The sequence below is a fragment of the Grammomys surdaster genome, unplaced genomic scaffold (assembly GCF_004785775.1).
Source record: "Grammomys surdaster isolate TR1022 unplaced genomic scaffold, NIH_TR_1.0 320, whole genome shotgun sequence".
Lineage (NCBI taxonomy): Eukaryota > Metazoa > Chordata > Mammalia > Rodentia > Muridae > Grammomys > Grammomys surdaster.
In genome coordinates this window covers 574023-676828 of record NW_021604739.1, presented here as the reverse complement: position 1 = coordinate 676828, position 102806 = coordinate 574023, and the positions used below count along the sequence as shown (strand labels likewise).

The window sequence follows — 102806 nt, the reverse complement described above, 5'->3', positions numbered from 1 at the left end:
CACACACACATATATATATACATATATATATATGTGTGTGTGTGTGTGTGTGTGTATTCCATGGCATAGACCCACTCAAGAAGAGAAAAACATAGCCTTTCATTATATGCAAATGCAGAAACAGTACTTTAAAAATCCAACATTTCTATAGGATAAATATTCTATATAATCTCTGCTTACAGCGTGCATGTAATTATATAATTAAAGTAATATAAAACAAGACCATATCTAATGTGATATAAAATGGAAATACACACACACACACACACACACACACACACACACACACACACACATATATGTATATAATCAACATCAGAACATAGATGTCATCTGTCTCCAAATGCTCCAAATGATATTTTCTCAGTATTATTTTCTTTCTGGTAAATCTATCCCTGATCTTACTTTCATTTCCCACTACCTCTGTGATATCAGCAACCACTTGACAAGCTGAATTAGGCCTTTTACTTTTCTTTTGTAAATTATTTTATTTATTTAAATTCCATTCATTGCTCCACTCTGGGTTGCCCCTCCCACAGTTCCTCATCCCATTCCTTCTTCCCCTTGCCTCTAAGAGGGTGCCCTCCACTCCAGGCCTTCTCCTTCCCTAGGGCCTGAAGGCTCTCAAGCCCTTCTACCTCTGAGACCAGACCATGCTATGTATGTGCCAGGGTCTTCAGGACAGCCGTGTATGCTCCTAAATTGTGGTTTAGTCTCCACTGGGTCCTTGTTAGTTGAGACTGCTGGCCTTCCTATGGTGTTGCCCTCTGTTACAACTTCTTCAATCCTTCCACTAATTCAACCATAGGGGCCACTGACTTCACTCTAATGGTTGGATGATTAAGTATCTGCATTTGTCTCAGTCAGCTGCTGGTAGAGCCTCTCAGAGGACTGCCAAGCCAGGCTCCTGTCTGTAAGCACATCACAGCATCAGTAATAGTATCAAGCTTGAGTGTCCCCTCAATGAGATGGATTCCAGGTTGGGCTGGTCATTGGACAGCCTTTCCTTCAGTCTCTTCTCAATTTCTCCCTGCAGTTCTTTTAGTCAGAAACAATTCTGAGTAAAAATTTTGACTGTACTTAGTAACTCAATCCCTCCACTTGAGGCACTGTCTATATACTAGAAGTGGATCCTTTGAGTTCCTTCTCCCCATTGTTGAGTATTTTGCTTAAGGTCATCCCATTGTGCCCTGAGAGTCTCTCATTCCCAGGTCGCTGGTATTTTCTAGAGGGTCCCCTCTACCTTACACCCCACAAGACTGCATATTTCCATTAACTCTCCTGGATTCTCTTCTGTCTACCACCCCTTGTACCTAATCATGTTTCCTTTTCCTCTCCCTATCCCCTCTCCCACCCAAATGTAGCTTATAGTTTAAAAAAATCATCCTATGCTAAACCAGCTATGCGCTGGCAATGCCCACCCCCATGGTTTCCTCTGTCAGCTGCTGCCAAACCAGTCCAATTTTTCCAGGCCATCCAACTCCTGTGGATAGCCTTCAGAAAGCTAGCTACCCCTAGCTCAGATACCCTTTTCCCCATAAAATGACAACACTAGAGACTTGTAATAAGCAGGTAGATTTATAACTATTAATCTCCATTCCAAAATGTCCACACAGGAAGCACAAAACTCAATTGAAACAAATACAAGCTTCTCACCCAGATTGGGTATCATACACTGGTTATTGTCCATTTATTCCTAGCTACTTGTGACTTCTCCAGACCATATGGATCAGCTCCGTCTTCTCTTTCTGGTTCCATCTTGTTTCTTCTCTGATGAGTCTCATCTCGTCTGAACCTTTTTTTTCCCCTCTCAAAAACTTTCAGCTCCACCCCCTCACTCCACTGCCCAATCACAGCCTCTAGCCTTGATTTAACTTAGGTGTGTAGTGTATGTCTAGAAATCTTCCATTTCGTCTAGAGTTTCCAGTTTATAAACTACAGGCTTTTGTAGAAGAATCTGATGATATTTTTCTAATTTCCTCAGTTTCTGTTGTTATGTCTCCCTTTTCATTTCTGATTTTCTTAATGTGGATATTGTCTCTGTGCCGTTTAATTAGTTTGGCTAAGGGATTACCTAACATGTTGATTTTCGCAACGAACCAGCTCCCAGTTTTGTTGATTCTTTCTATCATTCTCTTTGTTTCTAACTGGTTGATTTCAGCCCTAAGTTTGATTGTTTCCTGCCATCTACTCCTCTTGAGTGAGTTAGCTTCTTTCTCTTCTAGAGATTTCAGGTGTGCTGTTAACTTACTTGTATGAGATCTCTCCAATCTTTTTATGAAGGCACTTCGTGCTATGAATTTTCTTCTTAAAACTGTTTTCCTTGTGTCCTATAAGTTTACATGTGTTAAGTCTTCATTTTCATTGAATTCTATAAAGACTCTGATTTCCTCTTTCATTTTTCCCCTGACAAAGTTATCATTGAGCAGAAAATTGTTCAGTTTCTATGAGAATTCTGTTTTTTTTTTATTGTTGTTAAAGTCTAGCCTTACTCAGTGGTGATCTGATAGAATACATGAGGTTATTTCAATCTTGCTGTATCTGTTGAGGCTTGTTTTATGTCATGTTATATGACCAATTTTGGAAAAGTTGCATGAAGTGCTGAGAAGACAATTGTATTCTCTTGTTTTGTGGTAAAATGTTCTGTAGATTTCTGTTAAAACCATTTGGTTATTAACACCTATTAGTTACATTATATCTCTGTGTAGTTTCTGTTTCAATGACCTCTCAATTAGTGAAAATTGACCGTTGAAGTCTCCCACTATTATTGTATGAGGTTCACTGTGTGTTTTGAACTTCAGTAACATTTCTTTTATGAATGTGGTTGCACTTGCATTTGGGGCATACATATTCAGAACTGAAACTATCTCTTTGTCAATTTTTTCTTTAATGAATATGTAGTGTTCTTCCTCATCTCATTTGATAACTTTTGGCTGAAAGTACATTTCATTTGATATTTTAGTGGCACCTACAGCTTGTTTCTTGAGACCATTTTCTTATAAACCCTTTTTCCTGCACTTTACTCTGATGTAGTGTCTGTCTTTGTCATTGAGGTATCTTGTATGCAGCAAAATTCTGGATCTTGTTTATGCATCCAGTCTGTCAGCCTATGTCTTTTTATTGGAGAATTGAGTCCAGTGATGTTGGGAGATTATAAAGACCAGTGACTTTTACTTTTGTTGCTGGAGGTGTTATTATGTGTGTATCATTCTCTTCTTTTGGGTTTGTTGTGAAATGTTCATTTTTTTTGTGTGTTTTCTTGCGTGTCGTTGCCCTTCTTGTGTTGGAGATTACTTTTCAGTATCCTCTGTAGGACTGGATTAGTAGAAGAATTTTGTTTGAATTGGGTTTTGTCATGGAATATCTTGGTTTTTCCACCTATCATGTTTGAGAGTTCTGAAGTTTATGATAACCTAAGCTGGCCTTTTTGTCCTCTTAGGGTCTAGATGATATCTTTCCATGATCTTCTGGATTTTTGAATCTCTGGTGAGAAGTCTAGTGTAATTTAATAGGTCTACCTTTGTATGTTACTTGGTCTTTTTCCTTTAGATCTTTTAATAGTTTTTATTGTTCTGGGCATTGTTTTGTGCTTAAATTATCATGTGATGGTAGGATTTTCATTTTTAGTCCCATCTATTTGGTGTTCTGTATGCTTCTTGTACATTTATGACCATCTCTTTCTTCAGGTTAGAGACGTTTTCTTCTATGATTTTGTTGAAGATGTTTTATGGCCCTTTGATCTGGGATTCTTCACCCTCTTCTATTCCTATTATTCTTAGGTTCACGTCTTGTCATTGTGTTCTGAATTTGCTGGATGTTTTGGGTTAGATACTTTTTACATTATATTATATTTGACTGGTGTGTCAATATTTTCTGTGGTATCTTCTATGCCTCAAATTCTCTCTTCTATCCCTTGTATTCTGGTGGTGATGCTTGTTTCTGTACTTCCTGATCTCTATCCTAATTTGCCCATCTACAGGGTTGCCTTGCTTTGTGTCTTCTTTATTGTTTCTATTTCCATTTTTAGTTCATGGACCACATTTTGTTCATTTATTCACCTACTTGATTGTATTTTTCTGTATTTCTTTTAGAGATTTATTAGTTTACTTTTTACAGGCTTCTCCCTGTTTGGCCGTGTTTTCCTGTATTTCTTGAATTGAGTTATTTAAATATACTTCTTAAAGGCTTCTATTATCTTCCTGAGATGTGATTTAGGTCATTATCTTTCTTATCAGGCATGTTAGGGTATCTAGGGCTAGCTGTGGGGTGAGAACTGGGTTGTGATGGTGCAAAATTGAATGGGATTCTGTTGATTATGATCTTGTGCTTGCCTCTGGCCATATGGTGCTTGGCTGGCCTTTGTGTCCTCTTAGGGTCTAGATGATATCTTTCCATGATCTTCTGGATTTTCAATCTCTGGTTAGAAGCCTAGTGTAATAATCTCTGGTGTTAACTAGCCTGGTTGTTTCTGAATATAGATGGCCTCCTTGGAGGCAGGCAGTATTGTCTCTAGTTAGAGTTGGCTTCACGTGTATTTTGTTAGGGTGAATCTTCTGTGTCCCCAGTTACTGAGAATCTCCAGGGAGTCATACATATTGTGTCTCTGGTTGTCTTGGGAGGTAGATAGGCTGTGCCTTTGATTTCTGTTGACCTTCTGGGAAGATCAAAAGCTGTAGCATCTTGGTATATATCAGGCCATTGATCTGACCTGGGTGGAGAAGTGGACCAGAATAAAAGTGGAGCTGTGCCTTTGGTTATTGCAGACCTCTTAGGAGGCACACAGGCCCTAGCATGTGGGGTCAGAAGCAGATCAGAAGGAATGTGGAGAGCAGAGACAGATTGGGGGGTGGATAGGTCCTACATCAGCTGTGTTCCATGGTTGTCACTGCTGGCATGGATATTTGGGCAAGATTATCACCTGTGTCTTTGGTTACTGTGGACCTTCTGAGGGGCACACAGGCTATAAGGTGTGAGCAGGTATCGAGCCACTGATCTTGTCTAAATCTCACACCTTAAGTTTACCTTTGTCAACCATCTGATTGTGGATAAGATCAATATCCCAATTCTTCCTTATTCTATTTTATTTGTAGCTTTACAGTGTGTGGCACACTGGCGCCTTGCTTATCACTGTTCTTAGTGTCCTATTTTATGGTCCATGTGTCTCTGATAATTGCAATGTTTAATATTTTTAAATTTATTCTGGTACTGTTTTCTGATTAATCTCATAGAAAACTGCCTTACACATGTTTGATAATGTTTTTCCCAAATTATAGAATGGAGTGGTTCAAATATGCCATCTTCCCAACTTGATCCTGACATGTCAATACTGTTTTTAGCTCTTTCTGATTTGGAGATTTTGGTCCAATATCATTTATTTTTGCTGGCTATGAGACCACACACAAAGTTCTTTCTTTTATTATGTATACACTGGCCACTCACCTGGATGTCCAGAAGAAACTTCAGCAAGAAATTGATGCAGTTCTGCCCCAATAAGGTGAGTAGAAAACTTGTGAAGAAAGGAAGAGATCAAATCTCAACAAGAAACTTTTCTTTCACACATATATTGAAAATGATAATAGAGTAATGATTAGTTCTTATAGCAATCAATAGTCAGTGAATATCTAAGTCCAGAAGAAAAAAGAGAGATGCAAGACAATAGAGTTAATAGAGAAAAATTGTTCATTATACTTTTTAATGATCCTCCACTATCTATTACCTCATGTCAAAACGACACACTCTAAAAGCGTGCATAAAATCTATAGACTTTAAGCATAATCATTTAACAGTTAATCATCTTTTAAATTTTTACTTAATGTATATAACTGTTTTGCCTGAATGTGTATTTATCATCATGTGTATGACTAGAGGCTGAGGTGACTAGAATAGTAAAACTAATGCCATAAAACTAGATTTCCAGTAATTGTGACCCACCATTTTGCTACTGTTACTCTTTGTCCTTTGCAAGAGAAAACAGTGCTCTTCACCACTGAGGCATCCCTCTGGATCTTTAGTGACCTGATAGCTGCATTACCACTGTGAATAATTTGGCATGAATATTGAAAATGGAACATTGTCTTTTTAAACCATTTTTATTGTAGTTTTCAAAAACAAATAAATGGTAACAGAAGATGCTACTGAGGGGAAGAAAGTAAAACTACAGCTCAGAGATGAGGCAAAAGTAAATATCTGAAGATGTACAATAATCTACCATATATTCTCTTTTTTAGATTGAAAATAGATTTTTCTCTCATTTAATACACTATGAACACAGTTTCTCCTCCATTCAGTCCTCACAGCTCCTCACACATTCCTTTCCCTTAGATCAGTCTACCTCCCTCCCTTCAGGAAAGAGTGAGTATCTAATAGATAACAACCAAAGGTGACAAAACAGGATACAATAGTACAATGCAAAAGCCAGGCATGGTGCCTTTTCTTACCTAAGCTGTGCACCTATTCTCCCCATAACTCCTCTCTCAAATCACATAAATAGATATGGACATGAAGATTATGGCTGCTTCCACATAAACTTATTATCTCTACATTTTGGTAGATTCACTGTCTGATGGGATAATAGCAACATATTGTATAAGCTGTCATCACATCTCTACACAAAACTGACTGCAATGTAGTGTGAGGTATCTGAATTCTGTGACTTTTCTATTTGTGAATGAGAAGCACACAAAGCATTATCAGGTCTCATAGTCATCTTTTGTTCTTTCTTCCTTCTTTCTTTTGGCAAATAACATGACCAAAACCAAGTGTGAGGAGGAAAACAGTCATATCAGTTACAATTCTTTGATGACAATCTATTATTGAGTAAAGTAAAATCAGGAAAAAAGACAGGAACTTGTGGGCAGGAGTGCTTGTCACTCCACATATTTCTTCTGACAAAGGAACTCACTAACAGCCAAATAAGTGCAGCAAAGACCACGGGGGATGGAGATTGCTCTCTTGCCCACTCACTGAAGTCTCATTATACAGCTGTTTTCATATACCACAATATAAACTACTCATGAAATAATGCTACCTGCAGTTGTCAAGACCCAGTCACATCAATCAAGACAATAAGGAAAACCATCCTCCCAGACATATTCACAAACCTACTTAATCTACTAATCCTTAATCTCTCAGTTGAGACTTTCTTTTCAGCTAACTCTAGGCTGTGAGATATTGAAAGTTAAAGATTTATTATAATACTATATGAAGCAAGAAGGAGAAGTTTGTTTCATCAGCTATGCAGAGTTGAAATGTCCTTTCAGTAGAAAGGAAATTTGGGGCTCGATTATTGTTTACTTTTACCTAATTTTGTCATGATGAGTTTCAAAGGTAAAATGTTGAACTGTAGAAATCCTGGGGTGTTTGGCCACGCCCCCAGAACCCAGAGACCTAACATGCAGTGGGTCATATAAAGCACAGGTAGAGGTCGTGAAGCAGGTCTCTGCCTCAAGATTTACACATTAATGAATTACCTAAAGGCCGGGGCGTAGATATCTAAATTTGTATCTCCCAAGCTCCTCCTCTTTCCAATATAAAGAAGCCCTTCCTGGCATTTTGTGGGAGATACAACTACCATGACAATAAAACTTCCATATCTTCGATTCCATGTGTCTCCTAGAACTCTGGACTCCTTGTGTAAGTGTGAAACTCGCACTGGGGAAAGCCTCTCCTCCCCTCCCTGCTGCAGCCATGGCCAACGGGCATGCTGGGTCCCCACTCTCGCTGTCCTAGCCACATCTGCGGGGCACTCCGCATGAGTTTTAAACCACAGTAAAAGATCTTACTAAAGTTATTTAACTATAAGGCCATATGTAATTCCTGTTTAATATGACATCAATCTTCATAACTGTAGTAATATTATACTTAATAATATGTTTTATACACTATGAGTTTTCAATAGAAATGCTTGAAAAAATTTTCAAGAGAATTTAACACTTTCTGCATTACATTTCCTTGTTCTGCATTTATGGCCTCTCTATAAAAAGTTATGTTGACCTTGATAGATGATTCATGTTGAATAAGAGTGATATAATATGACTCTCATTATTATTGAAAAGAAGAGAAACTAATGATTTGGGTCCTAAGCAGAAGTTTATCTGAATATCTCCTATACTCACTTCACTATGCATTTTAATGGCCCTTTAACTGGTAAAAACACTTGTGCATATAAAATATCAGTGGTGTATTCACTCGTTGATCTGTGTTGAATGTGGAGTTTCTAACAACTTAAGCATGCTGTATACATTGACATAAAAGTTAATTTCAGATCTCAAGTCATCAAAAATCTGTTTTTCTCTTCCCAGGCACCTGCCACTTATAATGGCCTAGTAGAGATAGAATATCTGGACATGGTAATCAATGAAACTCTGAGATTATATCCAGTTAGTGCCAGAATTTCCAGGCTCAGTAAGAAAGATACTGAAATCAGTGGTGTGTTCATTCCCCCAAATACAAAAGTAGTTCTACCACTCTTTGTTCTACACCGAAATCCAGATTACTGGACAGAACCTGAGAAATTTTGCCCTGAAAGGTATGAGTATCCTTTGAATAGATATATTCAGAATCATGATTCTTTAAACACATTAAGATACCTTTTGCAGTAACCACACAAATATAAATTTGTATTATCTTAACTATATGTTTGAATTTAGAATTTTCTTACTACAAAGAGATGATCATTTCTAAATTGTATAATTTTCTTTTAGAGTCTTAAAACATTAACACAAATTTCTTTAATACAGTGAGATCATTGTATAGATTTCTAAGTATGTGTAGATATTTAAAAATTAGAAAAAGACACCAAATTTCTCCAATTTTTATAAGTTCTGGTTACTTTCTACAATTTATTAACACTAATTTTTGAAGCGTACTTGTGTGATGTGTGCATGTATGTGTATTGGTATGTGTCAGAGAGAGCAAGAACAATTAAAATGATTAGGAAATTAATGTTTTTTTAATGCATTATGTTTATATTTCTTCCAAGTTTTTCTTGATGGTAGAAAAACTGTCTAGATGTGTTTCCAAATACAGGAATCATTTGTCAAATATAGGAATCCATTGAATTACAAATTTGTGCATTTAGAAGTTGCAGAAAGTCAAACTTTTGGTAGTTCAAACAGACTTGCTGAGAATGAGTGTAAATACACTTCCTCTTAGTGTGGTCTCTGTCTGCTTCATGGGGACAGTTCCTTTGCACTCATTCAGTGGATGATTTCTCCAAAGACTAGTAGTCTGTTCCCTAGAAAGTTGATATGTTCAATCTTTTTTAAAAACATTTTATTTAGTATGTGCATAGTGTTCAGCTTACATGTCAGAAGAGGGTGGAATGGCTGTGAGCCATTATGTGGTTGGTGGAATTGAATTTGTGATCTTTGGTAAACCAATCAGAACTCTCAACCTCTGAGAAATTCTCACCATTCTTGAATACTGAGAAGGTTCATCTGTGAAAGGAAAGTAATAAGCAGTCTGTAGGAATTGTATGCAGCATGGAAATATTGGATAAGTTGATATTGTTGTCCCATTAATAAAAACATAGATAATATGTTTCTTAATTTTTAAAGTTTTGAGATTTTAATTTAGGTATCCCATTTGTTATTACCCTTGTTTCACCCAATAGTTTCTTTATATCTCTACCCACACTTTTTTAAGCTCAAGGCCTCTTTTTGTATAAATTGTTACTGCTTGAATATAGATGTATGGCTATACATATATATTCATGTAGCTACGCTGACCTGTCCATATAATCCTACTTATGCAGTTTAACCAGGAGGCAAATAATTTAGACATATACTGTACTGTCAGTTTTCATAAAGTTTTTGATGCCTAAGACCTTGTATTTTTAGTCAGGTCTCTATCTAAGGCAGTCTACATATAGTATTCATTAGAGAAGTAAAATAGAGTTGACTGATTCCTGTTTCCTATATTGATGACTTCTATGTTGCTTCTATGTTACCCACTAGTCCCACCTCATATATCTTAATGACTGGAATGAGATGTCATTTATTGTACACATCAATGTGCTTTGAACCCAATATTATGTGCTCAGAGAACATCAGTGACTACTTGTTCAAGGAGTGAGAAATGCAAAAGTTTAAAAACATTGAGGTTATAATACAACATATAATATAAAATGTCTACAAAAGAATTATTATGTTTCTCATGTTTGTTTGTAATCTTCCCTAATGAGATTCACCAAATCAACCTGCACACACATTCCAACATAACCTCATCTGACACCAATGCTGATCTATAAAATATCACTAAGGAATTATTTCACAATCTTCCCTGATGCTTAAAAACTCTCATAGAACAGATGGTTATTAGACTTCTAGACCATTTCCAGAATCAGCATGTTTATTTATATAATCATATGAGAATGAAATTTTTAATTGTTCTTGTTTTCTCTCTTTTTTTATTCTTTAATCCCTTTTTACATTCCAGTTTTCTTCGGTTTCCTGGTCTGACCAACAACTGCTCCCCATCCAATATCCCCTCCCCAACATTCATGAGGATATCCCCACCCAAGCCAACCAATTCCCACTTAGCCAGACCACCCCTCTCCTTGGGGCCTCAAGTCTCTGGAAGGTTATATGCATCTCCTCCTACTGAGGCCAGCAAGCAGTCCTCTGCTGCATTTGTGTCAGGGTCCTCATATCAGCTGGTGTATGCTACCTGGTTGGTGGCTGCATTTCTGAGTGATATCAGAAGTCCAGATCAGTTGAGACTGCTGATTTAAATTGAATATAAGACTTTACTTTAGTAGTTTTTATTGTAATGGAAAAGATGGAGATAAAAGTGAGGGATAAGAGAGTAGAAAAGCAGTATGTTGTCTGTCCATGGTCACTTCTTCCCTTAAGGCTTCCAGACATCAGTTGTTCACCAGGCAGGAATGAAGGGAACAAAGCTTATCCAGACAGGTGCATCAGAAGAATTTTGGTCCAGCAGTTGTTACAGGAAGAAACAGCCTTCTCCGTTGTTTTCAGTGAAATGGCTCTCTTTATTCTTGGGGTAACAAGAGCTATACAAAGCTTTGGTATCAGTAAATGTTTTCAGAATGGTGGTACATTACTGGCTGTAGCTGGGATGCTAGGAATGCTTCACTTGCATGAAAAGGGATTCCAGGTGATTGCTGGACATGTTCTTATGGGGAGGGAAGAATTTAAAGCTGAAATCTGACCAGCAGGTTGTGTGACTATCTCAAAGGTGGTGAAGGTGGGGGACACAAGGCTATATGCACTAGAGCTCAGATACAGAGATGGAGTGATCCTTACCTGCCAGTTTTAAGATGAGCTTGTCGGGCATTGGACATGACTCAACTTCATCCTTGCTCTATGCCAGCTTCCCTATTTACAGGGCTCAATCAGCCCATAGTGTGTGCCTTGCAAACTACTTCATTTGATGACTCTTGCAGGAGGGAGAAAAAAATCAAATATTTTGTTAAAGTATCTTAATGAGGCAAAAGGAGTCCTGAATGGAAACAATGGTGAAGAAGAGGAAGCATATTAGGATAAATAGAATATAACAGTGATAGGAAGGGAAGAAAAGATGTTGAGAAGATGAGAGGATGGAATAGAAACAGTTCATTCACAACTTACATCTTCTGCTTTGCCCCCAATAAAGAATTTCCATCTCAGATTTTAGGACAGTTCCTTCCTCATTTACATATATTTTGTAATGTTTAGACACAGGGAACCTAGAATTTTTGAATATCTTAAGGACTTTAAATACTTAAGGCCACATTTGATTTCAATGAGCATCTATCACACATCATCTTAATATTGTGAGCATGCATACTGTAGAGTTGTACAAAGAAATTTTAACTTCTAAATTTCATAATAAATTAACTCTGCAATGATTAGAATAGTGAATAAACTGAATTCCTTTGTATGATTCTGTCTGAGGGCTATATGTGAAACCTGCATATATGTCACTATGTGTGCTTTTTGTTTTATTTTTATTATTGCTCTCCACTGGGACACCAGATTCAGCAAGGAGAATAAGGAGAGAATTAATCCTTACATATACATTCCTTTTGGAAATGGTCCTAGAAACTGTCTTGGCATGAAGTTTGCTCTCATTAACATGAAGCTTGCTGTAGTCAAAGTCTTGCAGAACTTTTCTGTTCAGCCTTGTGAGGAAACAGAGGTAAGGCAGAATATATTCTTTTTTGGCATAGTTTTTGTTTTAATTCAGAGGCATTCTCATAAACTTGGGGATATATATTCCATATAAATATTATATATACTTATATGTGTGCAAATTTATTTAAATGTATATCATATATACCGATTTATCTTTAATTAAAGTTTTCTCTATCAAAGATACATGTAAAGTTATGTGTGAGTTCTAAGGCCCTTCATTTTTGGAGCAGTTAGTCTGTCTCTAAGTGTAAATGTTAGGATCATGTAGAGTTTGTGAAAATATCCTTAATATGGTTATATATAATATCAATGAAGGTAGGTGTTTTTCCATTGTTTCAAGTATTTATTCATTTCACATAAATATGACTTAAAAGTCAGATGGTACTCATTACAGAAATTGGGTTTACTTTTTTTCTGTTCTTCTCTCATAAAATATATCTAAACCATAGCCTCCCCTCCCTCCTCTCCTCTCAGTCAACTGTCCTGCTTCCCCTCTCTACCATATCCACTGCTGCTCCATTTTTCTTCAAAAAGAGCTGATCTTCCAGTGATAGCAACAAAATACAGCATAACAAGATGAAATAGACTATACATAAACACTTCTTGATGAGGTAATTCAGTAGGAGGAAATGAATCCCATGAGAAGTCAAAAGACGTAGAGACATATCCACTCCTCTGGTTGAGAGCCACACAAAAACTCCAATCTACACAAACATAACATGCATACAGATGGCTTAGCAAAGACCCATACATGCTCTATTATTGCCACATCAGTCTGTGTGAGCTCCTGTGAGCTATGCTATGTTCTGTGGGCCTTGTTCTCCTGATGCTCTTGACCACTCTGTCTCCTATAATCATGGAACAGATTTTAAAGTGTGTTTCATATTAACTACGTGTGAAAGTATATATGTGGTATCTGCCATGTTGTTCCTGAAAGACACTATCCCCTTCAAATCAATCATCTGGGCTTATATATCCTCAACCCCATTCTGTGTATACTTTTAAAGCAAGTTGTCTCATTCAGAAACATGCTTGAAATATTTCTTCACAAGAACTTAAGAATATACTGCCTTTAACTTAAATTAAGAAATGCTCTGCAAGTTAATTTCATGACTTTTGCACTAAATATGACTTAAATGTCAGACAGTATTCATTACAGAAAAAGACTATAGTGTGTTTGCTTTTCCTTTGAAGACTTTAAGACAGCTATCTTCCTGCTCTGTACATGAACACAGATGAGTTGCTTTGAGCACACACAAGTTTGACAAACTCTTGCTACCTACATAATACCCTTACTCAAACTACAAGACAAGCTTTTTGTGCATTTTTTCTAATTATGTAGAAATATTACTCTGTTGTAGGACCCTCTCTCCCACAAACCAACAAGAGTATCATTTTAAAATTGATCAAAATGACCGCAAATTTTCTTTTAGCACCATCTTGCAATTTCAAAATATATACAGGAAACTAAAACCTTAATAGTTCCCAAGGTCCACCATGTATTATGAATCCACTTATAACAGAATGGAAGGTACATACACTGTTTGGAAGTAAGAGTATTACAACAGCATCTACCATGAAACAAACCCTACTCATGGATTTGTTTCAATATTTTCTAAATAAAAATTAATTTTATATCATATTTTTTAAATGTATACCTTGTGTCCTCAGATGTAGTTTAAATTCAAATTTCCAATTTCATTTAAAATTTAGAACAAATAAGAAAATATACCACTACAATTTTGTCCTAGGTCTATTACAAAATAGGTGCTCAATATACACATTAAGATATAAATAGACTGAAACATATTTTCATATTTTGTGTAAGGAATTCAAGATGTTCAGTGTTAAAAGTGATATTTAATCATTTATATGGATAGATTTTTTTAAATAACAGGAAGTAGTCTGTGTGGTTCATGATAGTTTGGAATATACTTTGTACCTCAGGAAACCTTGACTCTGTATTCCTCCTCCCACTTACTTCTGAAATCAGTGTCACAGCCATGCAACAACATAGGAAGAAGCCATTATTGTTCTTACTATATTGGTTCTAGCAACTTGTAAAATTTGATAATTCATATAACTTACCAATGTGTTTGTTAACCTATTTCAGATTCCCTTGAAATTAAGTAAGGAACTGATTCTTTCTCCAGAAAAACCTATTGTCCTGAAAGTTACATCAAGAGACGGAACCATAAATGAAGGCTGAATTTATTCTCAAGTTCTAATACGTTCTTTAAAGGTGGTGCTGCAAATTTTAATTTACCCTAGAAGAAAATCTAGATGACTATGACTTTAATCTACTGCACTTTGTTAGATAAATATTCAGAGTCTTCAATTATTTTTAATTGTCTTGATAGAGTCTTTATTATTATGTGTGAAAGGAAAATTATTATTAAGAAATGTATATGTTCACCCATCTCCATTTTTCCAGAGATAGCACAATATATTTTATTTCTCTAATGATTAAAGTTTTTTATTAATAATGTCAATGTTGTTTTATTGTAGAATCTTAATTTCCCATTTATGACTTAGCATTCTACTGACAACTACTTTGACTAGTTGTGATTTATTTTTAAAGATTTATTTACTGTGGCTTAGGAAGGTTGAGTTTTCTTGCTATGTTCCTGTTTGGAGTCTAGAACTTGCTATATAACTCAGTTGGTTTCAAACATGTAATCCTCCAGATTGTGCATATTCACTTCTTGGATGACAGGCATGTAGCATCACTCTCAAAATTCATTATTTTTATCTTTATCTTTTTATTCATTTTTAGTCTTGATCTCTGCCCCACTTCTACCCGTCTTCCAGAGTCACTAACCCATCTCCACTCCACTTCTCATAAAAGATTAGTCCCCTCTTTGGGTATTGTCTCATGCTGGAACATCAAGTCTCTGCTGGGCTAGGGCTAGGTCCTTCTTCTCCCACTGAGGCCAAAAAAGAGAACCAAGTTATGAGAACAGATTCCACAGACAGGCAACAGATTTAGGGATAGCCCCTGCTCTAGTTGTTTGAGACCCACATGCAGGCTAAGCTACATATCTGCTATATACTCTATTGTTGGTAGTTCAGTACCTGAGACTCCCTAAAGGTCCAAGTTATTTGACCATATTTGTCTTCCCATGGAGTTCCTATACCCTTCATAATTCTCAGTCCTTCTTCTAACTCTTCCATAAGAGTCCCGAAGCTCTGTAAAATGCTTGGCTATGAATCTCTGCATCTGTCTGAATCAGCAGCAGAGTAGAGCTTCTAAGAGAACAACCATGGCAGGCTCCTCTACAAGCATAACAGAGTATCATTAATAGTGTCAGAGATTAATGCTTGCCCATGGGATTGGTCTCTACTTGGGCCAACTATTGTTTGGCCACTTACTCAGTCTATGATCCATCTCCAGTTCTTGACTTTTTTTGTAGGCAGAGTAAATTTAGGGTCAAAAGATTTGTGGATGTGTCAAAAATATCCCTGTCACTCCATTGGGGTTACTACCTGTTGATAGGAGATAGCCTCTTCAGTTTCTGTATACTCAAAACTATGAGTCATAACTAGGGACACTCCCATTGATTCTTGGGATCTGCCCCAACCATAGGTTTCTGGCACACGTTCAAGGAACCTTGACCACTACTTCCCTTTAGATTGAAGATTTCCGTTTATTCTCATGATCATCTTGACATCTCCCCTCTGTCGATCTGTAGGGGGAGGAGCTGATACTAAAATCTGGTTCTCTAATTGGTTCTTTATTGTGTCAGTTAAGATGATGGAAGACAACTGCTGGTTGAAAAGAAAGGTGGGGCTTCTGGGTCCCAGGAGGAATAGAAGGGACACAAGGAGAGAGGAAGTTTCTTTGGACCAGGTTTTAGAACCAGTAAGATACAACAGAAATGTAATGTCTTATGGCACCTAGAGATTGCAGCCTGCACCATTTTTAGGTGCTGAGGATGTTGGCAGTAGCTAATAAGTTTATGGCAGGAGACTCTTCAAACAGCCCTGTGTTATCTGGCTAGTTGTAAAATAATACAACTGTATAGTGTTTTTCATCTGCGGGACTAAGGTGAACAGGAGGAAAAAGAGCACAACTGGGGAAGTTGTTGGTATCATGGATCTAAATCCAGAGAGGTCAGAGCACAGGCCTAGCTCCTGTGAAGGAGGCAGAACAGGCTGGAGGGAGTGTGATGTCAGAGCTAAGCCAAGAGCATGGCCCTTGGCAAAAGAGCAGCATGTTTTTTAAAATTACATGCATTATCGAACCACACCTGATCTTGAAATTCCCTCATTCTTTTCCATATACCATCACCCATTCAGTTCCCTAACTACATCTGCTTCCTATCACAAATTTATTCCCCCTTATAAGTGACATTCAAGCATCCTCACTTGGGCCTTCTTTCTTGTTTAACTTCGTTGGGTCTGTGGAGTGTAGTATAGGTACCCTCTATTTTATGGCTAATATCCACTTATAAGTGAGTACATGCTACACATGTCCTTTGACTCCAGGATACATCACTCAGGATATTGTCTAGTTTTGTTCATTTGCTGAGAAAATTGATGTTATCTTTGTATTTAATACCTAAACAGTACTGCTTTGTATATGTGAGACACCATTTTTCTTTCTCCTTTCAAATGTTTGGTGACATCTAGATAGTTGTGTTTCTGGCTATTACAAAGAAAGCTGCTATGAACTTTCTTAGCAACTGTCTTTATGGTTTAGGGTGCATCTTTTGGGTACCTGCCTAGGAGCGGTATAAGTAACGTGAGTCTTGAAGTAGAACTATTTCCAATTTTCTGAGAAACAATCAAATCAATATTTAAAGTAATTGTATAAATTTGCAACCCACCATCAAGGCAAGAATGTTCCCCTTCCTCTACATTCTTGCCAGCATGTGCTATAACTTCAGTTTTTTTGATCTTAGCCATTTTGAAGGTTGTAATATGGAATATAAGAGATGTTTTGAATTACATTTCCCTGATGACTAAGGACTTTGAACATTTCTTTAAGTATTTCACGGCCATCTGAAATTCCTATGTTGAGAGTTCTCTGTTTAGCCCAGTACTCCATTTTAAAATTGGGTTATTTGGGCTGTTGATATCTACCATATTGAGTTCATTATGAATTTTGGATATTAACCCTATGTAAAATATAGGGTTGATGAAGAGTCCTTCCCACTCAGTAGACTGCTATTTTGTCCTATTGACAATGCCCTTTGCCTTCAGAAGCTTTTCAGTTTCATGAGATACCATTTTACAATTGTTGATCTTAGGGCATGAGCCACTGGTGTTCTGTTCATTGTCTCATGTATCAGTGCATTGAAGGGTATTTCCTACTTTCTCTTCTATGAGATTTAGTGTATCTGGTTTTATATTGAGTTCTTTGATCCACTTGAACTTGAGCTTTGAGCAGGGTGAAAAATACGGATCTATGTTCATTCTTCTACATGTGTATACCCAGAGAGGTATATGGACCTCTCTGGGTATACACATGTACGTATATCCAGTTCAACCAGCATCATTTGTTGAAGATAGTTTTTTCCTTTGTGTAATTTTGTATTCTTTGTCAAAAAAAAAATAGTATCCATACATGAGTCAGGTTTTCTTTCAAAATCTTTCATTTGATTGCATTGATCAATCTGTCTTTTTTTTTACCAATACCATTCAGGTTTTCTTCCTATTGCTCTGCAGTACAGCTTGAGTTCAGGGATGGTGATATCTCAAGAAATGCCTTTATTGTTCAGGATTATTTTTAGCTCTTCTGGGTTTTTGTTTTTTAATAAGAGGTTGATAATTGTTCTTTCCAGAACAGAATTGTCTTCAAATTTTGATGAGAATTGCATGGAATCTGTAAATTTCTTATGATAAGATGATCATTTTCATGTTGTTATTCCTACAGATTCATGATTGTGGGGGATATTTCCATCTTCTGATATCTTCCTCAATTACATCCTTAACTACCTTGAAGTTCTTGTCATATAGGACTCTTTTCTGCTTGGTTATACTTACATCAAGGTATTTTACATTATATGCGGCTATTGTAAAGGATGTTATTGTTGTGCCCACCCTTGTCCAGCAAGGAAGACGCAACACACGAGCTCTTCTCCAAGCAGATTACTCAGGAACCTTGAACAATCTTCTGACACCGGGGGGAGTGTCTCCCAGGCTATAGGAACTCTGGGACTAGCCTACCCCTGTCTGCCACGTGGCAACAGCAGATAGGCCTCACACACACACACACACACGGAGACAAGCCAGATCACCAGCCACAGCCAAATAAGAAGTTGTTTACTCCTAAGAGCACTCGCCAACAGGTGGCAGAAGGCAGAGACCGGCCCCATCTTAAGGGCGCAGCACTATGTGGCTCTCCACAGTTCCCCCTTTTTGTTTTTGTATGAAACAGGTGAGAGTAGAGGTCTGATCTCAGAAGGAGAGACAAGGACATTGTACTAGCCCTTCCAAGGTAACTCTACCCAGGCAGTGCCAGACCCATCCAGTACCGATTTTTTCTGAGGTGGGAGAAATTGGATAAATTGGGGAAAAGGACGGTACTAACCAACATCTATCAGTCTTGCTCTCCTTGAGGCTGCAAGCAGCTGACAGCATACCTCAAGTGCAGTGCTTAGCCTCACAACCTGAATGTGATGACTCAAGTCTTGATGGCTGCCAGCCAAGCTTGGGGGGACTGTCCAGCCTCAAAGGCTGCAAAGGCTTGAACAATCATGGCTGCGTTCTGGTGCTGTGTAGCTCTGATCTTACAGATAATCCACAGGTAGACAAAAGAGGCTAATACCATGAGTATAGCCAAGGAACCTAAACCCGCCCACTAGGTCAAGAGGAAGATGTCACGAAGCAGGGGTTCTCTAGATGCCTCTGGCTCCCTCAGTCTCTAACCCTGGTGTCACTGTCACCATCATCATCTCGAGCCTCAGGAGGGTCTTCATGGTGAACCTTCCGCACCAGGCACTCGGGCACCCACACTGGATCTTGCTGGTCCTGAGGAAAAACACAAACAGAACCTCATGCCCATGTCAGCACGGGATCAGGCCCTCACCAGGAGCCCGTCAGGATATCCCTCCATTTCACCATGCCCTTAGATGGATCATGTAAGTCTTGATGTCTGTCTGCTGCTGAGCGGCCATTAACATCCAAATTTTAAAAATTAAGGGTAAAAAGGGCAAGAGATAACCTCTCTTTAGGGGTATGGCCTTGGCCTATTCCCCCTTTTTGTTTTTATAAACATCCTTTTAAGGTGCAATGAGCTCACTTCACAATTCCTTGTCCCTGAGGATTATAAGGTAATCCATGGGAAAGCTGTACCTCCATTTGTTTACAAAATGAGGCAAAAGTCTGAGCTGTGTAGGCTGGTCCATTATCTGTTTTTAACTGCTGGAGTTTTCCCCAGGAGGCCCATGCTTCCCAGCAATGGGCGATGACATTACGTGCCTTCTCACCACTTAAGGGCATAGCATGGATTATACCTGAGTAGGTATCTACTGATACATGAACATATTTAAGTGTTCCAAATTCTGAAATATGGGTAACATCCATTTGCCAGATCTTAAGTGCCAACAATCCCTGGGAATTTACTCCCACACTAGGGGGATGATGATGCACAATACATTGTTGACAATCCAAAACCACCTGTCGAGCATCTGCTCTAGAGAGGTGGAATTTCATTTGCAGCATCTTAGCATTAACATGAAAAGTTTGATGAAACTGTCTTGCTTGCTCCAAGGATGAACTCAGGAAAATAAATTCCTCACAAGTGCATTGATCAACCACATCATTTCCTTTACTTAACGGCCTGGGCAAACCCGTATGTGCATGAACATGTTGGACATAAAAGCATTCTTTTCTTTGTCAAATCAAGTTTCGTAACTCTTTCAACAAGGCACATAGGGTACTACTAATCTTTAAGGGGCCTGCTATTTCTAATATTTTAACTGTATTAACCACATAAACGGAATCTGAAATCAAATTGAAGGCAAATTGACAGTTTTTAAACACTTCAATAACAGTTTTCAATTCAACAATTTGAGAGGAACCAGGTTGAAAGTGACATAACACTGGCTCTTTCTCACCTACCATATAGGCCCCACAGCCTATTTTAGAACCATCAGTAAACACACTGGGTGCTCCCTTCAAAGGAACAGCAGAGATAACCTTTGGAAAAAATCATGGGATGTTCTTTAAAAAAGGATACTAGGGGATGTTTAGGATAATGATTATTTATTAACCCATTAAATCTACATTGGAGAATAGCCCAATCATCAATGGTGCCGCACAAAACCCTAACTTGCCTACTAGAATAGGGTACCACAGTGGTTCCTGGAGCTACTCCAAAGAATTGCAAGCACTGCTGAATGCCAGTTAGGGCTAACGTAGCCACAGCAGAAGGATAGTGCTCAATGGCTTTACCTGGAGACACCCTAGGATAGATCCATAACAATGGACCATCCTGCCACAAGAGTCCTGTGGGCTGACTATAAGTGGGAAAAATACATAACCTAATGGATTGACTTTCATCCCATCTTTTCAAAAAGGCACTCTGCAATCTTTCTTCAATTTTCTGCAAGGCTTTTTTTGCATCCTCTGTTAATTTCCTAGGGGAATCCAAGGCCTAATCTCCTACCAAAATATTGTATAACAGTTTCAATTCATAATTTGGTAACCTTAAATAACACCTGACCCAATTAATATCCCCTAACAATTTCTGAAAATCATTTAAGGTATTTAAATTATCTTTCCTTAACTCTACCTTTTCAATCAGAGCTTGAAGCTCCTCATCAGTATCTGACCAGTCTGTGTCAGAATCCTCCTTCTCGCTCGACTTAACTGAGCGCTCCTCTTTCAGCATTTCCAGGGCAGTCTCTCTCTCCTCTACTGCCTTGCAGCACCTCTGATCCTCCAAACAGTTCCTGATAAGCTTCCACACAGGTCTGATCCCTGACTTGAGCGTTCCCTAACCCCATGCAAAATCTAGATCCTTTCCCAATTTATCCCAACAAGTGATAGTTAAATTACCGGAAACTGCGAACCAAGGAGCAATGATATCGCACTCATCCAAAAACCTTTCAAGGATGCTTTTCTTAAGCTTCAAATTTTTAGATAACAGCAGCTCCTGAAGAGCCAAAAAAATTGGGTGCGACTGAGAAGTGCCCATAACTATACTTTCGACACATCGTGCCCTTCACTTTCGGTTTGCAACAATGGAAACTTTTCTGCTCTTTCTTTGTCTGCAGAGAAGAGCAAAATGGCCGCGCTCAGCGGACTTTATTGTCTCAACTCACCTCGGGAACTTTCCCTTATCCCACTTACCTGGGAACTTTGTCTCATCCCACTGACCTGGGAACTTTATCATTCCTACCCGGAAACTTTATTGCCTCTTTTACTGTGGGCCTTCCCTTGTCCCAACGTAACCTGGGAACTTACCAGTGCACCACCCTGACTGCTTGAAGTTCTGAGCTTCAGATTCCCATACAGGCCACCACTTGTCACACCCACCCTTGTCCAGCAAGGAAGATGCAACGCACGAGCTCTTCTCCAAGCAGTTTACTCAGGAACCTTGAACAATCTTTTGACCCCAGGGGGAGCGCCTCCCAGGCTTAAGTACTCTAGGACTAGCCTACCCCCGTCTGCCACATGGCAACAGCAGATAGGCCCACACACACACAGAGACAAGCCAGATCACCAGCCACAGCCAAATAAGGAGTTGTTTACTCCTAAGAGCACTTGCCAACAGGTAGCAGAAGGCAGAGATCGGCACCATCTTAAGGGTACAGCACTATGCGGCTCTCCACATGTTATTTCCCTAATTTTATTCTTGGCCCATTTCTCAATGGAATAAAGGAGGGCTAGCTATTTTTTTTTAGTTTATTTTGTACCCAGTCATATTGTAGAAAGTGTTTATCAGCTGTAGAAGTTCTGTGGTAGAAATTTGGGGTTGCTTATATATGCTATTATATCATCTGAAAATAGTGATTCTCTATTTTGCTACTCTCCTAGATTGCCAAACACTAAATTCTTGTCTTCTCCCTAATTTTAATTGAATTGTTTAAGTTTCTCTCCATTTAATTTGATGTTGATTAGTGGCTTGCTGTGTGTTGCTTTTACTGTGTTTAAGCACATATCTTGTATCACTGATATTCCTAAGACTTTTAACATAAAGCGGTGTTTGATTCATATAGTGGATTACACTGATGGATTTTTGTATATTGAACTGTCACTTCTTCCCTGGAATTAAACCTACTTGATCATGGTGGATGATGTTTTTGATATGCTCCTGGATTTGTTTTGCAAGTAATTTATTGAATATTTTTACACCAATGTTTATAAGAGAAGTTGGTTTGAAGTTCTCTTTCTTTGCTGGGTTTTTGTGTGGTTTAGATATCACAATGCATATGGCTTCATAGAATGAGTTTGGCAGTATTCGTTCTATTTCTAATTTGTGGAATAATTTGAGGCATTAGCTCTTGAATTCCAATCTTAGTCCATGGTCATCTGATAAGATACAAGGTATTATTTCAATTTTCTTGTATTTTTTGAGTCTTGCTTTGTTACAGAGTGTATGTTCAGTTTTTGAGAATGATCTGGATGTTGCGGATAAATAGGTATATTCTTTTGTTTTTAGTTGAAACATTCTATAGATGTGCTAGGCCCATTTGTGTGGTGATATCTGTTAGTTTCATTGTTTCTCTGTTAAGCTTTTGTCTGGATGACCTGGCAATTGGAGAGTGTAGGGTGTTGAAATTTCCCACTATTAATGTGTGGGGTTCAATGTGAAATTTAATCTTTAGCAATGTTTCATTTACAAACAAGGGTTCCCTTGTATTTGGGGCATAGATGTTCATAATTTAAATATCATCTTGTTAGATTATTACTCTCATTAGTCTGATGTGTCCTTCCTTTTCACTTTTGATTAATTTTGGGTGAAATTATGTGTTATTAGATATTTGAATGGTTACACCAGCTTACTTCTTGGGTCTGTTTACTGGGAAAACCTTTCGAGCCATTTACTGTGAAATAATGTCTATCTTTATCCCTGAGGTGTATTTCTTAAATGCAACAGAATGATGTATCTTGTTTTGATATCCATTCTGTTAGTGTGTGTGTTTCTATTGGATAATTGAGTCCATTGATGTTGAGAAATATTAATGATAAGTGATTATGACTTCCTGTTTTTTATATTGGTGATGTATGTGTGTGTGTGTGTGTGTGTGTGTGCTTCTCTTGTTTTCCTTGGTATAAAATCATTCATTTCCTGTCTGTATTTCTTGGATGTTCTTATCCTCCCTGAGTTGGAGTTTTCCTAAAAGTTTTTTTCTGTGGGACTGGATATTTGAATAGATATTTTTTAAATTTGAATTGGTCTTGAAATATCTTATTTCCTCCATCTATGGTGGTTGAGGGTTTTTTTTTTTTTTTTGGTTATAAAAGTCTAGGTTAGCATCTGTGGGTCTTTTAAGGGATTGCTTGCTATATGCCCAGGACCTTCTATCTCTTAGAGTTTCTATTATAACGTAGGATGTAGTCCTGGTGTGTCTGCCTTTGAATATTACTCAGCCTTTTCCCCTTCTTTCTTGTAATATTCTTTCTTTATTCTTTAGATTCTGTGTTTTGATTATTAGATGACAGGAGAACTCTATTTTCTGTTGCAGTAAAATTAGTGTGCTATATCTTTCTTGTGTGTTTATACACAACTCTTTCTTTAGGTTGGGAATTTTTTTCCTATGATTTTGTTGAAAATGTCTTCTGGATTTTGAAGCTGGAACTCTTCACTGTCTTCTATTCCTATTATGTTTAGGTTAGGTCTTTTCATGGAACCCTAATTTCCAAGGATGTTTTGTGTCAGGAAAATTTAGATTTAACGTTTTCTTTCACTGATATATCAATTTCTTTTATTGTATCTTCTATGCCTGAGATTATATATCTATAACTTCTCTCTTCCAGCTCCAGTTTTCTGTTGATGATGCTTGCATCTGTTGTTCCTGTTCTTTTCCCTAAGGTTTTCATCTCCAGGATTCCATCAGTTTGTGTTTTCTTTATTGGTTCTATTTCTACCTTCATATCTTACAGAGCATTACTTATTTCATTCAGCTATTTAATATAGCTTCCTGTGTATCTTCAAGGTGTTTATTCATTTCTTCTTTAAATACGTCTATCATCTTTATGAGTTTGGATTTAATGTCATTTATTCGTGTTTTTTATTGTGTTAGGATATCTGTGGCTTGCTGTAATGAGGTAGCTGTGTCCTGAAAGTATCATATTGCCCTGCTTTTTGTTCAGTGTGTTCTTTTGAAGACTTTTAGCCATCTGGGTGTTGGTAGTCCCTGAATGTTCCTGTTGTAGTAGGTACTGGGAGAAGGCCTAATCTCCATTTCCCTGTGCTGTATGCCTAGAGATCAGCAGGTCTGATGAAAGTGGGCTAGAAGTTTTGGGAGAATATCAGTTTATCTGGATAGCAGGCTGCTCAGCAAAGCTTAGCGCACTTCAGAAGACTCAGCTGGTAAGGGTTATTGGTGCAGGAAAGGAATTTAACCTCTATGCTTCTGGATCAGCAAATCTGATGAAGGTAGACAGTCAGGTAGCAGTATAATAGAGGTACACATGGATAGCAGGTGGCTCAGGGAAACTAGGGGTGACCCAGAATGCTCAGTAAAACACATTACTGCTGTCAAGTATTTGTTTTTATTTGACTTCCATTGGGTTTTTTGATGTACTTATTGTATTTTCATATACTCTTGCAACTGTTGCCGGCCCTTATGAAATTAAGTGATCATGAATTTATTTATCTAGAAAAGCCCGTTCTTTTTAAGATTGTGTCAAGAGATTGAAGAATAGTTATAAAGATTTCTCAGATATGTAAGCATAAGACTTTAGGATGGATCTCAAGAATCTCTGTAAAATATACATGTAGTCTTGAGTACCTGTAACACCAGGATTGGGGAGGTATTTATAGGTAGAAAGTTGCAACTCAAAGTCAACCTATTCTAAACATCCAAAAAATAAGTATGAAAAGAAATTGAAGAACAGTCATATGCATAGGACCTCGCATGCATATACTACCCACATATGCATATACTAGCAATGCATATACTACCCACATATACATTCACATATAGAGACACTAGCATGTATACAGGCATAAGATACTGCACATATATAACAAAAATGAGTAAAAAAAAAAAAGTGAGAAGAAAGGAAGAAATGGAAAAGAGAGCATAGAGAGAGAAGAAGATGAAAAAATAGAAAAATGGAAATAACGTAGAGTGAATGGAACAAAGAAAATGAGAAAGGGGTGGAGGGAAAAGGGAAGGAAGTTAAACAACAAATAATTTAGTTTTAAGGAATAATCCTATGTCCATCATTAAACACAAAGCAATAATTATGTCTAAGTTGCAACATTTTCACAGCCATAATTGTCCACTTCCTTTCCTGTGCAGAAACATTTTGTATCTATGGAAGTATACAAAGTTTTCATTGTTGAGCATCCTCCAACCCATGTGTATTAGTTAAATTCCTATTGCTGTAACTAAACACAATGCTCAAAGCAATTTATAAAAGAAGTGTTTAAATGGGATCATGATTTCAGAGGGTTAAGTTTCATAATGGTTAGGGAAATATTGTTACTGGGCCTCCAACCTCCCCATGGCTCTCTGCCATGTCTTCCTAGCTGCTAGTAGGATGGCTGATTAAATCCTGGTTAGAACATTCAACCTCAATTATACTCCAAAATCCCAAAGTCTTTTGCAGATTCATCTAAAAGCAACATAGGCAAGCCCTTCACAGGAAAAGAGCAATCCCTGGTAGCAATTTCCTTCTTGGTTACTTTTTTTTATAACTGTGTCAAAACAGTGTAACCAAGAAAATATCCAAAAAAACCATATTTAATTGGACTTACACTTTCAAAGGGTTAAAGTTTGTTGTAGGGAACAAAAACATGGAGACAGGAACAGATGAGAACTCATATCTCAATCTAGAAATAGGAGACAGAAAGGACACTGGGAGTGACTCAGTCTTTTAAAACCTAAAAGTCTTTTATTGATGCCATACTCCTTCAACTAAGTTTCACCTGCCTTTCCTTCAAAAAAGTTCAACCAATTAGAGAATGAACAGTCAAGCATTTGTGCCTATAGAGGAAAGTTTCATTCAAACCATCAACTCATGTAATTCTCTATCTTCACAGTTCTGTTTTCACTGAGTTTGTCCTGCCTCTACAGACATTTTGTATCAAAATACCTACTTGGGTTCCTGGTCTGTTCTAGCTTAGAATTTTTTATGTAACTTTGCCTTACTATTATGTCCCAATTAATTCATCATAGTACTAAGAACACGAAGTCCTAATTCAAACACTTGAAAATGATTCATTTGTCAATGAACATGCTATGTAATTAATAAAAATAGACCACTGCATTTTTGCAATAGTGATTTGGACAATGAATTGTTCAAAGATCAAGGAAAATCAATGTGGTTGGTGGTACCAGGTGATAATGTCCCTGCGTGCTGCCCTTACCAAATTCCTGAAAATTATAGATATCTGCTTATTTTTGGGTAGTGGATTCATTGTTTAAATAATGGCCAAAGATGACATCTTGTGATCTAAGGTGATTCATGTGACTGAACACAAAGGATCTCAGATTAAACAGCCTCATGAACTCAAGAAACTATTTCCAGTGGTTATAAAGTTTTTTGTTTGTTTGTTCTGGTATATGAAATTCCTTTCTTTTCTTTTAAACTGTGATTATATGTGAAATTTTTATTCTATGTGCATATGTATGTGGGATTCATCTCATGTTACTGCTTGGGGATGGAGGTTAAGGAAGAGCTTTCACATGTCAGTTATCACCTTCCACTACATGAATTGCACAGTTCAACTTCAGAATGTCAGACTAGATGTCAGAGGCATTTATCCAATGAACAATCTCTGCAACTCCGTAGCTATTTTTCTCCAATTAAAATAACCAAGAATAGACTAATCTATAGAAGTCAAAATAAGAGATCTGATGAGATCATATTTATTTAAAAGTATTTATGATAATGTGATCTGAACAGATATTAAAACATTAAAATGATGGAAGAGGATAGGACTTACTTAGAATTTCAACATTTTTTTATGCTATTTCAAAGTCTAGTTTGATTTAAGAAATTCCCTTCTAAATCCTTTCTGAATCCTTTGCATTATAAATGGAAGCTGAATATGCTTTTGATACTTCCTTCAAAATTACTATGAAGATAAAACTTTTCCTTGTTATTAAGTATATTCTGATAACTATATACTGGAAATGATTGATTAATATTTTTGAAAAATTGAACAACTTTAAGATATTAAAATATATTGATTATATCAGAAGATTAAAAAGTTCTCTCAAGTGTTTGGATTGGTAGGATTACTATTATGAAATTATCATTCTACAAAAACTATCTACAGGTTCAGTGTAATAGCCATCAAAACATATCAAACACAATTTTTCAAAAAATTTTAAAATATGTTTAACTTTGCATGGAACTACAGACATATACATATGCATATAAATGACACATATACACAGATACACACAAACAGACAATACCTCAAACAATCATGAATAGTGAAAACTATTGGAGGTATCACCATTTCAGACTTCAAACTGTGCTATATAACTATGGGGATTAAAACAGCATGGTATTATCATAAAAAGACACATTGACTGATGGATTTAAACTAAAGAATTAAACAACAGTCCATTCTTCTATGAACTCCTGATTACTGACTAAAAGCAAAGAATTCATAATGAGGAAAGAGAGCATTGTAATCTGTGGTACTGATCAAGCTGATTCAGTGCATATAAAATTGAGGGGCAGTGTTCTGTGAGAGGCACCTCGGTACCTGGTCGAGTGCAGACCTTGAACCCCAGAGACCCTAAAGGGATGGTTGAAGTTCAGCCTTGCTCTGTGACCTGGTTCATTTCACATAGCTAAAGCCCCTCCCAAAAAAAGGTTTGTGGCCATCAGTCATATAGCACAGGCAGAGGGTATGATACAGGCCACAGAGCCTTAAGACATCTCCTTATTCATGAGCTATCCAAAGGCCAGAGGGCATAGCCAATTAAGCATTCCTTCCCAGACTATTCTCCTTGCAAAAGATATTTAACCTCAGGCCCACACTGAGAACACTGGGTGCAGTGTCATCCATTTTCCACCATAAAAATAAACATTTTAAGACATGGACTACCTCTTGTCTTTGGGGTCCAACATGGAGAACAATGAAGAAGATCATCAACTACTGTCTAACCATCCTCTGACAACCTCTCTACATTCCAGACACAAAGGCCACCAATTCATGTGAGCTAGCTGAGCCAACTGACAGTCGCCTGGCACTGCATGGAATGAACACAGTCAAATTCCCACTCCTCAGCTTCCCTGAGCTGCAGACCCAGCCCCTGGGGCAGCAGACATGGGACCCACAACTAGACCCACAGGACCCATGCCTACAGTCCAAGAACTGGTGGAGGATGTTGGCAGTAGCAGAGTTATCATAAAGGATGACAAAACCAGTCAAGAGAATAGAGGAGAGGGGCTTGCGGAGGGAACATTGACTGGGCAGCTGTCACCATGTCATGGATGTCCTTCCAAGAGATGCTGCTGTTCCTCTGGATGTGGTGTCTCCTTTACCTTCTCTTCTCCCTCCTCAGTTCTTGATCTGTCAGTGAGAGGTGGACCATTTTCTTGGTTGGTGGGTTGGTGTTGGATATTTTTGGCAGGAACCCTGATCCTATGGAAAAACATGAATGAAGTCCCTCTCAGTTTTAAGAAGGGGGTCTGTTACCTTCCAAATTCCATCCAAATGTTCTCACCAACATACTAGGATAGGGGGAGTTAATTTTGGTGTGTGCCGTTGGAGGGGATTAGGAGAATGTTTGGAGTTTTTGTAGATGTTAAATATGTTTAGGGTAATCAGGGCCATTATTAATTGTACATTAGGGGGATAAGTAGTTGTTTTTTGTTTTAAGAATTAAGCCTTCAGGGTCTGATGTGTTCTTTCTATTATTCCTTGACCCTGAGGGTTGTGTGGCATTCTCGTATGATGGGCAATTTCCTAACATGCACAGAAGGTTTTAAATTGAGAGCTAGTGAAGGCAGGGCCAGTCTCAGTTTTTATCTGTTGAGGAATGCCCATGATGGCAAAGGTAGAGAACATGTGGTAAATTAACATTCTTGAGTTTCACCTACCTGGATTGTAGCCAATATAAAATGTGAGTATGTATCTATGGTGACCAAAACATATTTTTGTTTACCAAATTGAGTAATATTGGTGACATCAATTTGCCACAAGGTATTGGATTTGAGGCCTCGGGGATTGGTACCCATGGTTTATAAAGCTGGAGAGGTAATGAGAGATGCACAAGAGATACATGTTTTTATTAACCTTTAGGGATGATGAAGGGGGATGTGGGGGATGTGAGCATGAAGCTCGTTTATATTTGTGTCTGTGCATGAATGAAATTGTTCTGCTTGCTCAGTTGAGGCTATGAATGTCCCTGTTGAGGCAGTTTGGTCAGCGAGTACATTTCCCTGAGATATAGGACCTGCCATGGGATTGTGAAATCAGATGTGCTGGATATAGATGAAGGTGTATCTTTCCTTTAGGAGGACAGAGACCTGTACGAGTAGAGGGCAAAATGGGTTAGCATCTAGTTTGACAATGTAACCAGGGGAGCAAATTGACAACATATACACTGAAAAGAGGTTAAGGGGGGTCCTTGACTTCTTTTAGAGATAGATAAATTGTATATAGTTCTTTATATTGGAGGGAGTGGTGAGGAAGCTATTTTAATCACAGGATAGCGGGTTCACCCTCGGGGAAGTGTTGGGAGCCGCGGCAGGTGCTGGCAAAGTCCACCATCGCTAGGTGGCGCTGTCAGCCATAATTCTTCCTAGTAAACAAATAAAGTGCGCATGTGCCATGGTAAAGCCCGCCAAAGCTAAGCCCATCCCACGGCGTTTGGCGCGCAACGAGTATACAGCCAATCAGAGGTGATTACGCCGCTCTAGGGTATATAAGGGCTTTTCCCAGGGCTGGGGGTCGTCTTCTGCCACCATTTTGGTTTAGGGAAATAAACGTGTTTCTACGGAAGGATTCTGGTGTGTGTGTGTGTGTGTGTGTGTGTGTGTATGTTTTTGCCGGCGAGACACTACACGCGCGCCCCTCACAGGGAAGTAGTATATTACTGCTGCAGGTCCGCTCTTCCTCCCATTGGTAAATATTGAGGAGGCTACTGCTATGCGATCTCCTGAGAATACTTTGGGGGGGGGCAAAGGACCATTTTTCATTACAATAATTGTTGTCAATTTGTCCTGGGAATCCAATTAAGGTGATAGGGAATTGGGAGTGATTTTAGATCAGTCACTTAACATTGGAGGCAGAAGGGGGTGACAAGAATGTCAGATTCTTTCCCTAGGGTTTGTGGGGTTCTATCCCTGCCATTTTTAATCGTGCTAGAGAGTGCATCCACTTCATTTAAAATTTGGTGTGTACCACCCATCTGGGTATAGAGACATTCTAGCCCACCCTCGAGGTTGTTAACGAGCTTCCACAAGTGTAGGGGAGGAGTTAATGATAAGGAGATGTACAGGTATTGTTGGATCACATCTAGCAAGAGCCATATCTTTTAGGGCTGAATTGACAGAATTTAAGGCTTTGACTGCTTCTGGGGATACTGTTCTTGGGAAAGAGGTACTTTTGTCTCCTTTCAGGAGGTTGAAGAGTGCTTGTGGGAAGGAGGAATCAGGATTGAAGCCAATTGGGGTTGGTCAAAAAGATATAGAAGGAAGCAAGAGTTAATTTTTGAGGGAAGGAAAGGGTGAGTTTGAGAGGAGGGTGTATTGAAGTAAGGGAGATCTCTGTTCCTAAAAATGCAATGGAAAGAATAAGTTGGATTTTGTGAGAGGCTATTTTGAATCCTAGGAAAGATAGGGAAGGTATTAGCTGGTCCTTAAGTTGGGAGAGGGAGGTAGAAACATCTCCTCATACTAATATGTCATCCATGCAATGGTATATATTGAGTTCTTTGTCTACATATGGTTTTAATGTGGTGGCTACAGCCCCCTGACAAATGGTTGGACTGTTAGCCATTCCTTGGGGGAAAACAGTCCATTCATATCATAAGGCTGGGCTAGAGTTGTTAATGGGGTGTACTGAGAATGCAAAGGGTTCACAGTCTCTGGGCTGGAGAGGGATGAAAAAAAGCAGCCTTTTTGGCTATTGCTAATAGGGGAATATTGGCAGGAATGGCTGAGATGTGGGGTAGAACCTTTGAGGGGAGCCCCAGACTTGCATGGTTCTGTTAATTGCCCTCAAATTTTGCAATAGTTTCCATCCCCCTGAGCTCTTTTTTTTTTTTATAGCAAACACAGGGGTATCCCATGGACTCCTGGAAGGACAAGTATATTGTAGTGACATCTGTTCTTCTACCTACTCTCTGAGGGCTCTGAGCTTCTCCCTTGATAGATGCCACTGTGGGACCCAGATGACTTCTTTGGAAAAACAATCAAGGCAGGGATTAGTAAATACAACAGTGGCCCCTAAAATTGTGGGCGATTTAGAGGCGGGTTTTTAGGGTCTCCTTGGGTATTATTTTCTTGATAGGTAATGCCCTCTAAACTAACGTGGTCTCTTTCTGGTTGGGTGGTAAGAACCATCTATAAGGCTTGTAGGATATCTCTCACTATAAGGTTGATGGCTCTTGAGCCACCAGGGCATGTATGAGGCCAATAGCTTCATCCAGGTCTTCCCATCTGTAGGTCTGTTTGGTGATGAATGAGTGAGAGGTTCCCCTTTACCTAGGATCTGGGATCCAGGGATCAGTTGCAAGTCTTGTGGTATCCCCATCCAAGGGAAGGAGTCCTAGAATGAGGGCCAGGGCAGGCCCTGCTGCCTGAAAGAAAGCTGTTAGCTGTATAGGATCCCTCTCTGTGGGGCTGGGAGCTAGGCAGAGAGTAGAGGCTAGGGGGTCTCTGCCATCTGGCCATTGAGTTGGATAATGTAGATAAGAGTCAAAGGAAAGAAGCTGGCCAGGAGCAGGTGGAGAGGGAGAGGGGGAGGAGGGCTAGCCTTTTGAACTGGGCCTGGAGTTACTCACTGTCCTTGAGTTCTGTGGAATGGGTCTTTGTAGGCCTCCAGTGGGGGTATACGTGAAGCTAGTTTTGTCCGAATTCTCCACCAGTTGTTGGGCTGTAGGCATGAGTCCTGAGAGTTGAGTTGTGAGTTCCTTGTCTGACAACAGAGGGGCTGGAGCCGTGGCTCAGAGAGGCAAAGGCATAGGAATTTGACCATGTTCACTCCACACAGTGCCAATCGGACATTGGGCTCTGAGAAGACTACAGAGCTTGGATCCAAGGGTAGGGAGAACACAGTATGGGGTCCCGAGGCTGGAGCTCTCAGGTTTGGGATCCCCTGGCCAGGGGGCAGCTGGGGACCAACTGCTTTCAAACCCTAGGGCTCTCAGGTGCCACTGAGGGGCCACAGAAAGGCCAAGATGGGGCGTGCAGCCTGGATCGACCCACAGCCAAAGGGGTGAGGGGAAGAAGCTCCAGTGGCACCCCACAGAAGTGAGATCATTGGTCATGGCAACTTTCTTGGCTGAGTCTCGACTGGCTTCACTAGCTTACTTGGGTTGGTAGCCTCCATGGCTGGAGTATAGAGAAGTCATTGGTGGGAGGTTAGACGGCAGCTTGGTAGTTGAAGACCTTCTCCATGGTTCCCCACAGTGGGCCCCAAAGAGGGAGTCCATGTCTTAGAATGTTTATTGTCATTGAGGAAAATGGATGAAGCTGTACCCTATGTTCTCAAGATGGGCCTAAGGTTAAGTATATTTTGCAAGGAGGAGGGTCTGGGAAGCAATGCTTAATTGGCTATGCCCTCTGGCCTTTCGGTATCTCATGAATATGGAGATGTCTTGAGGCTCTGTGGCCTGTGTCATGCCCTCTGCCTGTGCTACATGACTGATGGCCTTTCTTTGGGAGAGGTTGTAGCTATGTGAAAGGATCCAGGGCCCAGGGCCAAGGAAAAGGCCAAACTCCTACTGACCCTTGAGGGTCTCTGGGGCTCAAGGCCTGTGCTTGACCAGGTACCCAGGTGCCTCTCATAGCCCACAGCCTCACATAAAATAATGTATATAGATCTATATTTACTAACCTGCAAAAGCTCCACTCAAAGTGAACGAAGGACATCAACCTAAATCCAGCACACTTAATCTGACAAAAGAGAAAGTAGGGAATAGGCTTGAATTTGGGCTAATATCCAAAATTTATAAACACAGTTCAAAAGACTAGACACTAACAAACCGAATAATCCAATTTAAAAATGGGATACAGAGCTAAACAGAAAATTTGAAATGGTGGAATCTCAAATGGCTGACAGGAACTTAAATAAGTGTTCAAAGTTCTTCATGTCCAGGGAATAGCATATCAAAAGAATGCTGAGATTATATATTGCTCCCATCACAATGGCTAAGAACAAAAAAACTCAAGAGATAGCATATGCTGGCAATGATATTGAGCAAGGTGGACACTACTCCATTCCTGGTTAGAGTGCAACTTGTACAAACATTTAGAAAATCAATATGATGTGTGGGCCTGTGTACCAGAGACTTTCCACAGAGATCTCTGACCTGGTCAGGGGAAAAGGTTCAGACAAATAGGAAAGAGTAGGTGCATGGAGAGGGAATCACTTCAGTTGCCTCCTCTGACTCCCTTACCTCTGCTGCTGGAGCTGCCTCTGCCCCCATCTCTGCTGTCACCACTTCAGTTGCTCCAAGATGCTACACCCATCGTTTTGCACTGAGTCTGGCTGGGCTGAGCTGAAGAGAAGCTGACTAGCCAGCAAGGAGTGCAGGGAAGCTCCTGAAGGCATTTTGGGAGAGCAGATCTCTTCCCACAAATGGCACTGTTACAGCTCTTATGCCAGAAGCTCTTAGATGAGGGAGTAATTCTTGCAGTCCTTCTGGATAGGATTCTTATATACGATTTTGGGGTGGGTCAGGGTCTGGCCGCAGGTATTTGCTATTGGCTTGGTCTCAGAGCTTGGAGGTACCTTATCTACATTTAGGAGGACTTGGGTCTCTGCTCCTACATGACAATTGCCACAAACCACTCTGTGGGGAGCTGTGGGGGCTGTTGGGGCCTGTAGCTATGTGAAAGGAGCCAGGGACCCAGAAGCATGGTGAAACTCCTACTGTTCTTGCAGGGGACCCTGTGGAAATACCTGTTGAGTCAACAAGGTTTAAAACGTGTTTGATTAGGTACCTAGCTGCCTCTCACAGCTCACTGCCCCACATTGGTGGTTTCATACAAAAAAAAGAATAGTTCTATCTCAGACCCAGCTATACTACTCTTGTGTACATACCCAAAACATGTTTCACCATCCCACAAAATCCATCCCATATGCAAGCATCAATTCTTAAGACTATTAATGATACTTTGTTATGCTTTCAGACAAGACCATGTAGCCTTCTCAGAGGCTCCACCCAGCACCTTACTCATACAGATACAAACACCCATGGCCAAACAGTGAATGGAGCTTGAGGACTCATGTGGAAGAATAGGAGACAGAATTGCAGGCCACAAAGGGATAGGAACTTCACAGGAAGACCAAATAGGGCTCTCAGAGTCTGAACCACTAACCAAAGAACATACATGAGCTGGACCTAAGCTTCCCCACACATGTGTAGTAGATGTGCAACTTGATCTTCATATGGGTCTGGAATAACAGGAGCCAGGGCTATCCCAAAAGCTTTTGCTGGCAAATGGAATACGTTCTACTAGTTTGACTTTCTTGTCTAGACACAGTTGGAAGAAGATATGCCAGCCTCGAAGAGTTGATGCACTAGGGTCGAGGGATAACAACAAGGGGCCTCACCTATTCAGATGAGAACAGGAAGAGGGAATAAAGTGAAGGACTATGGGAGGGTTGACTGGGATGAGGCCAGTGAGAGGATTGTAAAGTGAATAAGCAATTGTTTTAAAAAAGAAAAAATAATAATTAAAACATAAAAAAATCATATTCCTATTACTGCATTGGCATGTCTGGCCCCATCACAGAAACTGAACTGACCCAGAGAAGAATTTGATGAAACTCAACCTGAAGTATATTCTGGAGTAGGACATTTTGGATAAAATAATGCATAGAGTCCTTCAATGGTGAGAAAGTCCAATATTCTGGCCAGGTGTTTTTTTTTTTATCTAATATCTCCACCCCAGTTTCATTTCCCTATAATCCTTTTTTATATCATATCCAATATCAATTCAGATTCCCGGTTTTCTCTTTTTTTTTTTTTTTACATGGGATGAAATGTCATTGTTTTATAAAACTTCCTTCATAAAATCTCTTCTTTCTTGGAACATACACTGGTCTGGCTTACAGTATCTCTCTTAGTAGGCTTTCTGAGAGGAAGAGACCGATTAATACAATATGACTGTAGAACTTTATCTTTCTGATTTTAATCTACTTTTTAAAAATATATTTTAATTGTGTTGTATACTTTCTTTATTTAATTTCAAATGTTATCCCTTTTCCCAGGTCCCTCTCCCTTGAAACCCCTATCCTACCCCCTTGCTTCAATGAGGTTGTTCCCCCACCCACCCATGTCTGTCTCCCCATGCTCAAAATCTCCCACATTGGGGATTGAGCCTTCACAGGATCAAAGGCCTTTCCTCCCATTGATGCCTGACAATATTATCCTCTGCTACATATAGGGCTGAAGCCAGGGGTTTTTCAATGTGTACTCCTTGATTGGTGGTTTAGTGCCTGGGAGCTCTTCAGGGTGTGGTTGGTTGATATTATTGTTCTTACTATGGCATTGCAAAACCCTTCAGCTCCTTCAGTCTTTTCTCTAACTCCTCCATGGAGAATCCCATTGAGAGCAGCTGTGGTGAACATCAACTCGACGCGCGTGGATCTGTCCCTGACTGAGGGACTGTCCTCCTGAAATTCTTCAGCTTTCTTCTTTTCTTTTCCTTTTCTTCCCTTTTTTAAGTGGGTGGGAGTAGGCCTGTTTGGTATACCCTAAGTTGTGGATTAGTATTCATCCTTTGGTTGGTTACAAACTCAGAGCTCAACAAAATCTTGACAAGACTATTTTTACACAGGCGCTTCCAAAGTACTAGGGGCTTCCCCTGCAGTGTGGTTATCACTGCCTCAATTATAGCAGTCTCCCCCTCACGAGTGGTGGTGCTAAATGTTAGGCCATCAGCGTTGCACCCCAGAAGATTTGCCCACTACACTGGGTCAGTGAGGAGTCTTGGCCTGGTTGATTCTTGTCTGTGTAGCTGTGGTACCTGAATTTTGAGACAAACAGCCCTTGCACCCCTAGGGGATGACTCCATTGCACAGGGATGGGTGTTTGCATCTCTTTCTGTTCCCCTTAGCCCTTGCACCCAGAGGACTTGTTTCCATTGCACCTGGTAGGGTAAGGGAGACTGCCTTAAACTGTTGGTTCTTGAACGCTTATTCCCCCAAGATGGAATTCGCTCGATCGGCCATGGGTTTGAGTCATAACCGGTACCACACTAGACAGGCCAAGAACAGCCAGTTAGATAACTCCATCCTTTTGTCTCCAGGCCGGCTGCCAATTGGTCCCAACGACGGGAATAAGCTGATCCCATATGCCAGAGGTACACCACGAATGGTGATTTTACCCGGTGACAGGCATCACGAGTGACCACTACCTGGGGCGCACATTCTGAGAATGCCAGGTGTGGGTGCGCGACCCTCGTAGCCTAGCCAGAGAGCTCACCATTCTTTGGTGCTGGCTGTGGAGAAATGTCAGTCAGCCTAGACACGGGACATTGACCAGTGCCTGTTTAACAAATCAAAAAAGAAATAGCCAGTAGACAGATTCCTCAGCCGCTGCACCCTAGGGCTTCTGGTATAGGCACCCTGTAAAGCCTCAAACATTTGAGCACCACCCTCTGTTTTTTAAAACAAAAAAGGGGCAGATGTTGGGAGCCGCGGCAGGTGCTGGCAAAGTCCGCCATCGCTAGGTGGCGCTGTCAGTCCAGGTAAGTTGGGTAGAAAAGTGGGTGTCAGGATCTGTCCAGGTAAAGGCAAATATGTCCTGTGACTGGGTGTCTAGAGGGATAGAGAAAAAGGCATCCTTGAGATCTAGGACTGAAAAATGAGAAGTCCCTGAGGGGATAGTAGAGAGAAGCGTGTAAGGGTTAGCTACGACAGGATGGAGGGTAACTACGGCAGAGTTAATGCGCCTGAGATCTTGAACCAGGCGATAGGTGCCATTAGGTTTCTTAACTGCCAGTATAGGGGTGTTAAAGGGGGAAGAGGTAGGTCGAAGGAGTTTTTTTCTTAAGAGGTCAGCAATGATAGGCTTAAGTCCCCTGAGGCTCTGGAGAGAAAGAGGGTATTGTGCTTGGCAGATGTACCTGGTAGAGTCCAGTAACTGGATGACAACAGGAGAATGATGTTTAGCAACAGAGGGGTTCTGGACATCCCAAATGCGGGGGTCCACCTGAGAAGCTGGTAAGGGAAATAACATGTTCGTGTTAGTAGGGTGATTGGCTAAAAGGAGGAGCAGAGGAACTGCTGGCGAGCTTGGGCTTAAGCGAATTGGTGGAGCAAAGGAAATAGAAGCTCCCAACTTAGCTAAAATATCTCTTCCTAATAAGGGGACAGGACATGTAGGCACTACCAAAAAGGAATGGGTGAGAGGCACACCCCTAAAAATGCAACTAAGTGGGGGAGTCTGGTGAGGAAGGTAAGGTTGTCCTCCTATCCCGACAATCGGAGAACGCAAAGGTGAAGTGGGTCCCCAAAACTCCGTCAGGACCGAGTATGTGGCCCCAGTGTCCAAGAGGAAGGAGATGGTTTTCCTGCACACCATAATCTCTACCCGTGGCTCTCTGCTAGTGATGGGCGTGGTCGGGTCAAGAGAGCTTGGGGCCCGTCAGTCCTCCATAGCCAAGCCTAGAAGGTCAGCTGAAGGGTTTTCTGGGAGCGATGTCCCTCTGTTTTGAGCAACATGAGGGCAGTCGGTCCCCCAATGTCCCTTCTGATGGCACTTGGGACATGGTCCCCTTGGCTTGCTGGGGTTAGGACAGGCTTTTACCCAATGACCATGTTGACCACATTTATAGCAGGGGCCAGGTGGTGGTCTCTGAGCCTTCGAAGACCAGCAGTCTGGGGTAGTGGCTGAGGCTGGTCGGACAGCCTTTGCCAGTATGTGGTATTTCTGTTTACGGGCTTTCTCATCTCTCTCATGGTACACTTTGAAGGCCAACGCCAAGACTTCCGCCTGTGGAGTTAGGGGCCCCCTCTCCAATCGCCTAAGTTTAGCTTTTATGTCGGGGTAGCTCTGGGAGAAAAAGTAGGTCATAAGGAGTTGCTTACCTTCTGAGCTTTCAGGGTCCAGATTAGGGCCTTTGTAAGGCGTTCTAAGAATTGAGATGGATTTTTTTGTTTATCTTGGACAACCTCCTGAAGTTTCTCAAAGTTAACCGGCTTTAACGCCGCCTTCCTCAGACCTGCCAAAAGACATGTTATAAATCTATCTCTGGCTAAGATTCCACCTGCAGAGTTATAATCCCATCGAGGGTCCTGGTCAGGAACGGCTTCTGATCCAATTGGATAAGTCCCGTCTGTTTGATGGATCTGATCTGTATGCACTTTTGCCTCATCCCAAACTCGCCTGCGTTCATCTGGAGGTAGGTTATTAGTTAAAATCATGTGTACGTCATGATAGGTAAGGCTGTAAGACTGAGAAATATATTGAAATTCTTTAATGAAGGCAGAAGAGTTAGAGGTGTAGGAGCCCAATCTTCTCTCTATCTGGGAGAGTTCACTCAGCGAGAAGGGGACGTGTACCCTGACCAAGCCATCAACACCAGCTACTTCCCGTAGGGGAAGAACAGATGCTGGTTTCAGTGTCCCTGGAGGAGAAGGGGTAGGACCCTTAGCTTTGGAACGTGTGATAGGAGGAGTGAAAGTTGGTGCCAGTGTAGGATGGTTAGCATGGCCTGTGGCTGACACGGAAGGAGGGGAGAGGTCTAGAGAGGTCGAGCCAGTGGACTCAGGGGCGCCCTGGTGAGAAGAAGAAACTGAGGTAGCAGTTTGGGTTTTAGGCGGCATGGAAACAGGCTTGCGACGGAGGGGAGGGGGTTCGTCAGCTGGGTCTAGAGGTGTGTGGTCGTCTGGGGGTTGAGCAGGTGTCATTGCCAAGAGAACCTTAGGTGTAGAGCAGCAGGTGGAGTACATAGAAGGGGAGTAACGGAGGTAAATAAATGCACGGATATAGGGGATTTCCTTCCATTTACCGGACTGCTGGCAATATGTATTAAGACTCCGTAAAATAATGGGGTCTAGGGTGCCATTACGTGGCCACATGGTCATCCCATTGTCTAAAGGGTACCCAATCCAGACTTTATTGCAAAGACGTATTAATTTGGAAGGTCTCAACTCAGGCGTTAATTGTAAAGATTTGAGGTTTTTCAGTAGACAGCCCAGTGGGGTGTCCGCCGGTATGGACGAAGACGATGAACCCATTGAGTGAGTTACCAAATTTAGCTTAGCGTCCTAAACTAATCTTTGTCAACAGAAATCAGGCACTGCTTATAATAATCGGGCAGTCGCACGATTAAATAAGGGCCTCGACTGGGCTAACCCACCAGAAGTTAGCCAGTCAGGAGATAGCTCGGCTGGTACCAGCTTTTTGTGGAGCTGTAAGAGCTGAGGAGGGGTTACGAGCTATTCCGAGAGGGGAAATCACTCAATCGGTTCAAGGTCCTAGTTGAATAGCAGTTGTGGTTCGGCTAGAGGCCAGACACATGTGCTGGGGCAAAAACCAGCCCTGTGGTCCAGGAAGCAGTGGCCAGACGCAAACCCGGAGTCCAGGGCCCCTCACACGAACCAGAAGCTCCCTATGGATTAAAAGCCGGTGTGTGCATGAAATTGTGCAGTCCGGTACCTGGGAGGTGGAACCGAACCGGGGACCTGTGTGTCAGTCTGGGTATCTAGGCCACACGGCAGAGCACCAACTGGGGGAGGGGTGGGCCGAAACGGCACAGCTCACGTGGTGGAAGTTCGGCGAGTCTCAGCAGACACGGTGAAAACAGCAGGTTGCGCAGGGGTGTAGCAGTCACGGGCTGGTGGAGCTGAGGCTGCAGCGGCGGGAATGGCAGACCACGTGGGCCTCAGCGGCGGCAGTGCCGAGAGCTGCGCTCACGCACGAGCTGCCGGGTGTCCGGGGAAATCGGCTTCCCGGCCAATGCACCAATGTTAGGATTCGAGCGCAGTTTGGACAGACAACACCAAAGCCGAGCCGATCCGGTTCCAAGGGAAGGGGTTTATTTGGGGGAGGGAGTGGGAGAGAGGAACGGGAAGATGGCGAGTGAAGAGAAGACGAAGAGAGAGAGAGGTTGGGGGTGGTCCCAACTATTTAAGTGGGTGATGACGTGTGTAATTTCCCAGGTGTAGGTGAGTCAGGTAGGTGAATTCTGGGAGTGGTTGTCCCAGCAACGTAGGAGTCGCAGGCCCCTGAATATGACGTCACCGGGTTCAGACTTATACTAACACAATGTACTTTTACATCTTAATAAAGTTTCTCTTATCATTATACATGAAGGCTTCCCTTTCCCCATAAGGTTATGAAATGCTTCCTTAGTATGGTGTGCTATTCTTTATATTGCTCTTCCATATTAAGGTTTAATCATAGTCTCAAGGCTCTTTTTCCTAAAATTCCTCATTCTTAAAAGATCAGCTTCCTTAGTTAATAAACAAGACTCATTTTCTGAGGGAAAAAAATTGATAAAACAATGAAAGTGAGATGACTTACACTAGCAGTTAAGAACACTTTCTGTTCTTGCCAAGGGCCTGAATTGTTTTCCCTTTATTGACACAAGGGCTCACAACCTTAAAACAGTAATGTGGGGAAAATTGCAGGCCACATTAGTGAGGTCCAGGGAGGCTTCCATGCTGTGGCTGGTCCCACATGCAGGAGGAACATCTAAGGTTCCATCGGCCTGGAGGCTTTGGCGGCAGCAGGCCCCAATGACACGAGGAAGTCTTTGGTTCCAAAAGTGTTTATTGTAATGGTGGATGGTAGATGGATCTGGAAGGATGCCCCCCAAAACTCAGGGCAGTCCCAAGTTATATAGGAAGGAAGAAAGTGGGAGGATCTGGGGAGGATCTGGGGAGGCATACTTAATTTGCTCCACCCTCTGGCCTTCATTAGTATGTAAATCCCTAGGGCCTGAGGCCTCTATTCACACCCTATACCTGTGCACTTTGGAAAGGGCCCTCTGGCCTTCATTAGTATATAAATCCCTAGGGCCTGAGGCCTATAGTCTGGCCTACTTGACTGAACAATGTAATTCTATGGAGACTAGACTGCTTTTCAGAACCCTGGGTTCTTGGGGCATGCCAAACTCCTGCTGTTTCTCACGCAGAGTCTCGGGGTTCTAGGCAACTGCCTAGCCATGCCCCAGAGTATCCTTATGCACTCCTACACAGTAATATCATGATTGGAATCATTTATAAGCTTTATTGCTTCCTTTACTGATATCTAAAAGTGCACTTTAACTTTTTAGGGAAAGAAAAACATAAGCACATCAATATTGATAAAGATTTTATGTTGTTGTATGATTAGCTTTATTTTTAAATATTATCATCTTGTCTCTACTTGTAAAATGAAATCTGGTTGTTACTGGGGTGTGGTCTCTGCCAGTCTGTGAGTCATCTATTTACTTCATGTATTCACAGAAAGTCATCAAATGCAGACAGTGTATGCTGACAAGAGCACAGAGGTCATCAGGATAAACCTCCAGTGTCTTGACATCCAGGGAAGAGAAATCTCCCTGAGATTTCCCTTCTTTTTCCTTTCCAGGTAAAAAGGAATCACCCATTGTATTTACTGTTGGAAGTTCTAATGCTGATGCTGGCCTCCAGATTTACACTACTCAGACCTTCAATGGACCATTGACAAGGACATAAAACAGCTAGAGATTGACATCACTAATCTAAAGAAATCCCCTGTTTTGCTGTCTGAAATGATCTCCAAAAATGCAAAGGACTTTATTGGTCTTGATTTACTCTCTTACAATAGAAAAGACTGTGTATAGCTCTAGACTGTATGCAGCTCTTAAAGAAGATTTTTGCTTTTACACAGACAAGACAGGGATGGTTAAAGGGAGCAAGAAAAAGGTCAGAGAAAGCCTTGTAAAAAGACAGAGAGAGATAGAGAAAGATGAGATAGAGATAGAGAAAGATGAGAGCTGGTACAAGAATTGGTTTTTAACCTCTCCAATTTAACCTCTTACAATTTTGGGACCATTAATTTGGTTACTTCTGCTTATTGCTTTTGGTCCCTGGGACTTAAATAGGCTGACTAGTTTTGTGAAACCATAGATAGATGATTTGATAGCAAAATCTATTCAGATACATTATCATAAATTAGCTATGGAGGACCATGAGACTCAAGACGAGGTTGTTACTCTATCCAGGGTGTTCCCAAAACCCATCTCCACTCAACCTAAAAGAGGGGACTTCTGCCCCTAGACCAAGCAGAGAGGGGCCACCTAAAACCCCCTCTGACTGGCAACCTGAATTCTTGCTTAGGCTGAGAGGCTACGCACTGCAGGGGAATATAAAATTAAAAATATCTTTCTGGGTTCCCTGAGGGACAAGCCTGACTGCATAGGGGTTGATGTCAAAAGTATCACCTCTCCAGGAAAAAGACATTGGGACAGGTACAGATCTCATGCCTCACTGAACAATGACAGGAGGACTGGAGCCATTACAAATCCCCCTTTAATTAATGGAGGTCAGGTCTCTATCCCCGCCTTTGCAAGACTGGAGATGCTACAGTCATTCTATACTTGGAGAGAGGGAGAATTGTCAGGGGCAGTCCTGCTTATACACTGAAGGCCTAAAATCAGCAATAAGCCTGACAAACATGCCTGCTAACACAAAGTCTTGGGTCTCTGTGGAAAAACACTGAAACAGATGGCTAGAAACTATTGTAAACAAACAGCTTTGGTGGAAACTTGTCAAGCTTGAGTAGTCATAGACCTTGTAGATAGGTAGCCTCGGTGCATAGTAGCAACTTAGATAAAGACAAGTGAATCATAGGCGGAGTCATAGTGGCCTGTCCTCTGAATCTTCACCAGCTGACATTCTGTTCTAGAAGCCACCTGTACTCCCTCCTGAACACCTATGCTCCTGCAACAACCCCTTCCCCACATCCTCCCTCTATGTGCATATAACCCCTGTATGAAAAAAAGTAAAATCAGTAGTTTAATCAGCCTGTAGACAAGCTGTGTTTCTTTTGGATTTCCTGTCCTCCAGTTCTCTCTTCCCGGTCACCTGGATTCTAGTTCACTGCCCCATAGGTCTGAGGCACTTAATTTCCCTTCACATTCCTTTTATTTAAAAAATGTAATAGGCATTACCATAGTTACTTTGATATTCCTGTGAAGAAACACCATGACCAAGGCAACTTATAAAATAGTGTATTTGGGGTTTGCTGACAATTTCTGAGTGTTAGTCCATGACCATCATGGCAGGGATCAGGGAAGCGGGCAGGCAGATGTGGTGAGTAGCAGTATATTGAGCTTATATATTGAGAACATATCCACAGGCAGAGAGAAAGAGAGCCAACTGGGGTGCAATGGCTCTTTTAAACCTTAAAGTTACCCTCAGTGACACGTTTCCTCCAATAAGAGCACATCTTAATCTTTCCCAAATAGTTCTACCAACTGTTGATCAAACCTTCCTGGTGAGGAGGCATTCTCATTCAAACCATTGCTTTTCCATATCATAGTCCATCACTAAAAAAAATCAAGTCAGGAACTTAAGTATAGCATGAATTGTGCAGAGGCCACAGAGGAGCAATGCTTTCCTGCTAGCTACTAAAGGCTTACTCAGTCTATTTTCTTATAGTGCCCAGAACTACCAGCCCAGATGTAACAACACGCAAAATGAGCTAGGTCCTCCCACATCAATCACTGAATAAGAAAATTCACTAAGGACTTGTCCACAAGCCAATGTGGTATATATATTTTCTCAATTGAAGTTTCCTCTTCTAAAATGACTTTACTTTATGTCAAGTTAACAAAAAACTAGGTAGCACAGTGGACAGATGTCCCCAGCATATATGTAGCAGATCTACATCTCAGTCTTCATGTGAGTCCCCAAACAACTGGAGCAGGTACTGTCCCTAAAGCTATTGCATGTGTCTGGGTGCTTTGTTCAGCCTTAATGGGATAGGATGTGCCTAGCCCTACAGAGACATGATGTACAAGAATAGGGGGATATCCAGGGACCCCACCCTCTCAGAGGAGACGGGGGGTAATGGAGGAGGAACTGTGTGATGGGGACCAGAAGAGAAGCAGCAAATAGGATGTAAAATGAATGAATGAATAAATAAATAAATAAATAAATAAATAAATAAATAAATAAATGGAAAATCCTGGCTAGCACAGATACTTATTGAACACTTTCCAATGATGAATTGGAAATATCTAAAATATCCAGAAATAAATGTTCAACAGCTTTGGTCACCATAGAAATACAAATCAAAATTACTTCATCTCTTTTAAAATGACAGTAATCTCTCCAGTTACCATACTTTTTTGACCTCAAATTTATACACATCTTTTTCTTGACAAAGCTGCAAATTTTTCATGTATTGACTATTGTCATTAGACTCCTTTTCTAGTGGTCAATCTAGCCAGAAGCAGCCAGCAGGAATCATGCCAATGGGCTTTCCCTAATGATTAACCTATCTACAGTGAAAAGAATTGTTAGGACAGGGATATAATGTAGACATGTTTGTTGTCCAGTTGGTTCAGATGTTGAGGAACTCACTTGAAGCCTGAGCTGCACATCTATTTAGGTCCAGCCTGTTTATGCTCTTTGGTTGATGGTTCAGTCTCTAACAGCCCCCAAGGATCCAAGATAGTTGACTAATTTGGTGTTCCTGTGGAGCTCCTATCCTGTCAAGGACCCTCAGTCCTTCTGCGGAATCTTCTTTAAGACTCCCAAAGCTCTGTCCAATATTTGGCTGTAAGTCACTGCATCTGTTTCAGCCAGCTGCTGGGTGCAGCCTCACAGAGGATACTTAATGCTAAACTCCTGTTTCATTAATAAAGTCAGGGATTGGTGCTTGCCCATGGAATGAGTCTCATTTGGCCCAGTTATTGCTTGACCGTTACCTCAATTACTACTCCATCTTTGCCCCTGCCTTTCTTGTAGAAAGGACAGATTTTGAGTCCAAAGTTGTATGGTGTCCTAATTTCATCCACTGTGGGTTCTTTCTGGGCACAGGAGGTGAATGCCAACTTTCTTTAAGATCTCTGCTAAGGATTAGAAACCTAAAATATAGTAGAAAATGCCAGAATATGCCTAGCATAAGCTTATGACCTTATTAAAAAAAAACACATATAGAAACCAAAAAATGTTCTTGAAAAGAGAAGAATTGAATTGTTTCCTAGAAATAATGAAGGATGTCCAGGGAACTAAATATTTCTATCGTTTCATGAACTTAATGAGGAAAAATTCTATCAGATGGAATCTTAAATGATGGATTTGCAGGATGAATAAAAGTTCACTCTGAGGCAGAGGATATTGTAGGCAGAGGGAAGTGAATGCAAATAATACCTGTAGGAGGAGCTCACTTGGATAACTTTCCAGTATTACAAAATAAAAACAGCCCTGGGCAAAAGGATAGACAAGAGGAAGTCAAAGGCAATAATTTCACATGAGTTTCTGATAAGAAGCAACTACCTTTGGATCCAGTGTTAACACAGGTTGTATTTTTTTCAATGATATTTGTACCACATGAATCCAAATATCAAATATCAAAGTGGGCACATCCATGATTCTCTCCCAACTGCCAAGAGGGAGAATGCACTGAATTCTTGGAACTGTGGGTGGGGCATGGTAGTGTTTCTACTGAATGTAAAGCCAACCCCACCTCCCTTTTCACTATTTAAGCACTGAAGGACCACTACCTTCAGTCACAGCTGGGCAGGGAAGGGAGCTCAGCAAGGTGCAACATACACAGCTAAGAATAAACCACAGAGGAGAGACTTGATTATAGAAAGCAGCAATGGACCTGATTGAAAACTTTTCCATGAAAATCTGGATGATCCCAGTGCTCCTCTACCTGTGAATAAACTGCAAAGACTCATCTCCTTAATGATCAGGACTTGGTAAATGTGAGACAATTATTTCCTTAATTTTTTGGAAAATACAAAAGAGAAAAAGAAGAGGATATTGCTTGAGCATGGGATGTACAAAAACTTAAGGTGTTGTTTTTGGTCCTATGAAAATCCCTCCTACGGGTAAGTATACATTCCTCTTCTACTAAACTCCACATTTTGTGGAAAGGAGGATTGAGTGATCTCAGTTAGACCTGGGTTATCCTCCAATTGACTCTCACTATTTCCCCAGATTTACTACCCAGGACTCAGTGAAGCAGAATACAAATAATTGGTCACTATGTTTGATAGGAGGCCTCCTCTGACAGTCCCAGGACTGTTTGTATTGTGAGTATGGGAAACACTTTTGTGTTGTCTTCACCTCTGATTTTTCTGATGTAGGAGACATGGAGTATTGCTCCATGGGCACATGGCTACTTTCTGCTCCATTTTCTCACCTCTAGGATCATTTTTACAATGCTCCTAGTATATTACATTTAGTCATTTCACTTTTGTCTTTTGCCTGCATGTATGCATGCATATGCACTTCATGTGTGCTTGGTGCCCATGGAGGTCAGCAGAGGACATTGTATCCCTTAAATTGGAGTTACTGATGGCTGTGGGCCACCATGTGGATCCTTAGCACTGAATTCTAATCCTCTGTAAGAGCAAGAGTGCTCTTAACGACTGAGACATCTTTCTACCACTGCTAAATGATGGATTTTTAGAATAAAGAAGACCTGACTTTGATTCTTTCCCTTCAACATATCCTAGCATCAGTATAGGGATTTATATCTCTCCTGCTGTGAAATCTACTAGCATCCTGAAAGGGCAGGCACTCTGTAACAATTTGGAATTTATATATTTTCCTCATAAGTTCCACTGGGAGCATAAGTCAAAAGACCTATTTCACTACTTCCTTTCCATGTTAGGATTCCTTCATAATGATATACAGGAAGAAAGAAATTATTCTGAGTTCCAGGATAACATATTTGACCACCATGAACAAGTCACTCTCCTGCCTATGTGAGTTTGCATATGTGTGAGTTTGCATATGTGCATACCTGCTTGAGTATATATGTCTCTCTCTCTCTCTCTCTCTCTCTCTCTCTCTCTCTCTCTCTCTCTCTCTGTGTGTGTGTGTGTGTGTGTGTGTGTGTTTGTGTGTGTATCTTTAAATCTGTGGAGAGTAGATGCTCTCCCCCAACAAACACTTCACATTTGACTTCTGTCATTATTTTTCACTAATAAGAGATTATTATGACTTCTATCATTTACAATAATAAGATATTGTTATACATGATAATGTGAAAATAGAAATCTCAAACTTGGTTTTATTCTTTGAAGGAAAGGTTAAGTATATAAGTACATAAGATGTTATGGCAACATCTTTTTCATGTGATCATGCTGAGGAGTGAATCCTCATCCTCCGTAAGAGCTGTGAGTGCTCTTAATCACTGACACACATTTCTAGCACCCCTAATTAAATTGAAATGGTTAATTGAAAAAGGATTAATTTCATTCTGTTTGGTCTTAAAGCTGTTATGAGGTAATATTAGAGCCATCTTTCAAAAGGTTAAAGTTAAACACAAATTGCTCTCAGGATTTCTGACAACAGCCGTGGATAAAATGATTTCATTGGTTTACAAATGTCAGGAATGTAAGACTAATGCATAAATAAATATATCAGCTAGATTGTATGCATGTTTTGAAATAAACTTGCTTGGCAGGGTTTTTAATTCAACTGTTCTTTCTGGGCTTGTTTATCAGGTCATGTGAATCTCTCAGAATAGGTGGATAAGGAAAAGAATGGATGAGTGACGACATAAATTCTAGACAACTATGAGTCAGGACAGCAGTTTTCAAGCTGTGGATCTTGACTCTTTCACAGGAGTAATATATCAAATATCCTGCATATCCACTATTTACATTGTGGTTGATAACAATAGCAAAATTACAGTTATAAAGTCAAAGCTAGGGGTTACCATACCATGATGAACTGTATTAAAGATTCACAGTTATTGCAGTAATATTTAAAATTAGTAGCATCCAATCTGGCTTGTTCTTAATCAGCTGCCATGCTACCAACTAGGTGAGGCCCGAGGTCAGGAGCAGTGGCATATCCTCACTGCTGCTGCTGCAGCTCAGGCCACCAGCTTAGGAGGCTAGAGACACTGGCTCTGACACCCACTAGATGCCAGTGTGGGAGATGACTCTTCCAATCTTCCACACTGTCTTCACAAGCCTGGGCTGAGCCCAGACCATCCCACCATCCACGTAGTACCCAGTAGAAATGAGACTCTAATGTTTAAAATCATCCAATAGCTTTATATATTTGGTAATGCTCAAATAACAAGATGCCCACACAATTAGAAGTGTTAAAAATTAACTAAACTATATATAAATTGTTACCCAGGGATGCTACTGATACATGTGGTTCTCCATTGCTCCTGCATCTCTGCCTCCATAGCTCCTCCTCATCATCATCTTCCTCTCCTTACTCCCTGTCTTTCTATCCTTACTCCTCTCACCTTAGCTCCTCCCAACTTGCAGGGAATTTTTTCCACTCATGCAGCATTAGGAAGGTTGAGAATCACTGAGTTAGGCATAAATATGAAAATATTCTTCTCCTCTCTGGCAAGAAGTCTCAGATACACTACTGTGTTGCAGTCCCCACAAAAGATCACTGCAGGGGCAACACTCATTGGTATCCAATCAATTTCCTAAATGGCATAATAAAATGACATTATGTAGTAGTATTCTAGCCTAAATCTCACATTAACAGTGAAATTGTAGAAAATTTTAAATAATTTATTTTGGGACTTTCAGACATAGAATTCATCTACTTTTTTAGGTAATCTTTGTGGGTTTAGGGAGCCTCTCAGAGAATGTGAGGATAAAAATGAAGATCAAAAGTAATTCTTGTAGATGTAGCTTTTGTTGTTACTTGTTGCTTACATGTTGCTTACATTGTTGCTTGCAGCTTGAATGTTAAAGTTCCTGTGTCTGTGACTGGTAAACCTGCATATTGCACAGGGACAATCCCTAAGAACTCAATCTCTCACTTTACAGTTATAGAACCTACACACATGGAAATTTTAAGAATTTTGGGTTTTCAGGACCCAAACCACTGCCTTTTTTAAGAAATGTTCTTGCATACCGCTATGTAAATATGGCTTGAGCTTCTGACCAGTCTTGTCGTTGTCAAACCTGGCTTAGTTCCTGCAATTAGAAGTGGCAGATATTGGATTCTCAAATCTTGGGTTTTATTTATTTTACTGGTTGGGATGCTTCATTGAGAGATACCAGGGCTGCAGCCTGGAGAAGAGAACATAGAGGAATGCTGTTTTCTGTCTACCTTAGGTTCTTGTTAGCTACCTTTCTAAGACAGCTCAGAAGTATGTGCCCATGGATTATGTAGCTGGGCCTCTTACATCAACTATCCACCAAGATAAATTCTCATAGACTCCACAGGCCAATCTGATATTGAAAATTACTACTGCTCGATGGAGACTCTCTTTTCATATTATTGGCTCTGTTTAGTTGATAATTAAAACAAACTAGGACAGGAAGTAAAAGGCTAAAGAAAATGCTTAATTGGTGTCTCAGGGTTTTATTTCTATGAAGAGGCATAATAATCATAACTCTTATAAAGGACTCTATTTAATTGAGGCTGGCTTACAGTTCAGAGGTTTAGTCTATTATTATCTTGATGGAAAGCATGCCAGCAAATAGGCAGACATGATGCTGGATAGGTAGCTAAGAGATTTACATCTGGATCTGTAAGCAGCAGGAAGTGAAAACTATAATACATGGCTTGAGGAAGTGAAACCTCAAAAAAGTGACCAGTTCTTAAAAGTCCACACCTACTAGTGGCACTCCCTATGGACCTAGGGGACATTTTTCTTTAAAAGCAACACAGCATGCAATGTTTAGTGTAATTCTGGCACCTCTCCTCTTTTTGTGTTCAGTACAAACCCTGAGAAGTGAATACTCTGTTATTTTTTGCTTACTACACTTTTCACCCAGCCATGTTCCTGAGACTCACACACGCTCTAGATTAAATCAGGTCCTGAGTTTGTTCCATCTTTAACTTCCTCTGGTGTTCTAGGATGAACTTGAGGTGAAAGGACTTTAAATATGGAGATACACAATGATGCTTGTCCCTGGGATTCTCCCACATGTTCACTTACCTCCTCTTTCCTCTTGTGCCTATGAAAGGAATAACTTAGAGTACTTGAGAATTTAGGAATGATATGTGGGGAAGAAAACTCATTTCAGAGAGACACTGTTGTTCATAGACAAAAGTGGCCATGTTTGTACCATTTTTGGAAAAAATACTGAATAATATCCAGGTTCTCATTTCAGGCATCTCCTATATTCTTTCCTTTACTCACTTATATATGTAATATCTATAATCTAGTTATAGAAATAATATCATGAGCCAGTAAACTTTATTTAGTAAAATCCACATCATATGTTCCCCAATTAGATTAGGACAATCTACTAAAAGTAGTAGTCAAAGGATCAAGATAGCTTATCTGGTAAATGTGTTTGCTACCAATTCTAACCACCTGAGTTTGATCCTTAGAACCCACTTGGTGGGAGGACAGAATTGACTACAAAATGTGTAACTCTATTCCCCATCACACAGCTGGGGTTACAGGCACATCTAGCCATGCCTAGATTTAGAAGCTTGTGTTTTGGATTTGATCATATACAGCAAATACTTTAATCACTGAGTTGTATGACTATGAAAGGAAGCCTGATTTCTGGTTCAGCACAGGCTGCAACTGCCAGAGATGTCAGGTAATCCTAAGAGAAGGCATGCATTTTGACATGCTCCCAGACTCCAGGCTCCTGACACAAGGCCACAGCCCTCCATAGATTTGTGCCCTTTAGTCACATAGGGAAATGCCCACAAGCTCCTCCACAGGTAGAGAGTATAGAGAGTATGACTGCAGGCCACAGAGCTTCAAGAAAGATCTCCATATTAATGAGATACCTAAAGCACAGAGGAGCATATCCAATTAAACATTCTTTTTCCAAAAACCTCTTCCTTGGAAAAGGTATTTAACCTCAGGCCTACCCTGAAGAAACTGGTGTACCATTTTTATCTACTTTCTGCCATGACAATAAACATTTTAAAACCATGGACTCTTTCTCTTCTTTGGAATCTGCCATGGGGAACAGCATGGTAGTCCTTCCCCTATTGATCCACTGTCTAATCTCCCATAGAAGATCTCTCTGCATTCCCAGCCACAGAGACCTCCAACCTAAACAAACCAAAGGAGCAACAGTGACCAAGCCATGAACTCTCATTCCCATGGGGCACAGTGGGAGCACTCTCCCCCTTTCTCTTCCTTTCGGCCACAAGACAATCCACCCTGGACACCTCCATTTCGTTCTCGACCCTTCCAAAGCCCCCCCAGCGGTGTCTGGGGGTCCAAAAGTCTGAGAACCAGACAAGCTAGCTCCAGTTCCCTGTGGGACCTCAGACTGCACTCCTCTACCCCTGAGCATGGTCTTGCAGTTTCACATAGCCTGACACTTGCCTTGTGTCTGCATTTGGAGCATACAGTGAAACTTCCTGTGCCTCTGTCTCCATGAGTGGTCCTAGTCCTATGGTGAGACAGATGATACCAACACATCAACCCAAAAACTGGTACGGGACCACCACACACCTCAACCCAACACTGAGCCATCTCTCCAGTACCATGTTTATGCACTAGCTTCTTATCATTAAGTAATTATACCTGCATAGAGAACTAGGCGCAAAAATACAAGAAGTTTTCATTTGCCCTCTCCAATTTTATCCAGTGGTAATATCTGTAAACTTAGTACGTATCTTTGACAGCTAATTAATAGAATTCACACTTATTATTCAGTTATCATCTATTTTATTTGCACATATTGTATATGTAATGCGTGTAATGCCACAGAGAATTAATACATATATACCTATCTCTAATAACCAAAAGCTAAGACACATAACTGTTCCTTCAACATGGATAAGGCTTCCTCTTGCTAGTCTGATAAAGTAGCCATGTATAGTTTCTTCTTAATGGAAATCTATCTTTATTTACTCCTTTTATTAGCATATTTCATTATGCAAAATAATGGGTTGTCTTATGACATTTTTTACTGCATATGTCCTTTTATCAATTTTTATTGAGTTATTTTATTTATTTACATTCCAAATGTTGACCCCCACATGGTCCCCCTCAGAGTTTTTCATCTCATCCCCTTCCCCTTTAACTCTGAAAAAGTGCTCTCACACACATACACATACGCATACGCACACGCACACACACACGCACACGCACACGCACACGCACACGCACACGCACACACCTCACCTTCCCCTTTATCCTCCTTCTGTGGGGCATCAAGCTTCTTTAGATTAGGCACATCCTTTCCCACCGAGGATAGACAAAGCAGTCCTCTGCTACGTATGTGCTGGGTGACACAGACAAGCCCACGAATGCTCTTTGACTGGTGGCTTAGTCTTTGAGAGCTCTGAGCTGTCTGAGTTAGTTGATATTGTTGGTCTTCCTATGAAGTTGCCATCTTCTTCAACTCTTCCATAACTCTTTCAATCTTTACTTTAAGTCTTCCATAGGGGTCCCTGACCTTAGCCCAATGGTTGGCTGTAAGTATCTGCATCTGTCTCATTCAGCTGCTGATAAAGCCTCTCAAAGGACAGCCATGCTAGGCTCCTGTCTGCAAGCAAAACATGACATCAGTAATATTTTCAGAGTTTGGAGCCTGTGCATAGGCTGGATCCCAAGTTGGGCTGGTCACTAGATGGTCATTCTTTACAAGTCTACCAGTTCAAATCAGTTCCTATCTACTTGGCAGAGACTGAAAGGATATGCCAAGTATTGTTGCTATCTAGTCCTCCTGAGATAGTAGTTCTCTATTTGTGTGGAACTTCTGTAGAAAAAGAACACTAGATAATAAAATCCTAAGGCCACATGCATTGGCTATGTGCCACCTGCAACCTTGCATAGAGTTAGGCATTTGAGATGAATATTTATTAAACATGCTACATTCACTAACTATACGGTCATAAATATTTTTTAAATACGTGATGCCTGGTTTTTACACCTGTGGAGTTTTTCAAACTTGTATATAGCAACATCTCTTTTATTTAGATTCTAGAGCTTTGATCCAGTGGAAATTTTGAAAAAAGTTATCACCTTATCTGAGAATGAAAAAGGGAAGAGATTAAGAACATTCCTGTCTCCAACCATCACAAGTTCAAGGAGGTAATGAAATAATAACCTTTTAATTGGAACAGTGGAAATGGAGGATCAGAGCCCTTTTCCAGTCAGTGTCCTCCAAATTGAAACCTCCTAACAATGGCCTTTTGTGTTAATGTGTCTTCTTGATTCATCCTTGGGAAGGCTGTGTCCATTGGGAATTAAGCCCCCTCATCTCACTATAGACAATATTTTGTTTTTCATGTAGATGTTCCCCATCATTGACCAGGATGCAGATTTCTTGGTAAAAATTGTGAAGCACAACGCAGATAAAGACAATATTATCATCATGAAAGACCAAGTACAAGCACAGTTGCTAGGTGCCAGGCTGTTACATTAGTTAATTTCCTGTTGATGTGACAAAATACTCCAACAAAGGCAACTAGGAGAAAAGGCTTTATTTTAGCTTACATTTCCAGTGGGATAATGTCCCTCATGGCAAGAAGACATGCTGACAGGAGCAGGAGGCTAGTTGATCACACTGTCTCTAATACTCAAGAAACAGGAATCCCAGCCTATAAAGCTTCAAGATCTAGCTGTAGTAACTGACTTCCTCTAGAGAGGTTCCTCCTTTTAAAGTTTAGAACATTCCTAAGAATACCATGAGCTCAGAAAAAAGGCTTCAAACATACGAACCTAGGGGGCATTTTATATTCAAATCACCACAGTTGTTAGTAGATGCCGTAACTGGCTGCTGAGATTCTGGCCTCACATTGGCAAGTTACCACAGGAACCAAATAGAAGTGAGTTGTTGGTGTTACAATTGATTACAGCAAGTTGGGCTGCTGCTGAGGCTGAGACTATAGGAAACTAGAGACTTTTCTGCAACAGTGTCATGACTGTAGTAGGCCATCCAAAAAAAAAGTATCTCCAAGGATAAAGTAGGATAATGTCATAGTTTGTGTTTTATGGCTTTGAAGGCACACCATGATCATGGGAAATCTTATAAAAGAAAATATTTAATTGGAGCTGTCTTAGAGTTTCACAAGTTTAGTCCATTATCATCATGGTGGGAAGCATGGCAGATTCCAGACAGACATGGTGCTTGAAAAGGAGTTGAAAGTTCTGTATCTTGATCAGAAGGCAGCAGAAGGGGACTGCTCCACTGGGCATGACTTCAGCATATATAAGAATTCAAAGCCCACATCGACAATGACACAATTCCTTCAACAAGACAGCTCCTCCTAATAGTGCCATTCCCTATGGACTAAAACATTCACACACATGAGTCTATAGGGGTCAAACCTATGTAAACCACCACAGATGGTTATATATAAAAGGGTGTCACTTCTTTTTATTACAGCTGTAATTAATCTATCAATTGTTATTTTGGAGATTCTAGAAAAGAAAACAAATACTTTAGAAAGAATGATTATGTTTTAAAACATATTTTTTGTGTACATTCCATGAAAATAAGCAGCAAAGAAAGCATTCAGCTCATATTAGGAATGTAAAGCAATTTATATCACATCATTGGCTTATGAAGAATATCAGTGAATCAGTAAATCTTCTCTAGAATCAGCAAGGTGGCTATGTGAGGAAAGTAGCTTACTATCAAGACCAACGACATGTGTTTGATCCCCACAAGTTGTCCTCTACACATATACTATGGAACTAGTGTGGCCACTCAAATAAACATGTACATAAACACAGACACTGCACAGAAATGCACATATATGCAAAATATGCACCCAAATTCAATAAATGAGAGTGTAACTCTCATGCTATTTCTTTTTTATTCTATTTTTAAAAAGGAAAATCCCTGTAAGTCTGTGGACTTTGTTATTAGATCATTTTCATAAATCAAGTCTGATTGTTTGAGTAATTCAGAAACACTTATGTAACATTTAACCCTCCTGGCAATGTGTGGGCACATAAGTAGGGGTTTTCTATAGTGCATGTGGAACGGAATTTTTTGTGTCTTACCAGGAATATTATTGGTTTTCACAACTTACAGTAATACTTCTGCCATCTGGGCAATGTAAGCCCCTAAGGGAGGAGGAATAGCAGATCTATCAGTACCTTGAGAATGGCATGTAATCTAGGGAATTAGAAACAATTTTTGAAAGTTGTGCTGAAGACGAATAGGCTTTGGGCACAAGTACCAATGATGCACAAGTTCTAGATACAATATTCCCTTTCTTAGTTCCCTAGCTGTAGACAAGCCTTCCACCTCATCCTGGTGAGGCATGGTACCTCCAAATCATTGTCATCCATACCCCAATTTCACTGAAGCAGTCTTATTATAGGTTTCACTTTTTCTCTTCATGTCTATTCTATCCCCACATCTATTTCTGTCATAAAATACACTGAATTTAAAACAAAAATTATGATGGTAAGAGTTCAAAATATCTCACAGTTCTAGGTTCCAGTTAATCATTACAGAGAAGTTAAGGTGTAAACTTGAAGCTTCTAATCACATCCACAGTAAAGAACAGAGCTAAATAAATACATACACACGTAAGCTCTATTTTCTTTTTCTACTCTCATGCAGTCAAGGACGCAAACCAAGAGAAAAGTGCTCCCCAAAGTGCACTGGCTCTTTACACATTAATTATGACAAATAACTCACAGAAACGTCCACATGCCAACTTGTTGCAACCACTCACTGAGAATCTCTTCCCAAATGATTGTAGATTGTGTCAAACTGACAACTGACAACTAAAATGAACTCTCATACTACCCCTGTCACAATTCAACCCAAGAAAAGTGTTAACACTGTCAAATGATAAAATATACATGAAAAAGTGTAATACAGGCCTAGATTGACCATAGCTGGGATTCTGACAGTGTCTGCCTTTCCTTGGCTTGTGAGTTTACTCCCATTTGATACATTATGTTAGTAGGAATAGAAGGAGATGTAGGTGTTAATTTCCATCTCTCTATTCATCATCTTTGGTGCCTACAGGCACATCATTTTTTGTAAACATTGATTCCCTTAAGAACCCACAGAATCCCTTTGAACAAAAAAATGAAGAAACTCTTAAAGTTTAATTTTATGTACCCATTCTTCCTTTCAGTGAGTAAGTGAATTAATATTTCATTATTTATGAATTTCCCATTTTATTTTCCAAAAGTTTTATACATTTTAAAATAGATTTTAATCATTTTAATTCCCCCATTCTGCTTTTTTTCATCCTTCTACTCTCCCACTTAGTCTTTTCTTACATTTTTGTGCATTTTATATCATATATGACCCACTTCAATGAGTTGACTCACAGCTTTCAGTGATTTTAATGATATTCTCCTTCATCAATGTTGTCAACTATGGAACCTTCTTGTCAACTCAGCAGCCCTGTATATTTAGCTATCAACTTCCTAGATTCGGTATATGTGAACAGCTAGCAGTCTAGATTCTAATTTCCTGTAAATAGATTTATATACTATTTCACCTCTTATATCTAGTTTCCTAATTGTTATGTTTTTAAAAGTCCCCTATAGGCTAGAGGAATGCTTCAGGCATTAAAGATTACACATCACAAAGGATGTTTCAGTATTCTCTTTCATTTAGTGGATGAATTTGTCATTGATGGACATTTAGTTGTTTTCAAATTGTTATTTAATTTCTGGAACCATTTCACAGTTGCTCTAAATACTTTTATACAAGACTGAGCAATAAGTTTCATTTCTTGTTTACTCAAGTGAAAATGATGAGTTGCTCAATAATTTAAAAGACCTGATGACTTTTGTTACTCTGATGTAAATTTTATATTTTCATTGTCAATTCTTTTTCCCCTCTAGTGCTCTTTTCAATCCTTACCCCAGGTTTTGAAGCACTTGAAATAACTCTCTTTCCAAAAGATGTTATGTGGTTGTTTAGAACTTCTGTACAACAAATGAAAGAGAATCACATGCAAGAAACAGTAAAGATAATAACTGGTCATACAATGATATTCTTTTATTGACAGTGTTAATGTGAATGTGAGTGTACATTTGTTCCAGATAATTTTTTAAAATAAACAAGATTAAGAACGTAGACATTTTTATATTTTGAAAAAAATGAAACATTGGTAATAGAGATATGAAATAAGCCAAGGAGAAAATATTTAAAAATAAATGATACATACTATGACTGAAATGAAATGGAATAAATGCTTTTGAGATGAGAACTTCACATGTCAAAATATCCCTTGCATACAATTTGTGAGGATGTAAAATAGCTAGGAGGATTTTGGAAAACATGCATATATTTCAACTCATCACCATATACATGGTTGACAAACATGTCATCCTAGAATAGTGGTCCAAGTTTTCATGGATATATCACTTAACTCTATCCTAGAGTTGCATATTGAGAAGAGAGTTTATGGCTTTAATGTCAGATCAGGAGATCCCAAAGTTGCAAAAAATATAAGTGATTCATTTATTCCAGGATTAAGGTCTGTGGTTTTGCTCATACAACTGACATTGCACCTTCCAAAAACTTTTCTTTCAGCAGAGATTATATTTTCTTCAGCTGACGATAAACTCCCAGAGTTCTGGAGACAGAGTCTGATCAAGGTAAGCAAAGATGAGTCATATGTACTGATGTGCAACCACAAAACAGATATTTGTTCTGGAAATAATCAAGAGGCTTTCCATGTAGATGAACAAGTCTATAAATTACAGAATAACATTTTTAAATAGTGTATGTACAGCCAGAATAAATTGCTAGGAGTACAGTATTATTATAGGGTCAAAGTCTGAAGGGTAGGGATAGCATTCGATTCAGACCTGGAAGTCATCAATGATTTCTGGATCTTGTATAACAGAACAAAATCTCATCCTCATCTCAATCCTCTGAGTCAGAAGCTGTGCCTGGAGATTTGCATCTAGGCATCTAGTGAACAGGAACAGCACCACAGTGGTGATGGTTCCTGGAAAGACAGGGTACTAGTCTTCCCAGTCTTTGATTTTTAATGAAGTTTTGATTTCCTGTCTAGATGATAAGGAATGTGTGGAGAAAGCCTCAGTGCTAAGCTCATATCTTGTTCCTTTTCAGTTTTTTCCCTGATAATGTTCACATCATGGATGGCTTTGGGGAAAACCATTGCTGTGATAGTTGAAGAATAATGGCTTTTTAATTCCACCAGTTCCTATGTACCTATAGTCCCATTACAAACAAGAGACAGATGTCTGTTTTTTTTTGTTTTCTTTTTTCTTTTTGGTTTTTTTCCCATTCTTCCCACCTCTCTTCCCTTATTTCTTCTTTCCTCACTCCCTGCCTTCTCTCATCCTCCAACTTCTCCCAAGTTTCTTTCTCTTTCCAGCATGATCATACATTAACCATGTTCTTTTTTTATCAGAATTTATTTTGATACACAGATTCTAGAACATTTGACTAGTTTAGAAGCCCTTTAATTTGATCTCCTAAATCATTTCTTAAGCCAGTAGATGTTGGTTTATTAGAACTAAGCAGGTTTGTCTCTACTTAGCTACCACACCAGAGAGCAGGGTTCTGAGGTTTTTGCATCCGTATGATACATTCATGTATAGAGTATTTTCTTGTTGCTTTGAGAAAATACATGACAATCAGAAACGTAAATAAAGGATGATTTAATTTAACTGTGGTGCAAGATGATCACTCATTCATTTTTGTAGATTTGGCAACACATGTGACTAAGCATGATCACAGAAGCTGCATAGATTGGCCAGGAAGTATGGCCAGGCTACCAAACCTCAGAGTCCCATGCCAGTGACCCACATATCCATGAAGGCTACAACCTTCACAGGAATCACCACCATCTGGGGACTAAGTGTTCAGACAGATGAGATTGAGGAGGTACTTGAGATTCAACTCCCTACAATAACACAAAGTTCATATTCCATTAGACAAAGAATCTGATTGGCCATCTTTCCACCACTAATGGCACAGATGTCATGGTCAACAAACCACATATTTTCAAACCATTCCAACACTCATTTTCACTGGGGTTTATTATTTCAGTTTTGAATTTACAAGGTAGAAGTAGGCCATATATTTCTAAAGGTCTTACACTACCTATTACTCTGTGCTTAACTGTTCAGTGCTTAACTGAGCTGAGATTCCTTGCAGATAAAATCTCAGGAGGGAGAACAACTCTTCTCAAGAGCAGTGTGGTCTATATGGTGCATATCTAGGGGAATGAGATATTAAGAAAGAAGACATTCAGCCATGATTTAATAGCATTTCTAACTTTATTCTGTGGATACAATTATTCATGTGTTCCATGCTCAATGCTCTTTCTACTAACATTCTCTTTCCTCTGCTGCATTAGTGCATTTATTAGAATACAGCCAGTCACCACTCCTGTAGCTTCTTATTTATCATAATTAATATTTAATATCATTAATTTGGGAAAACTAGTAATCCTTGATTATTAATTGAAGTTGTTCAAGAATATATCACCTCTCATAAAAGATGTTATGGTGACTTGAAAAAAATCTAAGTTTGTTTCAAGACTCTGTATTTCAAGTTCACTGATGCTATGAGTCTAAAAACAACACTCTGAGTATCTTTAATACCTTTGCTTCAGGTTATTTAAAGTGTATGTACTTCTCAGATTTGTTAATGCCCATGCACACAAGCTTCTGTATTGAATGCTCACTCAACATGGTTCTGGCTATATTTTACCAAAAATTATTTAGTTTTTCCTAAGGGAAAATATTAGTGCCCATTTTATTTATAATAATAGACTTCCTGGATCTGGTTAGGTGTCCCTATGTTTAAGGACAATTGCTCCACAGGCACAAGACTTTTAGTTTGAAATTCTCCAACATCCACATTAAAAGCAAAATATAGCTGGACATCACTTTAACCTCAGTGTTTGAAAGCAGAGATAGGAGAACCCTCAAGATTTTTGCCTATCCATTACAGGTAAAAGGGCAAGCTTCCAGGTCAGTAAAATACATTATTTCAAGGAAATAACACAGAGAAATACACAGAAAATCACAGTGGCATGGAAGTGTGAACACTGTCCAGTTTAAGTATCTGAATAATCAGCTCTGCTACTGTCTGCAGGATATCTTTGTTTTACCCCCAAACCATGTATCACATGAGTACACCAAACACACACACACACACACACACACACACGCATAACACTCACATAATACTACATTCACCAACACATGCCACACAAACACACACACACACCATTCACACATACCACACTAATGCAAACTCATGTATACTCTCATACACTCATATATACACCACTATATTCACATATATTCATACATACACAAACACACACAACCAATATATCACAAATACACAACCAAACACACACACACACTGAATATACCACACATACACAAACTCACATAGTTTACATGGGTTGCTCCTCATCTAACATGATTTATACTCACTTCCCTCACCTAAAATATTATGACCTGATGTGATGAGATGGATCAGCAGGCAAAAACAGTTGCTTCCAAGTCCAAGACCTGAGTTCAAACTACAAGACCCAAATAGTAGTAAAAAAAGAACTCACACTTGCAAGATTTCCTCTGTATTCTAAACACAAAACTGACTTCTAGCTTTGCCATTCTAGAGTCTACACATACTTGCATCTACCCACCAATCAATGTACAGATCAATGAAAAAAATGTATTTCCTTTCCCTCAGGGTTTATCTGACCTGGAGATTACAGAACTGTCTACTTTCATTATTTTTGCTGGCTATGAGACCACTAGCAGTGCTCTTTCCTTTGCTTTGTATTTGCTGCACATTCACCCTAAAATCCAGAAGAAACTGCAAGATAAAATTGATGCAGCTCTGTCCACTAAGGTGAGGGGATGGTACCTGGAAGTTGCAATGGGGAGAAAGATTAAAACAAATGACTTCTTATCATATCCACTGAAAAATTTTAACAAAATTATAGATTCCTTCTCCGTCTTTAAGAAGGTTCTGAAGAGAGAAATTAATGAGAAACAGGCATCAGATGCTGTTTTTAGTAAAAACAACATTACCATGGTCTGTCATCAAAAACTAAGAAACATCCACAAGCCACAGTAGCAAGGAATTGTGAGTACTTTTTAGTCACATGTCTGGAGAGTCAATTCTTTTGATGTCATATGCTGTATTGTTATTTGCTGTTGAATGAATGTGACTGGCCTTGGCTACAGTGGGCTAGGCAGATAGATTTAGTGCAACCCTATGTGTCTTTTTCCAATAATAGGTGACCCCTGTCTCATACTTTTAACTCTACATAAAATATAGTTTAAAAATCCCATAAAGTATTAGTCACATTGGTCTTTAGAACTCTGCTCTAACTGGGAGGCTATAAGTGTAAGGTTGCCTGGTCTCTTGTTTAGTCATTGTGGCTTATTCTCTTCAGGGTTCACAGACAAGTCTAGAATAAACAACCAGTAAGCTGGATCAGTAACAGAGGATGGAGCTGGGTAATGGATCCTGTTCCCATTGTTTCTTTTACCAGAGTTGAACCTGAACATTATGATATTAATGACTTATATGTATCTTTAATTACATTTAGTATATAAGACAATATTAACACTTCCTCAAATCACTTAATTTTTATTTTTCATGTACAATCATGTTGCATATTTCTACTTAATTTTAAATGTTTTTCATTGAAATAGAACCATAGTACTTTCTTTCTTCCCCTATTTCTCTCCAGGCTCTGCCTCAAACCTCTCCCCTCACTTTCAAGTTGGTAACTCCTTTTGAGTATTCTTGTTACATAAATATATGTGTATGTTTTATGTATATGTATGTACACACTCAATATATAATGAGTCCATTCTTATTGTTTGGATATATATATTTACAGGCTGACCACTCTATGATGGACAATCAATAAGAAGGCTCACTCCTGAGAGAGGCTAATTCTTTCTCTTATATCAGTCATTCATTGCCTGAAGTTTTTGTCTAGGAATGGGACCAAGTAAAATTATCTCCTTTTATGTTAACATGTCCATTAATACTACCACTCTTTTTGTCTTGTTTATGCACCCATTTCTAAGATAGACCACTTCAGAGCAAAATTCCATCTCCTCTTCCCCATGTTTCTTATGCTATAAATTCAGGAGCTTTAATGTAAATATATTTATTGGTGCTGAGCTCCAAATGATCCATTGATCTTCATATTGTGTGTAAGGGAAGTTTCCTGTGATGGTCTCTATTTGATGTAAAAGGGGGTTTCCTAGATGAAGAGTATAGCTATTTTCTAAATAGCTTAAACCTTTCTAAATCTCATATATAATAAAAAGAATGATCATGCAAAAAATACTAAGTAAGATCTTAAATAAGATCTTATATAAGACAAGGATTTGCTTAACAGCTGTAAAGGTGGTCATCAGTTAAGAGCTTGGATGCACTTGCAGAGGACCTGAGTTACATTCCTAACACCCACATCAGAAGGCTCAAAACCAGCTGTAGCTACCTGTAGTTATAGAGGCTCTGACACCTTCTTCTGCCCCCTCCACCGCAAAGCACATGAACTCTCATGCACAAATCTCTATACAGATAGATACACATAAATAAAAATAAAGGTTTTTTTTGAATAGAGATTTGTCATCTATATTTTATAGAATTTCATATACAAGTGTAGCTTTTTTGTGGAAAGTAACACTGACTGTGGCTTGTTGTTGTGTAATTGTCATTATCTATTAGTAGTGGGTATTGATATGATAAAGAAAAAGTAGTATATTATAATTTTCAGAATTATCCTAAAGAACTGCTTCTCAATGGATAATGAACAGGTTGAAGGATATGAGTTATTAAAAATGCTGTATAAATGCTAAGTGTCTTTATCAATAGGAGTTATTATGTGGTATTTCAAACAAAACCCACATTAGTACTCCATAGATGAAAATTAACTCTGTTTGTCTGCCTTCCACTCTCTTTCTCTATCTCTCCCCCCATCTTCTCCTCCCTCTTTCTTCCCAAGCCTCCAGGCATATGCCACCTATGATGCCGTGATACAGATAGAGTACTCGGACATGGTGGTGAATGAAAAATTACAGATTGTATCCAGTTGGTAGAAGAATTTAGAGGGTTTATAAAAAAGATGTTGAAATCAATGGGGTGTTGATTCCCCAAGGGACCACGGTGATGGTACCAAACTTTGCTCTTCACAATGACATGAAGTGCTGGCCAGAACCTGAGTAATTTTGCCCTGAAAGATATAAAAATATGGGAAAAAGAAACTACCCTGAGCCAGACTGCTACAGCATGATGTGTTGTCTCTTGGTATTGAATTAAAATTTATAGCAACAATAGTCTATCTGTCTGCCTGCCTGCCTTCCTGTCAGTCTATGTAAACTTCCTTGGTACTATGGGTTTTTTTTTTTTATGTATCATGTTTTATTCATCTCAGGTTTATCCTTGCCATTCCCATTACCTGTCCCCATCACTTTTAGAGAGCATTTGAGTCTCCCATTTCACTAGAGTTTGCCTCCTGGATATTCTATTTTGGCTATAATGGTTTTTGCTGTTTACTTTGAGGGTCTCCTCCCTTATGGTTAGAAAAATCCTGCTAAGGACAGAGGATCCCATGGGTCCTCACATTCTTGCCTCTAGCTGTCACCCTAGCCAGCTCTCTTACTGGTTCTTCTAAGGCTATGCCACCTGCTTGTCTAGAAGCCTTTGTACATGGCTCAATTTTGAAGCTAATGTAAGGCTTCTGTCTGAGTCTTAAGAAAATGGAAATTTAGCACAGTGGCAAAGCAAGTCAGAGGACCTATGATCTAGATATATACTGACCTCTAACTTTGTGCTATCAGAGTCCCTGTCTTAGTGGTTGTGGCACACCTATTGCCACAATAATATTTACTGAGGGAGTCAATTGACATTGCACCCTTTCAGATGACTTCTGTGTTCCCTCCAGTCTCAGCAATTCAACTGTAGAAGCACAAGCCACCAATTATATTTATGTTGGATTTCCTTAAAGTGAAACAAATATTACAAGTCTAATTTATTTGAATAACTACTCCAAGCACTGATAAAATCTAAATATTAATATATGTCTAATATAAAGAATGTTTGACAAATATACAAGAGCTATCTATATATGTTGATATACACTCTAAATTGAACTCTATATGTCCAGCAACTATTCACCTATGTCAACTGTTCCACACACATTTTCACATTCTTTCTTTCTCTCTAAACTCTCCATGTTGAGAGAGAGAGAGAGAGAGAGAGAGAAAGAGAGAGAGAGAGAGAGAGAGAGACTCATACTCAGAGATGTTTGTGAATATTATACCATCCATAAATATTTCACAATTTTCTTCCTAATAGAAAATTGTAATAGAAAATATTACAATTATCACCCTCCTCAAATCATTATTCTTCTCTTAAATATTTAAATAGAATCAAATTCATTTAAAATGTGTCTACTTCTCTAGAATTTTATACCCAAAGAAACATATAAAGCAAAACTTGGATAATGACATTGCAAAGTGGAGTGACATTGTATATTTAGTTAAAATATTTGACTTAAATACTCAATAAGAAAGAAGGGAAGTATGAAGAACCTAAACAAAGAGGAAGAAGCAGAAGCACAATTAAACAAAGAAGGGGAAGGAGAATAATAAGAACAAAAGGAAAGGAGGGGTAAGGGAAGAATAAATGGAGAAGGGAGAATGAAAGGAGGGAAGCTGGGAGATAGAGAGAAAATATCTAGTTAAAAAGAAAGACAGGAAATATAGTTGAAAAGAAAAGAATAATTGAGAGGAGAGGATAGAATCATAGAGTGAAAGGGAACAAACTTTCAATAATTGTAGGTACTATATCTTCTGATCCCAATGGGCAAGTGAACAATAGAACTATTAATTGAGGCCAGGACTTGATTTCCTTTCATTGGTCTTGTTTGTTATGTGCCAGAATACTAACACATCACTGTGCTAAATGCACTTTTCTTGTTTGAAAATTAACTTTCTTAAACTAGGTGTGCTGGCCCATTCCTTTAATCCCAGCACTTGGGAGTAAAAAGCAGATAGATCTCTGTGAGTTTGAGGCCAGCTTGTTCTACACAGAGAGTGTCAGACCAACCATGTTTACATACTACAACCTTGTGTCAAAAAATAATTAAAGAGATGACAGATGATAGATAGATAGATAGATAGATAGACACACTGGTAGACAAGAAATATTTTAAACAGCATTCTCTATGCAGCTAAAAGCATCTTCTCAGTAAAAGGAAAGAGAGAGGCCTGTAGCCAACAAATTCCATAGTATATCAAGTACTCCAAGCCCTCGGTAACACCACAAAAGAGTGGCTGGACAGACTGTAGTGGCTAGAGGGTTGGTAAATGTGCTATTAAATGTCATCTGGACAAGGCATGGACATTTCCATGATAACCACAACGCATTTGTGACACTCTGTAAAATTCTTGAACACATAAATAAATGAGTCATGAAAGTAGGAAAGAATGGATCAAAAGAAAATGGATCACAGTGTGTTGTATACAACTAAAACACTGCCAAAAAGCCCTAGCAAGATTTTTTTATACTTTAAGAATTTTTTTTATTCACTTACACCCTGATCACTTCATCCCTCCATATCCCCCTTTGCACAGTCTCTCACTCTTCCCCCACCCCTTCACCTCTGAAAGGATGGAGACCATCCCTTGGGTATCCTTTTACCCTGACACACCAAGTCTCTGCAGGGTTAGACCCATCCTCTACCACTAAGGCCAGACAAGGCAGTGCAGTTAGAACAGATTCCACAGACAGGCAACAGCTTTAATGATGGCCCCTACTCTAGTTGTTAGGGGACCTACAGGAAGATCAAGTGGAATATCTGTTACATATGTGCTGGCAGGTCTATGTCCAGCCTGTGTATGCTCTATGGTTGGTGGTTCAGTCTCTTAGGGACCCAAGGTCTAAGGTTAGTTGATTCTGTTGTTCTTCCTGTGGAATTTCCTATCTGTATAAGTGTCCTCAATTATCCCCCCAACTCTTCCATTACACTCCCCAACCTACATCCAATATTTCACTGTGTGTCCTTGCATCTGTGTGGCTGCTGGGTGGAGCCTCTCAGAGGACAAATACTCCAGAAAGATTCAGTAAGTAACACAAGAAAGCATCCTGTCCAATACTGCTTGTGGTTATCTAAGGAATATCAAACAAGTGGCTGTTGTGGAGATTGTGTTTCATTAACTTGCCTTCATCTACTTCTGTAGAACCAGGTTTAGCAAGAACCAGGAGAGCTTCAATCTTTACACATACCTGCCTTTTGGAAACAGACCCAAGAAATGTGTTGGCATGAGGTTTGCTCTCATGAATATGAAAGTTGCTCTTGTCAGAGTCCTGCAGACCTTCTCCTTCCAACCTTGTAAGGAAACTCAGGTCAGTGTGGTGTCTCAATAAGTTAAATGTAGTTTGGCATTTTAATTTGGGGCACCTATATGCAAAGAAGTGTTTGCTTGCTTGCTTTTTAATTTATTCTATGGGCCAAATAACTTCTTTTGTGGCATCTGTTGAGGCTTACGTTCTTCTGTTTAGGAGCTGTATCTTTTGTTGCTGTTGTTGTTGTTGTTTGTAAAGGTAAAACAATTTTTAAAATTGAGAGGCTGGAAAGTTTTTTATTCAGGGAAATGTTGGCATTGTAGACATGAAGACCTGAGTTTTATCCTCAGAGCTCAAAGTTTTATGAAACCGGATTGCTTCTATGACACCTGAGGATAAAATTTTCACGTGCTTATATGGCATATTGAACCTCTAAATGAATCTTTTTCTTGCTTCTGGGCTTGGTGATATTTCATTGTTTGACCTTCACTGTGCTTTATGTAACTGTTGCAGATTCCTTTAAAACTAAAAAGGAAAGTTTTTTTTTTCAGCCAGAAAACCCCATCATTCTGAGTGCTGTACCCAGAGTTTGAACCAACCATAAGCAGAGCTTGGCATTATGCCTACTCTTAATGCTGTGCCTCATGGCAGCAGAAGCCAATTTATTTGTGAAAATAGTCAAGAAATGATGATGGGATTGATTCTACTCATATACAGGGGACACTGGGCCTTCATCAAGCTGCTCACCTCCTCTAGCCACTGAAGTTCAACAATCACATGCTTCCCAAAATAGAGAAAAGCAAGAGTATTTTGTGTACCTGTTTGTTTTTTATTCAGTTTGTTTTACTTTTTATTTGGTTGTATTGAATTGGCTTGTTTGTTGTTTTGAAAGTAGTGTTACATTTTCCCCAGTCTGTACTTGAACTCACTACATAGAAGTTAATATCCTGGATTTCTTTGTCTCACCTTCCAAATGCCCAGATTATAGTCTTGTACTGCTCAGCCCAGCTAAACTGTCACCTCACAGTAGACAGTTGTCTTTGTTTGATAGCAATGGTGCTCTTGTTTGTTTGGATCTTTTTGCCTGGTTAGAGTACATAGGCTGAGAACATGGCTGTGTGTAAAAGGCTCTTATTGTGTAAGTATAAGGACTGGAATTCAAAGACCCACAACAAAGTTAAAAGATGAACAGTCTTGAAGGTCACACACAATTCCAATACTGAAGAGGCAGGGACAGAGTATCCCTGTGTAAACTGACCAGCTAGACTAATCAATTAGTAATCTTTATACCTCAGTAAAGTGGAGAGAGATGGAGGGAGACTTTGTCAACTTTGAACTTCCAAAAGCACCCTGTACATTTGTGTTAGTACTCTCATACACATGTGACCCCACACATACACACATGCAAATAAAAAACACACAATACATATGCAAATTATTTGGTCAACAGAATATGACCTCTGAAATTTGAATGTAACAATCAAATTGTTCAGAGAAATTCTTTCCTGTCCCACTGAAGGCAATTCATTCAGCCAGTGGAAGTCAGGTTAGGCTTCCCATGAGCCACAGAGAGCACATAAGCTATCAATTTAAATAAGAAGTAGCACACTGAGTACAATCCTTATGCCACTAGATGAATGGATCAGAAAGATATAATAAGAGAATTGGATACTGATCTAACCAACTCCATTTTGTCCTATTTCTACCTCTTTGTTTTTTTCTTTATGAGTTATTCCTCCATGCATTTACCTTGTAATATAAGAATGATCTGACTGATTGATAAGCATTATAGAAGAAAGCCACTTTCTCTCAGCAATGAAACCTATAGAGCAGATCATTTGTGCAAGCGCACGCACACACACACACACACACACACACACAAACACACACAAACACTCACACTGAGAGTAACTATCTCTTATGGTGAGATGTATCGCAGAGTGGGAGCAACCAACACATGGGAATGCAAATGATGACAGCAACAAGAGCTTTTCTAGAGGCCCCTGCAGAAGCAAACATGATGTAGGATATTTTTGGACTATTGGTTTGGCCAATATTACATTTCTACCCTTTATACATACCTGTCTTAATTAGGATTTCTATTGATGTGATGAAGCCCCATGACCATATGCAACTTGTGGGTGAAAGAATGTATTCATCTTATAGCTTTGAGTCATTACACCATCAAGAGAAGTCAGGACAAGTATTCAGGTCAGGAAAGTAGAGGCAGAAACTCCATGGAGAAACACTGCTTACTTACTTGTTCTTTGTGGCTTGCTCAGCCTGCTTTCTTATACAATTCAGAACAACTTTCTCAGAGGTGACACTCCCCACAGTTAGCTGAGCTTTCCCACATCTAACAATTAAGAAAACGAACTACATATTTGCCTAGAGGCCAATCCTTTGGCAGTAGTTTTCTCCATTATGATTCTTTCTTCCCAGATGACCTTAGCTTGTATCAAGGTGAAATTTATAACTAGCCAGCACGATACCCTAAACATATTCTCTGATATCTTTCCATAAATTCTCAAAGCCCAGAGACTAAAGAGATGAGACACTGAAAAAAGTTCCGGCCATGCAAGAGTAAATATATGAAGCATTTCTCCAGCACCCACAGAAAAAAAATTCAGGAGGCTTCATGAGGTCACTGTTTAGCCAGTGTAGCCAGTTGATGAGAGAACTGCCTCAAAAACTAACATGGAGAACAGTAGCAAAAGACACTTGATGTTGGCCTGTAGCCTACACGCATTCTGAAAGGTGTAGGCAACCTCATACACATACATTCAATACATTCACACAATCTCAAAGCTCCTGTTAACAGACTTGTCAATGAATCCCTGTTCAATGAACTTGCCTGTTCTTTTCAACGTGGCCTTATTGGACAAATCTGGCTTCTTTGTCCACTACCTCTATTCATCTCTTAAATTAACATATGCAGATAGCTGGTTAAATCTATACCATGGATATTCTCAGAACCCAAACTTATGCATTATTGTATCAGATCAACAGCAAGATTGTATTTATTTCTGAGCCTAATGCTTGCTTTACTGTTATCTAAAATTGGAATTTTACTTTGTAGGAATTTAGAAATGATCATTATATCAATTCTGATAAGTCTGTTTAAAATACATGTGTGATTAATTTTACTTCAACATGCTGTAAACATCACCTAGTAATCTTAGACTGCAATTTAAGATGCTTCTGGCTGCAACTGACTTCTGTCTTAGAGATGTGAGTCATCTGTATACTCTAAGCCCCAGAAAGGAGGAATTTGAGTACAGGGAAGTGGCAGTGGATGGATGGGTGGGAATAAACCCTCATAGAAATAAGAGGAGGGAGGATGGGTTAAAGGATTTCAGAGGGGAATAGGAAAAGGGAATAACATCTGAAATGTAGATGAAGTAGCATATTCAAAAAAAACACATGAACAGATAATATAACTGGCTATGGCAGTTGAACATTGAGACTTTTTAGCAGCAATTTAACATTACCCATATTACGAGGTTTCCTTATAATTGTCAAGGACAAGAGACTGTGGAAATGGCCCATGGAACTTTAAAACAATATCTTCAAAAAATTAAAAAGGGGGAGATATATCCCTGTATACCACAAATTTATTTAAATCATGTTCTTTTTATTTTTTACTGTAAATTTTTTTTAAAAAAATATATGGATGCCAAGAAACTTTCTTTGGAGTGTCTATGACACTCTACACCTAGGCATACTTATGTATAGGTGAAAGGGAAGGATCCACTTACTGGCATAAAGCATGATCTCAATCAAGTATAAAATATGGTGAAAAGGGCATGTTTGTATTTTTTCTGCAGGATGTTGAAGGTGCATGGTGTTTTCCGGAGGGATGGGTGAGACAGGCTGATGCCAGGACAAAGAACAATGCTGACCTATAAGCTTGTTGAGTGCCCTGACAATGGTGACTGGGAAGCTGTATCGAACATATGTTCCCAATCCACCATTGCTTACCTATACCCCTGATGGGACATGCTGCCTTGTCTCATGTTTTTAGACCTTGTGGAACAGAGAATCAAAAAGAGAATTTATAATGCCTCTTGAATTGTTATTGAATGTGACCAGTTATTCAGACTCAGTCATGGACTGGTCTAGAAATCAATCCAATATTGGAAATAACTGTCTTAATTTGGAAGTCTGGATCTGGACATTTTCAGAAACAAATATGGAGATTAGCTGCAGTCCTATATGATGTTATATTAGCAAGAGATAAAGTTGGGGCAGGATCTGGATTTCAAACAAATGTTAGCACATATGCTAAGGCTCTTTTAATTGTCAGTTAAAAATACTTTTGTTTTTTCTACAGAATGTGATGTAAGTCACATTAATTGTACAACTTCTAATTGCGTTTGTGTTTTGAAATCCCGCATGTCAGTTATGAGGTCTATCAACCAGTTTTTTCTTTAGTGCCCCGAGTATCACAGAACCTTGGTATTCTAAAAATACCTTGCAAGTACTGGAAGAAATGAGTCAGGCTTTAAGCAGAAGCAAGAGGGTAGTGGGCTTGATTACTGCTGATATAACAGCTTTAATTACATTAATTGGTAGCACCACTGTTTCTGACAAAAGAAGTTAAGACAGCTACATTTGCTAATCATTTAGCAAAAAATGTTACTAATGTGTTGAATATACAAGAGGATTTAGATAGGCATTGGGAAGAATAGATTGATGCTCTTTATCCTATTCAAATTATTGGAAAGGTTCAGAATTTAAGGGTAAGGAGTCTTCTTGTGTGTCATGTGAAATACTATTGGATGCAAGTTAGTTCTACAACTTACAGTGCTTATCATTATAATTAGGAATAAGTTTAAAGACACTTGCAGTGTATTTGACATATTTCTAACACCTCTCTGAATATTTTAATGATACATAGGGAGCTTATGAATTCCAGGTATGCTGCTCTGCTTAGTGGTGATGTGGTAGATACTGCAGATAAGATTACCCATGGTCTGAGACCAGTATTTCTATTTTCGTCATGCCTCAAGAATGGCATATATAGCTTGATCATGCTAACCTTTTTTTTGTCCTGGGAATATTTTATTCCTGTCCATCATGTTAAACCTTGTCTTTAACAACATCAACATGTTGGCAGCCAAAGTACATGGCTTGAACCTGAAAATGGACCCTCAGACAGAGTTATTAAATTAACAGGCTGGCAAGTCAAGGGCGGGTAAGATTCTGCACAGAGCCTTACCAATCTAAGACAGAAATGAATTGCTCTTGATAATGCATATTCCAGGACTTATAAGGAAGGTATTCTTGTCAGAATGACCTAAGACAGGCTCAGTCTTAAATAAAATAAAAAATGGGGAGAGGTAGAGAGCCTTTGGGGGTGCTTGGCAAGAATCTGATATTGGCAAAGAACAAGGAAATGGGCTGTTTAGAAGGAATCTGACATTGGTCAAGGACAAGGAAATGGAATGCAGGCAGGAATCTGACATTTGGCTAGAGCAAAAAAGTGATTTCAGCCAGGAATCTACATCTTAAATTTTGGGCTAGGACAGGGAAGTAGGCTCAGATACTTTGGTCATCCTGATAAGCCCTTAAAAACAGTGATCATGAGAATGTTCATGTAATTAGATTTAATGACTTGCTTGTTCTTTGACTATTTGTGTTTATTGTCTTGCTTTTTCCTTGACTATTTGCATCTATTGTATTGCTAGACTTTCAATCTAGAACTGACCTTAACACTTGCATGTAATTAGAATGGTATAAAAGCGTAAAGAAGGAGGAGGGATGTGATGGGGGTTCGGGGTTCCAGGGAGGAGAAATGGGGAAAGGGAATGACATCTGTATTGTAAATAAAGAAAATATCCAATAAAAAATTAAAAATCTGAACAAAGTTCAGAAAAAGCATGCCTCCCTTACAGAGCTTTATAGGCTAAGACTTTGTATTAGATTGGCCACAGTGATGGCTGCATTTTAGTTTCAAAAAATGACTACACTATCTATCTATACACAGCTAGATTACAGGCCTATAGATGGATAGGACAGATGAAACCCTTGCAAGATCCTTGCATGCAAATTAAATGTTTCAGAGTAAACTGTTACTTTCATAAGAGATTTTATAGTGTGTGTATGTGTGTGTGTGTGTGTGTGTTTGTGTGTGTCCGTGCATGCACATGCTCGTGCTCACATGCACATGTGCACATGAGTATGTGGAGGCCAAAAATTAATATCAGGGGTCTTTCTCAATCACACCCCACCTCAGTTTTTGAGACAGGGTCCCTCACTGGATCTGACTTGCCAGCAAGCTGCTGGTATCTTTGTTTCTGCTTTCCTACCTCTGAGGTTACATGTGTGGCTTCCTGACTTGCATTCCAATAATTCCAACTAAGGTCCTCATAGTTATATGAACAGTGCTTCTCCCTTATCCTGGTATTATATTTTTAAATTATAATGACTTTGAATTTGGGCAAGCTCATTATGTAATCACCAGTTAGGACATAGCAGTTTCCCTTAGTATTGGTGTACTCTATGTCCTTTGCTTTGGATTTCCACAGAACACCCTTTACATTTGCATGACTTGATTCCTGATTTGTCCCTGCTGAGGTAAGACCAACTAGTAGTTCTAGAATATATACATGAGGTCTGCCCAGAGAACTCTCAAAAACAAATTTGAACCTCAACCAAATTTGCAGTTGCTCTCTTGAATGTTGCCATTTCCTATGGTGACCCCAGTAAGAAAATGTTTTTTTCTATTAGTCTACCACAGTACTAATTTTTAAATTGTATTTTCACTTATAGTTTGATAATTACATACATATGGATTTTGGAAATGTGGTACATATAAACATTGGAATACCATACATTTGAAAAGGAGAATGGAATTTCCAGATAAATGGGTAGAACTAGAAAATATTAAGTAGAGTGAGGTAACTGAGACACAGAAAAACAAAGACCATGTGTTCTCATTCACATGTAATTCATAGAAACATAACCATGCAGGAAACATTGAAGGAGCTTAGTGGTTGTAGTTGTAAGTTAATGTATTTATATGTTTATGTTGAAGCAATAATTAAAGAAGAGGAGGACTTACTTATATTTGGAAGGAGATAGACAAGTTGGCTTTTGTTGATATATATGTGTGTGTGTGTGTGTGTGTGTGTGTGTCTGTGTGTGTGTATGTGTATGTATATGGGTCCAGCTCCAGATGGAGTCCCATGAGGATCTCTGACTTGGCTGGGGATGGGGTGTGAATGGCGGCTGCCTCTGTCCGCGAGCAGTCTCAAAGGGATGGAGTGCAGACAGGGAGAGTCCACTGACACCAACCATGTCTCCACATTGGAGAGGGGAAAAGTGTTACAGCTCTTTGAAGTGCCCCTTTGAGGCACCAGCTGGTCGGTGAAGAGGGGAGGGACCATGACAGAAGTTGTTAGACAACAGGATGAACCTCGCACACCTTTTTCTTCTGAGTTGGGCCCATATATACAGTTTGGGGTGGGTTAAGGTCTGGCAGCAGGTAACCCCTATTGGCTTGGTCTGAGAGCTTGGGGATGCCACATCTGCATGTGAGGGTGCTACTCCTACCTGACCAATGGCCATGGGCCTCTCTGTGGGAGGGACTGTGGAGGGCTGAAGCTGAGAGAGACAGAGGCCTGGGAGAGCTTGAACACCTTCTGTCCCAGCGGGTATCCAGGGTTCACAAGCTCATTCGACCAGGCACCCAGCTTTTTCTCATAGCTCACTGCCTCACAATTCTCTCTCTTTTCTTTTATATAAGGAGAAGTGTCATCAGAACAAGTGTCTCCTATGTTGGGAACAGTTTAATACTGAACCAAGAACTGATTGGTAGTTACCTTTGCAATGCTGCTCACCTGCTATTTTAAAAATTGAATGAGGCAGTGTGCCAAGAGAAACAAGGCTCAGATGATTAGTATGGGCCCAAGAAAGGGAAGAATCCAAGTCATCAAGCGGTTAGTGTACCAAGAGACAGGGATGTTGGGAGCATAGCATGTGTGGAGATTCCCCCGGAGCTCTTTGAGCATTTGTACATCGTGTTCTACCAGCCCAGATTCATTAACAAAGAAGCAACATTCCTCCCCCAGTAAAATACATGTCCCTCCTTGTTCAGCAGTCAGTAAGGCCAAGGCCTTCTGGTTTTGGAGAGCCACTCCTGCTAAAGAGGTTATCTGGCATTGAAGGGATTCAAAGCTGTCCATTGCCTGGTCAAGCTTGTCCTGGAAGTTGCCAGCCAGATGCTGTGTTTGGACAAGGGCTTCTCCAGCAGTTGCAGTAGCACCAAGCAAAACAGCAAGGCCTAGTCCAATGAGCAGAGGGAAAAAGATTTCTCTCTTCTTTTTGCTTCCTCCCATCTGCAAGGCGAGTTCTCATGGGTTGTAGAGATATACCTAGGGGACAACAATCACGAGGGCACAGGAGCTCTGAAAATGGGGGTTGATACAGACACCTGTAGTGACCTTGCACCAGAGGAGGGAAGGAGGGCTAACACATACTGACTTGGTGATGGTGATGTCATGGGCACATATGAGATGGGGTTTTAAGGAGGGCCCAACAAGGCAAAGAGGTGGGTGTAGGTCAAAGAGAGGAATATCCTGTGTTTTCCTCGTGGGCAGGGGTCCATGGAGGTTATAAAGGGAAAAGTTAATGAGAATGGCTGTTAATAATGGTCAGGAGAGAGAGGCACAGAAAAAGCATTGGGAAGAATTGGGGTGGGTTGTTAAGGGAAGGTGGTCCACTGCATATTGGATGTACTGTAGCCAGGAGAGGGTAGCTTGTAGTTCCCCCTGAGACTGGTTTTCCTGTTGGATAATATTAGCATGAGTAAAGGCAGATTTTGGGGCAGGGATAAGTTCATGGGAGATGTGTAGGTCAGCTACAGGATATCTAGCATAGCTGTTGGAGTAAAATTTACCCATGACTCCAGTTCACCAAAGTTCATTCCAGGAATCACTGATAGAAAGTTGAAAATGAGTTTTAAGGTTGGTGAGCATGGTGCCCCCACGGCTGGTGGATTCCATTGTGAAGGTCCAATATCTGCAACCTCCATATGTGGAGACCTCCTGGAGACATTCATCTGTGTTTCAGTAAGGAAAGCAGAGAAAAGGGCTGGGGATAGTGGAGATGGATTCCAGGCGTTGTCAAATCTCATTCCTGGTTTGACATCCTTCACGTGGGCAGTCCTGGGGTCCAAAAACATTGTTGTGTCCGTTGTAGGTTTCCCTAGCATAGAATCTCCAATGGTAGGTGTTGGGAAGGCTAGAAAGAGGCTGGGCAGTAGCAGAGTTAGCATGAAGGATGACAAAAACTGCCAAGAGAATGGAGGAGAGGGGGGCATGTGGGGGACACATGGCCTGGGCAGCTGTCATAAGGTCATGGATGTCCTTTCCAGGAAATCCTGCTGCTCCTCTGGGCATGGTGTCTCCTTTGCCTTCTCCTCCCCTTCTTTGGTTCTTGATCTGTCAGTGAGATGTGGGCCATCTTCTTGGCTGGTGTGGTGGTGCTGGACATCTCTGGCAGGGACCCAGATAGACTTGGGTTGGTCCTGTGGAAAGACACAAGTGAAACCCCTCCTGGTTGTAAGGAAGGGGGCTGGACCTTTCCAAATTCCATCCAAAGGATCTCACCATCGTACTAGGATAGGGGGAGCTAATTTTGATGTGTGACAGTGGAGGAAAATAGGAGGATTTTTGGAGGTTTTTTAAGATGTTAAATATGTTTAGGGAAGTCAGGGCCATCATTTATTGTATATTAGAGGGATAAGTGGTTGTTTGTTGTATCAGGAGTTGGGTCTTCAGGGTCTGGTGTGTTCTTTCTCTTGTTTCTTGGTGCTGGGGGTTGTGGGGGATTCCCGTATGATTGGCAATTTCCCAGCATGCACAGAATGTTTTAAATTGAGCGCTAGTGAATGCAGGGCCATTGTCAGTTTTTATCTGTTGATGAATGCCATGATAGCAAAGGTAGAGAGCATATGGAAAATTAACCTTTTTGAGTTTTCACCTATCTGGTCTGTAGCCCATATAAAATGTGAGTAAGTATCTATGGTGACAACAACATATTTTTGTCTACTGAATTGGGGAATATGGGTAACATCAATTTGCCACAAGGCATTTGTACATCTTGTTCTACCAGCCCAGATTCATTGACATAGATGCAACATTTTTCCCCCAGCAAAATGCAAGTCCCCCCATGTTCAGCAGTCAACAAGGCCAGGGCCCTCCGGTTTTGGGGAGCCACTCCTGCTAAAGAGGTTATCTGGCATTCAAGGGATTCAAGGCTGTCCGTAGTAGAAGCCATTGCCTGGTCAAGCTTGTCCTGGAAGTCGCCAGCCAGATGATATGTTTGGACAAGGGCTGCTCCAGCAGTTCCAGTAGCACCAATTGAAGCATCAAGGCCTAGTCCAATGAGCAGAGGAATGAAGATTTCTCTCTTCTTTCAGCTTCCTTCCATCTGCAAGGCAAGTTCTTCTGGTTCAAAGAGATAAACCTGGAGGCCAAAAATCACAGGGATGCAGGAGCCCTGAAAATGAGTGTTGATGCAGGCGCCTGTAGTGCCTTTGCACAAGAGGAGGGCAGGAGGGCTAACACGTATTGATTTGGTGATGGTAACATCACAGGCACGTGTGAGATGGGGTTTTGAGGAGGGCCCTAAAAGGCAAAGAGGTGGGGGTAGGTCAAAGAAAATATCCTGTGCTTTCCTTGCAGGCAGGGGTCCATGGAGGTTGTAAAGGGAAAAGTTCATGGGAACATCTGTTAATAATGGCTGGGAGAGAGAGGCACAGAAAAAGCATTGGGAAGAATTGGGGTGGGTTGTTAAGGGAAGGAAGTCCGCTGTATATTGAATGTACTGTAGCCAGGAGAGGGTAGCTTATAGTTCCTCTTGAGACTGGTTTTCCTGTTGGGTAATATTAGCATGAGTAAAGGCAGATTTGGGGGCAGGGACAAGTTCACGGGAGACATGTAGGTCAGCCACTGGGTATCTGGCATAGCCATTGGGGTAAAGTTTACCCATGACTCTGGTTCACCAACATTCGCTCCAGGGATCACTGATGGAAAGCTGAAAGTGAGTTTTAAGGTTGGTGAGCATGGTACCCCCACGGCTGGTGGATTCCATCCTGCAGCTCCAATATCTGCAAACTCCATATTTGGAGACCTCCTGGAGACATTCACCTGTGTTTCGGTAAGGGAAGCAGAGAAAAGGGCTGGGGATAGTGCAGATGGATTCAGGGTGTAGGAGAATCTCAATTCTGGTTCGACATCCTTCAAGTGGGCAGTCCTGGGTTCCTATAACCTTGTTGTGTCCGTTGTAGGTTTCCCTAGCATAGAGTCTCCAATGGTTGGTGTTGGGAAGGTTAGGGAGAGGCTGGGTGGTAGCAGAGTTATCGTGAAGGATGATAAAAACTGCCAAATGAATGGAGGAGAGGGGGGCTTGTGGAGGGCACATGGCCTGGGCAGCTGTCATTAGGTCATGAATGTCCTTCCAGGAGATCCTGTTGCTCCTCTGGGCATGATATCTCCTCTGCCTTCTCCTCCTCTTCCTTGGTTTTTGGTCTGTCAGTGAGAGACGGGCCATCTTCTTATTCGTTGGGTTGTGTTGGACATTTCTGGCAGGGACCCTGATAGGCTTGGCTTGGTCCTGTTGAAAGACACAAGCAAAACCCCTCCCAGTTGTAAGGAGGGTGTCTGGTCCCTTCCAAACTCCATCTAAAAGATCTTGCCATCATACCAGGAGAGGGGGAGCTTGCTTTGGTGTGTGCCAATGGAGGGAAATAGGAGGGTTTCTGGAGGTTTTGTAGATGTTAAATATGTTTAGGGTAGCCAGGACCATCATGAATTGTACATTAGGGGGATAAGTGGTTGTTTGTTGTCTCAGGAGTTGGGCCTTCAGGGTCTGGTGTGCTCTTTCTATTATTCCTTGGCCCTGAGGGTTGTGGGGGATTCCTGTATCATGGGCAATTTCCCAGCGTGCACAGAAGGTTTTAAATTGAGCAGTAAAGAAGGCAGGGTCATTGTCTGTCTTTATCTGTTGAGGAATGCCCATCATGGCAAAGGTAGAGAGCATACCTTCTTGAGTTTTCACCCGTCTGGGTTGTAGCCCATATAAAATGTGAGTAAGTATCTATGGTGACAAAAACATATTTTTGTCTATCGAATTGGGGAACATGGGTAACATCAATTTGCCCTAAGGCTTTAGATTTGAGGCCTTGGGGATTAGTGCCCATGGTTTGGAAAGCTGGGGTGGTAATAAGGGATGCACAAGAGGCACATGTTTTTATTATCCTTTGGAGCTTAGCAAGGGGGATGTGGGGGAAGCAAGCATGAAGCCCGTTTAGATTTGTGTGTGTACATGAATGAAATTGATATGTTTGTTCAGTGGAGGCTATGAATGTCTCTCTTGAGGCAGTTTGGTCAGTGAGTACATTTCCCTTAGATATAGGACCAGGCAGGGGATTGTGGGATCGGATGTGTTGGATATATACATGAGGGAGGCTCTCTCCTGTAGGAGGGCGGAGACCTGTATGAGTAGGGGAACATGAGTTGGCATCTAGCTTGATAAATGATCTTGGCAACGAGGGAAGCAAATTGAAAGCTTATACACAGTGTGAAAAGAGGTGAAGCAGATCTTTGACTTCTTTTAGAGCTAGGTAAATGGAATATAGTTCTTTGTACTGGGGGAGTGGTGAGGGAGCTCTTTGAATTGGAGGATAGGGGGCTCAACTTCAGGGAAATAGTATACTATTGCTGCAGCACTCCTCTTCCCACCATTGATAAATATTGAGGGGGCTCCTGCTATTGGCTCTCTGGAAAATAGTTTGGGGGGTAGCCATCATAACAAAGGGAGGGCAGAGGCCCATTGTTCATCAGGATAATGATTTTCAATTTGTCCTGGGAACCCTCTTAAGCTGATACCAAAATGGGAATGATTTTTGTTTAGCCACTGAACATCGGAGAGGTAGAAGTGGGTGATAACGTTAGGTTCTTTTCCTAGGGTTTGTAGGGCTCTATCTCTGCCATTTTAAATTATATTGGTGAATGTATACATTTCATTTAAAACTCGGGTGCACCACCCATCAGGTTATGGAGCCATTCTAGCACCCCCTGTGGTTGGTAAAGGTCTCCTACAAGGGTGGGGGAGGAGTTAAAGATAAGGAGATGTATAGGTATTTTTGGGTAATATCTAGTAAGTGCCATATCTTTTAGATCTGAGTTGACAGATTTCAGGACTTGGACTGGTTCTGGGGACAGTGTCCTTGGGGAGGAGGGACTTTTATCTCCTTTCAAGAGGTTAAAGAGGGGTAGGAGGGTGCTTTTAGGAAGGTGGAGCCAGGGTTGAAGCCAATTAAGGTTGCCCAGAAGCTCTGGAGGGAGGCGAGAATTCACTTTTGAGGGAAGGAAAGATGAGGTTGAAGGGGTGAATTGAAGTAAGGGAAATCTCTGTTCCTAAAAATGCAATGGGAAGAATAAGTTGGATATTCTGAGGGGCTATTTTGAATCCTAGGGCACATAGGTAAGGTATTAGCTGGTCTTTAAGTTTGGAGGGGGAAGTAGAAGCATCCTCTCATAAAAGAATGCCATCCATGCAATGATAGACATTGAGTCCTTTGTCTGAATAGAGTTTTAATGTAGTGGCTACAGCCTCCTGACAAATTGTAGGACTGTTAGCCATTCCCTGGGGAAGAACAGTCCATTCATGTTGTGAGGCTGGGCCAGAGTTGTTAATGGGAGGCACTGAGAATGCAAAGCATTCACAGTCCCAGGGGTGGAGAGGGATGGAAAAAAAATGTCTTTTATGTCTATTGCTAATAGGGGAACATTGACAGGAATGGCTGAGTTGTGGAGTAGCCTTTGTGGGGAACCCCAGATTCACATAGTTTTATTAATTGCCCTCAAATCTTGTAATAGTCTCCACCTCCCTGAGCTTTTTTTTATAGCAAACACAGGGGTGTTCCATGGACTGTGGGAGAGATGGATGTGTTGTAGAGATAGCTGCTCCTCTACAAGTTCTTTGAAAGCTCTAAGTTTCTCCCTTGATAGAGGCCACTGTGGGACCCAGACAGCTTCATCAGAGATCCAATCAAGGCAGGGAGTATTAAACCTGACAGTGGCCTCTAGAATTGGGGGTGACTTGGAGGGGGGTTTATTTGGGTCTCCTTGGTTGCTATTTTTTTCATAATCAATATCGTCTATCTTAATGTGATTTCTTTCTCATTGGGTGGTAAAAACCATGTCTAGGGCCTATAAGATATCTCTCCCTAAGAGGTTGGTGGCCACTGGAGCCACCAGGGGGCATATGAGGCCTGTATCCCCATCCGGATCCTCCCACCTATAGGTCAATTTAGTAATACCCGCGTGAGAGGTACCCCCTATGCCTAGGAGCTGGAGCCCAGGGATCAATTGCCAGTCTTGTGGGACTTCTTGCTGCCTTAAGATTGTCTAATCTGTCCGAGTATCAATAAGACACTTGAATGGCTTATCATCTATTTTGATGGTTATCTTTGGGTGGGAGCCTTCTGAGATGCTGAACACCCATAGGCTTCTATGTGAGTAGTTGTCCCTCTTACTCTCGGGGCTGAGGGTTTCCCATTTGAAGTTTAAAGGCTATAGTGGCTTGCCATCCTTATATTGGGCGGTACAGTGCCTCCTCTAGTGGAAACCTTTTCTGCAGCTGGGACAGATGGCCTTAGGGGGATTAGAATCTGTTATAAGAGAGGAGTTTACTGGGCATTCATCCCTCCAATGTCCTGCCTCTCTGCATTTCAAGCAGATTCCTTCTATTTTTACTGCTGCCACAAATGCCTGAGCTACAAATGCATCCTGGTGTGATGAGGTTCCTATTTCTCGGGTTGCCACAATCCACCCATCATGATGCTCTTCCTGGAGAGTCTGGCAAGCTAGCCTAGACTCAGAAGTCATGCTCTCCCAAACAATGGTTTTAGGAAGAAGGTCCCTAGTTGTGGGGTTAGAGATTTTTCTTTCTAAGCTCATTTTATTTCTGAGAATAAAATCAGATAGAGATTCTCCAGGCTTCTAATGGAGGGAGAGCAGGGAGTAGGCGGGGTCTTGTGACCCTGAGGGTGGAGTTAGCCTGTCCCAGGCCTGAATGACACAGAGGCAGACCTGCTTATAGTACCCTGGTGGCTGAGTTGCCTGCTGTGCTCCAGTAGAGAAATCTTTCTGGCCAAAGAGTTCTTTAAAACTCCATGGGGTTTCATTGCCCTTCTCCTGGTTTTGCCTGACTTGTTGAAGACATTTGTCATGAAAGTAAGCTTGCCATTCTAGAAACATTGGGCCAAGAAGATCAGAACGGCAAATATCTCTCCAATCTTGTGGGATGTTTAAGTTGGCAATATGGCTCTGCAGGAGATGTTTTGTCCATGGTGCATGAATGTCATCTTCCTTCACTACTTGCCTGAGTTCTTTTAAGTCTGAGGCTTGGAGTGGGTCCCAGTTAAGTGGTTTAGTTAGAGTGGGGTTGATATTAACTGGGAATGCTCGGGCAGTTTTGGTTTTGAGCTCTGTATCAGACTCCTGAGTAGCATGGGAGGCAGGGCTAGTTTTGTATACGAGTCCCTGAAATTGCAAAGTTGTTGAGTGGTTGACAGTTGAGTATAAGGGACTATGGAATTTGACAGGGTTTTATCCGTAGGTTCTGAAGGACTCTCACTTTTGCAGCTTGGAGAAGGGTGGGGGGATTTATCTCTCTTTGGTTGGGAAATAACGGAGAGGGGGAGGCAGGTGAGAGCTCCTTTGGTATTTTAATGGAGCCTTGCCTTTGGATGAGGGAGGGAGGATCAGGAGGAGCAGACGGGCTGTTTGGCATTTCCTCCAAGGCATAAGGGGGAAGGGGTGATAGATGGATTTTATCTCTCTTATTAATTGGGTAAGGCCTGCGAGGTCTCAAATAGGGTGATTTTGGAGACATTGATCTTTGGGTTCCTTTGACTGAGGGGTGTAAAAAGCTGTATTGTTCTCAGTCTGTCCTATTTTAGATGGCCATATACATTGCCAAATTGCAGCTAAGATTTGCAAAAAACTATGAGGGAGCTTTTTTCCTTCTTGGGTCATTCTGTTTTTAATAAGGGAAGTTACTCTGCTCCATGAATCTGCACTGTAGATATTGTTCTCAGCCAAGCACAGGGCTATCTGAAGGACTTCCTCCCAAAGCAAAGAGGCTTGTTTTTTGCTTATTTTCACCCCTTGGGATTCTAGTAGGGCACATGTTTTCCTGAACTGAGGTGGTTTTTTATGTGATGTTGAGTTGCCCATGACATAAAAGAGGAGAAATGCTTCGTCCAAAGGGAACGTTCTTTTGGTCTGATGGCTTTGGGGGATTCCACAGAGGTCCAAAATACTAAGCCTTACCATAGATTTAAGGCTCTGGCAGCCACCCTGTAGCTTTTAAATGGCTGCTGAGTTATCAGATTTTTCTTTTTGTTTTAAAGAGTCTAGATAGAGAGTCTTTGCCAACGTCCATTGTGGGCTGTCAGGATTTAAGCAGAAGGAACCTTCAACCAACACCAGAGAGTGGCTCTGGCCAGAAGTCATCAGTTGTTCTTTCGGCTTATTTAAATCTACTCGATGTCTCTGACTGAAAACACAGGAGGAATAATAGGTTGTTCATCTCCAGGCAGAGTCCACCGCTGCCTCTGCCGCCAACTGTCTCCACAGTGGAGAGGGGGAAAGTGTTACAGCCCTTTGAAGTGTCCAGGTGAGGCACCGGCTGGCTGGTGAGGAGGGGAAGGATGACAACAGAAGCTCTCAGACAACGGTATTAATCTCGCACATCTTTTACTTCTGAGTTGGGGTGGGTTAAGGTCCAGTGTCAGCAGCAGCCTTGCTTACACACTGAAGGCCTAAAATCAGCAATAGGCCTGACATACATGCCTGCTAGCACCAAGTCTTGGGTCTCTGTGGAAAAACACTGAAACAGATGGCTATAAGTTATTGGAAACAAGCAGCTTTGATGGAAGACTGCCAAGCATGGCTAGTCATAGAACTTGTAGATAGGTAACCTTGGTGGATAGTACCAACTTAGACAAAGACAAGTGAATCATAGATGGAGTCATAGTGATCTGTCCCCTGAACCTTCACCTAGCTGACACTCTGTTCTGGAAGATAACTGTACTCTCCCTTGAACACCTACACTCCTGCATCATCCCCTTCCACACATCCTGCCTTTTTGTGTATATAACCTGTGTGTGAAATAGTAAAAATGGTGATCTGATCAGACTATAGACAGATTATCACTTCTTCGTGTCTTTGCCTGTTACCCCCCCTTTCAGGTGACCTCCCCGGACCCCTGTTTAATGACCTGATGGACAGGACAGTCTGGCAGTAGGTAACCCCTATTTGCTTGGTCTGAGAGCTTGGGGATGCCTCACCTGCATGCAAGTGTGCTACTCCTTCCTGACCAACTGCCATGGGCCTCTCTGTGGGAGGGACTGTGGAGGGCTGAAGCTGAAAGAGCCAGAGACCTAGGAAGAGCTTGAACGCCTTCTGTCCCAGTGGGTATCCTGAGTTCAAAAGCTCATTCGACCAGGTACCCAGCTTTTTCTCGTAGCTCCCTGCCATATATATATATATATATATATATATATATATATATAATAATGAGAGAGGGGGGCTAAAACAATAAAAAAACGCCTCAGTCAAAAATCCATCTAAAAGGGTCCTTCTTCACCAATTTCATCAAATAGACCTTCTTTATTCCCTGAATATATCTTATTATTGTCAGGGAAAAATTCTATTTTCTCTCTACCTTCAAAAAGTTGTTTTCATGTATGTTTTCATGATGAAGTCATAATAATGGATATTATTTAAAGCTATGTCCATGTTTTCCAGTAGAGCATGTTGAAAGAGTTCGATTCTAAAACTTTGGGGAAAGTTGTTCATCTGCTTCCCCTTTTCCTGAGAATCTTTGGTGACCATTTTATGAACCTGGATTATAAATACAAGAAGGTTTAACTAGATCTCAGTCACTTTCTCAACACATTTAAACTAACTTAATGACTACTAGATGGAACTGGTAACTACACAAACCAATATCCATTTATGTTTCTTCCCATGCATTCTATATGAGAGTCCCAGAGAAGACAAAGTTAGCCAGATTATTATTTTAATTGAAAAAAATGTGTGTCTCTGTGTGTTGCTTGTATAAATAGCCACATATGTGCATGTGTGTGTATTCACAAGCATGGGAATGTATTATGTGTGTATATCTATATGTTGGGGCGAGAGACTGATTTCCAGTGTGTCCTTTAGTCAGTCTCTAGCTTATGTATTGAGGCAGAGACTCTCATTTACACCCAGAACTTACCCTCTCTGAAACTTTAGCCAGGGCGCTCGCGCTCTCTCTCTCTCTCTCTCTCTCTCTCTCTCTCTCTCTCTCTCCCCCTACAGGGATTTCAATCAGACTGACATATCTGCTTGATATGTGTGCAGCAGATTTTAATGCCAGTCCTCATACTTCCTCTGCAAATACTTTACCCATCATCCCAGTCCCCAAATTAGCCAATTATTTGTTGACATTTTTATTAGATATCTTATTTATTTACAGTTCAAATTTATCCCCTTTCTCAGTTTCCCTTTTGCAAACTCCCTATCCCATTCCCCCTTACTCTGATTCTATGAGGATACTCAGCCACCCATCCACACAATCTCGCCTCACTACCCTGGCATTCCTCTATACTGGAGCATCAAGCCTTTACATTACTAAGGGCCTCCCCTCCCATTGATGCAAGATAAGACCCCTTCATCTTCAGTCCTTCCCCTAACTACTCCATTGGCGTTCTTGTGGTCAGTTTGATGATTGGCTCTGAGCATCTGCATCAGTATTGGTCAGGATCTGGCAAAGCCTGTCAGGTGACAGCTGTCACAGGCTCCTGTCAGCAAGACCTTTGTGGAATCCGCAATAGTGTCTGGATTTGTGTCCTATCCAGCAGGACACTAAACAGGGGTCTGAGGAGGTCACTTGAAAGAGAGCGGGGGGAGCAGGCAAAGACGAAAGGAATGACGACCTGTCTATAATCTCATCAGATGGTAATTTTTACTTTTCCACACACAGGTTATATACACAAAAAGGCAGGATGTGGGGAAGGGGATGATGGAGTAATGTGGGTGTTCAGGGGGAGTACAGATATCTTCCAGAACAGAGTGTTGCCTGGGTGAAGTTTCAGGGAACAGGTCACTATGACTCCACCTATGATTCACTTGTCTTTATCCAAGTTGGTACTATCCACCAAGGTTACCCATCTACAAGGTCTTATGACTAGGCTTGGCTGCCTTCCACCAAAGCTGTCTGTTTACAATAACTCCCAGCTATCTGTTTCAGTGTTTCTCCACAGAGACCCAAGACTTGGTGCTAGCAGGCATGTATGTCAGGCCTATTGCTGATTTTAGGACTATGGCTGATTTTAGGCCTTCAGTGTATAATCAGGGCTGCTCCTGACAGATTTGGTGTCTAAATGTGGGATGGATACTTTGATGGGGTAGTCTCTGGATAGCTTTTCCTTCAGACACTGTTCCACTCTTTGTTCCTGAATTTCATTTACACAGGAACAACTATGGGTTAAAATTTCAGAAATGGATGGGTGGCCATCCCTCAACTAGGGGACATGCCTAACCTCTAGATATGATCTCAACGGGTCCTCCCTCACCTTTGTGGGGTATTTCAGCTAATGTCTTCCCCATGGGGTCCTGAAAGGCTCTTGTTTTCCTCACATCTGGGACTTTCTGGTTGCTGCCCCCAGTTCCTCACCTCCCATTGCTACACAGCTCTGTTCAATTTCCTGACTCTCTGTACATCTCCTCCATCTCCTCCAATAATTGATTCTTCCTCTCTTTTTACCTTCACCATCTTCTCTTTCTCCCAGGTACCTCCCACACTCTACTTCCCTTGATAATTTTGTTCCCCCATCTAAATAGGACTGAAATATCCATTATTTGGTCTTCCTTTTGAACTTCATGTGGTCTGTGAGTTGTACTATGGATATTTCAAGCTCTTTGCCTAATATCCACTTATCAGTGATTATATAACATGTGTGTTCTTTTGTGACTGAGTTACTTCACTCAAGATATTATTCTCTAGCTATAACCATTTGTCAGTGAATTTCATTAAGTCATTGTTTTTAATAGCTGAGTAGTAGTCCATTGTGTAAATATACCACATTTTCTGTGTCCATTTCTCTGTTGACACCTTCTGGTTATTATAAATATAGCTGCTATGAACATAGTGGAGCATTTGTCCTTATTACATGTTGGATCATCTTCAGGGTATATGCTCAGGAGTGGTATAGCTGGATCCTCAGGTAGTACTATGTCTAGTTTTCTGAGGAACCACCAATACTGCTTTCTAGAGTGGTTGTTCTAGCTTGCAATCCCATCAGCAATGGAGGAGTATTCCTCTTTCTCCATATCATCAACAGCATCTTCTATAACCTGAGTTTTTTTTTTTTTATCTTAGCCATCCTAACTGGTGTGAGGTAGAATATCAGGGTTGTTTTGATTTGCATTTTTCCTGATGACTAAGGATGTTGAACATTTTTAGGTGCTTCTTGGACATTCAATATTCTTTAGTTGAGAATTTTTTTCTTTAGCTCTGTACCCCATTTTTATTGGATATTTCATTTACATTTCAGATGTTATCCCCTTACCCCATTCCATCACCCCTGCCCAGAAACCCCCTATCCAATCTCCCCTCTTCCTGCTTCTCTGAGGATGTTCCCCCACCTACCCCCTACTCCCACCTCCCCACCCTTGAATTTCCCCCACAAGGGGTCCAGCCTTCATGGGACCAAGGATCTCCTCTCCTACCTGTGCCCGACAAGACACATTGCACCTCACACAATAATAGCGGGAGATTTCAACATCCCACTCTCAGCAATGGACAGATTATGGAAATAGAAACTAAACAGACAGGTTGAAATTAACAGAAATTATGAACCAAATGGAATTAACAAATATTTATAGAACATTTCATCCTAAAACAACAGAATATACCTTTTTTTTCAGCACCTCATGCTACCTTCTCCAAAATAGACTATATAATTGGCCACAAAACAGGCCTCAACAGAAAAAAAAAGATTGAAATAATTCCTTGCATCCTATCAGATCACCACAGGCTAAGGCTGGTCTTTAATAATGTCAAAACCAATGGAAAACCCACATGCACATGGAAACTGAACAACGTTCTACTCAATGATGACTTGGTCAAGGAAGAAATAAAGAAAGAAATTAAAGGCTTTTTAGAATTTAATGAAAATGAGGACCCATCATACCAAAACTTGTGGGACTTCATGAAAGCAGTGCTAAGGGGAAAACTCACAGTTCTAAGTGCCTACAAAAAGAAACTGAAGAGAACATATATTAACAACTTGGCAGCACATCTGAAAGCTCTAGAACAAAAAGAAGCAAATACACTCAAGAAGAGTAGATGGCAGGAAATAATCAAACTTAGAGCTGTACCACATTTTTAATAGGGTTATTTGATTCTCTGGATTCTAACATCTTGAGCTCTTTGGATGTTAGCCTTCTACCTGATGTACAGCTGGTATAGATCTTTTCTAAGTCTGCACATTGCTGTTTGTCCTATTGACAGTGTCCTTTGCCTTATAGATTTTTTTCAGTTTTTTGAGGTCCCATTTGTCAATTTTTGATCCTATAATATAAGCCATTGGTGTTCCGTTAAGAAAAAATTTCCCTGTGCCCTTGTGTTCGAGGCTCTTACCCACTTTCTCTTCAGTTAGCTTCAGTGTACCTGGTTTTATATGAAGGCCTTTGATCCTTCAGATAAAGATAATAAGAGAGATAAGAATGTGTTGATTTGCATTCTTCTACATGTTGACCACCAGCTGAAGCTGCACCATTTGTCTAAAATTCTGTCTTTTTTTCCACTGGATGGTTTTAGCCTCTTTGTCAAAGATCAAGTAACCACATGTGAATTTATTTTAGGGTCTTCAATTCTTTTCTAATGATCTACCTGACTGTCTTTGTACCAATACTATGCAGCATTTATCATGCTTGCTCTGTAGTACAACTTAAGGTTAGGGGTAGCGATTCCTCCCAGTTGTTCTTTTATTGTTGAACATATTTTTCACTGTCCTGTGTTTTGGTTATTCCAAATGAATTTGCAAATTTCTCTTTCTTACTCTATGAAGAATTGAGATTGAATTTGATGGGGATTGCATTGAATCTATATATAGCTTTTGGGAAGATGGTCATTTTTACTGAATTAATCCTATTAATTCATGAGCATAAGAGATCTTTCCATCTTCTGAGGTCTTCTTCAGTTTCTTTCTTCAGAGATTTGAAGTTCTTATACAGATCTTTCCCTTTTTGATTAGAGTCACACCTAGATATTTTATAATGTTTATGAATATTGGGAAGGGTGTCATTTCCCTAATTTCGTTCTTAGCCTATTAATTTTTTTGAGTATAGGAAGGCTACTGATTTGTTTGAGTTAATTTTATATCCCGACATTTTGCTGAAGTTGTTTATCAACTGAAGGATTTCTCTGGTGGAAGTTTTGGGGTCATTTAAGTATGCTATCATATCATCTACAAATAGTGATATTTTGCCTTCTTCTTTTGCTTTTTGTATCCTTTGATCTCCTTTTGTTTTCTAACTGTTCTAGATAGAATAGAATATATTCAAGTACTATATTGAATAGAGAGAGAAAGGGTGGACAACCTTGTCCTAGTCCCTGATTTTAGGGTGATTGTATAAACATTCTCTCCTTTTAGTTTAATGTTGGTTACTGGTTTGCTATATATTGCTTTTACTATGTTTAAATATGGAACTTGAATTACTGATCTTTCCAAGTCTTTAACATGAAGGGAGACTAACAGAATGGGTGTATAAACAGGATGCAACATGTTGCTGCATACAAGAAACACACCTCAGTGTCAAAAACAGACACTCCCTCAGAGTAAAAGGCTGGAAAAATATTTTCCAAGCAAATGGTCCCAATAAATAAGCTGGAGTAGCCATTCTAATATCAAATAAAAATCATCTTTCAACAAAAAGTTATCAAAAAAGATAAGGAAGAAAGCTTCATATACATCAAGTGAAAAATCTATCAAGGTAAACTCTCAATTTTGAACATCTATGCTATAAATGCAAGGGCACCTACATTCATAAAGAAAATTTACTAAAGGTCAAAGCACACATTACACCTCACACAATAAAAGTGGAAGACTTCAACACCCCATATTCATCATTGGACAGATCATGGAAACAGAAATGAACCAGAGAGACACTAAAAGTAACAGAACTTATGAACCAAAAGAAATTAACAGATATCTATAGAACATTTCATCCTAAAACAAAAGAATATACCTTCTTCTCAGAACTTCATTGTACCTTATAAAAAATTGAGTATATAATTAGTCACAAATCAGGCCTCAACTGATAAAAGAATATTGACATAATCCTGTGCAACCTATAAGATCACCAGGAACTAAGGCTGGTCTTCAATTAAAAAAAAAAAACCAGAAAGCCCACATACACATGAAAGCTGAACCATGCTCTACTTAATGATAACTTGGTCAAGGAAGAAATGAAGGAAGAAATTAAAGACTTATTAGAATTTAATGAAAATAAAGGCACAACACACCCAAACGTATGGGACACAATGAAAGCTGTGCTAAGTGGAACACTCATAGCTCTGAGAAACTCGAAAAAGAAACTGGAGAGAGCATACTCTAGCAGCTTGATAGCCCATCTGAAACCTCTAGAACAAAAAGAAGCATATACACCCAAGAGGAGTATACAATAGGAAACAATCAAGCTCAGGGCTGTACAAAGAATCAACAAAACCAGGAGCTGGTTCTTTGAGAAAATCAGCAACATAGATAAATCCTTAGCCAGCCTTATCCAAATTAACAGAGACAGTATCCAAATTAACAAAATCAGAAATGAAAAGGGAGATAAAACAACAGAAACTGAGGAAATTCAAAAAATAGTCAGATCCTATTACAAAAGCATATACTTAACAAAACTGGAAAATATCAATGAAATGGACAATTTTCTAGACAGGTATCAGGTACCAAAGTTAAATCAGGAGCAGATAAACCATATAAACAGTCACAAAATCCCTAAAGAAATATAAGCAGTCGTTAAAAGTCTGCCAACCAATATATATATATATAACCCAGGACCAGATGAGTTTAGTACAGAATTCTAACAGACTATCAAAGAAGACTTAATACTAATACTTTCAAACTTTTCCATAAAATAGAAATAGAAGGAATACTGCCCAATTCTTTCTATGAAGCCACAGTTACACTGATACCAAAACTGTCCAAAGACCCAACAAAGAAAGATAACTTTAGACCAATTTCCATTATGAATATTGATACAAAAATACTCCTTCTTGCAAACCAAGTCCAAGAACACATCAAAATAATAATCCATCAAGAACAAGTAGACTTCATCCCAGGGATGCAAGGATGATTCAATATAATGAAATCTATTAAAATATCCACTACATAAATAAACTCAAAGGAAAAAAACCCACATGGTCATTTCATTAGATGCTGAAAAAACATTTAACAAAATTTAACATCCCTTCATGTTAAATGTCTTGGAAAGATCAGGAATTGAAGGTTATATTCTTTTTTTTCTTTTTCTTTTTGCTTCAGCTTCTGTTTATTGACATTCAGGTGGGCACTATAGCAGCAGGTCTGGAGACTGCAGGTTACAAGGTGGAGAGACTGCAGCGACAGCAGTGGAGTGCACGACAGCAGTGGAGTGCACGAGGAGGAGCGGAGAGGCCAAAGCTGTTGGGAAAGCAAGTCAGGGCCAGGGCCAAAAGTCATCTACACTGGGACCCTGGTCCCCCATGCCTTCAGCCCCTACTCCTGCCCTCTCCTGACACCAGGCTAGGGCCGGGAATTCTCTGGATAACTTCCTACAGGAGCAAAGTACACAGAGATGATGCCGCCCTTCTGTGATAAAGTCAGAGGGTTTCCAATCTTGCATTCCTCCTTCGCCCCTGGCTCAAAGTAGGGCCATGAAAAATAGCTGGCCTCTATTGCGTGTTTCAGAGGCATTAATTTTTCCTGGCATCCCAGCCCACCAGCGCCACACATTGGCCCAGAGTGAGCACTACAAGCATTGCTGGCCTAATGGATAGGATAGGGGAGGGGAAGGGACAGGGGCTAGAAGATGGGCTCCAGAGGGCCATCATGGGACAGACACTACACACATGGTGTTGGTGAAGCCAGAGCCAGGGTGCCACCCGTCCAGCACAATGACCACGTCTCCTTTCTTGAAGAAGCCTCGGGCCTTGCCAACATCCATGGCCAAGTTACACGGAGGTCAACATCCTCGGCCCAGGCGTTTAGTACCGCATCCTTACACAGTACAGGGAATTAACTAAAGAATATTCTTGTCTTTGAAAAGACTTCATGTCCATATTCAATGTATGTGCAATGACTAAAGAGAATGGTCACCTGAAAGTACAGGTGGACCACAGACACTTTAGCCAGTAATTTATGACAGATATCACCATAAACAACACAGAACACTGAGGACCCCTAAATAAAATGCAATTAAAATTATTCCAGCTATATTTCTAAGGGAAAATATTGTCAAAGAAAATATCTTTTTGCCTTGTAATGAGTGGGTGAATGTGCCATGGGTACAGAGCTGGCTCCAAGAACTAGTTTAGAATATCTTGCCAGGACTGTTGTAGTTCATGATGTAGAAGTGTATACAGCTGCTGAGAAGATCCTCTAAGTTCCTCAGTTTCTCCCTCTCTCTCTTCATCTTCTTCCAAATTACCATGAGGTCATCCTGTTTTCTCAGTCACTCACTTCCTACTATTATGTTTAATTCAGATTTGCCATTGTAGCCAATCACCACAGATAGAAATTTCTTAATATTTTTTGTTTGCTTACTGTCCTGGTTTAAATATGTTTGGCCTGTGGAAAGTGACACTATTAAAAGGTGTGGTCTTGTTGGAGGAATTGTGTCACTGTGTGGGTAGGCTTTGAGGTCCTATGCTTAGGTTGCTTCTCAATGCAGGAGTGACCTTCCTCTTGGCTACCTTCAGAAGAGAGTCTCCAGTTTCCCACATGTGGATCAAGATGTAGAATTCTCAGTTCCTCCTCCAGCACCATGTCTGCCTAAATGCTACCATGCTTTCCTCCATGAGGATAATGTATTAAAACCCTGAAACTCTAAGTCATCCCTAACTAAATGTTTTCTTCTATAAGATTTATCTTTGTCTTGTCTCTTCACAACAATAAAACCCTAACTAAGATGTTTGGGGAGTTTAATACATGTATACAACCCCATGTTTCTCCCTTCTAGCTTCTCCATTCATCTCCAACATGTCACCCAACCAACTATAGGTCTTGTTTGTTTAATGACCCACTAACTCCATTTAGTGTTCCCCATAAGTAGATGCATGTCAAGCCATCTTTGGAGGTGGAAATTCTATCAGTGACCACATATTCAAAGGAAAAATTGTCCTTGTCCACTGTAAACTACTATCAACTACCAACAGCTCCTTGGTTTGGGAAAAGTCCTGGAGATCATATGCCTCATCTATGCCAAAATATTGACTGGCTGGCTCTTTTGTAGTTAAACATAAGTACTGTGAGCTCATGACTGTGACAGCCCTGTCATGTATATATGCTCATGACTGATAGCTCTGTCATGTATGTAAGTTGACAACTGAGATATCCTTGTCATGCATGCGTGCTGGCAACTGGGATAGACCAGTCATATATGTGAGCTCACGACTATGATACACTCTCATGTATAAAAAGCAGTATTTCTCAACACTCATCCCCATCCTCTGGCTCCTATGTTATTTTAGCCTCCCCTTCCACAGGACCAGAAAAGGATATTGATAGAGATTTCCTAATAAGTGCTAAATACTGAGTCTCTTACTCTCAGTACTTGACTAGTTCTGCTTCTCTCAATTAACTGATACTCACAGCAAGAATATATATAAGCTTCTTTGCTACAGGATGAAAGTGTCCTGAACAAGAAAATTCATAGACACTAAGAATCAATTTTATTTGGGGGTAAAAATAATGATACTTTTGATTATGGAGGAACTATGTATGTAAAGAGAGACAACCCTGATCACACTCGAGATTAGCTGTGGGATTCTCCAAAGTGTACTTTGGAGAGATTCTTCATGTTTATTTGCAGGAGTGTTTATAAAGTTTTATATTCTCACAAGGTCACAGACCATACACACAAACACACTGTCATACAAAAACAAATTCATTAAAAACTCAAAATCAAAAGCCATACTATACAAACCAAAAACTAATAAGGCAAAAAATTGTCCATAATTAGAATTATGAAACAAAAATCTCCAAAAGTACATTAGTGTTAATTTTCTATTGCCTATCTACTGCCTGGCATGGAGCCTACCTTGAAGTTGATTTGTATACTGGAAAATACTCCCTTGGAGAAAACTGTTCTTTCTCCATGAGTGGTTGTCACTTGAAGTTAGTTTTGGATTGATGGTGTGAGATAATATCTACTTCCTCACCTCAGTACTAGGAATCCATTTGGCTTGGACACATCCAAGCCCTGTGTATGCTGACACGGTCTCTGTGAGTTCATGGGTTGTGGGACTGCGTAAGGGTATCCTGGGTCATGGTTGAGCAGGCGCCTAGAACCCAGAGACTCTGCAGACTCCGCTGTGTGGAATTCTGCACGAGAACCGGCAGGAGTTCGGTCCCTCCCATCATCCAGGATCCTGAAAAGCAGTCACATCTCCATTGAGTCACATAGGCCAGGCTATAGGCCTCAGGCCCTAGGGATTTACATACTAATGAAGGCCAGAGGGCAGAGAAAATTAAACATGCCTCCCCCAGATCCTCCCCCAATCCTCCCCCTTTCTCCCTTCCTATATAACTCGGGACTGCCCTGAGTTTTTGGGGGGTAGGCCTAGATCCATCTATTATCCGCCATGACAATAAACCTTTTTGGAACCAAGGACTTCCTCGTGTTACTGGGTCCTGCTGCCGCCAAGGCCCTCAGGCCACTGGAACCATAGGATCTTCTTCCCTAATGTGGGACCTGCCATGGCGGCGGAAGCCCCTCCGGGGCTTGTGCCGCTGTGGCGGCCTTTTTAAAATTTCCCCACAATGGGTGCATCACTCCTATTGTGTATAGAAGATACACTTTCCTTGGTATTGTCTATCTCACTGGCTCTTAATTCTTTCAACATCCTCTTCCACATAATTCTCTGTGCCCTGTGCGTGATGGATTAGGAAGTCCCACTTAGGACAAGATCCCTCACTTTCTGCATTGTCCAGTTATAGGTCAATGCATTACTTCCCATCTGCTACATGAGAAAGTTTTTCTGATGTTGGCTTAGTGAGACACTAATGGGTGGATATAGCAGAACGTTATCAAGAGACATTTTATTGCTATCATCTTTATCAGAACAGATTTTTTTCCTTAAGTCTATTGTCTGTCGAGTCTCAGATTCTTGGTCACACATCAAGTGTAAGTCACAGATTACATCTCATGGAATGGACCTCAAATCCAATCAAATACTGCTTGGTTAGTCTCATAACGTTTTTGCCACTGTACCATGCAGACAAGTGAATATTGTAGATCAATGGTTTTATAGCTGGTTGAGGTTTACCATTTTCATCTGGTAGCATCCTTCTAGTATCATGAAAGAACACCTTTTGTGAATTATTGAATATTATGCTTTAGAGTATATTATTTTTCAATATTTGTGAGTTTCTAATTTTCTCTGTTATCATTCACAGTTATCAAAATGGGAACATCCTCTTGGGAACCCCACCACACTATCTTTCTATAAAAATCCCTTTCGTTGATGTTGTTTATGATTTATGGTATTCTTTTAAAAACTTGGCATTACTTCTGAAACCCAGAGTTGTTCAATGCCTCCAAAATTTGAGGAATGTGAAGAATAGTATAGGAGAAAAAGAAAGCACAGCAAACAGGCAAAATTGCACAAGCAGTTCACATTTGCCTTTTAAAACTCTAAAGAGAAGACCTCCACCAGGAGTATTCCTGTAATCTTTGCTTAGGCTCTAGGCTGTGGCTGAACAGTCATGTCATACGTTAACATTACTCTCCACACAGCAAAGTCAGTGGGTACTTCTGCATATTTAAAGTGATAGAGGAAACATGTTTGTTCTCCTAAACTCTCACCCTGTTAAGTTCTGTTATGGTCTCTCTTTGTATAAAGACTATATTCTGATGCTGTAATAATTCATGTTTTTCAAGAAATAGTGGTCAAGAGAGAAACAACATTTCAGAGATAGACTTTCTTAACTCCTGTGGTATGAAGTCAGGAATGATAATAGAGAAAATTAGAAAACTCACAAATATTTCAAAATTAATATACTCTAAAATATTATATTCAGTGGTTCAAAGAAAGTGTTCTTTCATGGTACTAGAAGAATTCTACGAGAGGAGAAAGGTAAACTTCAACCTGGCTACAAACTCTTTGATTGATAATTTTTATATGTCCACATGATACATGGGCTAAAGCAATGTAAGAGTAACCAAGCAGTATTTGTTTGGATTTGAGGCCCATTCCATGAGATGGAGTCCATGACTCACATTGCATGTGTGACCAAGAATCTGAGACTAGACATATAATAGACCTAAGGGAAAATTTGTTCCTTTATAAAGGAGATAGCAATAAAATATCCCTTAGTAAATTCTGCTATACTCATCTATCAGTGTCTAAGTCAGCCATCATCTGAGATGCTTTCTCATGTAGCAGATGGGAACTAATCCAGAGTCCTACAAATGGAGAATATGCAGAAAGTGAAAGATCTTGGTATGCACAGTCCTAAATGTGATGTCCTATTCCATCAAATCACTAAGTACAGGGCAAAGAGAATTATGTGGGAAAGGATGCTGAAAGAATGTAAGAGCCAATGATAGGGGATGATATCATGGAAAGGGAATCGACTATACACAACAGGACTGGGGCACACATGAATTCACAGAGACTGTGTCAGCATGCACAGGGCCTGGATGGGTCCAAGCCAAATGGATTCCCAGTGTTGAGGTAGGAAAGTAAACATGATCTCATATCATTAACTAAAAGCTAGCTTCAGGTGACAACCACTCACAGAGGAAAAATTAGTTTCTACATTGTGGAATCAAATTAAGTGTACAAACAAAATGCATGGATAGGCTCCATGCCTGGTAATAGGTGGCCAATCCAAATGAACTGAGAGTTATTTTTTGAGATTTTTGTTTCATATTTTTATTCTGAGCATTTTTTTTACTTTACTGTTTTTTTGCTTGTGTAATATTGCTTTTAATTTTGAGTTATGACTTTGTGCATGTGTGTGTACGTGTGTGTGTGTGTGTGTGTAGGTGTGTGCATGGTCTGTGGCAATGAGAGAATGTAAAAAGAACCCACAAGTACCCATGAACATCAACAGGAAGAATCTCTCCAAACTACACTAGAGACCATTTGTTCCCAGTGTTCTAAGGACTATCTCTCTTTACACCTGTGGTTCCTTCCTAAGTACCTAATATCATCTGTGCCCAAAATGGCATTGAATCTCTTTTTCTATTAATTTGCCTAATCAGGACACTTTCATCCTTTGACAAAGAAGCTTATATACATTTTTATATTTGGTAAAAATCAATGGAGAAAAGCAGAACACGACAGTGTTGTCACAGTCATGAGATTACATACATGGCAGGGTTATCACAGTCATGAGTTCACACCATCTATGAATTCTGCCCAAGATCAAGGCAGGTAAAATTCTGGCACAGATTGGGGAGATGATCTCCAGGCCTCTTTGCATACTGAGGAGCTATTAGTAGTTAATAGATTCCTGTGGACAAAAGCAAATTCCCTTTTGAAGATGTAGTCACTGATAGAATTTCCACACTTCAGTAGATGGCTCCACATACCTTCACTAATAAGCAGAACTAAGTAGAATTAGTTGAACATTAAAGAGATAAGAGCTGAAGTTGGATGGGAAACATGTTGGGGATATGTGGAGGAGGTGGAAGGAAGAATCAAGGGGTTATATGTGGTCATATTTCATTATGTATATATACCAAATTCCCATAACAAAAAACTTAAGAAAGTTTCTGTATGTGGTGATTGGCTCCATTGGCAAGTTTGAGTGAATCATCACAATGAGTAGTATGTGGCTGAGAAAACAGGATGGCTTCATGGTAACTGGGAAGTAGATACAGGGATATAGTAGGAAACTGAGGAACTTAAAGGATCTGATGAGAAAGTCTATACCATTCAACATCACAAACTCAACTTTAACAGTCCTGGCAAGATTTAATAAACTAGCTCTTAGAGCCTGCTCTGTGCCCATGGTGCATTCATCCACCCATTACAAGGCAGGAGGATATTGTCTTTGACAATACTTTCCCATAAGAATATAGCTGGAATCATTTTAGTTGCATTTTATTTAGGGTTCTTGGATGTCCTTGTGTTGTTTATGGTGAAATCCATTATAAATTCCTGGCCAAGGTGTGTGTAATCTACCTGTCCTTTCACCTGTTCTATACATTCATTCCTTATACATTGATCTTGGACATGAAGTCTTTTCAGAGACAAAAATGTTCTTTAGTTAAGAACTTGGTTAATGTAGGGACTGGGTCAATGGCTCAATGGGTAAAGTATTTACAGAGCAAATACAAGGGCTGACATTCAAATCTGCTGCTCACATATCAGGCAGATAAGGCAGCCTGCTTAAAATTCTGTGTGTGTGAGAAGGAGGTAGGGATAATTCCATAGGAAACTGGCTAAAGTGCCAGAGTTGGTAAGTTCTGGGTACAAATGAGAGAATCTGCCTTCACTTGATACATCAGGTAGAGTCTGAATAAAGGAGACACTGGAAATCTGTCACTGTCCCCAACATATATATTCGCACATTCACACATGCTTGTGAGGAGAGAGAGAGTAACTTCGTTTTCTCTGGGACTCTCTTATAGGATGCATGGGAAGGAACAAAATGGATATTGGTTGATACAGTTACCAACTCCGTACAGATCAGCTTAAATGTCTTGAGAAGGTAATTGAAATCTAGTTAAACATTCTCCATGTATTAATAATTCAGGGTCATGAAGTGGTCACCAAAGTTTCACAGGAAAACGACAAGCACATGAACAACTACAACCACAGTTTTACACCCTAAATCTTTCAAAGTACTGTACTGGGAAACATGAATATATCTGTAAATAATACCCAAACTTATGGTCTTATCATGATGTACTGGCTGATTTGTGTCAACTTGACACAAACTGAAGTTATCACAGAGAAAGGAGCTTCAGTTGAGAAAATGCCTTCATGAGATCCAGCTGTATGGCACTTTCTCAATTAGTTATCAACCAGGGAGGTCCCATTGTGGGTGGTAGGATCCTTGGGCTGGTAATCTTGGGTTCTATAAGGAAGCAATCTGAGCAAGCCAGGGGAAGAAAGCCAGTAAGAAACATCCCTCCATGGCCTCTGCACCAGCTTCTATATCCTGACCTGCTTGAGTTCCAGTTCTGACCTCCTTTGATGATGAACGGCAATCTGGCAGTGTAAGCTGAATAAACCCTTTCCTACCTAACTTTCGTCTTGGTCATGATATTTATTCAGGATAGAAACTCTGAATAAGACACATGAAAACCAAGATAGAGAGAAAAATAGAATTTGACACTGAACATAATGAATTTTCCAGGGGATAAAGCAGTTCTATTGGATGAGATTGGTGAGGAAGGACTCTTTCAGAAGAATGTTTAACAAAAGAGGGTTTGTCATTGATGTTTTATCTTCTCCAAGAATCAATCTCTCTCTCTCTCTCTCTCTCTCTCTCTCTCTCTCTCTCTCTCTCTCTCTCTCTCTCTCTCTCCCTCCCTCTTGCCCTCTCTCCCTCTCTCCCTCTCTCCCTCTCTTTCTCTTTCCGGTTCCCACTTACAGGGCCCCAGAGCCCCATGATGGGCAGAGGTACCCACTTATCACAAGTGGAGGATTTGGTTTGTTTTCAAAACAGAACCTGATAATGAAAAAAGCTGTTTCTGTCATCCACACAGATGAGCAGAAGCTACAGACAGAGTTACTCTGAGTGGTGCCAGAAACAGAGATGAGTAATGCCCAGAGCTGTTCCTCCAGTAAAGGTGTCAGGTTACATGACTAATTGAGGCTCCCTCACCAGACTCCTCCTCCTCCTCCTCCTCCTCCTCCTCCTCCTCCTCCTCCTCTCCTCCTGCTCTTCCTCTTCCTCCTCCTTCAGGCCTGTTTGTGCTGTTGGCTGGTGCATCTCCTCTGGAGAAGCCTGATGCTTGCTGGAGTAACTTCTGCTGCCTTAGAAAGTCACACGTGCTCGAGACCTCTCACCTGAAGTCTCTGGGTGCTGAACTGGTGTGGAGGTAGCTAGGCCAACCAGAGAAATGTGGTCACCTGTGTCATCTTCCTCAAAGTCATTAAGGCAGTACACTTCATCCAGGTAAACGTCTAAAGTCCGGAAGCCCTTGGTGACTACACCAGGACAGGGGTCCAGGATGGCCTCAAGATGAGGCTAGGCCAATTTCCTGCCAGTGGTGAAGCGTTGATGAACCTTCGAGTGGCTTCACGATTTGCAGCTTCTTGGGCAGTTAGGAGCGACTGCTGAAGTGACAGCTCCAGTGTTGCCACAGTACTGAACTTGGGCGTAGTCCTGGGGGATTAAAGAAAGACTCAGACATGGGTCATTCATCATGAGAGAATGCCAATGCCTTTATTGGGCAGGTTCAATATATACACCAAGCCAGGGAAGAAAAAAAATCTCAGGAAAAAACAGGAACTCAACTGGGGGGCAATAGAATGTCAAGTATAAATTTCCTTCCTGGGGCACCATGCCTTAGTCAGGATGTTTTGATCTTAGAGGAACCGCAGAATGTTACTTAGTGGACAATAGCACACAGAAAGTCTCAGCCAGGGCATAGCAGCCCTTCGGGGTCCTACACTGAAGGACATTCCAGAGAAGCTCGTGAACTCAGAGAAGCATGAATGTGTGCTTGGGGACATGATGCTCTCAGTGGGTGTGAGCAACACTCTGTGCAGCTTCCCCTTCTCAGCCAGCTCTCGAAGCTTCCTCCCCTGCTCCTTCTCAAAGAACCTCTGCTCAGACAGGTAGTTCTCCTGGCGCAGTGATAGCCGCCTAAGTGCTGTCTCCAGGTCATGGGAGCCTGGTGTGCCTGGCGGAGCTGGCTTCTTATTGTGCTCCTCATTCCCCAGGTCAGCTGCCTCAGTTTCCAGGAGGATGCTGTTGGTTTTGTTATCAAGGACCATATTGCAGACATCGATGCAGTAGAAGCAGGAGGGGGGGTGGGGGTGCTGACGCAGCTGAACAGGAGTGAGTTCGTGGCTGAGGACTGGTTGTAGCCGGGGATCTTCATGGGGGAAGGGGTTAGTGTTTTTTGCTTGACCACTTGATTGACGTTTATCATTGTCTCAAAGACACGCTTCTGGTGGGTGATGTCTGGAGACTCTGGCTCTTCCAGCTGCAGCTCCTTGTGCACAGTTCCCTTGATTTCTGCAGCCAAGGAGTCCATGGGGAACAGGCCCAGAGAGTGGTAGCGCTGGGATGTGGGCATCGTCTTATTCCCCTGGTTCTTCGGTTCCTCCTGAGCCTCGTGAAGGTTCTCCATGCACTCTGCATACTTATCCTCCAGCTCTTGAAACTCAACTGTAAGCTGATGCTGGGCATCCTTGGCAGTGACCTGGATAAGCTCTTTATTTTCCACTATGCGAAAGTTTGCCTTCTGCTGTAAGTCCACGATTTGCGACAGGAGGTGCATGATCTCCTCTTGCTGGTGGGCGGCATCTTCTGTCTTCTTAGCCAGCTCCTCAGAGATGCTCACAATCTGGACATTGGCATCACTCAGCTCCTTCACACAGTCATTCACCAGCTACTGCTCCTTCTCCTCATAGGTGGTTATCTCCGTTTTCAGCTGACAGGCCTCAGATCGAAGTGCAATGTTCTCCTCTTTGAGGTCTTTCAGCTTCTTCTGAAGAGAGTCCAGGTGGAAGTAATTCTGGACAGAGAAGGATGACTCATTCCTCTTCAACGGGGTTGAGCAGACAGACTCAGGCTCGGTCTCCTCAGTGGCACTGATGTAGAACTGAAGCAGCTCATCCTTCATGGAAAGCTCATGTTGGAGCTGAGACACCTCCTACCGGATGTTCTCCACCTGCTCTTCCAGCAGTTTGTTGATCAGCAGATATACCAAGGCTGTATATTCTGCAATATACACTTCTCAAAACAAATTTTAATATCAAGATAATTTTTTTCTTTGAATTCTGAAATCTAGTCTTCTGGTGGCCTGCCTCTGTCATGTCTAAGCCATATAATTCATGGAGGTAGAAATATCTTAATCATCTCTTCTGAAAATACACAGACAAAACCTTTTTCCCAAAGAAGGATATTCTTGAGCCAGTAACTAAAAAAACCTTTATCTTGATCTCTTTCCCAGAAAAAAAATATAACCATAAAACTGAAAATCACACTCATCTTGAAAATAAAATTAATTTAATAACTAAAATACTCTATGTGCCTATTCTTAGGCTTTCCTATTTTGCCAACCAGGAAATGAACTCAGGATTCGCGTGGGGCCCATGTTAGACAGAACCCGACTCTCCTGTGAGGCAATATAAATTTATATCATCTGAATACACCTATTTTACATTATCTTTCTGTTCAGCCCTCTGCCTAGAATAACTTTTTATTTATACCATCTATTTGTTTGGCTCTGTACTCCAGAGTAGCTTCCACTTGTACACTGTACTCTTTATCCTAGAGTCAGTGACAAATTTCCTTATCTAAGTTCCAAACCATGGGTAATTCAGACAAATCTGTTTATAAATCTTTTCAAAAAGCAAGTCCCTATATTTTAACTTTATACTTACTGTATGTATCTATTCTTTTTTTCTAGTGTCTCTTTTAGCTTCTGTCTCTGATTTTCATTCTCTTCTTTATGTTGCTTCTTTTGACCAATAAAATCCTGAACCTTTAGTTCTAGTATTTTCTCTAGGCTATGTTGCCAAGTCTTAATCTTATCTGTTTCTCAG

The 102806-nt window shown here is 40.4% G+C and overlaps 3 pseudogenes; 2 read left to right on the top strand and 1 right to left on the bottom strand.

The window, feature by feature from the left end:
- Positions 1–14346, top strand: part of LOC114629892 — a 54387-nt pseudogene extending 40041 nt beyond the window's left edge.
- Positions 14347–40276: 25930 nt separating this feature from the next.
- Positions 40277–91719, top strand: LOC114629890 (annotated as a pseudogene).
- An 8059-nt stretch (positions 91720–99778) lies between these two features.
- LOC114629889 overlaps positions 99779–102806 on the bottom strand; it is a 12593-nt pseudogene continuing 9565 nt past the window's right edge.